The following is a 140728-nucleotide window of genomic DNA, read 5'->3' on the forward strand; positions in this document are numbered from 1 at the left end:
GGTTTAGGGCTGGACAGGAGATGGGGCTGGGGTGCTGAGGCTGCAGGGTGGGCGTGGGGAGGAAATGAGAACCACGTTTGCGTCCTGGAGTCTGAAAGCCCGCGTGAGCGGGTGGCGGCCCGGAGCAGAAAACCCCTGCCCTCTCCCCATGTCAATTTGAAGCTGAGCCCTGGAGTAGAAAAGACAAGCCAGGCCCTACGCGGGAGGTCTGAGCAGTGGGAAAGCGGCACCCACAGAAGGGCCGGGGCCTGGGGTGCCGGGCGCAGCGGTGGCGTGGGTGCTGCCGCCTGCGGTTGGAGAGAACGGAGTCCGGTTCTGGCAAGTTGTTGGCTCCTGTTGTGAACGGCAGGTCCGAGAGGCGGGCCGGCTGTGGCGCGCGGTGTGCGCTGCGCTGGGTCCTGTGCCCGCGCAGAAGGAGCCGCTTGGGGCAAGACCGCCCCCGACGGCCACCGGCGACTCGGGAGCTGGGCACACGCCCCCAAGGGGCGCCCGAGGCCCCCGGCCCGCGTGGGGAGGGCGGCAGGGGGGAGCGCGCGTGGGGCGGGGAGGTCGGGTCGCGGGCCGGTCGCGCCTGGGTGGGCGTGCCAGGAGCGCGCGGCGCCGCCCGAGACCGCGAGTGCGCAGGGGGCGGGAAGGCCCCGCCCCGGGCGGGGGGGGGCGCGGGATTAAAGGCCACCGGCGGGCGGGGGCCCGGACAGCAGTCCCGCGGCCGGGCGGGCCAGGCGCACAGGACATGGGCGTCCCGCCGCGGCGCTGAGCGGTGCGGGCCATGTCGCGGCGCGGGGCCCCGGGCCCGCGTGCGGGGCGGCTGCTGGCGCTGCTGGCGCTGCTGGCGCTGCCGCAGGCGCGCGGCTCTGAGCAGGGGCCCGGCGGCGCGCACGGCCCCGACCGCGGCTTCCAGGTGGTCACCTTCAAGTGGGACCACGTCCAGGACCCGTTCATCATCGCGCTCTGGATCCTCGTGGCCAGCCTGGCCAAGATCGGTAAGCGCCGGGCTCGGCGTCCGCGGCCCCCGCCCGCGCCCCGAGGACCGCGCCGGCCCCGCGGGCTTCCCTGGGGACGGAGGGCGCGCCCCGCGTCCGCCGCCGCGCGCCCGGCCCGAGGCCACCGTGGCCAGCCCGGAGTCGCGCCCGTGCGGGGCGGCCGAGGCTCGGGCCGCGAGCCTGGTCGGGCCCGGAGCGCCGTGCGGGTCGCCGAGCCCCCGCCCACGCCGCGCTCCCGGGCCCCCGCGCCCGGTGCTCTGTCTGTCCGGCTCGTGGGGCTTCCTAATGCCCTGCGACAGGGAATGTCCTTGCCGGCAAGCCCGGGAGGGACCTTTTGTTCCCAGTGCAGGAGAAAAAAACGGTGCCGCTCAAAATTAAACCCAGGAAAATCCTATTTTTAGGAGCGATTTTTCCATTGAGAGTTTCCCTGTTTAAAGTCCCAACCTGTCAGATTGCTCTTCTCTTAACTTGCTCCAGTGAGCCAGCAAAGTGGGGTTGGCTGGTAAGTCCGGCAAGGTGATGGAAGGTCAGCTTCCCTAAGAGCTTACAGGACCAAAGTTCTGCTGCTGGTCTTGGCGGGGGCGGTGGGGGTGAGAGTGCGTGTAACTCTCTCCCCGGAGCCTGGGCAAGGCTCCTGACAGCAAGGTCTGAGGACACACTGCTCCCCGTGGAATAGCAGGTGGCAAGGACGCGTCACCAAAGCAAGGAGGAGCGGGCCCCTCCGGGGGCCTTGGGGGGCAGTGGTCTCGGTTTGGGGGCGAGACCTTAGAGGACCCTGGACCTGGGTTGGGGGTGCCGGGCAGAGGCGGCTTGCGGCTTGTTTTCCCTTTCCTTCCTGCTTCTGCCCATGGTCTCCCTGGGGGGCCCCTCTCCATTCTGCTGTGTTTCTTCTCTGTGGATCCCTCTGCCTCCTCCCTCCTTGTTCCTGGCGTCTGTGCTGCTCCTTGGCCCTGCCTGCCTGGTCCAGCGCTCACTTGTTCCCCACCAGGCTTTCCGGTGGGGTTGTGGTGGTAAGAGCTGCGTGAGCACCAAGAGGGGTCTCGGGCTGTCCCTGCTGAAGCCTCTGCCGAGGGGTCACCAACACTGGCCACGTCCAACGTGCCACTTACTGGGCGGGTCCAGCCCAGCCTGGGACTCTGGGCGCCCTGTCATGGTGCTCAGGCTGCTCGCCTAGGAACTGCCCCGTTTCCGGGGCAGAGTGGGAGGTCCCTTCCTCTGCCCCCTTCTCTTCTATGAACCCGCTGTAAGGATGGTGACACGTGGGAGGTTCAGCATGCCTACTGTGAAAAGCAAATGTGCACTTCCTGTCCAGCCCCAGGCACAGGCGTGCAGCCCGGCATCTGAGAGTCCAGTGACAGCCACCAGCGCACCGGCTGGTCAGCCTTGAGTGGTGGGGGCTGGGGCCCTGGGACCGCGGAGCTGACACAGTTTGTTACTCACCCAGGCAGAGCCAAGGCCTTCAGGGGCTCCATGCATGCAGGCTGCCCTCAGAGGGCCTTCTCCTGGGTGGGCTGCTGCCCCGACAGCAGCTCTAGCTCCCAGGAGGGTGGGCCCAGAGCCCACTGAATAAGGGCCCCTTACCAGCACTATGTCCCATACGTTGTTCTGGTCCCACTCACGGGGTAAGGGGGCGGGAGCTGTCAGGATAGCAGGAGGATCCCAGAGAGAAGACCCACCAGGCTGACCAAGTCCCTGGGAAAGCCCTCCGGCCCTGGGCCAGGCCTCGCCCCAACCCTGTCCATACAATCCTTTCGTATTTGGAGGCTCCCACGATGATGGCATCGGGGTCTCACCTGTGAACAGACAGAACCGATGAGACATCTTGGAGATTAAGCCAGGACACTCCCATGGCCGGCCCTTGTCCCCTCCCTGTTCCTCCTGTTCCCCTGGGATCCTGTTCCCTGGAATTCCCTGTACTGACCCTGCCCAGGTGCCCAGGGCCCTCCTTGTGGCTCAGTGTGGGCCTCCTGTCACCCCGCCTCTCTGCCCCGCCCTCTGGAGTCCCCCCACCCCTTATTGTCTTGTTCTGTGCCCTTGCCCAGCCACCTTGGGGCCCTGCTCGGGGCCTGGGCCCGAGGCTTCCTCCAGGCCTCTCTCCTAGTACTGCCCCACAACCAGCACCTCCAGGTACTGGCCTGGTGCCGGCGTCCCCCTCCTCCAGCCCAGGGTTCTCTGAAATGGGGCTGACCACCAGACATCTGTGCTTGGACCCCACCCCAGCTCTCCACCCCCCAGGCTCAAAACCAGCGCTCAGCAAACAAGCCGGACCCACCCATTCACACTCAGCCCCACAAACTGGAGTGCCATGGAGTCCATCCCCGGTCCCAGTGGTCCAAATTCAATCCAGACCAGCCCCTGCTTGCCCTTCGAGACTCCCCCCACAATGCACTGTGCTCTGACCTGGTCTCTGCTGCATTAACCCAGGGGCTCCTCCCTGCCCGGCCCTCTGCGTGGGTTCCCACCTTCCCTGAGAGCTCTGCATTTACAGTCAGGCCCTGACCCAGGGACCAAGCTCCTCACATATGCCCCAGACCCGTCCATTTGCAGCTAACCCTGGTGCCCATCTTGTGAACGCCCAGGACCACCACGCCCGGGCCTTCCCGTAGCTGGGCTTGGAGGCCGTGTGGCATTGGGGCCGTCTGTGCACAGAGGAGGAACCCCATGTGCCCCCCCAACCCCACAGTCCAGGGTTCATACTTGTTAAGCGACTTGGCCTCTTTCATCATTTGAAATGGTCAGGGATCGTCCAGACGATTTCAGTCTCAAGTTACAGGAACACAAGAGCTGGGCTGCTATTGATTTCAAACATTTGTTGAGTGTCTCACAGATGGTTCTAAGTTCTGGGTCGCGTAGCCACCTAGTGCTGGAGAGGCCGGATTTCCTTAGCCATATGGAACCTCATTGGGAAAATAAGGTTCAGGGGACCCTGAAACACACGTTTCAAGGTGGCTTCTCACCTCGGACAGCTGGGCACAGAGAGGGCAGAGGACAGGGCCACAGCACTGTCGAGGTGGCCAGGGGCCTAGGTCCCTCCATGGGAAGCGGCTGCCACATCCTACCTTTGGAAGGTGAGAAGCAGGTGTGGCAGCTGTGCCACAGATGCCTGAGAGCCCGTGTCTGCCAAGGGCTTGCTGCAAGCTCCCCATCTGTGTGCCCCAGCGGCTCTGGGAGTCCCCTGCCTGTTACTATATCTTTAGGAAATTCAGGGGAGAAGGGAGCTGTCCACAGCTCAGGGCCACGTGGAGACTGACGTTGAGGACCTTATGCAGTGGGACAGTGTCTGCCCCTGGATGGGGCGACCTGGGACATGTGCTTCCAGGGGGGTTCCCATCTCACGGTCACTTTGGGCCTTGTACCAGGCCAGGTTTTCTCCCCCCAGTAGTGTTCTATCTCCTCAGGCCTCCCCTGGGGGCTGGAGGGCTGGCCCGATGCCACTCAGAGATGGTGAGATGGTGGGCATCACTAGGTTTGGCCCCACCTGGGGGGGGGGTCCAGGCAGCTTCTGGAGACAGAGCCCAGGAGGTGGCAGGGTGACCGGGGAAGGTGCTCCTGGAGGAAGAAGGAAGCTGGGGTGTTGGGAGGCCAGAGGGGAGGCCACAGCAGCCTGAACACAGACCCAGGAGAAGTCTAATGTCCACCCAGGGGGGAGGGTGGTGGCACTCGCTCAGAATGTCACCTGGGCCACCTGACAGAGAATGAACAGGAGAAGCGCCAGTGGGGAAGCTGGGCTGAGGGGAGTTCTAGGTCAGCTGGGTCCATTTGTTACCAAGCACTAGATTGGGAACACTTCAGAGGACAGACAGCTCAGGTGTCCAGCTGATGTCTCTGTGTGCCCTGGGGGGAGAGGTGGCACCCAGTCGGTTCAGTGAGGAGGCTGCCAAGGGGCTTGAGACTGTGCCACTGGGGAGCCCTGGGCCACATGCACAGCTTGGACCGGATGGGATGGAGTTGGCAGGGTGGCGGGCGGCTTCCACATGGGTGACCCCTTAATACGTCCTGTTTGGGAACACACTCTGGAAATAGGGCTCCCTGCACTGAGGGGTGGGGTGAGGGCACCCTGACTTTGGCCCAAGCCCCGGGAAGTGGTCGCTTCACTTTCTGAGCTGGAAGGGCTGAGAGTCTCTGTGCACCAAGTCTACCCTCCCTCCAGAAGGGGCAGAGTCCTCAGCAAAAACACTGGAGGAAGCCAGGGGCAGACAGGCCGCTGGGATTGGAAGCACGGAGGCTCAGGTGGGTGTCAGGGTGGTCTCTCCACCCCAGCAGCAGTGTGTCCTCCGAGACCCTCGTGCCCCCACCGCATGCCCAACGTCCCTAGGGTCTTTGGGGTGTTCCCTGCTGAGGCGCCACCTCCCTCTTAACCAGGAAGAGCCTGGTCCGGCTGGCCCTGGCCACTGTGAGGACAGTGGGGGTTCAGGGTCAGCTGTGCGATGTCCAAGAGCCCTTACCTGCTCTGCGCCCCAGGAAGCTGCAGACTGGTGGCACTGAAAGTGGCTTTTCCCAGACCTGCAGGCTGCACAGCCTTGGGGTCATGCTCTCCTCCGTCCGATGTGTTTGAAGGTGTCTGTCAATCCAGAGTCTCTGATCCATTGCCAGGCCCCACGTCCAGCACCCCAAGTCCTCACTTCCTAAGCCATCTCACGGGGACTCTTCACTCAGCCAGACGCCAGCCCTTGTGAGAGGAGGGAGAACACTGGGCCCCGGGGTACTCAGCCACCCCTGTATTATCTTGCCCAAGGCACTCAGGCCACTGGCTTCTGCCCGGACCCCTGCCTAATGGTGGGTCCCCCAAGGCGCAGCCGTTGGGCCCTGGGTGCCTGTCCTGAGCCGTGTTCCAGGCCGTGGGGGAAGCCAGAGTGTGGTTACCTCCTGGGCTAGTTGCACCGGGTCTGGTTTTGGTCGGGGAGCCCCTGCTCCTGCTCCTGACCCTGGCCCCCCACTTTCCTATGGGCTCCTGGGCACCCCCCACTGTGCTCTCCTCCCGCACTCGCTGAGTCACTCAGTCCCCTTGAGGGGATGCAAGAGGATGGCCCCGAAGGGCAGGGTGCTCAGCCCGAGCTCCCAGTGAACTGTCTTCCCAACTTCCAAAGAGTAGACCAGCCAGCGGGTCTTAGTCGCCCCCGTCCCGACAGGACAGAGGGAGTCAGTGGGCCTGCAGTGAGGACCCACCATTCAAGGCCTGGATCCAGGACTCTCCCAAGAGCGTGTGTGGCAGGGAGGGTTCCCTGCTGCAGGTGTAAAGTCTGAGTTCCCAGGAACTGCTCTTGGGAGAATCCGCCTGCAGCTGTAAAACAATTTGTAGGCATTTGGAACTGAAGCACTGGGTTGGAATATCCAGAGGCAGGGGGCGAAGGTCAGAAGTGACAGTGCCCGGTCCTGCCTCGGGTGCATAAGGGACTCCCCAGAAACCTTCCACCTGGCCAGCTTCCTGTAGGAGAGTCCAGGACGAACCTCCACCTGTTCCCGGCACCCCAGCCCCGAGTGGAGTCTGGACCCCGTCAGCCTGTGTGGGCAGCCTGCATGGCGCTGAACGCAGGAGTGCGCTGACCTGACTCCCAGCTCTAATCTACACTTCATCAGCCTCACAGCGTGTTTCTTCACAGACATGTCAGCCCTGCCCCACACCCAGCTCCCAGTGGGCAGGGGGGGCTTTCCTGGCCCCACGTGCTCCCCAGGTGTGCTTACAGGTGGGGTCTCCCGGTGCCAGGCCGAGTCCCTTTCAGGCGTGAGTTTACCTGGAGCTGTGCACCTGAAGCGGCAGTTGTGCTCAGAGTGCTGGCCAAGGCTGGCCAAGGTCAGGGCCGGCCCTCCCAGCTTCCTGTGCCCTCCCTGCCCTGCCAGGTGCTCGGAGCGTCTCTCAGAGAAGGGGCCCCTCCGGCTGTGCCCTGTGGGGCTGCACCGGGCTCGGAGTCTGGCACTTGGCGTCTCAGGCCCCAGGCCTTGGGGTGCCAGGTGTTGGGCGCTGGGTCTAAGCAGAGCCCACTTCCCCACCCTCTGCACTGCAGCCCAGAGTGGGTGGCTTCCTGCCTCAGCCGTGCTGGGCACAGCAGGGTCCCTGTCCCCTGCACTGGTCAAGCTGCCAGGCAGCCGGGTGCTCTCCTGGCCTGAGGGTCAGGGCAGTCCCAGGTCTGCTTACCTGGGGATGGTGTTTGTCCCCACCCACGCCTCCACCTTTGCTCACATCTTCCCTGCCCTCTGACCTCACGCACGTATCTGCAGCCTCTCTCTAGCTCTTCATACCTTTATTTTCTATCTCCTCCCGTCTGCGTGAGCCCAGATGCCTGCACTGCCCGTCACACTCGGGGTGGTGAGCTCAGGGGGCGTGTGGCCTCCCACCCACCCCACTGAGGCCCTGCTGTGCAGGCCTTCCCCTGGCTCAAGCTGAAGCCCAGACCACACACACACACACACACACACACACCACAGTGACCTCATCCCAGTCAGACGGGTCACCAGGGCGCTGAGCCCCACCTGCCTGGGATCCCTGCTGCCCCTCCTCTTCTGAGAAACCTGCAGACCCCGAACCCCAGTTCCTGAGGATGTCTCCTCGACTAGGTCAGGCTGCAGAGGCAGGGACCGTGTGTGTCCCTGCTGTGTCCCCAGAGCCCAAGCCCCCACGGCCCTGGCTGTGCTCACCTGGTGTGATAGGTGATGGTGACCGCCTGGGAGCTTCCTTCAAACCCTTGATACCTGCCTGGGAAAAGCTCCCAGGCTTCTCAGCTGCATTCTTTCCCCAAATTGCCACATAGCCTCCTGTGAGCTGAGGGCACGCCCGATGACAAGTGCTGCCAGCATCAGCTCAGTGGCTGTGGGCGTGTGGGGCTCTGGGTGGGGAGCAGCAGGGCCCCACAGAGCTGCCTGGGTGGGCCGGGTCCCGGGACGCACCACTTCGCCTGAGCTAGTCTAGAGCTGCGTCCACTGCCAGCCGAAGACTTCCTCCTGCCCTGTTCACCCCTGTTGGCCTTCCGGAACAAGTCTGCCAGGGCCCGACACGCAGGCCTCCATGCACACTTGTGGGACGCAGCCTGGAGCTGGTGTCCCAGGCAGGCCCTCACCCCCAGCACAGCGAGCACTCTTCCGAGCTTCAGTGGTTTCATTTACCAGTGCAGTTGAGAGACTCGATCTTTTAGCAACCACAGCTCTGGCACTCGTAGAGCTGTCGCCTGTGCGATACTCATTTAACAAATGTTGGTGCCACCACCTGTCTGGCACTGCTGGGGGCCACAGAGCAGCCCCAGACCACCCCAGAGGGTGGCGTTCCTGTGAGGGGACAGACAAGCATAATCCTGGCCACGGGACAATGGCATTAAGTGTGACAGTGAACAAATGATGGGAGGAGGGAGGCCTGTGCCTGAGGGGAAAAGCATTTTCCAGGGCGGAACAGCCAGTGCCAAGGCACAGAGATGGTGTGTGAGGACAGCTGGTGGAACCAGCCTGGGGAGACGAGGGAGGTGAGGTCACGAGGCTTCTGAGCTGACATGCACTGACCCCACTGGGAAGGACAAGACCCCAGGGCGGGCTGAGGACCACTCAGACCCGTCACCCCGTCAGCTGGGCCGCGGGCGTGATTTGGAATGTCGGCGAGAACCCCCTGAGTTTGTGAGACTCTTCCCATTAACGCATTCAGATAAATGTGTTGGAAAGCCCGTGTGTGCACGCCGCCCTCAGCCTCTGAAGGTCCCGCCAGGCATCCCAGGAGGGCATGGGGCTGGCAGGTGGGGTGGAGGCATGGCTCCCGGCTCTGTTGGACCTGCCTGCACACAGGGGTGACACCTACACATGGTGACTGCTGCCCCAGCCAGCGCTGCGGGTGCCCACAGCGAACCCTGGGCCGTGCCTGGGTGGGTGTGTGCCGCCGTGGCCAGACTGCAGGTCAAGCTCATTCTTTCTAGAAAGAGGTGAGAGCCCACGGTTTACTGGGTGAGGGGTCAGATGGTGGCAAGGCTCCCCTCTAAGGGCCGTCAAAATGGGCCTCAGAGAAAGGGAGGGGCCCAGGCTGAGCGAGAGGGGAAGCAGGTAGAATGTGCAGGCCCCACGCGTGGTTGGGCCCCTACCCGGAGACTGGAGGCGCGGTGGGGGAGGGGAAGCCCGGTTGGCTCCCTGGCACTTTCCTTCAGTCACAGACGTGGCCCTGCAGGCAGCCCAGTACCTGCTCCAGGAAGGTGTCCTGTGCGCTGCCCTAGCCTGACCTCCAGCCGCAAGGGCACAGGCAGACCAGCCCCCTTTGGGGCCCAGCAGGCGCTCAGGGAGGAGCAAGGCTGAGGGGAAGGGCCAGTGTCTCCCTCTTCCCTTCCAGGAGTTCACCGCCTGCCGAGCTGTCATGCCAAAGTCCGAGCTGAGTTCAGCTGAAAGGGTTCTTGCAAGGGCAGGATGGGAACGGTTTCTAACAGCTTTGGGGGCTGTGCAAGCGTGGACACCACACGCTCATGGCAGCTGTTTCTTTTTGGATTTAGCAAGCCCTAGATTTGGGGTCTAGTGATCACGGGCCGGGGCCTGCCCCTCACTTTCCCTTAGAAGCTGGCCCCATGTGCTGGCCGCCCAGCGCAGTGCAGCCCCCTGCCCTACTTGCTCACAGAATGTGGACCTGAATGGGGCAGCGCCACCGGGAGGCCCAGTGTGTGCATTGCCCTGTGCATGTCCACGTGCGGCTGTGTGTGTGCTCACACGTGTGTGTGTGTGTGAGCTGGTCCCGTGGGCTTGAGGGTTTCAGCCTATGGCACTAAGACCTACTCCCCATGTGGCCAAGGGTGCTGGGCCTGGGTTTTAGTCCTGCCTCTGTCACTCAACCCCTCCTCTACCTCTATGAGGGGTCAGTGAACAATGGGTACAGGCCAGGACAGACCATGGCAGGCGCCGGGTGATATCCACTTACCTATTGAGTTACTGTCACCCCCACACACATCTGACAGGGTGTCGGCATGGGGGTTGTTGAACCCTGAACACAGGCTCCCTGGCCTGACCCCAATGGGAAAAGCTGGGCTCCCAGGGGAGTGGGCTGGGAAGGGCGTGAGGTGAGGGAAGAGGCTCACGCCGCCTCTTGGCTGCCCCTTGGAGGCGTGGTTCACTGCGAGTGTGTCATGGGGTCACAGAGGCCTTTCCAGCTTGAGAAGCCACCAGACAGCCCCAGGGCAGGACCCCAGAGAAGGCCTGGCAGCAGGCGTGCCTGACACCATGGTGCCCCACGGGCCTCAGCCTCCTGCTCCTTCCCAAAGGCCAACACGACACCAGAGCCCCTGAAGGCAGCTGCTGTCATCTTTGTGCAGTGACAGCAGTAGCTTAGTAACTGAGGAGAAGATGCCGGAGGGTCACATTCAAGAAACAAAACCACGTGTGGCACAGCTGCCCTTTCCGTCCTGAGCAACAAAACCTTTATTCTGCTGCTTCAGCCGAGAACTGCTCACCGTCCCCAGCCTGCAACTTCATGGAGCGTGAGGACCCCCCAGGGCATCCCACACCCTGGACCCGGCCTGGTCTGTCACTACCTCTCAGAGGACTCGTGCTGGCCTTGTCCAAGGGCAGGCTGCTGTCCCCTCTGAGCCTCAGCCTTCACAGAGGGGACATGGCCAGCAGCCATATCTCTCTCAGGTGTGGCTGTGAGGGTGACCCAAACAGGTGAGTGAAGGCACAGAAAGTGAAAAGTACCTGGTGGAGTTTCTAGGAACATTGTAATTATCCTGCACAGTGTCCAGCACATAACAAGAGATCAACAAACAGTAATCGAATAAAACATGAAAATGCCACGACAGTCACACAATAGCTACCGACACCCACATCCGAGGTGGCCCTCATGGCACCCTGCAGGGGCCAGTGTCCTTCGCTGCTGGGTAACGAGGGGACACGGCAGTCCCGCCCCCCACACACCTCCACCTGCAGCCTCCTGCTCCTCACCCTTCCTTGGGGTGGGAATGATTTTGTGGCCTCACCCTGGTGGCTTCGAGCTTCCACACACTGAGTAGACAGCTGCAGGGGTACTTCACGGAGCTGGCCAGGCTTCTGAGGGATGGCCCTGGGGCGGGTCTGGCCTCACACCTCACTGCTGGCTTTCCTTTCCTTCTCCCTGGTACAGCAGTGCTGGGCTGGGCTGGTGATCTCCGGTGCAGTGTGGCGAGGATTTGGGAGTGGGGAGGGGCACCGTGACTGCCATTTAAAAATATCATTAGTGAACAGAGCAGGGTCAGGGGTCAGGTAGTGGGACGGGCATCTGGACACCGTCAGCGTGTGCAGGTGTTGGCCGGTCCAAGCACTGCCCCCTCCCTGTACACCCCCCCACACACATACAAGCACACAGCTTACTTTTCAGGAGATAAACTGGAAAAGGAAGGCAGTGTTAAGTTTCTGAGAAGGCCCCAGGGTTGTCAAAATCCTTTACTCATTAACTCAGTAATGCTGAGAACATTCTGATGGCTGAGGTGCCCTCAGTTCGGGTCAGCTGAGCCTTGCCCCACGCCCTGCATTTCGGGGCCTTGGGGCCTGAGAGGAGGAGTGTGTCTGGCCGAGCTCTGCCTCTGGCTTACCGGGTGCCCCCCACGGGAGGCACTGGCACGTGCAGGATGGGCACACGTGGCCGGCCGACCAGGGACAGGACGAGCTCTTTTCTCCAGACCAGAGAAGCCACTCCAAACTCCTGACCACTGACTTGGTGTAGGGAAGGCCCACCCCCCGCCCCCAGCCGGAGCTCTAAGCTCCTCTTCCCAACCCTTCGTGGTGCCCTCCAACTGGCGCAGGGGTAGGGCGATCAGGGGATTGCTCTCTGCACTCACCCTCCCCCGGGACCTCGCCGGACTGCCCCTGTGAGGGCACCCCCCGTGGGCTTTCCTTCTCTAATGCTGGTCTCATGATCTGAAGATCGGTTTTAGTGCTGATGAGCTGAATGTGAGTGAGAAAGTCTACTGCCAAAGAGCAGAATGCCTGCCCAAGCTGGTGCTGGCATGTTGATAAGTGTGTCCTGTGTCGTCTGGAATCCTGACCTGTGGTTGTGGCCTGTGGCCAGCGCAGAACCAAGCAGAATCTGTCAGATAGACCCGACATGGCAGGCGTGCCTGCTCCCAGGAGAGGAGCAGGAAGGAGGTCAGCTGGCTTGACCCACACCTGTGGTGGCCACCATCAGGGAGAGGCTGTCAGGACATGCAGCCCTGCAGTTGCGTTGCGTGGGGCCATTGCACCAGCCCAGACGCCTGCAGGAGCACGCAGGACTAGCCTAAATCCACGCTGCTGGGCCCCAATGCTTGACTCTGGGACATTAAATAAGACACTCCCCCCTGGAAGAAGGTTCTGTGTCATAATGTGCCCCTTGGGCCGGCACCCCAAGCCCACATCAAGGGAAGCAGGGGAGGGTCCAGGCTCCTTGGGCAGCCTGGCTCTGCACCCACCCTCCTGCCACTCGGGTAGCCCATGCCTGTGTGTGCCATGGTGGGGCGTGTACGTGCCGTGATGGGGCATGTACGTGCTGTGCTGGGGCATGTCTGTGCCGTAGAAGAAGTGTGCAAGCCATGGTGGGGCTTGTGCATGCACTGGTGGAAGTGTGCGTGTCGTGGCGAAGGAGTGTGGGTAAGAGATCCCTCCTTCCTGTTGCGTGGCCAAAAGCTAAAACTAAAGGAATTAAATGAGAGCTACCCGCTTCTGTGTTTTTCGGGCCTGAGGAAAAGGCACTCAATAGGCCTTCCTTGCAAGAACCTGGTTTCCGTCTTCAACTATCATCTTACGATGAGGAAACCAAGTCTCAGAGGGATAAAATACTACTGATTTATAAGTGGCAAGACCGGTCCCTCTTGCAGAAAGCCATGCGATGTGCAGAAACATGACTCTGATCTCCTGCAGGTGCTGCTCCGTGGGGGCCACTGCAGGGGAGGCTGGGGGGCAGTTCCCAGCTGGGCCACTCAGCAGGGCCTGCCCTAGCCCCTTAGCCTCCTGCATTTGGGGCAAACAGTGGTTCTTGGGGGCACAAGAGCTGCCCCCATGAGGGCACCGTAGTTCGGCGTTTGCCTGCAGAGGCGGTTGCATACGTGGTGGAGTTTTCTCAGAACCCGGTGCCATGCGGGCCCCGGGTTGGCAGCGCCTCGTGGTCCTCACGCATTGGGGAGCACTTTGTCCTCTGGCTGCGCTGCGTCAGTATCACAAACCAATCGTGCCATCACTTCCTGCTGCTCTGTGGCCTGTGACAAAGTCCTGGCCTCCGGGGACGGTGCTCGGAGCACCCTGATAGTGGTGACCACATGACACGGGGGTCACGTAAGCGGGCACAGGCTCACTTACAACACCTTGGGATGTCACCCACACATAGCATCTGCAGAAAAGATGTCCTCAGAGGAAGAGACTTTGCTGGACTTTCTCACATGAAGCTGTAAAGGTCAGTGAGATCTAAACTCGCTTCCCTTCAGATCATCTATTTGCAAAATCCTTGTCGACTTTTCGGGGGTCCCTTGTGTCTCCCAGCTCCACTCCAAAGTGAAGTGTCTGCATCTTTGCTTCATTGGATCTCACAATGAATTTCATCGGTGCAGTCCGTCGCCAAACCTCCAGCCATCACAGCTCCAGTCAAGGACATTTTTGTCCTCTGTGGTTTGTCCAGCCCCCAGGGGCCTCAGCTTCCTCACTGTGGGACAGCGTTGCCCGTCCTCGCCCTTCCCCGGGGTTTTCGCCACCTCATGTGGGGGAAGGGCGTTCACGTGCTGCTGTCTGGGATCTGCATGACTGATGTGACACCCTCACTTCCACCTGCCTTTTCTGCTTTTGCCAGTGTGCCTGTCACTCTGGGGCTCAATGAGTCATTCGGCGAATAAGGTCCCAGTGACCCGATCCCCAGCTGCCTACCGCAGTCATGCCCTGTGTAGCATTGAAACTGTGGCGTGGGCTCTGCTCTCCCTCTCCTGAGGTCCTAGATGGACCCCGGCCCCAATCCGGCTCACCCCAACTCCGTGTGCCATGTTTAGGCCCCTTTCCCACCCAAAGTTACCTGCCCTGGACCCTCCGCTTATCTCACACCTGTTCCAGCTTCACTTGGAGATAGATCAGCAGAAATCCAATCTGAAGAACTTCCCCAATCTGTACATTTACGTCACTCACTAAGCTGGGGCACTTGGCCGTTATTTCTTCAGACTTTTTTCTTCCTCGTCCTTTCCTCCTGGGACTCCGGTTACTCACAGATGGACTTTTGGATATTGTCCCTCAGGCCAGTGAGGTCCTTCAGTTTGTAACCTTCCTTCCCCTCATTCAGTTGAAATCGTTTTTATCTGCTGATCTTCAAGTTCACCACTCTCTGTTTGCTGTTAAGCCTGTCTCTTGGATTTTTCTTTCAGATATTGAATTCTTCATTTCTAGAACTTCCATTTGGTTCTTTGAAACATCTTCTATCTCAGGGGTCAGCTGCATACAACCCATGGGTTGGTCACCCATTTTTGTAAATAAAGTTTTATTGGAACACAGCACTGACCATGTGTTTATGTACGTTATGGCTGTTTTCATGCTAAATGGCAGAACTGAGTCATTGCAAAGCAGACTGTGTAGCCCACAGCCTGAATGATCTACTTCTTAGTGCTCTTTTTCTCTTTTTACCCATCCTCCACCCCCTCCTGTTTGCAACCATCAGCTTGTTCTCTATATTGATAGGTCTGCTTCTGTTTTATTTTGTTTATTCACTTTTTTTCTTTTTAGGATTCCACAATAACAGTGAGATCACATAGTGTTTGTCTTTCTCTGTCTGACTTATTCCGCTTGGCACAATACCCTCTAGGTCCATTCAGGTTGTTGCAAATGGGAAGATTTCATTCTTTTTTATGGCTGAGTACCATTCCCTTGTATAAATGCACCACCTCCTCTTTATCCATCGTCTATCGATGGGCACTTCGGCTGCCTCCACATCTCGGCTACTGTAAACACGCTGCAATGAACATAGGGCTGCATATGTCTCTTCAAATTAGCGTTTTGGTTTTCTTTAGATAAATATGCAGAAGTGGGATTGCTGGGTCATAAGGTAGTTCTATTTTTAATTTTTTTGAGGAACCTCCATACTGTTTTCCATAGTGGCTGCACCAGCCTGCAATCCTGAGGGTTCCCTTTTCTCCACATCCGCGCCAGCACTTGTTTGTTGATTTATAGACGATTGTCATTCTGACAGGAGTGAAATGGTATCTCAGTGGTTTTTTTGTTTGTTTGTTGCATTTCTTTTCATATATCTATTGGTCATCTGTATGTCCTCGTTGAAGTGTCTTTCATGTCCTGTGCCCATTTATGAAATGGATTGTTTGGTTTTTTAGTGTTGAGTTGTATTAGTTCTTTATAAATTTTGGGTATTAACCCCTTATCATTGGCGAATACCTTCTCCCATTCAGTAGAATGCCTTTTCGATTTGTTGTGCAGAAACTTTTTAGTTTGATGAAGTCCCATTTGCTTATTTTTTATTTTGTTTCCTTTGCCTGAGGAGACATATCCAAAAACATATTCTTAAAAGTGATGTCAAAGAGTTTACTACCTACATTTTCTTCTAGGAGTTTTATGGTTTCAGGTCTTAGATTTAAATCCTGCTTTAGTGATGAACTCCTTTAGCTTTTTCTTGTCTGGGAACACCTTCTGCAAACATATTTACAGGAGATGGTGTGACAGATAAAAGTAAGTGATAATGAGGGTACAGAAATAATTCAAAGTAGTAAATCCGTGCTTTAAATGTATTCTTCAAAGAATACAGTCCCGGGGGAGACCTCGGCACCCCCTTTCGGCACAGACCAGCGAACTGTGTGAACTTGCTGTGATCAAGGGAGGCAGGGTCACACCGTGCAGACCGAAGGCCGTGGCCGGCCGGCCGAGAGGCCCAGCCTTTCTCTGTCCTCACGTCTGTCACTCACGATGGCTCAGAATTGCAGAATTTGCTGCTTCTCTAGGAGCCCACTAACAATTTTCCTTTTTTAATTAAAAAATTTGCAAGGTTTGCTTGAGTTTTGTAAACATGCAGTGTTGAAAACATTCTGTGTTTTGTGAGCAGAGGGGCCAGCTCTCCAGACCCGCTCAGGACATGGGGCTCCCTGCACTGCCCTCCCCAGGATAGGACAGGCCTCCACTGCTCTGTGTGCCTGCAGCCTGGGAGCACTCATCTGAAACACCCTTGCAGGCCGGAGATGTGGGCTCAGTTAGGTAATATGTGCGGCACCGTAAATGTCATTGTCCCCTGCCTTGGGCTCCGCGTTGGCACATTTACTGTGATTCCTCGTGGGTGCCGAGGGAGCTCAGCTGGTGTGTGCTGGTCGGGGAGGGCAGGCTGCTAGGGAAAGCCACCCGGAGCCCGTCCCCGTCCTGGAAGAGTGCTGAGGGGACCCCAAGCCTTGTCTGTGGAGAATGTTGGGCAGTTCGTGCTGAGGACCATGTGCACATGTGTGTGCCTGTGTCTGCATACGTGTGGGTGCCTGCGTGTACCTGAGTGTGTGACGTTTCAGGTCTGACCCTGACCTGCTCATCGTACTGAGCAGCCTGGGTCCCAAGTGCTTCCTTCCAGTCACTTCTCTGGGGGGTCTCTCTGTGCGCTCTGGTTACCGTGTCCTCAGGGTTCGTTGACCGTGGCTCGCACACGTTAAAGTAAAACCAGAGGATTTACTGTACTACTGCATTTGCGTGGACTCAGCTGAATATTGTGAACAGATCCTTGGAGGCAGCAACCACGCAGGGCCTGACCCCAGGTCCTGGCCCAGCTGCATGCCAAGGGGCGTGAAACAGTCAGCGACGACCTTCCCAAGCCCCCGGTGCCCACTTTGGCGGGGCCCTGCTGCAGAAATGGCTGGCTGGCCGGCTGGTGCCTCTTGACCTCAAACATCGGTCAGAGGGTTTGTAATTAGAACTAAAAGTGTGTGTCCCTGTCGTTACCACGCTGTGGCCACGGCATTTGCGCTTAATTAGCTGTAACTCTCCGGCCTCAGCAATCAGTTACCTGTGGGCTTGGGAGTCACTTTGCTCACACCCCTGGCTGGAGGGCCCTGCCACCAGGGGAGCTGCGACTGGCTGGGGCGCCCCCAGCCGCCCGGTGGCCTCGTGTCCTTGGCCTGATTTTGTCCTGAACAGTCCTGTGCAGCCTGATAGTTACCACCACTTGAGGCTGTCGGGCCTGCAGGTGTGTCGGTGTCTGTCCAGTCGGAGTTTTTGCCGCCGAGGCAGCGTTTGAGGAGCGGGGAGCCTGTGTCGCCCCGCGAAGCTTCGTCTTAGCTCTGGTTTGGGCGCGGCTGCCAGTGTCGGCAGCAGCTCACGCACACGCGGGAGCCACTCTGCCCGTGACACACGAGGTGGCACACAAGTAGGGCGGCGCTGCCCCCCACCTGGAAGGGTGGCTTTTCCCCAGCACACACGGGAGTTTGGATGCACAAGGTTGCACCAAATGCTTACTTCCCAGTCGCAGGCGCCCTTGGGGTGCGCGGCCCTGGGACAGGCCCCGTGTGGACCCCAGGGCTGTGGGTCCTGAGGACGTGGCCGGTGGCAGCTCACACCTGCCTCCTGGGCCCTCGTCTCTTTGGAGACAAGGCTGGAAGGGAACTCAGGGTCTCCCCAGTGCCCTTGGCGTGCTGCTGGCCAAGCCCCCCGAGCACGTGGTCCCTGCAGTGTGGACGGAGGTGCTGGGCTCTCTGGTGACAGAGGCAGTGTTAGGGTCTGGTGGGCGTAGGCTCACAGCCTGAGCCCCCCCTCCACCGCTGTGGCTCTGTTTCCCACCCCCACCACCTGGCATCCTCCTTGCAGGCAGCCCCAGAAAACCCAGCTGCCAGTGGCAGTGGTGACCCAGCCCTTCCACTGGGGGCTGCTGCACAAGGACCGAGGGCTGTCCTCCCGCCCCCCTGCACGGGCCCGGCCATGTGAGCGGTTCTTACAGTCGCCACCACCCTTTTGTCTCAGTAAATTTCCACAATAACCCTGAGATGTGAGAACTGTCCCCCATCCTAGTGATGTGCGAGCCACGGCAGGAAGGGCGTGTGTGGCCGACAGTGACGTGGGCCCTGACCGAGAGCCGAGGCCCTGCCTGTGCCACAAACCAAGCCACAGTGGCCAGGCCAGCTCCGGCCAGAGAGCCTCGCTGCCAGAGCAGGAGCGGACACCGCAGGGCGCTGTGGGCTGGAACTTGGCTTACTGGCTTCTAAAATGCCCATTATATGCTTAATTGCTAAACCACTAGCAAACTGCCACTTTTAATGCATCGAGTCTTCAGTTGAATGAGCTCATTACAATGCAGCCTGCTGTCTGAAGGGAGCTCATGAGAGACGGGGAACCCGGCTGGTCCCAGGCTGGTGGGATGCTCTCGTGAAGAAATCCCACCAGCCAGAGGATCCCTCGTTCTGGGTAGAAATGGAGAACCTGGGCAATCCCAGGCTGCTGCTCCCCACTCGTCCCCAAGCCAGAAAGAGGCTGTAAGCAGAGGCCGACCGTGAAGTGGACAAACAAGAAGAAGCTGCAGGCTGACAGCACACCCCCAATCCTGGGGAAGAAAGGAGCTCAGCGCTGAGACGTGTCCTTGCTACAAGGATGTTCTGGAAATTCTCCTCACACCCGGACAGAAGAAACTAGCCAAGTGACCGGCACAGGTGGTGAGGCAGGTGAAAAGCTGCTAGTCTGCCCCTCCTCTTCCTCATGCCACTCAGAGCCCAGGCGTGACCGGCGGTGTCTGGGTGATTCCAGGACACGACCCTGCAACATAGGCGTCAGGCTGACGTCGGTCCGCAGATGTGAGAAGGTGAAACCCCGTGTGGGGACAGAGCCCCAGGGAGCAGTTTCCAGGCTCTCGGCCTCACGTGGAACGGTGCTGGCTCGGGTAGTGGATGGTCATCAGCTGTGACTAGTGAGCCATTGACCACTGATAACTGCTGTGGCTACTCTAGCAAGCACGGGTTGTAGCTAGCTAGTGCGTTGGCAGAGAACGGATGGTGGACTGAGGATCGTGTGGCTCCTACTTCCTGTGTCTCACCCGCCCGCCAGCGAGACTACAGTGGTGTGACTCCCGCAGCCATGACTCCGTGGGTGTTCCTTTTTGGCCTCACCATGTCCTGTGTTCCTGTGCGGGGAGCGGGAGCTGAGTCCCTGCATGACACCCAGTTACTCCAGGGAAGAGTGAAGGGTCCCCGTGAGGGTGTGGGAGGCGCATGCCTGGCCTGGGTATGGTGGGTCGGCCATGGACATTCGGGGTCGAGGGGAGGCTTTTCCTCTGGGGTTGGGCAGGTCCTTCAGTTTCACAAGTAGTTGAAAATATTTTCTTTGTTAAATTCAAGTAAAGTTAAATTGAATATTAAACATTTAGTAGGAAACAGAGGACTAGGAATGGCTTTTTAAAGCATAACACAAAACTCAGAAGATGTCAAACAAAGGACCAACACAGTTACCCAAAGAGGTATCTGCTCACAGCAAAACAACCTGAACCTGTGAACACACAGGTGGCCATGGTTTGACAGTGAAAACATGCCTGGGCCAGTATGTGGAGAGCAACGTCCTGACAAGAAAAGGCTTGAGGACCCATGAAGCTGTGAGCAGACGCCACAAAGAAACAGTTTGCAGAAGAGCAAAGACTGTTTCCCAAACATGAAGAGGAACTCACATAAATCCCCCAGGGACGCCATTTCTCACCTGCCTGGTCTGCAGTCGGCCTGTCTCTCATCCGCCCCTTTCCCAAATTAATAAGGTTTTATAGTAACCAGCTACCACGCAGGAATGCAGCAAACGCTAAGCCGAGGGTGCCAACAAGGACTTCCAGGTCCCCAAGTGCCAGCTTTGTGGTTATTTTCAAAGATGAGCCTCGGCAACCCGCACACTCCCCGCTGGCCCTGCAGTTGTCAGAGGGAAATTCACCCCGACTGATTTGTGGTGAATCTCCAGCTGGGGGGAGACGGTGGCTAAATGCTGCTGTGAGCTTGCAACCTGAGCCAGACCTGGGGATCCCCTCTGCCTGCTCAACCAGGGGCCTTCTAGAGTTCAGCGGTCACTCAATTTCCCCCAGGCCCGGCCCTGGGCCCAGTGACCTGCGGTGCTATGTCTTTCGGTCACTGGATTTCACCTTCTAAGAGGCCCACAGGTCAGTGGGCAGCAAGGATCGCCAGCCCTGGGGGCCCTGGGAGCATTGCTGGCCTGGCACCGTCGTGGGGCCCCTACAAGGCAAGAGGAGCAGGTGGGGGCAGAGGGTTGCCACAAGCACAGTGCCTTCTGGAGCCCAGCAGGAAGTGCAGAACAGCAGAAAACACGTGTAGAAAAACGTGGCTTCATGAGCCTCCAGCATGGCCCCCAACATGGCTGGCTTGGGGCTCCTGGGAATTCGTGGTGGCAGGAGAGGCACCTGCATGAGTGGCCCCGCCGAGGACAGAGATGTCTGCTGGGACTTAGTGAGCCAGCCACAGAGCCGGCCCTGGTGGGGCCACCGCCTTTCTAACCCAGCTGCTGGATGCCACGCCCGTCAGGGAACCAGAAAACCGTGGACTCGGCCCACTTCACATCAATAAGCCACCAGGGAGGCGCTGGGTGGACACCTGCCCAATCTTTTCCAGACTGCACGGCGGAGGGGCCTCCGAGCCACTAGAATACAGATTTCTGGGCTGGCCCAGGACCTGCTGAGTCTGGCGTCTGGGGTGGGGCCCCAGGACCCGCAGGGGGCTCTTGTGAGCTTGGCTGTCAGGGCCACAAGACGCAGGGAGGGAGGGCATGGCCTCCCAGGTCTCTTCCCAAAGCACTGGACAGCCTCCAGCGTCCCAGGGCCCAGGACAGTACAGTGTCCTGTCCCAGGAAAGGCCGTCCATCCCTCCGTGCCCTTGCCTGCTGCTAGCCCTGGGGCAGGTGCTGCCAAGGACAGGGCTGTCACATGCACACAGTCCAGGGCCCACGTCATGGCCCCTCCCAAGCCCAGAGAGGACACCGTCCAGCGCCATGGGCCTGGAAACCCCAGTGAGGCCAAACCCTCTGGCTGTTGTCCTGCTGAGCAGCCGGGCATGGTCAAGGACGTCCAAGGAAGTGGGCCTCCATGTTCAGAAACAGCCTCCCTCATTCCTGGTGCCACGCGTCACGCCCTGGTGTCTTTGGGAATCCTCAGCTACATGGCCCCCATCAGGGTACCCCAGCTCTGCGGGCTTCCTGGGAGGCTCCCCGGGTGGGATGTCACACGGAAGGGCTGACCTTGATCAGAATGCCAGATGCAAGGCGGGCTCTGGGGGCATGCAGGTGTGGGGGCAGGGACCCCCAGTGGGTCCTCAGTTCCCCACGGAAACCTGATCCTTCCAGAGATGACAGGGTCCTTGCCAGTCACACGTCACCAGGCACCTGGAAGGCCTGTGCTGGGCCTGTCACTGAGATTCTCAGCCGCTTCGGAGAAGGAGAGGGGGAAGGGGGAGGGGGGCACGGGCGTGACAGTGAGGACACAGGACAGGAGACCTCCTTTCTCCCTCATAGTGGCCCTATAATTACAAGTGAGGAAACAGGCCAGGGAGGAGCTGTGGCGCTGGCTGGGTGAAGCCACCTGCCAGTAAGGGTGAGGGCGGGGCAGAACCTGCAGACCCAGCCCTCCAGCCTTGCCCAAGAATTTCCCCAGAAGGAATCGGTCTGCGCAGGGCAGGACCCTGTGCCCTGCACGGCTGGGGTCCTGGCAGCTCAGGAGACGGCTCACCTCAGAGTTTCAAAGGCCTCTCAACAAACAACTTCGTGGATGAAAAGTCAGTTTTGCCAAATGTTGCCCAAGGGGTCCAGCGCTTCTGTCAACATTCCAACTAGTTTGAAATGAGGCTTAACACGGAATTCTTGTCACTTTTTTGGAGTCTTAACAATAGAACAAAGAGAAATGAGCCATGTAGGTCTGTGCAGGCGGGGTCCCCCCACTTCACTCCTGGCAGGGAGGCAAGCCCTCGGTGGGGAGAGCTCTGGGGCCCCGTGGTCCCTGGGAGCTTGAATGTGGGCCGTGCAGCTAGTTCCTGTTGGGGAACCCTGGACACCCGGCCCTGGAGCCTGTGTGCTGAGAGCTGTGACCCAGGGAAAGCCAGGCAGAGGCCTGACCTGCACGGGGCCCCTCAAAATGCAGCTGGGCTTCAAGCAGGGCAGGCTCGGCACCTCAGGACAATTAGGGTGAGGGTAGACCGTGGTCACCAGGACGGGACGCAGGGACGAAGGCCAGAAGGGGCCACATGGGGCCTGGGGACGTCCATGCCCTATGCTCTTCACACCCAGCTCAGCCTTCCATTTCAAGCCTTGGCCCAGCCTGGCTGTCGTCCTCCTGGGCTCCCCACAGAAGAGAAGGGGTCATTCTCTGGGTAGGAGGCGGGGAGACCCCCGAGGAGGACGTCCTCTGGCCAGGTCCTGAGGAGGCAGCCGACAGCCAACTGGCTGGGCCTCCAGGCCACGTGAGTGGGACAGAGGGAAGCGTTTACAGACTGGATGTGGGGCCTTAGTTCATGGGCCCGTGTCTGTCCTGTGGTGCCAGGATGGCCCCCTGATGCCCCCTTCCCCCACAGGCTTCCACCTGTCCCACAAGGTCACCAACGTGGTCCCTGAGAGTGCACTGCTCATCGTGCTGGGCCTGGTCCTGGGCGGCATTGTCTGGGCAGCCAACCACACCGCCTCCTTCACGCTCACGCCCACCGTCTTCTTCTTCTATCTGCTGCCGCCCATCGTGCTGGACGCCGGCTACTTCATGCCCAACCGGCTATTCTTTGGCAACCTGGGCACCATCCTGCTGTACGCCGTCATCGGCACCGTGTGGAACGCGGCCACAACAGGCCTGTCCCTCTATGGCGTCTTCCTCAGCGGCCTGATGGGTGAGCAAATGCTGTCATCTACCAGGAGGGCTCTGGGGCAGTGACATCGGGGTGGGCTCTGCGGGTGGGTGACAACGGGGTGAGCGCTGTGAGCAGGTGACAACGGGGTGGGCTCTGGGGCAGGTGACAACAGGGTGGGCTCTGCAGGTGCGATTAGTTACATTTATCAGCGATGCTTTAGGAAGTTGGGACATACCTAAGGTTACATGGCCATCTCTGACGGCTGGACCCAGGGGAAAGTCTCGGGGTTTGGAGCAGGGTGACTGGCACCCGGGACATAGCTGGTCTGGCTGGGCATTGGCCCAGAGCAGTGCCCAGGGGCCAACGAGTCTGTCCTGTTCCTGAATAAACAGAGCTAGGAGTGCAGGTGTCCACCTGTGCAGACCAGCGGCTCAAGTGTGGACACAGCCCTCCAAGGAAGGGTTAACTTGGGCCGGGCCACAGATAGACCTGACAGGGACATCCTGGGTGGCTGTGCAGGCGGGACAGCTCAGGGACAGGCCGTGCAGAAGCTCCGCAGCAAGACAGGCCCCTGCAGTGGGGAGGCTACAGATCCCCTTGCCCGAGGAAAGAGAGGGTCTGGAGCACGCAGCTCGCTGGCCTGAGCCTGCAGTCCAGCCCACAGAGCCATCGGTTAGGACCAGTGGGGGTTGGACTCTCCTGCCAGGAAGGAGGGCAGGTTGCTCGCAGCCCCAGGGCGCTTCCTGCTTGGAGTGCGAGCTCCTGGTTCTGCAGCAAGGGGCTGATGTTCAGGGAGGGTTTAAGGACTGACCAGCCTGGACGGCAAGAGTGTGTCTGGAAGCCCCTGGTGCTCGCACCCAGGAAGGACAATGCTGTCACATCTGCCCACTGACAGCATCTGGATGGAAAGGCAAAACCTATCCCCATTCCAAAGAGGCGTTTAAAACTCACTGGAAGCTGGTTCTTCTAACACCTGTCACTTCCTCAAAGCACTGTGGGGCTTTTGGAGCTCTCAGCAGACTGCCTTTGGAGGGTAAAATCCCTGCACAGACCACCTTCTCCCAGGGGACCCTGGGGGCCGGCCCCTGAGGGAGAGCTAGGCTCCTGTGGACACCCTGACCAGCCTCTTGGGGCAGCGTCCAGCCCACATGGACTCAACTCTCCTGCCCTCAAGGTCTGACTGGCTCTTGGGCCCCTGGGGTCCACTCAGGGTGGGGAGGGAAGCTGACACCAACACGGCAGTTGAAAGGCCCCAGCCAAGTCCCACTGACCAAACCCGCCTGGAAGCAGGCGTGACCCCCAGTGAAGCCACAAGGGCACCCACACGCGCCACCCCGAGGTGGGCCCGTGGCTGGGAACCAGCATGTAAATGCACGTGGCCTGTAGGCGATCTGGGACCTGAGATCCCTGGGAGGTTTACAGAGGCTGACCGTGCGCCTCAGCGTGGCGTCTCTACCCAGGAGCGAGCGGCCAGGGACTGTTCCTCCCGCCCCCGCCCTGCTCCTCCCCCCACTCCCCCCACAGCACCCCCAAGCATGTCTCCATCTCCCTCCCCTCCCTACCCCCCGTTGCTCCTGCAGTCGCGCCTGTTGGGGCCCCTCGGGGTTCCCCGGGCAGTCACAGCCCCCAGGACCCTTCAGGCCAGTCCTGGCTGAGACATCACTTCTCAGGGGAGCCTGACTCTGCATCTGTATTCACGTTGCCCTAGGCTGCCAACTCCCCAGGGCCGGGGTCTGATGGCACGTGTGATGGCCGGGCACCTGTGTGTAGCAGGCTCGCAGGTGGGCTGGCCAGGTGGGGTCAGCCAGGCCTGAGGGGAGATGAAGGAGAGAATCCGGGGCAGCCATCTCCTGTGGATGGCTGGGGCTCCCCTCTTTCTTAAAGGGCTGTGGGGGCCAGGGAGGAAGGCCGGCAGAGTGACCCAGGTCCCCACAGCAGCCCGCCTGAGCCCTGACACACACTGAGGCCCCACCCTGGTGGCCCCAGCACAGCAGTCACCAGGCCAGCAGCCTGAGGCAGCTCCCAGGAGGGACTAGGATACTCCCTGACCTCCGCCCCTCTGGGTCCTGGTGGTGGTCTGTGTGGGGACGGCGGGGGGAAGCGGAGACGGGGGCAGTGGGACCCGCGCGCCTGGCCCACGGTCTCGATGCCACTTTTGCTCCCAGGAGAGCTGGACATTGGGCTGCTGGACTTCCTGCTCTTCGGCAGCCTGATTGCCGCGGTGGATCCGGTGGCCGTCCTGGCGGTGTTTGAGGAAGTCCACGTCAACGAGGTCCTGTTCATCATCGTGTTTGGGGAGTCTCTGCTGAACGACGCGGTCACTGTGGTGAGTGGGGCGGCTGGGATGCCACTGGGAGTTGGAGCGTCGTCACTGAGCGGCACGGCCAGTGGCCCTGGGTGCCGTGAGCACGGGAGGGTCGGCCAGGTCTCCCAGAGCCCCCCGCCGGCCTCGTGGTTCACCCACGTCCCCCAGGTAGCAGCTTTCACAGGGCGGCCTCTGCCCCCATCTCCTCCTAACTCGGGATGGCTGCTTGTTTTAGTCTCATTTCTTCATTTTTCCACAATTCTTAGACTCCCCCCCCCCACACTGCATTCCTTCACAGGTCACAGTCCCACTGTTGAAATCCTACGGTCACAGTTCCCAGAGTCCACAGTTGGTGGCCCCTATTCCTGATTTTCTAAAGAGAATTAATAAATCAACAAAATCTCACCCAAATTCAGGAGGGGGTCAGCCAGCACTGGTGCTGTGCCGGGAAGGTGCTTTTTCCTCAAGGAGGAGGCCTGGCATCGGGCAGGGGTGGAGGGTCCTTCCTTAGAACAGGAGGTGAATAGAAGATTTCATGAACTGTGAGGAACTGTCTCAGCATCATGACCATCGTGCAGTTTTTGAAACCCATCCCTAAATTTGGCCACGACCTTGGGAAGTGAATGGTTAGTAGACGGTGCATCTCTCAGCCAGCTCCCGGCCAGTCCGCACGCCCGCCGTCCACTACTATGGCCCGCAGACGGCAGACACAGTGGAACCTGCAGTTCCCTCCTTGCTCTACAAGTATCTGCAGCTCCTCTAAGAAATTCTCGCTTCCCAGGTTTCTTCAGGTGTAGGAGAGTGAAAACCTGCAGCGTCTATCGCACCAGATTTCTTACAGAGCAGAGGACACATTCTCGGGGGAACTGGAGACTTAATCAGAAAGGCGACACGTGGCTCCCTTGGGCTGGGATACTCGGGACTGTGGCTCTCACGTCCCCATCACCAGGGGGTTCTCAGCGTGTTTCCTACACGAGGCCCCATCTTCCCTCCCACCTGGGTTTCCACAAAGAAGCTGGGCCACCAGTGGTCTGGCTCCCAGTGACCAGCATGTGTGCCGCCCCTGTGCACAGCACCTATGTGTCTCCTGTTGTGAACACAACCTTAGACAACCTGCATCCTGGAGGGTGCAGACTTGGGGGCACAGAGACAAGCTTCTTCCCTGGGTCTGTAGCCGCCCAGGGCAGCCTCTCAGCCTCTGAGGCGGAGCCTGGCGCACGGCTCAGGAGAGCTCAGGCTCAGGAAACACAACTATATCCATGACCGTGGCCTAGGATAAGGTTTCTGGGTGTTTCTCTTGTCTTGTGGGATGAGGTTTAAACGTCAACATGCAGAGATGCCAGGGGTGTGATTCCACATCAGGGGGCAACATAACAGCAAAGTCACTAAAAATGGAACTCTGGGTTTGTCTTGGAAAATGAAATTGAGAATTGAACGCAGTGGGTGAGGCTGTGGCCACCCTGCCCTTGCTTTACTGAGGGTAGGAAAGGGCCAGGTTTGCTCCTGCAGGTGCAGGTTCTTGCCAGAATGTTCTGTCTCCCAGAGCCCCTGCTGGCTCGCCTCTGGCCTTCCTCCTGGTGACCATTACTGTCCCGTGATGCTCTTTCAGCCAGTGCTTTTCAGGTTCCAAAGTAGATGGCTGCTTTGGGCTCAGGGCGCCTGGCGCCCAAGACAGGGAGGGGTCAGTGATGACCGAGGCCTGACCTCATGTCTGGTTTGCTTCTCTGTCCCCCAGGTCCTATACAATGTGTTTGAATCTTTCGTGACGCTGGGTGGTGACAAGGTGACTGGTGTGGACTGCGTGAAAGGCATAGGTGTGTGGCTGGCGGGGCTATGTGTCTGGGGGATTCTGGGGCCATGGCCCTGCTCTAGAATGTGGCCGCCTCAGGGCAGGTCTCTGTGGGCCGCAGAGCTGGGCCAGGTCGGGCTTTGGTACCAGGCGTGGGACCTTCGGCCTGTGCAGATCAAGGTGTTTCCACGCCAGTCTCAGTGGCGGGCCCTCCTGGCCCTGGAGTGCTTCACAAACACAATTCTGCCGGGTCCCAGCCACCTGGGAAGTGAGGGTCATTGCCCCGTTTGAGCCACAAGGGTACCGGCTTGTGCAACCTGGTGTCCTGAGGGGTCCTGGGCATTTCTCTGGGCATGGCTGTCCCTGGGCACCCAGGCCCCCGGTCCTTGCTGCCAGCCCATGTCAATGGTTGGTCATGGCGCTCTCTCCATGACGGGGCCGGGCTGGGCCTCCCGGGGGCCACAGGACGGTGCTCTCCCCAGCCTTCCACCTGGAGACCGGAGCCAGACCAGGCCTCTGTTCCAGAGAAGGGGCCTCTTGTTTGCTGAGCTCTTGGCGCCTCTGTGGGGGGGTTACCAGGCAACTGCCGCGAGGAATGGCCGGCCCACACCACAGGGCCGCAGGCCGGCTCGCTGTAGCCACAAAAGGCCATTCAGGCGGCCCAGCGTCGCTTCCTTGCCCTTGCAGTGTCCTTCTTCGTGGTGAGCCTGGGGGGCACGCTGGTGGGGGTCATGTTCGCCTTCCTGCTCTCCCTGGTGACGCGTTTCACCAAGCACGTGCGCATCATCGAGCCCGGCTTCGTGTTCGTCATCTCCTACCTGTCCTACCTCACCTCCGAGATGCTGTCCCTGTCGGCCATCCTGGCGTAAGTGCCCCCGGAGCGTGCTGCACCCCTGGAGGTCCGGGGCCTGCTGAGGGGCATGGGCGAGGGTTGGTGGGAGCAGCGCCCGTGCCACCCCCACCGTGTGGAGGCACCTCCTGTCACCGCCCCTTCTCCAGCGCCTGTCGGCCTGGCCCACTTCCCAGGCTGGGTGGAAAGTCACTGTGGGGGTGAAGAATTTGATCTATTTAGCTTTTGAAATAAGGAGTTGGCGTCCTCACACAATTGTCCGAGCTGCAGGCTGCTCTGAGCCAGGGGCTGGGGCTCTGGCGCCCTGGCCTGCAGGCACCACACCCCGGGTGTCTGCCCTGAGCCCCCGTAGAGCCTCCCACCTCTCTGGGTGCGGCAGAAACAGGCAGCCTGCTCTGCCCAGAGGGTCATGAGCAGACGGCAGTGATGTGGGCTCGGGCGCAGGTCAGGGCACCGACCCCCGAGGAGGAAACTTCACAGGGAAGGTGGACACTCCAGGGCAGAGCAGGGCCCCGCAGGTCAGGGTGTGTGGAGTGGCCCCGGCCTCACGCGTGTCGGTCGGTCCCCAGCATCACCTTCTGTGGCATCTGCTGTCAGAAGTATGTGAAGGCCAACATCTCGGAGCAGTCTGCCACCACCGTGCGTTACACCATGAAGATGCTGGCGAGCGGGGCCGAGACCATCATCTTCATGTTCCTGGGAATCTCGGCCGTGAACCCCTGCATCTGGAGGTGGAACACGGCCTTCGTGCTCCTCACACTGGTCTTCATCTCCGTGTACCGGGCCATCGGTGAGGGCGGGGCAAGGGGCACTGGGGTCCACAGTGGGAAATAGGGGTGTGGGAGTGGGGTGATGGGGGGAGGATGGGGGATGGCAGGGTGACAGCGGTCATTGGCTGTGGGGAGTTGAGGGAAGGGCAGGTTCAGGAGCCCCTGGGAACCTCAGATGGCCCTCAGTGGTCCTCAGTGAAGGTCTGGGCCTTCTCCCAGCCTCGTCGCAGTGAGACTGACATAGGACAGCTGGGGGTCAGGATGGAAGGTTCCAGAAGGACTCAGGGGAACCCATTTGATTTCCCACTGACTTGGATGTGTCAGAGTGACTTGGGGACAGTGTAGTCACTGAGGAAATGGACCATGCACATGTGAGGCAGGACCTCCAGCTGCCCCCACCCAGTACCCATTATCTACCCTGATGTGTGGTGCCTTGGGGGCCATGATAGGGTCTACCGGGGGTGACTCCCTGTCCGCCCCCAGTCTCTGGGGACTGAGGGCTCCAGGGAGCAGATGCCATGATAGGGAAGGGTCAGTTTCTTCCTGCAGCCCTCAGCGGGGGCCTTTGGTCGTGGTGCTGTCCGAGGCACCGAGGGCAGGGCCTAGGCGGGGACAGCGAAGCCTCGCTGAGACCTGAGAGGGTGATGGGGCCACGCCGCGTGCCCCGCGGCGCCGAGCTCACGCCTGGGCCGACAGGTGTCGTCCTGCAGACCTGGGTCCTGAACCGCTACCGCATGGTGCAGCTGGAGGCCATAGACCAAGTGGTCATGTCCTACGGGGGTCTGCGTGGGGCCGTGGCCTTCGCCCTCGTCGTCCTTCTGGACGAGAAAAAGGTCAAGGAGAAGAACCTCTTTGTCAGCACCACCATTATCGTCATCTACTTTACTGTCATCTTCCAGGTAGCGTCTAGCACCGGCCCTGCCACCCTGGCCAGCCTCCTGCCTGCCCTCCGTGCCCCACCGGCTGTCAGGGCCAGGCCCCATGTCAGCGAGCCTTTCCAGGCTCCAGGCCCTAATTGAATTTTACAATTTTAGTAACTAGGAGCCGTTTTGTAGGTTTTCATGTGGCCCCACAGGGGATGCAGTACCAGCTGGCCTAAAAACATCCTTGCTCAGCGTCACTGGTTAATGGAGCCCCAGTTAAGGTCTCTTCCTCCCCCTGGGCCTTGCTTTAGGCTTATTGGAGGAGCCTACCACAGGCCCTAGAGAATCGGCAGGGGCTTTGCTAAGGATAAGGGCATCTGCTTCACCCTGCTGGGTGTGGGGGCCCAGTGGGCTGCGGCGGGGCGCAGGGGCCTGTCCCCATGCTCAGGACAGGGCGTCCCCTCTCCCAGGGCCTGACCATCAAGCCCCTGGTGCAGTGGCTAAAGGTGAAGAGGAGTGAGCACCGAGATCCCAAACTCAACGAGAAGCTCCACGGCCGGGTAGGGGTGGGGGAGGGGGGAGAAAGGGAGGGGAAGGGAGGGGGTGGGGTACAGGGAGGGCCTTCAGTGACCCCACCCACCTGTCTGTCCTCAAGGCTTTCGACCATATCCTGTCAGCCATCGAGGACATATCAGGGCAAATCGGACACAATTATCTCAGAGATAAGTAAGTGGCTGGCATGGCCCCTGACTGGACAGAAATGGGGACCTGTGGAGGCACTTTCATCTGGGCTGTCAGCTCCCCTCTCTCTTCCTTTATCTGGTGACTGTAAGACTGGCAGGTGAAGCAATGGCTGACCTTCACGTAAATTAATCCCACAAAACCCTCATCACAGAACACTGCACTGAAAGGAGCCAAAATGTTGGGCCCCCTCCTCCCCCTGGAACCCTCTGCTGCCCTGGCCGCCCTGCCTCCTCCAGGTCCAGCTCACAGTGGAAGTCCCACTTTAAGTCTGTCCCAGCCACATCCTCTGGCCAGGGTAACTGGTCACTGCTGTAATTGTGTTGGACTCCAAGCCTCCTTCTGGATCTCCTGGTCCTAAGTGTGGGAGCTGGGGGACCCCTCCCCTGGCCTGTGTTTCATGCGGGTACAGTGTGCCCCCATCACTGTAGCCAGAGCTCAGGGCCCTGTCCTCAGCCCACCTTTCTGAAGGGTGGTCACTTTGAAAACTCTCTGTAATATGGAATTAAATGAGAAAACGGAACCCATAATTTTCTGTACATTCAGAAAGGAAAGCAGGAACAAAGAACAGAATCGTGAAGGTGGCACGATTGTGCTTTGTCACTTTAAATTTAAAACTTACCTTTGTAGTTGTTATAAATGGCACATAAAAACCAGGCAGAGAGAAGGGGTCCCACGCCCCCGCAGCCCTGGGAGACCATGCTCAGTACAAGCCTGGGTAGTGGGCAGGGACCTCGCAGACTGTCCTCGCGGAGCCTTGTCTACTGCTGCCTGGTGCTGACCCTCTCTGTTTTGACCCCCCAGATGGTCCAATTTTGATAGAAAATTCCTCAGCAAAATCCTTATGAGAAGGTCGGCCCAAAAATCACGCGACAGGATTCTTAATGTTTTCCACGAGCTCAACTTGAAGGACGCCATCAGCTACGTGGCCGAGGTACCAGGAAGCTCTGCATGTTGTCCTTGCGGGAGGTGGGGGCTGAAGCAGGACAGAAACGGGACGTGACGGCCACTGGAGTCTGCCACGGGGCAGGGTGGTGGGGCCTCTGCCAGGCCACAGCGTGCTGTTCTCGGTGGCCCACTTGCAAGCACACTTGGGCGCCCAACACCCAGATGGGTTATGTCACTCACGGGGACTGAGGCACAGACCCGCCCCCCAGACTCCGGAGTCGACACTGGCTCTGCTGGACCTGACAGGTGAGGCCAGGTGGGGCGTCGTGGGCCACAGCTCCCAGTGCGCAGTGCGCAAGCACACAGTGCGCGTGCACGCATGAGGGGAGCGGCAAGGATGTCTCCCTGAGTGCCGTGTCCTCGGACGGGCTGAGGGGCCCCAGCACCTCCTGGCGCCTCTAGCTGAGCAGCACTGCGCGGCAGCCCAGCATGCCTCCGGCAGCTCTCTGAGAAGGCTCACCACCAGCTGGGGCCAGGTCTCCAGGGTGTGGTGTCAGCAGGGCTCAGGGAGCGTGTGGCAGGATGAGGGAAGAGCCTGCTCTGCGGGCAGCACGGGGACACCAGCTGCCTGGCGCCAGCCCACAGCCACTGTCAGGATTCAGGCAGTGTTGGATGGGACACGAGCCATGGTGGGTCTCAGGTCAAGTCCCGCCCCCATGGGATGCATGGCCTGGCGGACTCTTCCTCAGTGGCCACACACCTGATGGCAGAGCTTCTTAGCTTCTCAATGCACACGTGTGACACCCCATGACCATAACCGTGGTCACCAGGCCGCCTCTGCCACATGCGTGTCCTTGTGTGCCCCTGGCACCCTGCAGTGGCCTAGGTCCAAGCTCTCTGCTCCCCTGTCCTCAGTGTGGCCTGTAACAGTGACTTCCAGGCTTTCCCCACATGGCCCTACTGGGCTGTCACCCGATGCCTACAGCACAGGCCCCCTCCAGACCGCTGCCCAGAACTCCTCTGAGGGGCTCTGCCAGGCGGCCACAGCTCTGCGAACCATGTAGATTTCCCACCGTCCCTTGGTTCTTTCCCACGCCGGCTGGGGTCTGCACAGCCTGGTCTGTGCTCCCGTGGGAGCAGCAGGGTGCTCAGCAAACCCTGTGGCCTCCATGCAGAGGGCAGTTAGGGAAGGGGAACAGCTCCGGCCTCCACCAGGCTCATGTACCCCACAGACGCTGGTGCTCCATTGGGGACCCCTGAGCCAGCACTGCCTCAACCCCACTGCACCGAGACCCCTAGCAGCTGCTGCCGGCCTGGCCCATGTGGGTGATGCCGGCTCCACGGGCCCCACCCTCATCTCTACCCAGCACAACCAGGGCCCCAACCCCACGTCAGGCCTGCTCAGGCATCACCTGGGGGCGGGTGAACAGCAGTGCTGTGAGGGAGAGGCCACCAGGTCTGCCCATAGCAGGCTGGCCCCACGCGGCCACCCCTCCTCTCAGGGGTCCCCCAGCACACAGATCCCCGTACCCACAGCAGCTGGGTTGTGACTCTACCCTGTGGGGTTTCAATCTGATTGAAGTCTGATGTGCGGCCTGAGGACTCCTTCCTTGGGGATGGAGGACAGCTGGCTTGGACCCCCAGTGGGGACAGGGGCTGCCTTCCGAATCTGGTGGGTCTGTGTGCTTCCCGACACTCCCCACGGTGCCGCTGAGGTGCCGTCCCTCACACACAGTGTGCCTTCACGTCCTCTCCCACCCAGTGGCTGACCTCTCAGGTCCAGGACAGCTTGGCTGTGGCCTGGAGTCTCGGCTCTGCAGGGGCTGAGGTGTTGTGGGGCCGCTGCTGTCCTGCCGGGGGTGCCCGGCCTGCGTCGTCCTCGCTGACGCAGCCTGTGTCCTCACAGGGAGAGCGTCGGGGGTCCCTGGCCTTCATCCGCTCCCCCAGCACGGACAATGTGGTCAACGTGGATTTCAGCACGCCACGCCCCTCCACCGTGGAGGCCTCCGTGTCCTACCTGCTGTACGTGTCCTGGCTCACAGGCTCCCCCGGGCACCTCACCTGGCACGCCACCATGACACTGGTGGCTGCTGTGGGAGGGGCCTCCCCATCCTGCTCACAGCACCGTGGGGCCCTTCAGACACCGGCCATTGGGCATCGAGGGGCTACTGAGAGGTGTCCGTGGGGAAGGGCAGGCTCCCGGCTTGGTCACCATGGGGGTGGCGCCAGGTGTCCCCTGTAGAGACAGCCTGTTACTGCAGGCACTGATGCAGGACCTGCGGAGAGAGGCGGGAGGCGAGGCGAGAGGGCATCCCGCCTCTGTCGGCCGGTTGCCTGCGGGGCCTCTGGCCAGCAGGACTGTCCTGGACTATCAGGCGGCACCCAGGCACTGGGCAGGGCAGTGGGCGCATGGCGCTTCCCGCTGGGGCTCCACGGGGCCATGCTCTGAACACAGGTGGGTCAGTGGGGCCCCGTGGGGTGGGCCTGAGCAGCCTTGCAGACCAGGGCGCGTGGGCATGGAGTGGGCTGGTCAGAGCTCGGACACCCACGTGGCCCTGCAGGAGGGAGAGTGCCAGCGCCGTGTGCCTGGACATGCAGTCCTTGGAGCAGAGGAGGAGAAGTATCCGCGACTCAGAGGACGTGGTCACCCACCACACACTGCAGCAGTACCTGTACAAGCCACGGCAGGAGGTGGGCACCCCGGCCCGCCAGGGCAGAGCCCCGGGTGGGCCCAGGCCCTTCTGTCCCCTCCCCGGGATGGAGAGCAGACACCACTCAGGCCTGGTGGCCCTGGGGCTCCCCTGTCCTGGGGCCACCTTGGGGCAGAGAGGCTGGGGTGTCCCCAGTGTGCCCAGCCTGCAGGTTACCAGCAGCTGTGCCCTCGTGCCCCCAGTACAAGCACCTGTACAGTCGACACGAGTTGACCCCGGAGGACGACGAGAAGCAGGACAAGGAGATTTTCCACAGGACCATGAGGAAGCGCCTGGAGTCCTTCAAGTCTGCCAAGCTGGGCTTCAACCAGAACAAGAAGGCGGCCAAGCTGTACAAGCGGGAGCGCGCCCAGAAGCGGGTGAGGGCGTGGGCGACGGGGTGAGGGGGGAACTAGGGGATGATGGGGGGACCGCAGGACGACAGGGGACCACAGGGTGAGGGGGCACGCAGGATGTGTGGGGTTGAGGTCACCACACGATGGAAACCCCAGGACAGCCCCTAGGGACAGGTCTGGGCAGGGTCTCCACAGCCCGCCTCACCGAAGACGCCCTGGAGGGGCTCTGGGCTGGGAGCAACGGGTCCCCAGGGAGCCGGTAGTCAGGGTCCCGGTGGCCGTGGCACCCTGACCTGTGAGCGGCTTCATTCTGATTCTCAGAGGAATAGCAGCATCCCCAACGGGAAACTGCCCATGGACAGTCCTGCGCACAACTTCACCATTCAGGAGAAAGGTACCTAGTGGGCCATGGACGTGCTTGTCACAGGGGCTGTCCTTGCGGGGAGACCCTGCCCTTCGGCACTGGGACCTCTGCAGGCCGCTGCCCTGCTTGTCAGGGTGGCAGTGATGACAAATCTCAGGGCACACTGGGAGCGGTCAAGGCCATCGGTCAAGGGCCCAGGACCTGGGTCATCTGCGTCCCCAGCCCATTTCCCTCCTTTGCCACCAGACTTGGAACTTTCTGACCCAGAGGAGGGCCCTGACCATGGTGCAGAGGAGATGAGTGGGGGCATCGAGTTCCTGGCGACTGTCACCAGGAATGAAACAACGGACTCCCCCTCAGGTGAGGGGCCGGTGGGCCTCTGGTTGGTGCACAGGCCAGCAGAATGAGGGTCTAGGGCTGTGCACCTGCAGGGGACAGGCTGGGGTCTCTGCTGTAAGAGAAGGGAGTTGTCACCTGTCCTGCCACAGTGTGGGGAGGGAGAGCCTGGGGTGGAGGGCCTGAGTCCCCAAAGGCACGTGACCCTGACCTTCCAGGTGACCTCCAGGTGATGGCTGCAGGACGTGCTGCTGCCGGACCCCGGGCAGCACCCTCCCTCTTATTGTGCTGGGTGGGCCTGGGAAGCTGATCAGCCGCTGCCCTTTCTCCTAGGAATTGACAACCCCGTGTTCTCCCCGGATGAGGACCCGAGCATCTTGTCCAGGGTGCCGCCCTGGCTGTCCCCCGGGGAGACAGTGGTGCCCTCCCAGAGGGCCCGTGTGCAGATCCCCCACTCTCCCGGCAACTTCCACCGCCTGGCTCCCTTCCGCCTCAGCAGCAAGTCGGTGGACTCCCTCCAGCTGGCCGAAGGCCCCAAGGAGCAGCCCCACAGCTCCCCGCCCGAGTCCACACACATGTAACCGGCTGCCCCCCCTGAGCCCTAACGCCTGCTCTCTCCGCAGCTCCTCTCCCAGGCGTCGGCCTTTCTCGGCCCTGGACCTGAGCTTCTGCACTTTCTCCAGCAGCTGCTTTCCTCCTGCTAAGCCTGTTCCCACAAGCCTCTTGTTCTGGCCTTTCCTAGGGGACCGTCTGAGTCTCCACTTCTCCAGCTGGGATGTTAGAGGATCTGACTGTTTTAGCTTTGATTAGAACTTACTGTCAGTTGATCACTAGCTACTCTAGGTGTCTAATGCTTATGGCCAGACAGTGAAACTGAGCCACGAGCTCAGAGGGGACTGGGGTGCTGTGTGGAAAAGGAACATGTTTTTCTCCCTTAGGGCCGCAGGGCCCTGGGAAAAGCCCACGTGACAGAAGTGAGTCCCGAGAAAAGCAGCAGGTCCCTTGCACCCTCGTGGAGAGGAGTTCAGGGGAAAGGTGCAGAGAGGGTCCCCAAGGGCTGGGAGGAGAAGGGGTGCCCAGCAGCCAGCCGCCCGGCCCCTTGCTGCAGGACGTGGCTTCAGGAGAGCGGGTGGCCGAGCCCGGTCCCCCGCAGGGGTGTCCCTGCTGGCTCCCAGGGGTGCTGCCCCCGCTGCGCCTCCCTCAGGAGGGGGTGCGGCCCCTTGGGCGGGGCTTGGGGCTCAGTCACGTGCCCCTTGAGTGAGTGCCGGGCACGTGGGAGGGAAGGGAAATCGGGCCTCCCCCGCACGGGCCAGGGGGCGCGCGGGGCTGTCACGCTCCCGAGGCAGGAACACCTGCTTCTCTCGCGGGAACGCGGAGGGGGCCGTGATGCAGCGGGGAGCAGGCGGGCCCGGCCTCGCGGGCAGGCGGTGTCGTGGGGGGCGCGCCGGGCTCGCTCCCGGCCGGTTCTGGGACAAGTGACGGGGCACAGGGGCGCTCGCGGGGGTCCCACGGCCGGTCCCACGCAGCTTGTGGCGGGATCCGCGTGCTCTGCCTGCTTCTGGCTTCCTCGCTCCTGCGGTCTCCTCCTCGGGGGCGGGAAAAGGAGCCGCCTCCCAAGGGTCTGGAGGGTCGGGGCCTCGGCTGGCCCATCACCGGGGTCATAGCCAGGGTGCGGCGTCCGAGCGTCCCAGAGCCTCGCAGGTGGCGGGGTGGGCCCCAGGCTGGGTCTGTGGGGACCCTCCTGTGCCCCCACGTGCCCCGCGCTCACGCTGGCTTCCCCCGCAGGTGACACGGGCTCCGACGCGCCGCTGACTGGACGTTCCTCCCCGCGCGAGGTCCCGCCGGCGGCCGAGAAGCAATTGCGCGTTCCGCCCCATGCCCCGCCCACCCCGGCTCCGGCCCCGCCCCCGCCCCCGCCTATCGCGCCCCCGGCCCCGCCCACCACCCAGAGCCCGGCGTCCGACCACGAGCCAGGGGCGGGGCCTGCGTCGGAGGCGGGGCCTGCGTCGGAGGCGGGGCTTGCACTGGAGGCGGGGCCGGAGCGCCGCCGGCTGCCTGGCGCGCACGCGCGGTCGGCGGCGGCGCGCCGCGTGCACAGCCGGCGCTCGTTCCAGCGGCCCCGCGCGCGCCGCCGCCCGGCGCTGCTCAAGCTGTCGTCGCTGCCGCCGTCGTGCCACGCGCCGCCGCACACGCTGGAGCAGGAGGAGACGCCGCTGTGACGACCGCGACCGCCGGGTGTCCCCCCCACGGCCTCGGCCCCGGGGGCCTTCCGCTGGCGCTCCCGCATGCAGACTGGGCGTGGGATCTGCGGCGAGCCGGACTCTGGTTGGGAATCGGCCCCGAGGGACCAAATGCTGCAAGACCTGCACCTCGGGGTTACTTGGCGCCACCCGCAGGAAATGGACAGCGGCCAAGCCGCCCCCGGACCTCCTGGGAGGTCTGTGCCGGTGCCCTGGCCAGGAGACTGCCTCGTGGGTCCTCCCGTCCACCTGTCCTGGTTCAGAACTGAGCTGGCACTTGCGTGTTACTATGCCCATTGTCACCCCTGGCTCAGGGACAGCAAGGGCCCTGGGACTGCAGAGGCCGTGCTCCATGTTTGGGGTGTGAGTTGCCACTTTGTGTCTATTCTCTCATCAGCACTGTGGCGAAATGGACACCCAAGCAAAATGAGGATTGCCCACTGTAATACCTACCCGATGCCAGGCCCAGGCTGGCCTCTCTCAGGCCCCCATGCTGCTCACCCCGAGGTCTGACGCCCTGACTCCAGGAGCAATTCACCGGCCCAGGGGTTGGGGACGTGCGTGCTGGAGGCCCCGTGTGATGACATCACATCCACTTACCAGGTCTCTGAACCTGTCACCTTACGGACTATGGACACTTGCAGAAACACCTTTGTTCATTCTTTTTGTGTCAAGGCTCCCAGAGCCCAGCACTTGTCCTGCAAGCGCCTGGGTCTCTGTGTGGCCTCTTCTGAGTACCAGCTGCTGCCCCATGCCCAGACACCTGGTCTGTGGCTTGAGCGTCCCACCTGACACTGGCAGATAGCCCAGGCTGGGTTAGAGGTCGTGCTGGCCGCCTGGGTGCGCCCACACAGTGGGGCCTTCACCCAGCAAGCAACTCTGGTTTAGAATTACAGCCAGTCCTGGAGTGGCCCCTTCTCACCACAGCAGGGGAGAAGCTGATGGAAGCCTGTGGGAGCTGCTGTTTCCTGGAGTGCCAAGGGGACTTGGAGGGGGCTCAGATCCTTGCAAGACCCCTGGTTCTGCCCTGACAATGTAGCACAGACCCCCTGCCACTCCCTCCAAGGTTTCAGGAATGTGGCCTTAGAGCCCTCCATGCCTCTGGAGGGAGACCTCCGTCCTGGGGTGGCAGTGAGCCAGGGAAGCATTGCTGAGTTGTTCCTCCCCTGCCTTTACCGGACTAGTGTTTTGTGTGAGGAAGAGGTGGGGATGAAAGGGACACTCCTAGGACACTCTTTAGGCTGTTCCTAAAGCAGCCAGGCTCAGCTCTGAGCAGGAAACGAGACTTCGTGCTGTTCCAGGTTGCACAGCCACACAGGCAAGGAGTACTAGCCGTTTGTAGGATTTAATGGTATGCACCTAGTCCCTAACGGAGAAGTCTACAATTGCTCGAGAAAAACAAGTGTCAGCAAAAAGGACAGTCGGTGCAGCATTTGCTCACCAACACAGAAGGCTCTTTACCTAGGGGTGGGGGGCTGCTCATTGGACCATCAGCCCAGCCATCACAAAACCACAGGTGAAGGAAGTTGGTTTTCAGTAGTTGTTCCCCACACCTTGCAACCATTTCAGTCACCTCCGAGAGCCACAAAACGCAGCTATGATCTGCACAGCACACCCTGCCTATTAGTGATCCCAGGCCCACTAGCACGTTTACAGGCAGGCGATGCTGTCTGCTCCGACTGAGGCGTGGTTCGTCCCCAGCAGGCCAGGTCCACAGCCCAGACGGTCCTGCCTTAACCTAACTGGACCGCTGGACCCGACTGCAGGGTGAGACGCTGCGTCAGGCAGGGTGGCTCAGGGGCAGTTCCTGGATGCCCCGTTTGCCACTCTGTACTGCCAGGTGGTGAATCCGTTTGACAATGTCTCCTGGACAAGCCCTTCAGCCCTGTTTCTGCGGTGGTCGGGCAGGTTTTGTTAGGTGACCAGCACAGAGGAAGTATGGCCATAATGGAACCAAAGTTCCGGGCAAGAACCCTCACTCCCAGAATCCCAAGCGCCACATTTCAGTGCTCGAGAGAACTCTGTCTGCTGACAGTGTTAGGAGTCCTAAAGCTGTGGATACGTTTCCTACATGAGAATTCTAGCTGTTCTTGTCACTGTGAAACAGTGTAAACAAAGTCTTATGAATGTATTTCCTTAGGAAAACTGTTGTAAAATTTTTTATTAGCAAAGAATGCCTATTTATTTACTACTGAACTTTGGCCTACATTGTGGTAGACTATAAAGCACACAAATTCAGGAGTTGATACTTCTCTTTCTGCATCTTCTTGAAAATAATTTCATCACAGTGCTCACATGCTGTGTACTAGGGATCTTGTAAAAGGAGATTTAAAGGAAGCATTTCATTGAAACTGGAATTGAAATGTATTTTGAGTTGAGAAAATTGTGAATTTAATCTTGTGAACGTGATCTTTGTATAACCCAAATCACACTCGATGTGCCTTAAAGTGCCCCCCATATGCAGCTGGCAGTGCCCGGGCAGGCGCCATCACAGACCCTGCCATGACTGCCGGATCAAGTCTATTAAAAACGTTTTAAGGCATTTTTGCGTACAAACTGTTTACCAATGAGAAATCTAATAAAGGAGGACAGAAAGAGCAGTCCCCTGGAAGCCGACATTGCTCTGGTGCTAGAATAACACCGAAGCGTGTGTACACGCACATGCATGTGAGGCAGATGGCCCTTCTGGCTGGTGCGTAGTCACTGGACACACAGCTGTGAGCACAGCCTGGGAACTGGTCCCTCCCTGACCGACGGGCGGACACCCTGTCATGCAGGGTGTCATGTGGGGGATCTGGTCCCACTCCCCACATAAGAACGCAGGATATGGTGAGGCCAAGAAGGAACACCCACGGAGCCATGGATAAGGGAGTCATATCACTATATTCCCGCTGGCAGCTGGGCCAGAGTGACAGGAAGCAGGAGCCACAAGATCTGCAACATGCCGGCAACTTCTCTGCCAACCAACCAACCCCACTTGCTAACTGCAATCCGCTCTTGCTAGCTCAGCCACCATCTTCTTGCTAGCCCCCATTTTCTGCTAGCGTAGCCAGAGCAGTTATATTAGTGGCCAATGGCTCACTGGTTACAGCTGACGGCCCACTAGCCACAGCTGATGGCCATCTGATCACAGTTGATGACCATTTACTACCTGAGCCAGCACCTTTCCACGTGAGGGCCAGAACCTGAAAACTGCACTCCTGGCTCTGTCCCCCACACACCCACCACTCACTCCCTGTGACTCGTCAGTGCACAGAGGACAGGCCCCGGGAAGAGGGGAGCAGCGCCCCAGCTTGAGTGGGAGGATGAAGCACCTGAGACATCCAAGGGGTGGTCCTGTGGCTGAAATGAGAGCTGGGTGGGAACAATGGGGTCCAGAGCCCGGGTAAACAGAGGGAATCTGTAAGGTCTAGAAGAGGCTGGTGGGGGAAACAGATGTGGGTGGACCCAAGAAACAGAGCCACGTGCCAGCCTCCCAGGTGGATCCTGCCCCAGTGGACCCTGTCCCCCAGATAAATCCCGCTCCCCCAGGTACAAGCACACAGCAAGCAGCCCAGCAATCATCCCCAGGTCATCCCTGAGGTCTCAGTGTCACATAAACACACCTTTCATTTGAATCAAGTTGGGAACGTTTAAGAAAGTGTGCATCTGAGTTGAGTCCACAGTGAATTTCTGAGAAGTCTGACCACCACGTCAGTTGCCAGAAAGGAGCTGCCTGAGGCTGTCGCAGGAAGCACCACAAACCGGTGGTTTAAAACAACAAAACATTAGGACCAGACATCAGAAACTGAGGTGGGGGCAGGGTGGCGCACCCTGTACCTGTAGGGTCCTCCCAGCTCTGCCATCTCTGCTGCTCCTAGGCTGGCAGAAGCATCGCCCCTCGCCCCCCATCTTCACCTGGTATTACCTTGTAAGGACACAATCACATCAAATTAGGGCCCCTACCTCCCCTCTCCTCATTGTGTCCCTGGTCTGTGCCCTGGTGGCACCTGCTGTTGGGTGCCATCCTGACCGAGGTGTGCCCTCACAGGAGTGCAAGGCAGGGCAGCCCTGGGGATCCCCCCAGCCACGACTGGTCTCCTCTGCACAGACACCCCCACGCTTTCAGGCCCCGTGTTCTGGGGTGTTCTCATGGCAGCAGCCTGGCCTGTGCGTTACACATACGAGGGCCAGCACTCCAGGTGTGGCTGACTGGCAACTGTACACACGTTCTCACCAGCTAAACAAACATGGTCAGGAGCCCCCAAGTCAGGGAAATTCCCTAACTTCAAAGCTGTTTTTTCAGCTGAACAGCAGGTGTTTTTACAGTGACCCCGAGACTTGGTGACTCGATGGTGCCTAAGGCAAGATGAGGTAGCTCCCGGTTCGAGCTGCAGGCTGCCTGTCCTTCAGCGTGGTGCTGTTGGCGTGGACACCCATTGCCCACCCACCAGGAACACAGTTCCCCCCACCATGCCAGCACATCCTAGCCTGACCCCATGATCACGTGTACCCACTATTGGGACTGTGCTGACACTGGCATTCAGCTTGGGCAGCCAATGCTTCGCCCACTATTACTGCAGACATCCCCGAAGAGGGCGTGACCAGTTACTGTCACACGATGAGAACAAAACATCGGCCAACACAACACGTACCACTTGGGTCTACTATCATCAACTGAATACTCACCCTGAACATTTACTCCAGAAGTAGCTTGGAGTGAAGATAATGTATTTTTATTATTAAAGGGGCAATGATTAATGACGATAAACAATTACTTAAAAATTCTTACTGTGCACTACCAGATGCCATTCCAGGCAGGTTGGAAGTAGGGACCCAGATTAATACGTTTCTCGAGACACAGACGTTAGCTTGACACCTTTAGGAAGGTTCCATCGCTCCTGAGCCAGGACTTGTAAAAACGGCATCTAATTTTCAGTTACTCAGTTCTACTTGAGTTTTGATTCTATTTGTGAATTTTTCATGAAATGAAAACGCCATCTCGGACATGTCTTAGAGGAAAAAGCCCGTGTCCACTGACCCTGCACCTGAGACATCCTGCAGGGGACGGAGAAGCTCGGGCGCCTCCTGCCTGAACTGGCCAGGACCTGGGGACCTGTGCTGCACACAGACACCAGAGCACCGCCCGACTGCAGAATCTGCTGACAGTGGTGAGGGGGTCACGGGCTCACCGTTTGTCCGGGTGTAGCTTCCCATGAGCCTGGTGTGGAGATTAACGCCGTGGAAACGGCTGAATGACAGCAAGGTCGCAGGGACCCGTCAGGCGTCAGCACGGCTCCCAGATCCCAATAGCACTAGATGAACGCTGCGTTCACGTTGCTGTCACCGGACCTGGCACTGCTGGTACTGCTCACCTACCAGCAAGGGTTCGCCCGGCCACTCCTGCTGGGCACCAGGGCTACTGCCGAGTTGTGGGGACACCAGCGGGGCCCATAAGGTCGCCCGTAAGAAACCTCACGGCAGCGCTGACGCCTGCAGCTCTGACCTTTATTAAGCAGCAGAAGTTCAGAAGGCGGGCACCCAGAGGGCCCCACTCATGACCCTCGCCCACAACAGGACGAGGCACCAGAAACTGCCACCACAGCACCTGTCCTCTAGGGAGCCATGTGCTCGGAACCGGGTGCTGGCTGTCACGTTCCCAAGGCTGGGTAGAGAATGTGGGGTCAGACTTGGGCCGAAAGGTGGTGGGCTACTTGAGGAGCTTGGCCACGTTCAGACTGGGGACCATAATCTCCCTGAAGATGGGCACGTAGTTGGGACTCGCCTGCGTGGGGCCCTGCTCCAGGCTCTCGATGATGGTCTGCTTCATGTCCCTGCTGGCGTCCCCTCGCACGGCCAGCAGCGCACCGATATGGTCATCCCTGGGAGAGGGACGACAGAGGTGTGGGGTGCACTGCACTCGCTCGGCTCTGCACTGACGTGAGCCTCCCAGCCCTAGAACTGGGTGGAGGGCACAGATGACAGGTACACCCCCACCCGGTCCCCGTGTCCCATCAGAGGGAGAGAAACCTAGGTTTTCCCATGACTGTGGTCTTTTTCTTACTCGAAAACTGCAGTTGTGTGCAGGCTGCTTTCCTAAATATTTTTAAACAGACTGACCAGAGCAGGGGAACGCTGAACGGCACAGCAGCACTGGCTCTGGCCCCTAAGCCAGCCCAGAGCAACGGCTGTGCTGGAGGGTGTCCTGCCAGGCGTGGCACATCAGCTCCCTTCTTTCAGTCCATCACAAGCATAGCACAAGCTTCCTAAAACCACGGTGCTCGGCCACCTTCCCACGCACCGCGAGCTCCTGCCGGGCCCACCCACACTGCAACCCTTATGGGATGCAGGGACCGGGGAGGGCTGGCAGGAGGGCACAGGAGACGTGACACATCCGCCACTGCATCCAGAAGCCCACCTTGCTCACAGCTGGCATCTGCCCAGCTCATCCCTGAAGAAGCCCGGAGCTGGCATACTGTCACGCCTGGGGTCACACCTAATGCGCAGGACCCCAAGGAAAACCCTGCCGCTCTGCTCCCCACATTCCAGCTGAGACAGAAGCGTTACCTGATGTCTGGGTACTTGCTCACCAGAGTCGACACCTCCAGGTAGAGCAAGGATGGGTCTGTCAGCTTGATCACCTCGGCAACAGCAGTGATGGTGTCACAGTACCCGGCCGCGTCTTCGCCAAACCCCTGGAGAGAGCATGGAGGCGGTGAGCACAACAACCTGTGGCTCTCACTCCCTCATGACCACGCCGGCCCCCTCCCACAGACACCTCAGACTCATCCCCACAGGGCGGGTCCCGTGAGAGCACTCAGCAGAGACGGGGTTGGGGTCACCAACACCTCCCATGAGGGAGGGGATGCTTGAGCACTGTGCCTGGAGCTGAGGTCCGGCTACTGCTGCCCTGCCAGCAGAACAGTCTACAAGCTGCCGCCCTGAGCGTGTGTGCCCCAACCCCCAGGTCAGATGTGCATGCAGACCTTCCTAGTCACACAGGAACAGTCACATGGTAGCTTGGTTCCTGATGAGACTGATGTGACCACTGGCCTGGAAAGCCCGGGTGGACCCTGACGAAGCTGCTGAATGGCACCTGTTAGTGACAGCTCAGGACAGGGCACACGCTGGCGGCGGCACTCACAGAAGCCAGCTTCCGGAAGAGGAAGCGGAGCTGCTCGGCCTCCCGCACCATCCGGTCGGCGCCCTCCTTGCGCTCCTCGGGGCTCCGGAACGAGATACGCTTCTGCATGACGGCCCGCAGGTACTCCACCACCACACGCCGCTGTGCCTCGGCCGTCATCCGCTGGGGACAGGGACAGTCAGCGCCGTGCAGCTGAGGCCCTGACCCCACCGGGACATCGCGAACACAGCCGAGTACAGCAGGGTGCCCCTCCTGGTCCCCAGTGAACACAGGAACCAGACTCTGGAGAAATGTGCCAGAGCCCTCAATGGTGACCAGAGCTGTGGACACGGCCACAGTGGGCAGGAGCCATGCAGTGGGCACCACGGGACTGGCCCTGCACCTCAGAGCAAACAGGATCGAGTTCCCCGAAGCCATGCCTGCCTGCAGGCCCTGGTGACATGTCCCTCTGGCAGCTGACGTCACTGCAGGATGGCTTCCTGCCCACGCGTCAGCACACCCCTTTGGTGGCCCGGTCAGCCGCTCTTCACGCGCCCAGCTGTGCGTGTCTCCCGGGCACTGCACCAGGTATGGAGTGCGGGCTCCTGGGGGGACGGGGTACCAGGCCAGTTCCCAGCCCCCCAGGCCGATGTGCCTCAGCGGAGCAGACACTGCGCCTTGTCCAGAAGGCTGTTTAACTAGTGGTCTGTACAAAAGGTGACAGAACTTCGGAGAGAAGAGGAACCGTCTGCACATTTGGGGAGTTTCAGAGAGGCCATTGCTCTCTTCACAACACCTGCGCACACAGTGGGAGGCACCAGGCAGGCACCACAAACGTGTCAATAAAGCTGCGAAGACAGGCCTTGCGGCATCAGTCCCAGGCCAAACAAGCTGTGTCTACTCCACTCCCTGCGCCAAAGGGAGGGGCCCCACGGCGCACAGAAGACAAACAAGGTGGCACCCAGCAGCCGCATGGGGCCACCAGACCCAGCTTCCGGCAGAACAAACGTTCTCTCTTCAGGCATGAGCTCCACTCGTACCAGGAGACGAGTCCCCAGGACAGGACGTTGGCCAAGACAAGCCCCCAGCCCAAGGGCTCCACAAATGGGATCAAACACCAACTATGAATCAATGCACAAAATGTATGAAGGAAAAAAAGTAGAACCTCAAACTGTGCAAACAACAGGAGATCCAACCATGACTGGAGCTGGCCCCACCAACCTCCGCACCAGAGGCTCCCGGAGTTTGAAGGGACCCGTCAGCCAGGCGGATTTAAGACACCTGGGTCTCCATGCTGGTGCCATGTGTCATGGCAGAAGAATTTCAAGTTAAGAATTAGACAAGGACGCTCCACGTCCAGAGCAGGAAGACTAGGAGAGACCATAAAAGCTATAAGGACCAGAAATAAACAGTCATGGTCAAAGATGAACCACCTGCCTGCAGAGACCAGAGGACCTGCACACAAGCCCAGGATCCATCAGAAAGTTTAGTGTCTGCATGCGAGGTCAACATATGAAAACCACTCACGTTGCCTCAGCTGCGGGGAGCGCAAGGCTCCTAACACCAGCCTGGGCGACGGAGCTGAGTCCTACACAACCAGATTGAGAAACAACGGCCTGAACTGGAGGGATGGGGGGGGGGGGGCAGAAGAAAGGGGGAAAAAGAAAACAAAACCACTCACGTTCCTAAACAGGTGGAAAGCCCGATTTTACAAAGTAACAGTTTTAACAGCTACACAGCAAAACCCAGGCAGGGCCCTGAGTACACCTGAGAAGAGCACCCGAGCCCTGGATGAGGACCCCAGCTGGGGACACAGCAGTGGCTTCCGATAAGACTCGGAGACTCCAACAGCAGGTGACACATGGGCTCCCTGTTGTCACGGGGCCTCTGCTGGAGAAGAAAGGCTGGCAGCCCGCAGGGTGCCCTGGCGGGAATCTGGAGAGGGGACCACGCCTCTTGGGTCACTGCCCCCCACCTGCAGGGCTCGGCACCTGTGCCCACGCACCAGTGTGGGGTTAGTGGGGTGTCAGAAGGCATGAAGGTAGACGCATGGTCTCCTTCTTCACTCAGAAGTCCTATCACCTCCACCGCCATCTTCTCTTTAGACACTATCTATCTTGGGTCAATAAAACCTCCTGTGAACTTCTGCTCACAGAACTAACCTGACACTGCATTCTACAGGACAACACGTGGGCTCCAGCACACAGGCGAGCTCACAGCACGTGACTGCCGCACACTTACCTTTTTATATGGCTTTTTGATTTTGGCAAAATCGTTGAAATAGTCTTCCACGGTGACACAGATGGTGTCTACAGCGTTTGATCCCAAGAGCCACTTCCTTGTCATCAGCTCACTGAGGTGTTGCTGAAAAGCACAGACCCGTCAACGTCACCTCCATTGTCCCCAGATCACGTGCGTCAGGAGGGAGGCGCTGCCTGCCTGTTCTGACGTGAGTGTGCATGCCTCTTGGGTGAGCACACTCCTTTGTGAGGTGTGCAAACATGGGTGCACACATTTCCTTCAATGACTACGTGTACTTGTGACACGGACATTTTGTCATCTTTTTAACCAACTCTGACGGACATTTACAATTTCTCTCAGTTTGCGATTACAGAGAATGCTGCAGTGAACTTGTACATTTCTGCAAGTGAAATTCCTACAAATGGAACTGCTCCAAAAGTATGCAGACTAAACCCCCGATTCATGTTTCCAAGCCGCCCCACCCGCATGGGTCAATTCTACACAGAACACACAGCAGCTTTTCTCATGCCCTTGACAACCCCAAGTGCTAGCTACGGTCCCTCCTGCCAAGCTACGAACGACAAGTGCACCGTGCATGTCTCTGAAGAGCAGTAACACTGGGTGTTGTGTTTCATGCGTAGGACACCTGCGGTCCTTTTTCGGTGAAGTGGTTATTCACATCCTTTAGCTACTTTCCCATTGTCTTTTGTGTATTCTGAAATGATTTCACAAAGGCATACATTTCATTTGTTTTCCAAACCATTTTCGAGAAAGTTGCAGACACCATGAAACAATCCTACAAGCTCCATCATCCAGGAGCTTCTTCCCAGGGGACCTGAGGTAACCCGGGCTTTATTCTTTAAACATATTCTGCTTTCTGCCAACACGTCTATAAAATGCTGAACCAACTCCACAGCTCTAAAATAAGCCTTCTTTGTTCAGTGTATCATGCCTCTGGTACCAGGCTAGCTGCGTTTTGTTAATAACTTTGGTTTCTACCTTTACTCAGAACTGAGCCTGGTCTAGGTGACGTGAGCTCCAGGCCCACATCTGGCCTGGCCTGCCACCAGGCTGTGCTAGGAGTGCAGCGTCTTCCCTTGACGTGAGACTCCACTGTAACCACTGCATTCACTGAGGGCTCCTAGTCAGCTGTGCCGCAGAAGCACAGCGGGCCTGCACCACACAGAGCACCTCCCCAGAAGACCAGGGCCCTGAGCGTGGGGGATGCTGGCGCCCCACCTCCAGGTCCAGGAAGACCTCCTCCAGCAGGCTGCGGCAGCCCTCATCCGCGATGGCGTCCAGCACGCCGTCCATGCTGGGCTGGCTCAGGGACACGTCCTCCTCCCCGCTGCTCTTCAAGTACTTCCTTTTCAAGCTGACGACTGACTCCCTGTGGGAACAGGGCGGCTCAGGAGGCGGAGGGCACCCGCCGCTGCCCCCCTGCCCGAAGCCCGCCCCCCAATCCCATCGCTGCCTGCTGCCCCCTCACTGGCACCCCCGCCCCTTACCTGAAGGTCTGGCAGTTGTTGATGATGGCGACCATGTACTGCACATAGCAGGGTGGGTTCTGCCGGTCCCGTAGGTGATCGTCCTTGTACAGCTGGGTTTCGTCTCTGTACCTGGGGACATGGTCACCGAATGCTCAGCGGGCAGGGGCTGCGAACAGCATGACACCATGGCACCCCACAGGTGCGTTCCACACCAGACACCCGACCAGGTGACTCTTTAAATAGAAGAATTTCCGATGCCCTACACTAATGGAAAACCGGAGACGCCGCCTGTTTTAAATGGATCAGTAAAAGCTGTATCTGTAGCACCTCTGTATTGTGTGTCTGGGAGCAGCTGGGGAAACACGATCTCCTTTTATCTGACACAACTCGCCCAGAAATGCATACAACAGTCCTGGGAACACTGTCAAACGCTGGCTGAAATGTCCCCTCCTGAACCTCTCCCTAAATGGACCAAATGAGAAATCAATCAGTCTTCAGATGTCACGAACACCAATGGCTGACATGGCCACATGCCGCTGGGCAGGCTCCCACACACCCCACCGGACACCAGGGCACAGCAGGCCTTCCGAGGGGGCTGCACTGGCACCACATGCAGAGAATCGCTCGGCACTGCCCTGCTGCCCGGGAAGCTGCGCAGTCACAGGCCGAGATGAGGGGACACCCTCTCCTTACAGCACAGGGCCACCTCGTCCTCTAACGGAATGACCGCCTCGGGCCACCAGCCCGAAGGAGGCTGATGGGGACTCTAAGTGAGCCTGGCTGTCAGCTCTGGGCCGGCAAGGCAGAGGGACACACACGGTGACTGTGCCGCCACATCAGGATTCCTGCAAAGCAGCAGTGATCAGGGGGAAGGGGGGCACACCAGCCTTCAGAGTCATCTGTGCGTTGCGGGCCGACGGTACCTGGAGCAGGCAGGGGGAGGCTGGTCACCCTACGAAACGACCAGTGAGTCCCCACCAGCGAAAGGCGTGATGAGGGGGAGGGGCTTCTGTCCTACTCCAGAGACCTGAGAACCCAAAGGACCCACGCCACAAAGGGATGTGTCGGCAACCTGCTGTGCGGGGTCCCGTGGCGTGACTATGCGCTCTGTGTGGGATGACAGCACTCTAGTCAAGGTGGACAGCGCTGGGGACACGGTGCCATGTCCCAATGTCTGGGATTTCTCTTAGTTATGTCAGTGGGGGAGGGGAGGGCCAGGTGAAGCACAGGGTGACTTTGAAGGCACAGCTTTTGAACCTATGTTTATGTCGTTCTGTCTACTTCTGCACAGGTCTGGAAATCTTTACGAGCAATTCAAAGGGAAGGAGATGTCCTGGAGACAAAGTTCCTGAACCCCTGGTCCAGGGCTGGCTCTGCTGGAGGGGCCCTCCCCGTGTGGGAACATGAAGTGACCTCTGGGCCTGGAGCTGTCCCCCGCCCAAACACACCCCACCGCCTGGAAATTTAGGCAACAGGAAGGGTAAGTGTGTAAGGAGACCCTAACTCCTGGTGACACGGCTGGCTCAGGGGACTGCTGTAATCCACTCAAAAGGCTCCGTAAGTCAGAATAAGAAAGGCTCCGTTTCTAAATAACAGAAGATGGTGAGTATGATCAACCCGGCCTTAAGTTCTTTTCTAACAGCAGGCATACTAGGAGCAACACATTTTTGCTTTTAATTTTTAAAAACATGCACTTTCAGAATGAGCACACTGGCAAAAATACGTACCTACTTAAGAAAGAGCTCATTTGCTGAAGACACAGAACTAGTACCTTTGTTTTCAGATCTTCACTTATCTGAGCAGCAACTTGGAGATTCTGCTCGAACATCTGAAAGTTGAAGAATTTATGAGTTACACTCAGAAGAGCACAGGTTTCCCATGATATTACCCCTTCGTCTGCTCACTAGACAGTTCAAATTCAGAGAAAAAAATGAAACCACTTGAAAAACCACAAAATTACTTAAACAAACAACTTTCTCATTGGGTAGAAAACCAAGTGAATCATTTCCTAATTACCCCCAACAGGCAGGTCTCCATGTGGGGGAAGCTAACAGAGATGGGGCCTAAGGAGGTGATACGGGCGCCAGGGGCTGTGCTGTGAGCTGTGCTGTGGATTTCTTAACAATTCGGAGGACACACTGCTGCTGAGGGAAGGGCCGGCAGGCAGTGCTCACTCCAGGTCCTTGTCGCAGAGGAGCTGTCATGACGCCACCGTTTCCAGGGTAAAGGAAGGGTGAGCTAATGGTGTCACCCAGAGAAAAACACCACCAGCACTGAGCTCTGTCGGCTGGAGTCCCAGCCCTGTCAGCAAAGTGCCACATGAATATTCCAACAAGACTCAGCCCTCCTACTGCCAGCACCACACTCAGAGGGAGAAAACTCCATGGTCCAGAGAACAAGAGGAGGGCACTGGTGGCCACCGGCAGGCGGTCTGGCATTAAAATGTAAATTAACCGTAAGAAAGCATGACTCTTGCTCAAGTCTAAAGGCCTCTTTCCCAAACCCATCAGGGTAGACTCAATTTTGTGGCATTTATGAAGACACATCTTGCTTGGCTGTTGACATCAGAAAACTCCAAACAAGCAAACTCAGAAATCTGAGCATCACAGTAACACAGAATTAGGTTCCATATCAAGTCCAAAAGGATTAGGAAAAGTACGGTGACCCTGGGAAAAGTACGTGGCAGGTACGACCCTCAGCTCCTCCAGCTGCAGACATAGCAGGGTCTTGGCACTGAGCAGGCTTCGCTACGAAACAAGGCACCTTGTTCACCTGTAAAACCTGCAGACCCACTAACCCCCCGGAATGAGCCCCAGAAACGCACAGATGGTACCTGGAAGACGATAGCCGGCAGTGTCGTCTGGTAGTACCCGTCTTGGTCGGCTTCCGGCTCGGTCTCTTTTACCCAGTCTTTTTTGTCTGTTTCTAGAGCTTTCCGCAACCAGGCAATGATGTTTGACTATGGAAGTGCAGCATGATAGGAAGGAAGAGAAGAACAGGCCCCTGAACCAAGGGCACAGCAGGGCAGCTGCAGATCCAAACAGCACCCTGGGAATCCCTGCTCCCCAACAAGGGGACGCCAGACAAGTCGTCCCCAGGGCCAGATCGCAGTGCGTGGTGCCCCCGCCAGCTTCCGCTGACCAACCCTGAGAGGGCAGGCAGGGTTTGTCAGCAGCACACGGAGGAGAGAGTTGGACGGCCTCTGGCAGGCCGGACCGTCGAAGACCAGACACAAGCTGTCACCTCAGAATGCAGAGCCCCTCTTGCTTCTGGGCGTGGGCCTCTGTCTGCATGTGCAGGGGCCCAGGAAGCAGGGCCTGACCTCATCTTGCTCTGAGATCGCCTGGGGTCAGTGGGTAGCACTCGGTGCCCTAACTGCCACCTCCCACTTCCAGGCTCAGCCCTAACAGGCTGGCCGGCACCACTGCCCATCAGCGGGGCATCAGGGTCTCGCCAGCCTACTGGGGACAGGACACTCCTCCAGCCAGAGATGGGGACCGCACCTGTGGAATGCACACCCCACACAATTTCCAGATCCAGGACTGGACATGGGGCCACTCTCCTCATGTGACCGGCGAACCCAAACTGCCAGAAACAGCCAACGTCAAGGTAGGGTTCCGCCTGCTTCTGCCACTGCCTCCAGTGCCAGTCTGACTCCGAGAGCCGGCGCAGCAGCCGGCACTGCGCACAGCCTGTGTCAGGGCTGCACACTGTTCTTTCTACTCACAGTGAGAGTTGACATGTACGTGTCCAGCAGCTCAGAGATCACGTTTGGAGAAAGCAGAGGCTCCAGGGCAATGACATCCACTTCAGGGGCCAGGTCCACGTTCCCCATCATCTCTGTGCTATGGGAGAAGCAGGGATGAGAAAGGCTAACGACACAGAAAGACAATTTTCCGGGAAACGCTGCTGTGCCTTTCCACACAGACACGGGTATCCTCATGGCTGCAGTCAGTGCGAGGAGCCCCGTGAGGGTGAGACTTGTTTGTTCTACGCTTGGCGCCTCCCAGGGGGAACCGGGGGCAAACAGGAGTGCAAAACAGATATGCTCTATGAAGTTGGAGAGCAACGTCCAGAGCAGAGAACACGACATCCACGTGAAGCCCAAGTCAGTGAGAGTGTCACTGTGCCAACGCCACGCTTAGCGACAATGACATGTCACTTCAGGAAAAAGCACCTTCAGGAAAAAATGTTCCTAGAAACACTTACTACCTGTGCACATGGTTGGCTTCTAAAAGCCCAAGGTTCGGCTGCTTAGAAAATTCCTCTGCCTTACACTGCATTCCCTAAGCACGGACTGAAATGACACTAGTCCACTTCACATAAGGAATCCAAGGTCTGGCCGACTGAAAAAGCACTTCATAAAATTCTGCAAACGATACAAGACTATCAACTTAACCTAGATTATTTTCACCCAAGAATCGGAACTCAGCGTGAAAATGTCTGTAGCATGAAGCAGCCCAACTTTTCCCAGAGCGTGCGCTCGGCTGGAACGGGTGACCAACAGGAAAGCTGTCCAGAGTCCCAAGGACCGGGCCGTGCTCCCAGTGTGGTAAGAACAAAACCACCCACGAAACTGGGCGTCACACAGATGCACGCACCAGGTCAGGTGGCTGGAGCATGGGCGAGGGCCCAGGGCCCGGATTTGAATCCTATTCCCACTCGCAGGCCGTGTGAACTGGGCACATGGCTCCCTGTGCCTCAGTTTCTCCACATACAAAATGAAGATGATTGTAATGGTGCTTCCACACGGGTGACAGGTATAGGTCACAGCTGCAGGGAGGGGACTACTGGCTGGGACTCCCGAGCTATGCGAAGGCAGCACAGGGGGCTCCGAAAGCCCCAGCCATGATGAGAGTTGTTAAGAAAATATTGGCTCTGTTTTTCTGTGTTAAAACGTACACATTCTCTACTATAAGCAGTTACCAAACAACAAACAAATCCTGAAACCTCTCTGCTACTATAAGAGGTTTAATTCATTTCTGCACACTAGTGACAAGACAGGCTGAAAGAATTCCAGCGCAGTACTCATACCATTTTCTATTCCCAAAACGTGCTTTCCTCTCCACTAGTTAATCTTAAAGAATTTCGGGATACCCGCCCCCCCGCCCCACAGTGCCTCATTTTTCAAACCCTACCCCAAACTGATGTGCAAATAAAGTGGTTCATGTCCCTTTTGTGAAATGACTAAGCCCCAAGGTTGAAATGTGAAAAGGGTAAGTGATTTTTCTAGCAAACCGGTGAGAAGAAACCAAACCTGGGGGAGGAGTGCGCAGGTGTCCCACCAGCCAGGGGACTCTAGGATCTCTGGGCCCCATGTCTTCACCTGCTCACAGCGTCCCCAGGGGGAGGAAGTGGCTAGAGCCCAGCAAACACTCAGGACCCAGTGCACCCTGCCCTAGACTGCTGGACATGGGCCGGATACCAGTGGCTGGGTGACATGGACAGAGACACCCCCGACAGGAGCACTCACCCAGCCAGAGGCTGGGTCCTGACCTCCAGGTTGGGCCCCCCACACGCGGCCCAGAAAACGAAGCCACTGCCCCGAGCAGAACCACAGCACCTGCCTACGTCAGTGTCCACGAAAGAGAAAACACAAGGCCAAGTGCAGCTACCTGGTGTAGGTGTTTAAGACCCACGTCAGCAGGCTCACGATCTCGTTTGCTTCCAGATCTTCGGACGCGAGCTCCTGCATCCGCATGCTCAGGGCCTGGTGGTACATGCCCAGGAGTCTCCTGAAGATGTCGTACTGGGGCGGGAAGCACTGAACCATTAGGGTTTTGGCGACGACGAGGTCGTCCAGGACATACTTCCTGATGATTTCTAGGTGGCGGACAAGCCACATCTTGTCGGACTCCCTGGTGTCTGCCTGCGTGCCCTCGATCCTGGTGGTCACGGTCCTGTCCAGGATGGCAAACATCTTCTCCTTCCAATTCTTGGGCCTCCCGGGAGGGACAAAGCCAGTTTGCTTTTTGCGGTCCAGTATGCGCCTGTCAATCTTTTCTTCCCTCTCAATGATTCTGACTACTGACACCAGCAAGGTAGGGTCACGGCGCACAGTGACCAGCGACCTCTGCAGCACCATCCACAGCTGCTTGGCCAGCTCATCGGACAGCCCCTGCGTGCTCCCGAAGTAGCCGTGGATGAGGGTCATGTCGCGCGTGTTCCCGCTGTCAGTGCGGTACTGCTCGTACATCAGCCCATCCCGGGAGCACTCCAGGTCCATCAGCTTCCGGTGGGCTTCCAGGAGTGCCCCCTGCTCTATGAGGTCCTGGGTCTCCCGCACAATCTCGGGCACTAAGGAAAGGCACAAGGCAGCATTGTGAACACTATCCAGGGAGCTGCAGGATGGCGGGAGATGGCAGGGCAGGGGGCAGCGGGGTCTGCCTGCCCTCAACCCCCCCCCCCAACAACTCCAGAGTCTACCGAAGGCACCGTCCCCCAGCCCCTGTCCCGTGTTCCTGGAGCAGCTCGCACACAGCTTGGGTGGGTACCAGGGGAGCAAAAAGGACCCTGCCCTCCAAATCCTGGGGATCTGTACTCCAACTGCTGTTGCTGCTTCTGATCCCAGAAGTGCAGACACAGAAGCGGCCCCTTATTGCCGCATACCCCCATCGCTGAAAGCCCCTCACCCTCCAGAGGACTTCCAGGACCAGTGTCTTTTTACCCCCTTCTATTTTCTTTTTCTCTTTTGGAAGGCAGATGTTTAAAGACTAGGACATTCCAAAGCAACTTCACATACAGGGGAATTGAGAAAGTGGCTGCACGACCTCAGGCGAAGGCACAGGCTCAGACAAGACCTGAGAAGACCTTAGGTTTAAATCCCAGGCTGATTCTCAGCACACACAGCCTACAGCACTCAACCAATGAACAAAAATCAGCATACTTGGGGGAAGAAAGGAATCTGATTTCAGGTTATCTCACTATTAGATTCAAATGTCCATTGTTCAATAAAAAGAATCACAAGGCAGACAACAGCATAGGACAGTAAGGAGGCTCGAAGGAAAAGCTAAACCAAGAGAAGCTGTCCTCTACAAACACTAGATGGCAGATCTACTAAACAAAGACTTTAAGCCTGCATATGCTCACAGAACTAAAGGAAGGTGTGCAGAAAGTCAAGAAAACGACACATAAACAAAATGGAAATACAACTATAAATGAAGAGAGAAGAACTCTAAAAAGAAACCACCACCCCCAAAATTCAGGAGCTAAAAAGTACAATAACTGAAATAAAAAGTCACTTAAGGGATTCAAGGCCTATCTGAGCCAACAGAAAAGAGAATCAGCAAACTAGAAGAGAGCACAACGAAAAATGACTGAAGAAGCATGAAAGGAGCCTACAGGACCTGCAGGACACCAGCAAGCCGACCAACATGCACACTGTGGGAATCCCAGGAGAGAGAAAGGGGAGAGAGATTATCTGAATAATGGTGGAAGTTTAACAAATTTGGTGAAAGACATGAATATAAACGTCCAAAAGCTCAACAAACTCCAAGTAGGAAAAGCTCAGAGACCCACAGTGAGACACATACTCAAACTGCTGAAAGCCAAAGACAGCAAGAGAATCTTGAAAGCAGCAAAAGAGAAGCAACTCATCACACACAAGGGATCCTCAGTAAGATTCTCAGCAGACTTCTCATCAGAAACTTTGGAGAACAGAGGACAGTGGGCTGGTGTATTCTAAATGCTAAAAGGAAAAGACTGTGTCACCCTAGAATCCTATACCTGGCACAAACTTCCTTCAGAAGTGAAGGAGAAATTAAGACAGCCCCAGATAAACAAGAACTGAGGGAGTTGTGACCACTAGACCTGCCCTGAAAGGGAGTCCTGGAAGTGAAATGAAAGGATGTTAGACACTAACTCAAAGCTGTATGGAGAAACAAACATCTTGGCAAAAACACGCACATGGGTAACTGTAAAAGCTAGTACAGTGGTACCTCGGTTTTCAAACGCCTCCGTTGACGAACATTTCGGTTTACGAACACCGTAAATTTTATGGATCTATGGTATCATTAGATAGTAAAATTCATGCTAAATTTGCAGTTTTAGGGGTTGATTTTAAAGGTCTGTAACAGATTAATCCATTTTGCATTACTTTCTACGGGAAAAACGTGCCTCGGTTTTCTATCGTTTCAGAACATGAACGGTCCTCCAGAACGGGTTATGTTAGAGAACCGAGGTACCACTGTATTATTGTAACTTTGCTTTGTGATTCTACTTTTTATTGTATGCAGTTTAAGAGACATTTAATACATTTAGAGAAAAAAATGATTAGTCCAAATATAGTATTGTTATAATTTTGGTTTATAATCCCACGTTCTGTTTCCTATGTAATTTGAGACTAAAGTATTAAAAAAACCTTGTCTATGTTTTTGGAAATTATGTTTTTGGTATTAAAAAAACTTGTCTATGTTTATACACAATGTATAAAGATGTAATTGTGTGACATCAACAACTGAAAGGAGGTGGGGACAGCTGGGATAAATTCAAATTAGTGTCATAACTTTAGGATGCTAAATGTAATCCCCACGATGTAAACCACAATGAAAATAGCTATAGAATATATACGAAAGGAATTAAAATGTTTCAGTACAAAAAAAAAAAATCGACACACAAAATAATGCAGAAAACGTACAAAAAAAGCTGTAAGACATAGAGAAAGCAAATGGGAATTTGTCCCTCCTTATCAGCAAGTACTTTATATGTTAGTGGATTAAACTCTCCCATCAAACGACAGATTGGTAGAATTGATTAAAAAAATCATACACTCCAACTGTATGCTATCTACAAGAGACTCCCTTGAGATCCAAAACACAGATTGAAAGTGAAAGGATGGAAAGATAGTCCATGGAAATCAGTAATCAAAATAGAGCAGGGGTGGCCAAAATAGAGCTGAAATTAAAAAAATTACAAGAGACAAAGAAGTATATACAGAGGATGCCAAAAATATGTATACACATTTTAAGAAAGGAAAAAAACTATTATAAGTGTAATACTCAATACACACCGATATTGAAAAATGACTACAAGTCATATGTATACATTTTTTTGGCACCCTGGTATTAATAAAAGGTTCAATCCAGCAAGACTATACAACAATTGTAAACATTTACACACCTAAAGACAGACCATCAAAATATACGAAGCAAAAACTGACAGAATTGAAGGGAGAAACAGGCAGTTGTACAATAACAGTTGGAGTTTTCAACACTTCATTCACAACAGTAGCTAGAACCAGGAAGCAGGTAAGGAAATAGAGGATTTAAACAACACAAGAAAGCCACTAGATCTGACAAACATATACAGAACACTCTACCCAACAGCTGCACACATGTTCTTCTCAAGTATACGTGGGACATTTTCCAGACACACCATAGGTTAGGCCACAAATTAAATCTCAATAGATTTAAAAGATAGATATCAAACCAAGTGTTTTCTCTGACCACAATGGATCAAGTCAGAAATCTGTAACAGATAAGAAATTCACAGATTTGTGGAAATTAAACAATATACTTCTAATCAATTGGGTCACAGAAAAAAAATCACAAGCGAAATTAGAAAATACTGAGAGACAAATGAAAATGAAAACACAAAACCCCAGAATTTAGGCGATGCAAGGGAAGCAGTGCTCAAGGAGCAGATGGCTGTCAACATATGACAGAGGAGAAAGAGCTCAAATCAACGAGGAACTCGGAAAGAACAGGCTAAACCCAAAGCTGTGGGAGGAAGGAAACAGTCACAATTAGAACAGAGAGAAACAGAGCACAGAAAAATGATAGAGAAAATCAACAAAACGAAAAGGTACTTCTTTGAAAGAGCCACAGCTGACAAACCTTTAATTGGATGGGTGAAGAAAAACAAGAACACAGATTCAAATACTCTAATCAGCAATGAAAGTGGGGCTATTACTACCAATTCTAAGACATGGAAAGGGTAAGAAAGTACCACGACCAGTTCTGTGCTAACATACTGGGTAACCCGGATGAAGTGGTAACTTCCTGGACACGCACAACCTAGAGACTAAATCACCAAGAACAGAAAACCTAAGTAGACCGCTAACCAGTACAGGGCTGGCGGGAGAGGCAATGGGGGGCTCTCATTTAATGGGCGCAGAGTTCCAGGGCCTTCTCTCCCAGTTCTGAGAGGTTCAGTTGTGTGAGATGCAGAGTTCTGGAGAGGGAGGTGGTGATGGCTGCACACCAACGTGAAAGGACTTCATAGCACAGAGCCGTTCACTTGGTCAAGGCGCTGAATTTTGTATCATGTGTACGAAATTTACATTGAGAAGTGTGTGTATGGTGGGGGTTGGGGGGTTGTGTGCATGGCACCACTGAACACAGGCAACGTGTAAAGTCTACAGGAGCCAACAAGCACAGCACCCTAATAAGACACGTACACACGGAGGCATTTGTTCATCAAGGGAAGAGGATTATTTCCAACTCTGTGGATGAACCGCTTCTGGTAAAGGAACCTTGGGGTCACCTGGCATTAGCGTTACAAGGTGGAAGGAAACAGGAAGTGTAAGCAGAGGGAAACTGGGAAAGCCCTGGCTGAGTGTCATGAAGAAGGGGCTGGTGTGGGGACTTTGTTCTAGTTCCAGGTAGTCACCAGTCACCAAGAGTGGCATTGCTGTGCCGTTCCTGGGGGGACACGAGAAGCAACTCGGTCACGGCCCCAGGAAGATAAGCACGCAGGAAGCAGTTGGGCTAGATACTCAACAATGCTGCCACTAGACCCTCCCCAGGCATGAGGAGTCCAGGACACAGGTCCCCAAGGTATGACGTGGCAGGAGCGAGGCCATCACAGCAGTGGGCAGACGGGAAGAACCACAGCAGGCTACACTCAGGGCTCGAGCAGTTTGGGGAAAGGCAAAAAGAACTCACTGAAGGCAGACATGGGATGAAGGAAGGGAAAGGGCCAGACCATCCAAGGCAGGCCTCTTGCTGGGATGTTGGTGGCTGTGACAGAGGCAAGGGGACGAGGGGAGACGGGCCTTGGAGGGCAGATGAGGAGCTCCAATCACAGCACCCATGAGGCGGCTGTGCTGAACCGGGAGCCCCACCCAGGTGATGGCAGGCCATGGAGCATTCTTCCCACACTATGGGGGGTGTTGGGAGATACTGTAAGAAAGGATCACGCCCACACCACCCCCAGGAGCCCCAAGGCCTCACCGAGTCCGGCCCCTCCCCTGTCCCCACTTTCCTGGGCCGTGGCCTATGCCCACTCTTCCTCCACGGGGAAACTGCTGCTCTCCTTAATCACCTCTCCCTCGGGGGATGCTCGCTCCATCTGGGCACAGGGCAGCTCCTCCCAGACCACAGGCTCCTTTCAAGGGGATGGTGCCTCTTTATTCTCTGCACCTGGTGGTCCGGTGTGCCCGCTGCTCTCCCGACAGCCACTGAGGGGCGCTGCTGACGCGGCGCTTGCCTTGTTACCCATTTCCGCGCCAAGCAGAGAACTACTCACCGTTACTTGCTCAACTGACCATTCCATCCGCATTCAAAAGCAGCAGCTAACTGCAGGTGGGAACCACACTGTCCCCCCAGCACAGACGCGGGGCCCGGTTACCTGAGAAGATGTTCTTGAGGTTCTCCACAGCGGCGGCGAGCTGGCTGTGCCGCACCACGGCATCCTTCACATCCTTGAGGCTCTCGATGGTGTTGATGCTCTGCCTCCAGTCCTTGCTGACATCGGCCAGCGACCGCTGGATGTCCTTCACGTCGTTCAGTGCGTTGTGCAGCTGGCTCAGGCCCGTGCGCACCCCGTCCAACTGCGACTGGATCGCGGCCTGGGGGACAGCGGGCGGTGAGCCGGCAAGGGACACACCCATAGGCCCAGCGGGCTCCAGCACACACGACATTTCAACGGCAGGGAGCAGTCGGTACCCAGAAAAGACAGAAACTCCCCTGGGCCTGATGCCCAAGCAGCGCCCCTTCTTTTCTGTGGGACAGAAGAACGCCTCCCAAAACTTCCCGAGACGACCTCACAGCCTCCCAAGTACAGGCCGTCGAGCTGAGACCATGGACGACAAGTGCGCGCGGGCCCCCTGCCGCCCCTCCCGCGGTAGGTTCAGAAGGCCCCAGCACGATGTCCCGGGGGCTCCGGTGCCTGCGCAGCCCTCCTGGGAGCAGAGACTGTCAGGACCGGCCGCTGAGCTCCGGGCCGGCAGCCCCAGTGCGGACCCGCCCCGCGGGCCCCTCAGAGTGCCGCCAGTCAGCAGGGGCACAGCGGCGGGCGGGTCGGGGAGGGGACCGGGTGGCACGGGGCAGGGACGCCTTTCGCTCACGAGTCCCAGCTGCACTCAGAAGTCACTAACAGAGCAGGCAAGGTCTCGGAGTCACTGCTGGTGACCGCCGGCTCACCCACAGGCGTCAGAACAGACTGAAGTCCTGGGTGAAACCGCAGCAGCCATGCTCTTCAAGTCTAAGGTGCAGCGCCGCCCCAAACGCACGCATCGGGTCTGGGCGCCTCCCGGCCCCGCCGTCCCGGCCCCGCCGTCCCGGCCCCGCCTCCCCGGCCCCGCCGTCCCGGCCCCGCCGTCCCGGCCCCGCCGTCCCGGCCCCGCCTCCCCGGCCCCGCCTCCCGGCCCCGCCTCCCCGGCCCCGCCTCCCCGGCCCCGCCTCCCGGCCCCGCCTCCCCGGCCCCGCCGTCCCGGCCCCGCCGCCCCGGCCCCGCCTCCCCGGCCCCGCCTCCCCGGCCCCGCCTCCCCGGCCCCGCCTCCCCGGCCCCGCCTCCCGGCCCCGCCTCCCCGGCCCCGCCGTCCCGGCCCCGCCGCCCCGGCCCCGCCTCCCCGGCCCCGCCTCCCCGGCCCCGCCTCCCGGCCCCGCCGCCCCGGCCCCGCCGCCCCGGCCCCGCCTCCCCGGCCCCGCCGCCCCGGCCCCGCCGCCCCGGCCCCGCCTCCCCGGCCCCGCCTCCCCGGCCCCGCCTCCCCGGCCCCGCCGTCCCGGCCCCGCCTCCCCGGCCCCGCCGCCCCGGCCCCGCCGTCCCGGCCCCGCCGCCCCGGCCCCGCCGTCCCGGCCCCGCCCGGCGCTAACCGCGCCTCCGGGTGGGCGGCGGGCCGCACGCCGTCACGGCCTGAAAGGTAACTTTCCCCGGAGTCAGGAGCCGCGGCCGGAACGCGCCGCCCCGGCCTACCTTCAGCCGCGCCTCCACCGACGCCTTCTTGCGGGCCTCTCTCCGGCGGTACTGCTCCACCTTGTCCAGCTGGTCCGGCCGCTGCAGCATGCCCGCCACGCGCTGCACCGCCGTGGCCATCGCCTCCCGGTCGCTGTCCTTCATGGCGAGCGGGCCGCGGGCGGCGTCATGGCGGGGCCTGTGCGCGGGAGGCGCGGGCGCGCCAGGGGCGGACGGTCGGGCGCAGCCCTGAGGGGCCGCGAGGCCGGGGGCAGGGACAGCGCCGGGGACAGACCACCGCCCGGGGCCCGCGCCCGCCCCGCCCGCGCCCGCAGCGCCTCACCGCCCGCGCCACCGCCGCCGCCCGGAAGGGAGCTGCCCGCGCCCCTTCCGCTTCCGGCGCGCGGCGGGAGGCGGGGCCTGGGCCGTCGGTGCCCGCGAGCCGCGCCCGGTGCCGCGCGTCCTCGGGGCGGCCCCTCCGCGGGTGGGCCCGCCTGTGCACGCGCCCGCCACGCCGCCGCGGGGGCTCTGTCCGCGCCAGCGCTGGGCACGCGCGGGCGGGCGGCGGCCGCACACGCTCCGCTCACTCGGAACGACGGGCGTCTCGGCCCGTCCGGGAGCGCGAACAGCTCGGAGGCCCGCGTGGGGGCAGCGCGCGTGGGCCGGCGGCACAGGTGCGCGGCCGCGGGGCAGCGCGGGCCCGGCCGGGAAAACGCGCCCGGGAGCCGGGGCGTGTGCGTCGTGGAGAAGCGCTGTTCGCGCGCGTGGGGCTGGAGGGGAGCTGCTCGCAGGGACGGCCCCCTGTCGCCTGCACCCGGATCCGAGACGAGTCTGCGCAGCGACGGATGTGAACAGTCGGTGCTTGTGACGGCGCAGCGCTGACGGCGTCTCGAAAACGAGCGAAGGGGGATTTGCCGACGTGGTCGAGGCTTCCGCGCCGCGCAGCATCAAACGGGACGCGGGCCCCACGCCACCCGTGTGCCCGATGTCCTCGGCTCACCGGGAAGCGCGGAAGATGCGATGCTTGGTGGGGCCTCGGCGCCGTCCCAGAAGCGACTCCCGTTGTTAGCAAAGGCGGGAGCGCTGCTAAAGGACCTTATTGTTTCCCTCAAAACTAAACCGCTGAACCTTGATTAAAGGTCTTCTTTTGGCTTCTGCTTGTGGCAAACCAAGTAACTGAAAATCTCCTGTAAAGGACGACAAAAGCAGCATCACCTTTTTACATGCACAGCAGCCTTCAGCAGCCAGCGCAGGAGTTGCCGGGCAGAAGCACAAGGAGCAGCGAGCAGGGGGCTGCAAAACCATTGCTGGGGCGGCGGCGTGGGGGACACCGGGCTGCGGGCTGCACACCCACGGCACGCGGGCGCGTGGGCCACAGCTCCAGCCTGCAGGGCTCCGAGACTCCTCCGCGAAGCCAGGCTGCTCGAGGGGCACCCTCAGTGAGAGTGCACCAGGGGGAGAACAAAACCCCAAAAGCAGATTTGTTCCAGGTACTAGGAGCCCCAGGTCGGAAAGGCCCCCAAGAACTCAGCGAGGGGCCTGCAGTTCACTTGGGTTCGTGCCCCGCTCAGCCTGGAAGCTCTCACTGAGACCCCCCCTTGCAGAAGCAAACTAGAGAGGCCCCTCCGCCCTGGCAGGAGCAGGAGGGCAGTGAGGCGGCTTGTTCTGCAGTGTCCGGAGACCCTTGTCTGTACGGGGGGAGCAGAGACCTGATTAGGTCCAATTTAAACTCTGTTAAATCCGCGTTAACAATAACCACTGAAGAAACAGCTGTGACTTCCAAACAAATGGTGGGGAGGAGCACAGGAAACAAGCAATCCCATATGGATAGGAAGAAAGGCAGAAATGCCCAATGGTCTCTAACTACGAACACAAAACAAGTAGAGATATGTCCAAATTTATCAATTATCAGAACACAAGTGGATGGATTTTAAAACAGCAAAAGTTACAAATGAGAAAACCTCATGAATAAGGGATCCTTAGGCATGGAGGAAGTTTGCACACGGTCATTTGGGGCCTAGAAAACTGGTGTCAGACAAAATGGGCTTTCTGTCAAAAACAGTTATTTTTTTTAAGATGCTGAATGCATAGACTACAAAGAGATAGTTTGCCATGCTAAAATCTTAGACTCTTGCATGATTTTTAAAAAAACCTTAAGTGGAAAAAAAAAGCCGCAGACTGAGTGAACCTGTAACTGCAAAACAACCACAAATCTCTGGGGGGGTGGAAGGTGAGAGGGTTTTGAGCTATTATAACAAGGGCCTGTGGATGTTGCCAGGTCAGGCCGGCAGCACTGGACACCTTCCAACCACAGCCCAGGGGCATTCCCACTGAGGCCCTGCCTCCCTTCACACCTGTGACCTGCCAGCCCTACAGGACCTTGTCCCACCCTCTCCGCCCCTCTCCCTCGCCTGCAGGTCATGTCAGGTCTTGGCTCAAATGGCCTGCCAGCAGGCCTTCTTACAAAACTGCCAGCAGGCACGCCCCCCCAGCACACACACATTGTGCTTGTGTGGCACCTGTCCCCTCGCTGCATCACAGAAGTTGGTGGTTCTGTGGTTATGTCTCTCCCCTCCCCCATGCACACGCGTACACACACGGTGTCAGATCCAGCATGGCACTGATGTCTGTCCCTGCCATGTCCCCATTACAGTGCTTGGCATTCAGCAGGGACCAAACCCCTACTGTTGAATGATGGGAGGAAATACACAAAAAACCTGCCATCTCACGCCCTCTGAAGGAGAAAACCAAAGCATGTGACAACACCCAGTGTTGAGGGGACGTGAGCCCCCGGGGTGCTGGTGGGGTGTTGCTATCGTCTGAATGTTTGTGTCCCCCAAGCTTCATACGCTGAAACCTGATCCCAAAGGTGATGGTGAGAGAAGGTGGGCCGTGGGAGGTGTTCAGGTCTCAAGAGACCCCCAGCACCCCTACCAGTGGGACACAGCACCCTGGTCTCAGGCTCCAACCTCCAGAATGTGACAAATAAGTGTCTGTCGTTGATGAACCCGTCTGTGGTGTACGTACAGCAACCTGAGGAACGCAGCAGTAGGGCCACGGACAGCAGGGGTGCCCTCAGCCCCCCCCCCCCCGAGAAGCACACGAGGGGTCTGGGATCGACCCCCATGCCTGGCTGTCCTCACAGGAGCGGGGTAGTCACGTGACCTAGTGAGAGTGGGTGGCCCCCATCTCATTCTCAGCAGAGTGAGTCTGAAGAGCACGAGCCAGACTGGGAGGGGAATGGGGGGCAGAGGGTGGGCAGGTGACCACTACAGAGGGAGCAGCTGGGTGTGGCCCAGCTGGCTGGTGGGGGCCTGGCTGGTCCTCTCTCCCCTGGGAAGGACACGGGAGCCTTAGGACGGCAAAGGCTGGGCCTGCCAGCAGGGGCAGATGCGTGCTCTGTTCAGAGCACCTGAAGCTTGTTCAGTTTTGGGAGTATTCTGTGACCAAATGAAGGAAACCAAAGCACCAGTCCCTGGGCCTTGGGAGGGTCTCTGCCTGAGCTCTGATGACCATCGCCCACACTTGCCACCAGGCCCTGGGCCCGGCAGGACTGACCCCACGGGGTGACCACGGGGTGGTGTGTGTCTGCTCCCTACAGAACAGGTCAAGTCTGGGGTGTCCTGAAAGCACCCTCAGTGCTGGGCAGGAGAGCGGCTGGCGGACAAAGGGAGGTAGTGCTGAGAAGCACGCTGGGCCACAGCAAGGGCTGCCCAGGTGGCCCCTCCCTGCGACTTGGCTCTGTGTTCACGTTCATTTTCATTACCACCTTCCATCTGGTGGGAGAAAAACTGAATGGAAAGTAAGCAACACATACTTTAAAGGAAATAAAGCGACTTCATTTGAAAAATCAAGTGGGTGCTTCCATTAATGGTAAACACATATTAACGTGATTTATTTTACACCAACATTGCAAATGTAATGGAACTACAGTATCAGAAATATATTTGAAAGCTCTTTTAAAAGGCACAGAGAAAACCACAAAAGGTTACATTATAGTGCATCCATCTGTAAAGCTCAATAAATCAGTCTAGATACCTTTTTCTTCCCTAGAAACTGCAAAAGCATAAAATAGAATTCGTGTTTCTCTCCTCCCTTCCATCCGTTTCCACCTTCTGCTTGATTTTAGCGTATTTCAGCTACACAGGCCACAGCTACAGAAGGCAGAACCCATGCCTGTAATTGGTCCCTTCTGGACACTTCAGAGCAGAAGTGACCACATCTGCCCCTTCTACATCCCTGTCTTCCCCAGTTTTCAGGATGTAAAATAACGGAGATGCTGACTCAGGAAGTTCTGTGGCTGCTGACCCAGCACAGGAAGGGCCTAGGCCGAAGCAGCATAATGGGGGTCTCGAGAACACAAAACCTGCGGACTACAGGAGCAGGTGCCGCGTTCTGCATGGACGGAGCGTCACCTGTCTGCCCACCTGCGACCAACTTGGTGCACGTGGTCCAAGGAGAATGAGGACTCACGGCCTCTTGAATGTTGAGAGGAGGTGGAGCTGCAGGATACCACGGCCCTGGGGGGCAGGACGGCTGAGTGTGCTCGGAAGGGCTTCTCCTCACGTGAGGCTCAGGCCTGCAGCTCTTTGGTTACATGGGATCGGGCAACAGTACAAACACGCAATGACGGCTCTGAACCCCGTCAGTCCCATTTACATGTCTCCCCAGTTACATGTCACACGCCTGCAGAACCGCCTGTCTGCTGCGCCCTAGAAGGGAGGGCAGCCCGTGTCCCCTCAGTTGAGTGAAGTGAGAGGAGGTGCTGAGGAGAGCCCTCCCCAGCAGGAATGAGAGGGGACAGCTACTTCTGAGGACGCGCACGGCTCCCATGACAAGTTGCTGGCTGGCACTCGCTCTGCCCGGGAAGGAAGCAGGAAGACTGCACTGAATCCATGGGTGCCCGGGGAGCAGAGGTGTGCAGTGCACAGCGAGACCTGGGGGGACAGGGGACGCTGGGCCAGCGTGGGCCGAGAGAAGCAGGTGGTCCTCAGGGGGGCATCCACCACAGCCCAGGACCTGGACACTAAGACCCCGAAGCACCGATGACAGAGGACGAGCCTGGGCTGAAGAGCAGAACGTTCCAGATGGTGGAGCAGCAAGTCCTCACCAAGGGGCTCCTGAGACGCCCAGGCAGAGGGGACTTTACGGACAGCTGTCCTTGTCCCTACTGCCGCCTCCTGCCTGGTGCTGGTTCCCACACCCCGAGGTGATGCCCTGGGGACCCCTGGAACTTCGCCAGCAGCCACGAACCATCTCTGGGTGGGGGGTGGGAGTCACCTTCATGTTCTGATTTATGCTTTGTATCCAAATTTCCTACAATCAGAACACATTACCTTTATGACTTTTTTAAAAACATTATAAATCTAATAATTCCTCCTGGGATGGTGGTTGGAGTACTCATTAGAGAAACTGTAGACAGTTGGCAAGACAGCCAGACACCACAACCTCCCACTTCTTCCTGTTTTCACCTTCTCTGCCTCTAAACCCAGACTCTCTGGACTCTGGGTCATATGATGCACGGGACTTCTGAGCCTATTCAAGACCCTGGAGAGGCTTCCAGGAGGGACAGGGCACGACTCCGTGACTCTCCACTGCTGGTTGCGGAGTACACGCTGCAGGGCCGGCACTCACAGCCCCACCTGCCTGGAACTTTCTAGATTCCTTCCATGAATGGGTGCTCAGTCTCCTGCAGCTCAGTTACAGCCCTAACTTACTGTCTCAGCCTACCTGGGTGTGGACACCTCTGCAGTCTCGGAGAGCTGGGGGCGAGGTGGGGCTTTGGGACATCACCTCACACTTTCTCACACCTGGACGTGACTGGCCACAGGTGGAGCTGCAGCCTGGAGTCCACCCAGCAGGCCCACGAGCTGACTGTGGCCGCTTGCTGAAAAATGCTAGTCCCTCAGAGAGAAACACTGTCACTTGAACAAACTCAAGGCCACTTTGCACATGAGGACTCTGGTGACACTAGAAGAATACAGACCTGCTGTTGCATCTGCTGCCCACAGGTGAGGCGCAAACTTGTGCGAGACAGCAGAGTGACAGGGAGGAAGGGCTCCCACCCACACCCGCCGCGGACAGGAAAGTCGGAATACGGGGGATGCCACGTTTAACGAGCGCCCGGCTCTATGGCAGGAAAGTGCATTCGGAGGCTGTGGGTGGCACCAGTGTCGCCAAGGCACCTTTAGGGGGCATCCCAGGTACCCCCCCTTGGCTGTGAGAGGCCCACGGTGGGGAGTCCAACGGCTCACGCTTGATCATGGGTGGGGTCCCGGGAGCTCTGCAGTCACAGCCCAGAGCCGGGGGCTGGTGGCCCCGCAGAGAGAGGCAGCGGGGACACTCCAGGCACACACAGGGTGCGCAGGGTGTGGGGTGGACTGGGGCCAGCTCCCTGCCGGGCCTGGGGGCGGCCCTTGGCATGCCGTGCCCCAGGTGTGGGCCGTACAGGTGGTGCCTCGAGTCTGGCTCTGTTTTCAGGTGCATCCTGGTCGGGAAAGTGACGAGCTGTCTCTTGGCCATGTCACTGGCTCCCAGCCACACATGGCTTGGGGACACGGAGTAGCCATCTGCTGCATCCTCAGACCCAGAGTCACCCTCCATCTTGATGGGCACATCTAGGGACAACATGGGATTGCACGGGGCCCCTGGGGGCATGGGCACACCTCGCAACTTGATGTCCTCGGTGGAATAGGCCCCTGCTGTGAGACACTGCATGCCAGGCTGAGGGAGCCGGTTCTCCAGGCTCCCCTGGGGGAAGGGGCAGCTGGCGGGAGGGTGCACCTGGCCCTGACCGCCATCCCGCAGGGCTCTGCTGGCCCGGCTTGCGTAGGCACTGGGGGGCTGGTGACAGCTGGGGGAGTTCCTGAAGGGACTGACACCGCTGGCAGGGATGGTGCCTGAGGTGCCGGGGTAGGGCATGCAGGAGCCCCGGGGCACAGCGGGCATGGAGAACGCGTCACTCCTGCTGGGCTCCAGCTTCAGCTTGGCGCCATCCTGACCATGCTTCCCTGCCACCCAGTTCAGGTGCTTCATGGGTCTCGGTGTCTGGAAGCGGCAGTCGTATGCGTGTGTTTCCCTCCGCACCCTCAGCCCCGAGGAGGCGCTTGGCACCCTCCTGTGCTCCTGTCGTGCCCTGTCCCTGTGGAGAGGAGAGGGCGTATCAGACAGAGCAGGCGCGGTGATGCGGGCTGAAGCTGCCGTGTATGTGCCCACACTGCGTGCCCTCAGCCTGCACACAGCCCTGCAAGGCCAGCACCAGCATCCTCCCTTCCTGTGTGTGACCCTCCCACAGCCTCCTGGGCACCTGGTGGGGTCCATGAGGCGCATGCATGTGGGAAGGGTCAGCCACACCAGTGACTTCTAACGGGGGAGATGGGGGTCTGGGTGGGTTCTGTGCACCAAGCCCTGTTGCTGGCCACGCTGCTGCTATGCTCATGACATGGTGTGACATCACTGTGACAGGGGAGATGGTGACAGGAGGGCGAGGTGGAGCCTGGCAACTGCATAGCCTGGCCCGTCCTCCAAGAGGAGACACACTGGTCAGGGAAGAGAGCCCAGAGCCTGGGTGGGGTGGGGCAAGCACAGAGGGTTTCTGAGCAAAGGTGAGGGTGGAGGACAGGGCGGTCCCCCAGGGCCCAGGCTACAGGCAGAGGGGGAGTCCAAAGGCCCCAGCAGTCCTGGCTGATGCTCCCACTGTCCCCGGCCAGTCCCCAGACATATAATGACAACTGCTAGGACAAGAAGCATGTCTGGGTGTGCTCCCTGTGTATCTGCACGTTCCACTAACAGCGAGATTTAGTTGTCATGGTCAAGGCCACCAGACCTGCCACCAATCACTCTTCTTTCTTAACCCCGGCTGTGACTTAGCAAGGCTCCGGGCTGGGCAGAGGCACCACTTACCCTGCAGCCCCCTCAGGGTCAAGGACGAGGTCAGGGCCACCCCTGAGGCACAGGCACATGGCCCTGGCTGGGACCCGGGCCCAGCGACAGGCGTCCATTTGTGCCCTGAACACCGAAATGCTGTTTTCTCCATTGTTCCTTCCTGTCGAGAGTCAGAGAAGGGAAAGCCGTCACTGTGTGAGCTGCAAGGTGCCTGGACTGGTGAGCGGCTCTGTTCTCAGTGGTCGTGACTCATGCAGTTCCTCAGAAACGCACAGACCAGTGCCCGTAAGAGCTGGCCATCGGCCCAACCTCGCTCCTTCCAAATGGCGTTTCCATGGAATACGCCATGGTGTCCAGAGAAAGGGACAGCCTCCAAGGGACACAGACGACACATTTACCCATTTTAGAAAGATGAGATAGTGAAGTTTTAAAAGTACCTGCTAAGTAATTGGGTTTTCCGCTCAATTCTGACTCACACAGACTCCTGGTAGATTTTGCTCTGTGGAGAACAGATAACAGCAAAACAACAAGCAGATTAAACGGGTTGACGAGAGATGTCAATGATAGGACAGGCGTTGGGGTGACGCCCAGGCAGGGAAGACACAATAACTCACACTTTTCAACTTTGTACAGATTGTAAAGCCTTTTCTCAGCTATAGATTTGCTGAAAATTCCAATTTACATCATGTTTGAGGCCAATAGAGGGCTAATGAATCTGCTTCAGAAAGTAGACGGGCACACAGAATGGGTTTTCAGTGCTCTGGCTTCATTGTGGATGGCCAGAGCGAATACAGCCGACTTGTGATCTGCAGCACTCACGTTCTGCAGGTCCCCACGATCACTAAGTAGGTGAGGACTGAGCCCTCGCCCGAGTGTGCACACATGCACACACATGCACACACACATGCATACACACACACGTGCACACACGCACACACACATAGCTTACACGCAATCCTAAATCCCAAAGAAACTCCTGCTAGATTTTTTTTTAATTACTTTTCAAGAGGAAAACCGAGGCTCAGACGCGTTAGGGACTTGCCTGGGGCCACCCCTCTAGCGGCGGCAGGAGTGGGCACCACACCCCTCCCTGTGGCCCAGAGGCTGCGAGGCCCCCCGCGGTGTGTCCCCTGGTGGAGAGCGGGGAGCGGTGGGGGTGGCTCCCCCAGCTGCGAAAGCCCTGGGCGTAGAACCCGAAGCACAGGTAAGTGCGAGGGGCAGGGAGTCACACACGCGGCACCGGGGACGGCCGCGTGACGGCCGTGTGGCCTCAAGGTTGGCTGAGGCACCGTTCAGCGCAGCTGGGAGTCCCTCCGCCCAGAAAGCCGTTTGCTTCTTTCCTGCAGGGCTGCGTGCAGTCAGCCTTGTCCTAGGCCCCTGCCGAGTTTTCATAATATTCAGCACAACGTGGTATCGGGCATTGACGCGGCTGTCACCGAGTGTCCCACGTCACGTCCCTTACTGCCTCCCCGGAAGGCGTGCGACCACGCGGCCGGCGCGCAGAGATCGCGCAGAGACCGGCCCGCGCGCCCCGCTCAGCCCCGCGGCCGCCTGCGCAGCCAGCCTGCGCTTCCCCGGCCTGACGCCAGGGGGCGGCCGGGACCCGCCTTGCACCCCACCTCTGAGAGGCGATGGGGAGGTAGGATTTTCCTCTGGTTCTGTAGGGCTGGGAAGACACGCAAAAGAGAAAACTCCTTGTGTGAGTTTCCATTGTGATTACCAAGCCGCAACAACGTAAAAAGCAGGAGGCTCCGAGACAGTAAGTGAAGAGGGGTGCACTTCAGAGTCGCAGTGCTACTGTGTGCGGGGAGAAGGCGGGCGTGAAGGTCACCGCAGGGCACACATGACCTTGGCCCTGTGCTCCGCACAGGTGGGCTGGTCCCTGAGCAGTAAGCTCTGTGCTTTGGCACACTTTCATGACTTAGCTCGCATCATTCTGTATTCTGTTTCTCCTCCCTTGTATTTTACAACATTTTGTATCTTTAAACATAAGAGAGCATATCTAATTTAAAGCTGCTCCACAAAACTGCTGTCTTAGCATGCAGGCACATGTCAGAGACCCGGAGGACGGTCCCAGGCTCACGGGAGCTTTGTCCCTGGTAGCCACGCTCAGTACAGACGTGCGACGACAGCAGCAGCAGCAGAAGGCAGGGGCTCCAACTGCAAGCCCGAGGCTGACCACATCACTGTCACCAGGGGCAGAAACAAGCAGGTTAGCGTGACAGCCACTGCGGCTGCGGTCGGGTTTTCTAATCGTCTAAATGGTCGTGGGAGGCGTCACTGGTGAACCGTGGACGCTGAAGAGGACGGGACACTCAGACTCACCAAAGGGGAGCATCCTGAAGGTGACTTCTGGGGCTTGAGAGAGAAGCCAGCGTGACTGGATTGCCACTGGAGGACTTGGGCACGAGTGGCATAGGCAGCGTTTGCTGCCACAGTTCACAAACGTTCTCTTTTCTAACAGTGGCTTCCATAATGTGCTAGCTAGAAAGCACCACACTTGTCATTTTATTGCTCGCTGGAAATGAAGGAGGAGTAGACAGGAAATGCTACGTGCCGGGCACCTCACAATAAGCACCAGCCACCATGAGTGTGGCTGCTGAGGGGCTCTTACTCACTTTGTGTCCGTCGTGGCCGCGATGTCTGCCCTGTGCTTTGCCCTCAAAAGCGCGCCCTTCATTTTCATTTCTGCCACAGAGGGTAGGAGGACGGGCGCCACTACGCAGAACAGTGACAGCCGAGGGGATAGGGCTGTCCCCGACAGCGCCTTCCTCTTCTGTCCAAACAGGAATTTTAGTTTTCCTTGAAACTGCATCGTCTGGTGTTTTAAAGACAGAAACGTGTTCACAGGGCAAATTAGCAACATGGTCAGAGGACGCGGAACTGACATTCTCAGAGCAGAAAAGAGGAAAAGAATCTTCTCCTGAGTCACTGAGGAGACATGAACCATCCCCTCCATGCTTGGCTATGTTGGGACACGGACTATCCCAGGCCCTCAGAGTGACTCACGGTTTCTCCAGAGTCTCCATAATATCCTTTAAGTGACAAGCGTGTTTTCGGGTGTGCACTCTTGAGCCACCCTCACACGGGGACCGTGAATGTGCTCAACTTAGGCTGTCATTGACCCAGGTTACAGCCACCAGCCAGTCCCCCAGTAGCATTTGCTGGAGTAGATAATGTCTTCTGAGGACTTTTCCAGCTTTAACCGCTATTTCCAAATTATCTTTCCTTCACTCATGATGCTAAAACTTAAGGACAGCTCAATTCTGTTTATCTATAGCATATAGTGTGAATTTAAAAGCCAGCAAGTAACTTAGGACTTTGTGATAAAATTTTTAAAATCTCAAAATAAATAAGTAAAATTTAAAAAAATAAAAAGATCTCTCTACAGTAGAAAAGTTGATCTGTAATTGAGTTAGTCACCAAGTACCTTCCAGGTACCCCTGGCCATTGATGGAAGAATGACCCCACATGGCCCCACTCTCTCCCTACCCAGCCATCCATTTATCCATCCCTCCATCCATCTGTCCTTTCATATCTGGTTCCCCCATACATCCATCCGTCCATCAGTATTTTCTTCTCTCCTTCCCCCATCCAGCCATCCGTCAACCATCCATTGATCCATCCATCCATCATCCATGCATCGTTTCATCTGTTCATCCCTCCATCCTCCTATCCATCTATGTATCCATCCATCCATCCATCACCCACCCATCCATCCATCATCCATCCATCCATCCATCATCCATCCATCCATCCATTCATCCATCCATCCATCACCCACCCATCCATCCATCATCCATCCATCCATCCATCATCCATCCATCCATCCATCCATCCATCCATGTATCCATCCATCCAGCCATCACCCATCCAGCCATCACCCACCCATCCAGCCATCACCCACCCATCCATCCATCATCCATCCATCCATCCATCACCCACCCATCCATCCATCATCCATCCATCCATCATCCATCCATCATCCAGCCAGCCAGCCATCACCCACCCACCCATCCATCATCCATCTATCCATCGTCCATCATCCATCCATCCATCCATCATCCATCCATCCATCCATCCATCCATCATCCATCCATCCATCATCCATCATCCATCCATCCATCATCCATCATCCATCCATCCACCCATCCATCCATCCATCATCCATCATCCATCCATCATCCATCCATCCGTCATCCATCCATCCATCCATCCATCCATCACCATCCATCCATCTATGTATCCATCCATCCAGCCATCACCCACCCACCCATCCATCATCCATCCATCATCCATCATCCATCATCCATCCATCATCCATCCATCCATCATCCATCATCCATCATCCATCCATCCATCCATCCATCATCCATCCATCCATCCATCCATCCATCCATCATCCATCTATTTGTCTATGGATTACTGAATGAACAAAAACCTGCAAAGCACCTAACCTACTATATGCCAGTCACAGGCTTGGTGTGAAGGATTCAAGGCAGTGCTATGCTGGGGTGTGTTTCACATCAGGCTCTCCAGAGAAAAAAAAGATTCAATTTATACTGTTTGCCAAATATTTGGGTGTAAGTATTTCCACCATCACTGATTACAAGCTACCAACCTAACGTCACCTGGATCTGAATTCCTGAAATGATAACTGGCTCCCATGCACAGCACCAGTCAGCTCCATGTAACAGCGCCTCGCCCAAACTGTGACAGGGTGGTTTCCACACTCACAGGTAGAATTGGAAAGGGCCTGGAGGCCATGCAAACGCTGTGCTGCCCACGGGCCTATCCTCAGCTCATGTATTATAAGCACCCGAGCACTCTCCAGCATGTGCAGTAACGAAGTTAAGGGTAAGATATGATCCGACTTGTTTCAAACGAATTTGTTTTGCTTGTTTCCTCTACTTGGTGTATTTACAGTTTCATTTTTAACCTATGTTTCAATCTCTGCTTGATTGTATAGGAAAATCTAGCTATATCTAGCTATATTAAAACTATCTTAGTTTCCTGCAAAATGTAGAAAATGTCAAAATAAAAGCCTTTATGGACAACCAACTGCCTAAACAAAAGATGAGCAATTGTGTGTATATCAGGATCGTGGGGCAAATGAGCAAGTGCTTCTATTATGAAGGGTCCTGCGGTGGGGTAGGGGGCCTGCAGCAACAAGAGATCTACCAGATGCTTCTGCTGTGGGGCTGGGCCTGGGGCTCAGAGCTGGTTCAAGAGACATTCCCACCGCCAACTACCAATGACCTCCTTCACTGTCCCACTGGATAAAAAGAAGAAAATCCCAGGGCCAGAAGCTATCACTTTGTTATCTGATGGTTGAAGCCAAAATATTGCCATAAGCAATATGGTAGCCCGGAGGAAGCCAGGAGTGACTCGCTAAGCTGCTGTCACTCTGGGCAAAGTCAAAGCAACTTGGCAGGTTGGCTGGCCTGAGGTGCGTGAAGTGGGACCAGAGCACAGCATCTCTCGTGGGACACCCAGTTTGGAGAGGTGTCAGCAAGGTGAGGCTCAGGGAGAAACATGTAGGGCCCAGGAGCTCCAGGACACACAGCCTGGGAGGGAGGGCAGGTCCTGAGTCCTGCGAAGGGTTTCCGAGACCCAGCAGCTCAGCTCCCTCACTGGTCAGGCAGAGCCAAGAGGGAGGGACATAGGGAGGCAAGTGGAACAAGAAGGGGGGGGACTGTCAGGAAGCCGGGGTGGTGACGTCTGGAGAAGGGGCCTGGGTGGAGGCAAAGGAGGGATATTTTTGTTTTTCATTCTCTACTGTTCTGAAGTGACTGAGTTTGTATCATGTACAGCAATATTTTCATTAAGAAAACAACAACCGTTACTGCAGAAACAAAACAACCAACAGGAAAAGGTGAATAGAAACTGCACCACCGGTGCTGGTCACGGGTCTGTCTGCACTGAGCCTCGGGAGGCCTGGCTAAGGCTCCTCAGGCCAGACCCACGGGCAGCTCGGATGTGGGATGGTCTGGGGGTGCATTTCCTGAAAGCGGCTGGCAGTGGCTCAAAGCGCAGTGAAGCTGCTGTGTACAGCGGCAGTTGTGTACTGTGTGGCGGGCTCCAGGCTGGAAAAGGCCAGTGCGAAACAAGACCAGACCAGCGCCGATGGGACACGCCACCAGCGGCACTCGAGGGCTGGTGTGCAGGGGCTGCTCTCTCCCCCAGAGCCACGTAGAGGACAACCCACAGACAGGCCACTGTCAGCCACCCACCTTGCCTCCCCAGATGCACACTGAGCACCTGCTACCATGTTTCCCCAAAAATATGACCTAGCCGGACAATCAGCTCTAATGTGTCTTTTGGAGCAAAATCAATATAAGACTCAGTGTTGTCTTATATAAGACCCGGTTACTATTCTATTCTATTCTATTCTATTCTATTCTATTCTATTCTATTCTATTCTATTCTATTCTATTCTATTCTATAAGACCTGGTCTTACAGTAAAATAAGACCCGGTCTTATATTGTTTTGCTCCAAAAGATGCATTAGAGCTGATTGTCCGGCTACAACTTATTTTGGGGGAAACAGGTAGGAATCTCCAGCCCAGCCCTGGCCCAACAATTGGAGCCTGTGCCAAACACCCAACACCAAACACCAGGGGTACGTCCCTCCCAGGCCCACAGCTCAGGTGGGGAGATGGACCCCCGAGGGACCCACAGGGAGGGTATGCAGTGGTTGGGGGTCTGGGGGCAGCAGGGCACACACCCGATGGGGCCGGAAACTGAGCCTGAGAGGCCTGCCCTGTGGCACTGCTGGCGAAAGGCCCTGGGGACCTGGGGTCAGAAGGTTGCTGTGTTGAAGTGCTGCCCAAGGATGTGGCAGTGGGGTTCTTGAGAGGCTATGACCACAGGAGAATGTGGGCACTGGGCTGGGGTGGTGGTGGAGGCTGTGGAGAGCGACCCAGGCATCTGGGGTCCAAGAAGCGGGCAGGGTCTGGCACAGGCTGGGGCCCGCTCTGCTGCGCCCCCGGGAGGGCATGTCCTCCTTGCCCGTCGTTCCCTGCGGTGAGGAAACGGTCAGATAGGGGAAGTGGAAAGCCCAAGAATTGATCTGCAAGAGCCGTTCAGCCCTAGAGCCTGGGCAGGAATGGAGGCCTGGGACCTGTGCCGAGAGGTAGGATGCTTTGGCGCCTGTCGATCCTGGGCAGCTGGGATGTGGGGGGCTGGGCAATGCTCTGAACATGAATCTCAGATAAAGGTGCCATGAACGCAAACCCATGGCAGCGACCAGGCTGCTGCAGGCTGTACGCTGTGTCTGTCATAGATCAGCAGCCCGTGTCACCAGCCAGCTGAGAACCTGGCTCCACCTGCAGTCTGATCCTGGCCCGGACGTGCTCACTCACCAGGAAGCCCGACGTGCTGTCCAGCAGGCAGCGCACACGGCAGACGAAGCAGCGCGTCAGGAAGGCCGAGAACTCCGAGGGGCCTGCACGCCCATCCTGGGCCCTGAGCAACCGCCCCAGGACGGCATCCTCTCCTGCCCACGTGGACCAGCGGTGACCGAGAGAGACCATGAGAACACTCTGGTCAGCAAGGTGGCACATGTGACAGCATGGGGTCACCACGCCGCACACATGCCTGCCCCATCACGCACAGCCACACAGCTCGCACTCCCTGTGCCCCCGCCTGTCCCCAACCCCGTCCCCAGAGATAGCCGCTGTGACAGGTGTGCTCAGCAGGGTCACACGCATGCAGGACACCGCAGTTGTTTGCATTGCGCTTCATAAAACGGTGCCGTGTGTGGTCACCTGCGTTACTGTCACTCAGCTTCACAAGAACTGTGCTGCTGCGGCTGCTGTGTGCAGCTGTGTGGGGTACTGTCCTCCAATCAGTCCTAACTCCTGGAGACGGTGAGAGAACCGGAATCTGGCCCTAGGGCCCCGGGGACCCCGCCCTGTGTCCCAGCATCCTCTTGAGGGCCACCCCCTGCCAAGTGCGTGGCCAGCAGGCAGGGGTCTTGCCCACAAGGAACGGCATCTCTGAACAGACAACAATCCTTTGGGGCTTTTTCCAGGTAAATCTAATGTGGGCCAAAGGGATTTCCCAGGTGGCATGCGACCCGGGGACACAGGTGCCGCAGCTTCTTGGCAAGGGGCCGGAGCGGACAGAGAGGTGACCAGAGATGCCATCACCCAGGGCCCGAGGGCCATGGGCCACCAAGGAGGCGAGACAGGAGGGAGGAGGCCCCTGAAGGACGAAGCACTGGGACGCCACGCTCAGGGTGAAGGGAAGGAGAAGGGCAGCAGGTGGGCAGCTCTCAGGTGCATGCGCTTATGTGAGGGACTGCAGCCTGGGGAGACGCACCTGGCTCTGAGCACAGGGGCTGCCCACACGCCCCCTGGGGGGGGTCCATGGCCCAGTGCAGCTGCCGGCAGAAGTCCTCGCGGTCGTCCACGTGGATGTAGTCATAAATGTTTTGGTGCAGCACGTCCGTCTGAAACATCACAATACGTGTGTCAGACTTTCCCTAAGTGAGCTCTCACCCATTTCCGGTGACTGCCACCCACACAAACGGCTCAGCCATCTGTCAAGAGGACGTCACATCTGTGAAAGGAAAGTCCACGGAAAAGACAGGAGCGTGGCCTCGAGGCCATTCCCTCCCTTGGGGGACGCACCTCGTGGCCTGGAACACAGAGCCACCAGTGCCTCTTCCACCCACCAGGCTGTGCCCTCGAGGGTTGAGCAGGAGGGTCAGAGACCCAACGTCTTCTGGGGCCAAGACACCCACTTTTCTAATTTGACGCGACCCTCCATGACTCGGAGGGTTCTCCAGCTGTACGATTTGGGCACTCTCAGCCTCTGTGCTCTACTCAAATTGCCAAAGTTTACCAGGAAAGTGTCCCTGTGAGGTGAGGGGTGAGCCGCCAGGTGAGACAAGAGCTGGGCCAGTGCCTCCTGGTGACGTCTTTTTTCCCAGCACCTCCAGACCTGACCCTTGCCCCTTCCAGGATGCCACAGGACCCAGCAGCCTGCAGCCTTCTCTCTGGGCCTGTCTCCCTACTTGTCTCCCCACTGAAAACAGGGGCTGACCCTCACGGGCATCAGGTCCATACTGGGAAGCCGCCATCTGGGCCACACAGGCCACAACCATAGGCTGTGATGACAGGCTCTGCCGTTGTAACAACGTTCTCAGAGTGTGTTGGTGAACAACACACGCCCGTGCACCGCGTTCTCTCCCCTAACTGTCGCTCTGATGCTCCCAGGAAGGTGGTCGTAACTCGAGGGTGGACTCTAACACCTGTGCACCCCACAGTCCAGAGAGACTATGTTTTCACACAAAGCAGTGGGCACAGAGGTCACAAGTGGTGTCCTTGTCAGTGTCCAGGATCATGGGCTCAGGGCAGGAACGTGGGACTCACAGAGACGAACTCCTGGTGGAAGTGGACACCTCAGGCTTTCTCTCCAGCTCTGAAACTGCCGACACCCACCTCACCTGGTGGCTCTAGTTTCACCTGGTGGCACCCACCTCACCTGGCGGCTCCCGCCTCGAGTCTCACCTGGCGGCTTCCAGCTCACCTGACGGCTCCATGATCACAAGTACACTTCCCACAGGGATGTTTTCCTAATCAACTTTTCTGATTCAAGCATAACATGTAGGCTGAAAAGTGCTCAAATCATAAACACACAGCCTGATGGGTTCCCCGTAGAACCACCATGCAATCAGGAGACAGGACAGCAGCAGCACCCCTGAGACCCTTCCCTGCACCCTCCTGCAGGCAGGGTCACGGTCACGGCCAGCTGCACTGAGAGGTCTGTAAATGGAGCCCTGGTTGCCCTGGTGCGGCCTTGCTCACTCAGCATCCCAGCTGGGACATTCACCCAGTGTTTGCCACCATTGCTGTGTGAGTTTCACTGCATGAATTCCTCTGGCTAATCCCCGCTACGGCTGATGGGCGTTCGGCTGCTTCCTGTTGTGACTGGTGGCCGGTGGCACGTGACGCAGCCACATTTCTGAGTGCACACCCAGGAGTGGAATCACTGGCTCACGGCGGCAGAGTTTCAGTGTCAGGTGATAATGCCAAACGTTTCCCAGAGAAACTATACAAGATGCTCTCCCACTGGGGCAAGTACGAAAGTCCAGTGGCTTTGCTGGCTGACATTCGGTGCTTTTAGCCTTTGTCATGCGAGTCACCGTGGTGGTGTGTCACGGTTTCTTGGAATGGTTTTAACTGGCACATCACGGACACTAATGAAACTGCAACTTCTCACATCTGTTGGTCTTTAGATGCAAGTGTGTGTGCGTGCACACATACGTGTTGCCCGTTGGGGTCTTCTCTCCATTTTCCAACGAGCTGTCGTGCGGTTTTGTCTGTTTTTTCCTGTTCTGGAGATGAGGTCTTGGTTGCAAACATCTTCTCCACTCCCTCTCTGCCTCCCTGCCCTCCGAGTGGATGTAAGACAGCCTGTACATCAGTCTTTCCTGAGAGGGTTTTATCCCAAGAAATCTTTTCTCCTAGCTCTCCTAACTCTGCCCTGTTATCTTCTAGAAACTTCTATCATCCACCTGATATTTACTGTGTATGCTGTGAGGCAAAAGTCAAGACGCCTTTTTCTGCCACGTAGATCTGGTTCACCCAGTTCTGTTGATTGGCAAGACTGCCATTTCCTCACTGCTGACAGGGCCACCTTTATGCAAACCCCACATCCGTGCACACGTCTGCTCTGACTCCAGTTCTCTGCTGGGTCCACTTATCTGTCCTTGCTTGGGTCCCACACTGTCTTACCTGCTGAGATTGTAGAAGGCTTGCATCGACGATCATAAGTGTCCCGTAATTGTCACTGCTGCTCCCCTGCCCCCTCACAGATCTCCTGGGCCCCTGCACTTACAGTTAGCTTGTCCATTTCCACCCGGAAGAGCTGCTCAGTTTTTGCGGTGATGTCATTATTTCTATACCTTGACCTGACATCTTTATAACAATGTTGAGTCCTCCAAGTTCTAAATGGGGCAGACACTCCATTTAGCTGACCACTTTGGTTTCTGTAACGAATGTTTTGCCTTCTGTGTGGAGGCATGGCACATCATTTGACTCATTTGGGAATCTGGTGTTCTTCCATCCTGCTGCAGATGGCTGGCATGTGCCCTTTACGGTTTCGGGAAAGGGTGAGATGATGCTGCCCTCTGACCTCTGAGCACTGGCTGTCACCATTCTCACCAGGCTGCAAGTTCTTCTCTCGTGACTTTGAGTCAGTGACCCCAAGCTCGGCAGAACCCTGTTTGTCATGTCCACACTTTAGTTACCTACCGAAGGGGCCATGTGGAATTAACATGCTGGGCAAGTCTGCGGCTTAACCAAGCCGCAGGCAAAACATGAACTTGGAAGAGAAACTGGAGATGACACTTCTGACCAAGACCAATCTGAAGACATTCCATGTGAATATTCTTTAGCTTGAGGAAATAAGTCTGTGTTGTAATAATTAGTGTGGCATGTCTGACCACTCTTAGTCTTTCTTAATCTCCTAGAGTCTGGTTACTACGACGTGAGGTCAAGAGAAATAAATGGTGAGGAAAATGTGAGGAGAAGATAGAATGATCTAACAACTATTCAAATGGACAAAAACAAACATGGTTTTGATCAAGTATAAGCAGTCGCTATTCTAGCTCCAAACCATCATTTACGGAGTTAAGAATGAAAGCATTATTTTAACAAACTGCTCTTTCCAATATCTTCACTTTTTTGTGCAAAGTGTGTGTGTATCTGTTACCCACGGCTGTAGGACCCTAACTGCTCTCATCAGCAAGCTGTAATGTCACCCTGGTTCACATGGGGACAAGGGCCCCCAGCTGCTGGCCTTGGAGAGAACACACCACTTCAATCAATAAACATTGACAGCAACTAACAGACACATCTAAACCCACGTGTTCATCCCTAAAAGTGCTGGACTTGAAGACAGACAATGGGCTCAGATTGTTACAGGAAGTAAGTGGTTCCTGCCTTTTTGTAAAGCATTTTGCACACGAATCTCACAATAGCACAAAGCTGTTCCAATATTTTCATGAAATATTTTGCATATATTAGAGGCAGTGCCTGATTTAATGGCCTTTGGAAATAATTTCCTTACAATAAAAGGCAAAAGGTTTTTTACTTCTAACTCTTGAAGGAAAATGATCAACCTCCAAGAAAAAAAGAGATCCGATGACCATTCAGACCCGGAGTCAAGGTCGCTGTGCAGGACACTGCCTCCATCACGACGCCAAAGTCTGCTAGGACCTGCGAAGAACGGCCGGAGAATTCACGGGCAGCTCAGGAGATGGCCCCCAGACCACGCACACTGAGGGAGGTCGTGTCCTGTGATCTCAGCGCTGTGCCTGCAGTCCTCCAGCGAGGGAGCCAGTCACCCTGGCCACATCCACCAAGCTAGTGGTGACTTAGGGTCTTTGGGCGCTGGTAGCCGCGTGACTCCAGACTCAGGAGCCTGTGCTCTGTGGGGTGGAAGTCTGCATTTGGGTTCAGAGTTCTCAGAGACTTCCTTCCTGTCCCAGAGGCTGCGCTAAGGCTCCTTTTGGTCCCTGGGCCGTAGCCTGACCCCTTGATGCACCTTTTCTTAGAGGAGCCACCGCCATCTGGGTTCAGGTGTGAGGGGCCTCGGCCCCAGCTCGAAGCCCCACCTGGACCCATCCCACTGGCTGGCCTGAGAGACTCCCTGGACACAGGCATACCTCTTGCCGTGACCGAGCACAAGACAAAGCTGGGGTGTGGAAACCCTTATCTGATACAAGCTCCCGGTAAGGAAAGCTTGATTCTGGAGACGTTTACATCTTGAAGATAACGAGCATTTGCAAGGGAACAGAACCCACCATGAGGCAGACTGAAGGCTGTACTTACCTGATGAAAGCCCAGGTAGTCGGCGATCGTGGCCGATGCATAAAATATCACCCCTTCCGCACTCACAACCAGAGCAAAGCCATCGAGGGACTGCAAGAAACAAAACTCGATCGAGTTGGCTCCAAGATACATCCATGTAATCAAAGTGGAAAAAGGTGGAAAAGTGCAAGCAGTTTTGGCTTCAGCTTTCAGCCACTTCTCCCGTTTTGTGGTCTGTATTGATAACCCTAGAAATGCCCACTTTCCATTTATTTATGACCATTTGCAGCAGGTCCCAGGTTAGGAGATGACGTGGGACCATATAAGCCTCAAGACTAGGGTTCCTGTTTTTCTGATGTTGACAAAATTGATGTTTTATAAAATGTAAACATCCTCAGGACAGGATGAGACACATTAGTACCTGAGACAATGCAGGGCAGGAGCCTTTCATGTCTCATGTGCTTCCCCACTCACTCACCTTCTTCCATCTATGATTTGGTTTTTCTGAGAGGTTTTACCATGAACACGTGTGAAATTCCATCAAGTGCTATTTCCATATCTACTGAAATAATGACACACATTTTTGTTCATCTATTAATGTGGTGAATAGATTTTATGATGAAGAATCATTTTCTCCTGCACATGTGGGATAAACTTATCTGCTCCGTGAACTGATTTGCTTCCCCTGGGAGTTACTCATAAATATATTCCATATTTAAGGAAAAACAAGATTGTCCACTTCTCTTTTTCTTTAGGTGTCAAGAGTACATGATCACCAAGCATGAACTGGACCCCTTCCCCCTTCTTTCGTTTTCTGGACCCTCTAATTTAAGACAAGGATCATGTGTTCCTTGAGCGTCTGGTTTACCTCCGCTCTAAGAAGATCCAGTCTGGGCACTTTCAGGGGAGACGGTAAGTGAAAATGGGTAGATTTATTTAATGGTTGTTAACGTATCGAAGTTTGAAATGATTTTCTTATATCAATTATGGCCTTTTAATGTATTTTCTAGCAATGCATCCATTTCATCTTGATTTTAAATTTATTAGTGTATGTGTTCACAATGTTTTTATGATTATCAAATCTCAGTTTTATCTGTTAGTATGTAGATTTTTTTATGTTTGGAGAAAAGCAGGGCATACTGGACTTAATGTCTCCCTTCCTTTGAAAAGCAAGCCCTCCAGCCCGTCTTGCAGTGGCTTCTCAGAATCGTCACTAGTGAAGATGCACAAGGGACCGTCGCCACCAAACTGCATGACCAATGAGCATTCCGTCTGCTTATCATCAGTCACCTATCTACCCTCTATGGATCCACGCAGCTAGCAACACCTGTCTGTCAGCTGTCGGTCGATCATCTGTTGATCTATTACCTACCTATCATCTACCTGTCTATCATCTACCTATCGTCTGTCTATCTATGTATCTATCTATCATCTATCATCTTCCCCTTCATCGTCACCATCACCACAATGAAGAGCACACCCTGTGTAGGTCCTCACGAGTGCCGGGCACCCTACTTGGAATATCTCATTCGATTTCATGTCACCTCCATGCAACAGGCACAGTTAGGACGCCTCTCCACCAGCACAGAAGCTGCAGAGAGATACCCAGACAGTGGAATTCAGAAATGTTTCAATTTGTATCTTTAAAACACAGACATTTAGAGATTTTAAATTAACTTTCATGAAGTTCGTGGCCATCAGCAGCACATCATCTTACTTCTCTTAATTCTTGACCATCTCGGTACTCTCTTTTTTCTTTTTGTAAACCTTTGCCAATTTGATAAATTAGTTTACATTATTATAATTTTCATTTCTTTCATTATTAATGAAATTGAAAACACTTCATACATTCATTGGTGACTTGGATTTCTTCTTTGGTAAACTATGCACATTGTGTGCTAATTTTTCTATTAGAGTTTATAAATATCAACTTCTAAGAGCTTTCAAATTACTGATATTGAAGCTTTCTGGGCAGCCACCTAATCCAAATCCCCACACTTCTAAAACCTAATGGAAAGCCACGAGAACAAGCAAAGCTACACCGACCCATGCATTCCAATGAAGACACTGGAGCCGATAAACTTCAAATTACTCATAAGCAGAAAAGGGAATACCAAGTCTCAGGGAGTCTAAATGACTCTTTCAAAAGGGAAAAATGTAGAGTCCCCCTCAACAAACTAGGAAAAGAAGCCAATGAAATACACTCTAAGTAGAAGGGAGGAAAAACAAAATAAGAGTGAAAAAAATCAGTGAAAATTGTCTAAAGCAGTCACATGATAAAAATCTTCAACAAAATCAAAATCTGGTTCTTTGAAAAGATTATTAAAATTGATAACCCCCTAGTAAGATTGCTCAAGAATAATACAAATTACTGACACTGGGAATTATAAAGACTACATCATTACAGATCCTGCAGAGATTAAAAGGATAGTAAGCAAATATTAACACTGATAATCAATAAATTAAACAATTAAAATGAAATGGACAAATTCCTTGAAAACACTAAGAAAAAGATATAAGAAGAACTAGAAAATCTAAATAGCCTGACATCTATTAAACAAATTGAAGTTGTGATCAAAATCATCCCACAAAGAAAATTCCAGGCCAGACTTAAAAACATAAAATACCCAGGAATAAATCGAATGAAACATACTGAAAAGTACGGCACAGTACAGAGAGGGACCTAAGTAAACTGAGACACGTGTGAACTCCTAGATTAGAAGATTCTATAGACACAGAGCAGTGCCAATCATATCAAGGTGGGCTTTTCCCTTTTTGTAGAAATTGACAAGCCGATTCTAAAATTCACGTGGAAACGCAAAGGGCCCAGACTTGCCAAAGCAATCTCGTGAAAGAACCAAAGTGTAGGATTTGTACCAACTGCCTTCACGACTCACTCTGCAGCTGCAGTAATTAAGGCCACGCTGCATGAGGACAGACTAAGGATCCCTGGTCAAGGTGGCAGGGCCGTCCAGTGGGGAAGGCACAAAAGCGTCTGGGACAGCTGGTTCTCTGGATGGAAAAAACGAATTGGCTCCTATCTCATTCCAACACGTTCAACTATTAAGGTATAATTCAAACAGGAGAAGCCACAGTGCTGCTGAAAATATGAAATGAACACATATCGAAGAGCTTAGTCGAGAGGGAAGCAGTGAGGCGTCCAAACCAGTCTAGAAAGCGCTGGGAAGCGGTGTCTCCAGGCTGAGGCTGCCTTAGATGCAGAGCCAAACCCCCACGGACCCTGAGTGGCCCTGTTCCCACCTGGCTTGGAAAGGATGCGCCACCCAACTTCGTGCCTCATTTCAGGTTTGGGTAACTTCCAGGCACAGAGGTGTGAACACCAGTGTGATTCAGACTCCATGCTGATGTTTCTGAACAAGGAAGCCCAGGCAGCCCGCTGCAGCGGTCACTGTCCGTGTAGGGCCCCAGATGATGACCACAAATCTTTGCAAAGCCCTTCACCAGTCACTGGCCCTGGATCTCAAGGGCCTTCTAAAGAACGGGAAACTGACCCATCCAACCCGGGAGCCCACCGGACTGTGTCTGGGAACTAAGCAGATTGTGCTGTGTGTCACTCCAGGGAGGAGCGCCTGGCCCCACTGTCCTAATGTCTGAGCAGGGAGGGACGGGCAGTGGCTGCTGAGACCTTATCCCAGTGGCTATTCCAGAGTGTGCAAATGTGCCAGTGTCCCCAGGGCCTGTGCTCTCGGACACACTGTATTTCTTGGGGGAAAACCTACGAAACATTGGAGATTTGCCTGTTTATATCACTTAACAGAAGACCCGGTCTGCCTGGCATGATGAGCACAGAAGGACACAGCTGTCCCGCTGTCTGTGTCAGTCGCTAGGACATGAAGCACATAAGCAGAGGGTGTGAAGAGCAGTGTCACATGAGTGTTTTCCTGAACTGGCTGAGTGAGCCTTGAACTCGAAGGCCTGTGTCCCCACTTGGGGATCAGCGAGCGTGCACGCCCACGCCCACCGCGCCCTATGCCCCTTCAGAGACATGGCATCCAACGCATGAGGCCATCTGCAGGTTGGCCTTCAGGTTGCAGGTTTCTACAGCACCTGGGCCATCAGCACCTGGGACCAGGCTGGGCCCCCTGCGGCCACATTTCTGTGTCCCTCAGATCACTGATCTAGCAAGACAGTGCTTTTTTTTATAAGTTTTTTTTAACTAAAAAAAATTTTTTAATTGTGGTAAAATATAAACATAAAATTTACCATTTTACCCATTTTAAGTGTAAGTTCAGCAGCATTAAGTACGTTTGCACTGTTGCATAACCACCCACACCACCATCTTCAGACATTTCCATCTTCCCAAACTGAACCTCTGTTCCTACCAGACCCTCACTGCCCGTCCCCTGCCCCAGCCCCTGGCACCACTGTCCACTTCCCGTCTCTGAGTCTGACCACTGCAGGGACCTTGCATGGGTGGAATCACACAGGATTTGTCCTGTAGTGACTGGCTCTCTCACTGAACGTGAGTCCTCCAGGTTTGCCCACACTGTAGCACGTGTCAGAATCTCCTTCTTCCTTAGGGCCGAGTCAGATCCCCGTGAATCATGGAGCACATTTGTTCATCCGTCATCATCGATGGACACGGGGTACTGCCACCTTTGGCCACTGTGACTAACACTGTTATGACCAAGGGCACTGTGAGACCATGAGCAGGGATGAGATTCACTTCAAGAACTCTCGACTGTCCCTGCCATCCCTGCCTGTATGAAAGCGGCCCGCAGTGAGGGCCAAACATGCCGGAGATAGCACCCTGGCCTCTGGCCTCCCACACCTGTCATGCACTGGCTTCCATGAGCTTTGCTTCGACAACCCAGGAGCTCCTGTCTGCCTGAGTTTGATGGGAACATGGGTTTGCACCCTCCCTGCCCGAGCTCAGCAGGATCGGGCACACTGATGAGGACGAGGGCTTCAGGGCCACACAGGGAGACTGGGGTCGGTACCACCTCTTCCCAGGCAGTGACAGGGGCACGTTCGAGCAAAGCAGGAAAGCCGAGCGCCGGGCTCCCATGGGGCTCAGTGGACAGGGTGCTGTCACCACAGCAGCTCATGCATTATTAGGAGCCAGCACCAGCATCCCAGGATGGGGGCTCCCACAGACAACTGGTCCAATGCCCACCCCTTCAGTCTCCTGCAGCCCCACCCCTGGGATTTGGGCAGAGGTGGGGTGATGCTAGGTTCTACCAACAGTTGTCAGAGGACAAGGTATCAATTCTCATAGACCATCAGCAACCGTCTGCTGTCACAGCAAAGCACTAACACACAAGACCTGATGGAACCAGCGGGCCGCATGGCCAGGTTAACATATGCTAAAGGGCAGTGGCCAGAGTCCAATCGCGTGCTGGGCACTGGTGGCATGGAGGGACCTCGAGTTCATCACCTGGAGGTGAGGGGGTGCGGCCACCGGCAGTCACGGAGCCGCCCGGGCGGAGGAGGGAGGCGTCCCCTGGTCTCCCAGTGCAGCGGTTGCTGTGCACGGGGGATGTGGCACTATAATACTTTCAAGACCAAAGAGAAGCTCGAGGCTTCAGTGTTCAAAACGCCTTCTTAAAAAAGACTTTATGAGATTAGTCACAACCAAAATAACCTTAATTTTAACTCACAAGGCAGAAATTTAACAAAAGAAAAGAGCATAAAGTGCGGTTTGCCAGTCATATGGATTCAATATCAGACTGACTTGCCGGCCCAGTCACTGCGCCAAATGCTCTCACATGTGGGACCATCTTTGAAATGCGCGTCGCAAGCATTTGTTTGTTTTCTCTCCCACTCTCTTTTTAATCCTACAAGAGTTTTGTGTTTTTTTAAACATGGTACATGGAAAATGAGATCACTTTTCCAAGTGGAAAAAAGGATTTGGCCCCAAGCACAAGGCTGCACTTTTTTAAGGGGAAAAACATTGCATCTATGTTCAATTACTGAAAGTCACGGAATGTGCACCTGCCACTTCAGGGCGAGGGTCCAGGTGCCAGCGCCACCCGCCCGGCTCAGCCAGACACTGTCTCTGCCCACAGCCCCTCTGTGGGGACAAAGGGGATGTCTGAGAAAGCCGGGGCTTCCTTTGGCCAACCCTTTGAATATCCTGATCTCTTTTTCTGTGGCAGAAAAAACAGCCAGCAAGTACTTCAAAGATGGTGTTGTCAAGGTCACAGCAGAGGAAAAAAAAAAAGGGAAAAAGAACAATTCCCAGCCCCTCATTGCTCCTCCCGGAATAAAGGGAAGCTGGGGGGGGGTTGGGGGGCGTGGTCCCCTGAGAGCCGTCGCCTCGGTCACGGTCAGGGAACAACAGCACCAGGCCAAACCCACTAGTCACGCAAGCGAGTGAGGGGCACCGACCGGGTGTCAGGCAGCTGCTGGGCCTCCTGGAGCCAGATCACTCACTGGGCCTCTGGCGGCCGGCCGGGTGCGTGCGAGCGAGCGAGCGGCCTGCCTGCTCAGGGGGTCGGGGGACTGGCTGTGTACAGATCCCACAAACAGTAAATTCAGCCTCGAATCTCTGCCACCAAGCAGGCACAGCACTTGAGGGCCATCCTTGAAAGATGCGGTGAGGGGTGGGCTGGCTGGTAGGGCCGTGAAGACGGGCAGGTGGGCCCGGCCTCCTCCCGCTAGCCTAACTGTGTCCCAGCAACCACTGCCCTGGGCTCTCTGCCTGTCAGGTCTGGGGAGCGACTTCCCTGCGGCACGGACACCGGGGAGCAGGGACGGGACCTCGAGGGTTGGGTCCTGGCCCCCCAGCCCTCCCTGGCTCCCCGCGCGCCGTGCCAGCAGGAGTGGAGCCCAGACCTGGGCACAGCCATCTGGTTCCTTCCTGGGTAGAAGGTTGCTATTTCAGAAACACTTCAACCAAGTGCTGCCTTTTCAACTGTGTGACCTTGGGCAAGTTAATTAACCTTTCTTGGCTTCGGTTTCCTCATCTGAAAAAGTGGGAATGTCAGCGCTGACTACCTGTGAGGGTTCAGCGCACGCCACCCAGCCCAGCAGCAATGCTGGCTTCTATTATTGTTATTATTATTATCATTATTAATTATCGTCATCGTCAGAATGCAAATCTTTGTGCTGGATGTGTGATTTGACATCAAAGGTGTTACAATTACTCCTTTTTAAAGAGAAGAAAGCCTGGTTTGAAAACTGGGATTTGCTTTCTGAATGCACGCATCTCTTAGTGTGAAGTTTAGTGCATGAAAAGCACAGCTATGGACAATCAGCAGACAAAGGTGTTGGCGACCCTGATGGTGAAGAGAGCAGAGCGCTCATCTGCGAGAGGCGGGGTCATCCTGCCAGGGTCCTGGAGGGTGGGGGCTACACCCACTGATCCCTGAAATTCTGACCTCACTCTATGAGTGTGCCCTGTACCACCGGCCTCCACTTGCCCCAGACCTTCTGGGTCGAATCTGCCTTTGGACAAGTTCCAGAGCTTTCCACATGGCGCTAGAGCTGGGGCGGCCTGGGGACAAAGCGCCCCCGTGCAAGTGTCAGTGAGAACCAGGCCCCACAAACACTGGCAGGGTGCAGTCACCTCTTTCTACGAAGACCCGTAGCCCCTGGGGTGGTGCAGCTCATCCTGGGCACCACCTGCACCAGCGTCCCCAGTGGCCCCCACATGGTACGGGGCTCCAGGACAGAGCAGGCCAGGTCCGCCCAAGGCACCAGCACACCCAGGTAACAGGCAAGTTCTCAGGCTCCCCTGTGAGCCCAGGATGACCGACCCTGAGCCAGCCAGAAGGTCCTCACAAACGTCAGTTCTTCTCGTAATTAAAATGCCTCATGCCAACACAGGGCCGCAATTTCTCAGTGTTCAGCAGATTAAAAAATTACAATGGCAAAACAAACAGATTTACGCTTACAACCAGTGCTATCTAACCATGACCCAGCACTGCTGTGCTCCTTCCTTGGGGTCCTCCCTTCAAGTGGCTGGCCCTGGTTGCTCACCCCACTCTGAAGTCCCCTCCCAGGGATACCTGCTCATCATGGAGAGTGTCCAAGTCTGGAGAGCCCGGGGGAGAGCAGGGCCTGAGGAGTCACAGTGAGCAGTGACCAGTGAGCTGGGCTCAGTGACCGTGGACGGTTGGGGTCTCATGGTGGATGGTGAGGGGATTCACATGGAAAGTCTTGGGGGTCCAAAAGGCACGGAGAGGCCAGGCCTGGCCCGGCCCCAGACACTGGGACCATCTTCTGGGGTGGAGCCGGGAGCCCTGTGCTTCTAACCAGTGGTTACAAAAGGCAGTAAAATGCGATTTCTCTGAGCAGGAAAACTAAGGAGGCCCTGGACGTGAGCCAGAGCTGTGGGCACAGGCGTGGGGTCGGGGAATGGGATCTCTCAGGAGGCCCACGGGATGCAATACGTGTATCTAGAGAAAGCTGGAGGGGGGCAACTTTATTCTGATGTAGTTTCCTGGGACAAAAGTGTTCAAGTCAAACACAAGATTTAAGAGGCACAGGGCACTCCAAAGCCTGTCACAAAATTAGTATCAGCCCCTGACGCCTGCCACACCCTCTGCCGCTCAGAGCAGCGATGCCCTATTCCTGCCCTGGGGCCGAACCAGTGCCCTGGGCTGACTAAGCTGCTCGCTTCCTTAGCACCTGCTGGGTTCCCAGGTCAGATGGCACCGTGAACAGCTGCCACGTGTACCTGCCCCCTGCCCCGCACACGCCCCACGGTGTCGTCGTTGTGCCGAGGTCTACGTGCCGTGTTTCTGTTACTACAGATGCTCCTCAGCTGAGCCCGGTGGCTGCACTTTGAACACACCAGTGTTCCTCAGCCACGTGTGGGCCTGCAGGTAACAAGTGTCTGTTTGCTGACTTGTGTACTCTGCCCCCAACTGCCCCCCAACCTCCCGAGTGGAGTAGCCTGATCTCTGGGGGAGTCCTGTGCACCAGCTCCTCCTGGAAGCCTCCCTCCTCACCCTCTTGTGGGGCCTCGGGCTCCATTTGGTGACGCTGGTTCTCCTGAGAAGCTACACAGAGAAAGTGGAACTTTTGAGACCAGCACGTCTGAAGCTCCCTCCAACTCTCCTGCAGCCATGGAGCAGGTGTCTGCAGGTCCCAGGTGGGGACACCTTCCTTCTGCCATCTGCAGGCGTGTCCTGGTGGCCTTCCAGCCTCCAGGTTCCTGTTCCCTCTCTGGGAATAGGTAGGTTTACTCCTGATCCTGGGTGTGGAATTTCACAAAGGCAAACACCCTCGTGCTTTTGTCCATCATGTGGTCACTCAGTGGGAACTTCCAGCCAGAAACTCAGTCCTCATTCTGGGAAACCTCCCAGAGGTGACATCACATGGCAGAAGGAGCAAGGGAACTCTCTGTGGCCTCTTTTACAAGGGCACTAATCCCATTAATAAGGGCACCACCCTGATGACCTCATCTCCTCCCAAGGGCCCCACGTCCAAACACCATGACATTGGGGATTAGATCTCCACATATGAATTGGGGGGAGGCGGTACAAATATCCAGTCCATGGCAATGATCAATGAAACCAATAGCTGTGTCTTTGAAAAAAAAATCAATAAAGTTGGCAAACCTTTAGTCCAACTAAGAGAAGACAAATCACCAATGGAATGAAAGAGGAAACATCATGACAGGTGTGACAAAGACAATACAGGAAAACCATGAACAACTCTGTACCCACCAATTCAATAAAATAGGTGAGATGGACCCATTCCCTGGAAGACCCAAAAAACTAAAATTCACACTAGACTAAAGAACATGAATAATCCTATATCCAAAGAAATTGAATTCATAGTTTAAAATCTGATAACAAAGAAAACTCCCAGATCAGCTGTTTTCACTGATGAATTCTACCAAACATTTCAGGAGGGAATAATACCAATTGTACACAATCTCGTCCATAAAATAGAAGAGAAGGGAACACTCTCAAATAATTTTATGAAGCCTGCATTATCATTATATCAGAACTAGACAGAGACATTACAAGAAAGAAAAATACAACAATATTTCCCATGAACATACATACAAGTATCCCCACAAAACACTAGCAGTGCATTTCATCCAGCAACACACAACTAAGATCTATCTTAAGCATGCACGGTGGGCTTAACATTTGAAATTCACAACATTCGGTCAATGTAATTCACAATATGAACAGAATATTAACAGAAGGAAAACCACGATCATCTCAATAGATGCAGAAAAAGCATTTGACAAAATTTAATATCCATTCACAGTAAGAACTCTCAGAAAACAAGAAACAGAGGGAGATTTCTTAGTCTGATATAAAGCATCTACCAAAAACAAACCTAAGCTAATGTCATACTTCAGCCTGAAAGACTGAAGATTTCTCCCTAAGCCCAGGTGCAGGGTAAAGGTGTCCCCTCACCTCTCCTACGCTGCATGGTACTGGAGTCCTAAAGTGCAGTAAGGCAGGAAAATAAACCATGTTGATGTAGAAAAGAGACATAAAACCATCTCTATTCTCAGGCAACACGGTAATCTATGTAAAAATTCCCATGGGGTCCACAAAAAAAGCTCCAAGAACTACTAATGAAGTCAGCAAGGTAACAGATGCAGTCTACCTAGAAAAATAAATTGCATTTCCACATATTAGTAGTGAAAACTGAAGGTAAATAACAGTTCCACTGGTAATAGCGGCCAAAATATAAACTACTTAGGCATAAATCTAACATGTACACAGGACCCGTCCACTGAGCACCACAAACACTGAGTACAGTAATAGGAGCCAGGGCAAGCAGAGAGACACACTGTGGTCAGTACTCTTAGGGCACCAATTCTCCCCAAAGTGACCTAGAGATTTAACACAGTCCCCACAGGAATTCTGATAGATATCCACAAGCTGATTCTAACATTTATATGGAAAGACAGAGGAACTAGAAAAACCAAAAGAATTCTGAGAAAGAACAACGAAAAAGCAAAATTCACACATGTTATTGCAGGACTTATTATGAAGCAACAGTCATTAAGATGGTACGGTGCTTACGTGTGAAAGGTCAGACATCCCACCAATGGAATGGAATAGAGAGTCCAGAAACAGACTCACAGAAATACACCAACTGCCTTTACCAAGGTGTGAAGGTAAGTCAACCAAGGGCACACAGTCTGCCAAGTAAATGATTCTGAGTGGCCAGACATTCCGGTCCCAAAACAAGATCCTGATTGCTATCTCACACCACGTACCAAAGTTAACTAAAAAATGGAACATAGACCTGAATGTAAGACGTAAAACTATGTAAGTTTGGAAGAAAACATTTTTAAAAAATCTTTGTAACCTTAGGTTAGGTAAAGAGTTTTTAGATGTGACACTAAAATCATCCTTATTAAAAAATAAATTGATAAATTGGACGTCATCAAAATTAAATATTTTCACTCTGTGCAAGACTCTGTCAAGAGAATGAGAGTACAAGCCACAGGCTGGGAGAAAATACTAACAAATCATGCATAAGAGAAAGGACATGTGTCCAGAATACGTAAAGAACTCTCTGAACTCAATAGGAAGAAAGCGAACAACTTGATTTTTTAAACAGGCAGTTTACAAAGAGGGCTGGGGTGTACGGAAGGCAAATAAGCACGAGAAAATGCCCAGCATCGTCAGTCCTAAAGGAAACTCGAATACAACGGTAATGAATTCCAGCACACACCTGTTTCAATGGCTTTGAGAAAAGACAACACTGAGCAGGCCCTGAGGTGGAGCAGCTGGAACACCCTTCACAGCCGCTTTGGGAAACAGTGGGGCAGTTTCTATGAATTAAAAAACGCACTTAACTCGAGGGCCCAGCACTCACACATAGGCATCACCCAAAGAAAACGGAAACCTGCGTTCAGAGAAACACCTGTGTGAATGTTTATCGCAGCTTCATTCATAAACACCAGAGCCGGGCAATGACCCCAGTGTCCCTGCGCGGTGAGAGGGTCAGCACGCGGAGACCTGTCCATGCACCCACTGAGGCAGCGAAAGGCATCACAGCTACGTCTGGCTGTGCCAGGCAGCCCGACGCCCAAGGCCGTGTGCTGCGAGTGGCTTGCGGGGCACCTGCGGCGGGTGAAAGTGCAGCAGTGGTGCCCGGGTGCCCGCGGGCGGTCAGGGTGGCTTGGGGGTGGAGGTAGCTGGGGGTGATGGAATTGTTCTGTATCTTCATTATCCCAGTGCTCCCACCTCACTGCCAAAAAGGATGGATTTTAGTTCATAAATTTTAAAATGTTAGGAAATGTGCCGTGTAGCCACCACGCCCCTGAACTCGCCAGGGTCAAGTGGTCACACCATCACTCTGACCCCGTTCCCCCCTTCCACCTCCCTCCTGCCCAAGTTCATACCCTGTGAGCACTAAACACACAGGCCTTGCAGTCCACCTTCAAAGTAGCCAATACGAACCCAGGAGCCCCCACCCGCTGGGGCTCACAGCCGCACACCTGAGGTGCACGTGCTGCTGGGGCCCTGACGGCCCCACGCCCTCCTGGCTTCTCCTCCAGGCCAAAGCTCTCTTCTCCTCACCAACGGCCCAAACCTCTGCTGACACCAATGCCCGGTGCCTGTGCTAGCATGCTCCGTGGGCGGCAGCTCTGTCTGTCTGTCTGTCCCGGCTTCCCCAGGGAGCCGAGGGCTTGGAGCCACTGGGCCCAAGAGCCACTAAAGCAGACAAAGAAACTCCATCCTGCCCCAGCTCCAACCCTAGCGCCAAGGGGACCCTGGATGAGCCCGACAGCTGCATATCTTGGTTTCATCATCTTAAAATAACGGACATCAGACCATAAGCACTCTGAAGTCTGCGCCAGCTCTAAACTTTTTATGAATTAGTGATGCGTTGCTATAAACCTCTCCTTTTTCTCAGTTCATCTTCAAGAGATTGAAGATAGGAAAGAAAAGCTGGATTGTCTTGTGATTCTTGTGTGGTGTGCCTGTTTTTCTTTTTTGGAATACTTTTACACTTCAAACGAGTCTCTGACCTGACGCTTGAGAGCGCAGGGGCTAAAGAAGGGTGCTCACCACATAACCTCCCTGATTCCAATCAAAAAAAACTTCTAGAAACTTCCTGTGGCCACAGGGACCAATAAACAGGAGGTGGCAGAAGTCGGCTTTGGGAACTGCAGGGGGACGCTATCTGACCTGGCCACAGGACAGCTGGCAGTGCCCCGAGCAGCCAGGCAGGGTCCCTGGTCCCTCAGTCTCGGGGCCTCCTCCTCACCAAGTCCCAGCCCGGAGGGGAGCTGCAAAAACATCCACACACAACGGGCGGCGGGTGTCCCTCCCTCCAGGCCCTGAGGGCGCTTGTGGGGACCAGAGAGTCTCCACCAGCCTGCCCTCAGCCAGCCTGTCCAGAGCAAGCAGAGCCGCAGGGAGGACATCCCAGGAGTGCGGGCAGCCTGGGGGCTGCTCTCTGCACACCCCAAGGCTGTGAGGATGCTTGAATACAAGCAGAACATCCTCCCAGCTCTGGGCAGTGCACACAGGCTTCTGCAGTTACAGCTTAGGACAAATGTTTTAAAAAGAGCTTATGATTAAGGTTTTATTAACTTTGAACGTGAATAATAAAAAGGCAACGCCAGTTATCTCTGCCAAGAAAAAAATGCAAACTGTTACATTTCCTGCTCCAATTTTACTAGCAGTGACAAAAAAAATTAAAGGAAAAATGATATTTAAGAGTTGGCTTCCTAAACCCTGACAAATAATGAAGAATGGAAGTATTTCCGCTGCTGAAAGCATGCTATTTCCAAAAGCTCTCTGCTGTTAGACTCTGCTCTGCTTCGGACAACTGAAACGATACCTGCCCTGGGCTAGGAGTCCCCCAGAGGGTTTTTATGGACATTACACATGAAACCAGCAAACTACAAGAATGTACTTCCTCACATATTTTTTATAAAAGGAAAAGATTTATAAGCTCATTCCTCTTCCTGAGAGCACATCCAAAGCCTTCAGAGGGTGAAGAACTTGGGAGGCTGTGGGGGTCCTGGGGAGTCATGGGTCCCTGCGGGGATCGTGGAGCCCTGGGGTGCTCTGGGGGCTGGGTGGGGTTGTGGGCAGTTGTGGGGAGTTGTGGGGGGCCATGTTGCTCCTGTGGGGACCATGGGGGTCATAGGGGTCACAGAGAGCACAGGAGCGGGGCATGGTCATGGGGGTTCACGGGGGGCAGGTGGGAACACAGAGACACCAAGCTCCATCTGGCACCAGGACCCCCAGACCCTGTGCTGCAAACCTCTCCGGTTCTCCTGCTCCCTTCATCACTCTAGACATCTGTCTGTCAATCTGTGTAGCTGTCACCCTCCCTGGATCCCAGTTCGGCCATTCACCCAGGTACCTGGAGAGGGAAGAGCTCCTGGCCGGGCCGATGGGAGGCCAGTGCAAGGCCAACAGGACATCCAGGGACCAAGAGGTGTCAGGGTGAGGGAAGGGGGGAGGGCGGGTCTGAGAGGATAAAGCAGAGCGGGGACCTCGGGGGAGGGGACGAGGAGCAACAAGCCGGCCAAGCTGGCCATCACTGAGGCCTGGCCTCAGGTCCCTGGCCATCCATTGTTCCAGCCTCTCTTCTGTGCAAGCATCTGAGAGTTCTAATAAAAAGCTGAAAGTGCAGAAGGGGAGTGGGTGCCAGTGTCTGAGGGGCCTGGCTGAGTCAGACAGAAAAGCCCCGGGCAGGCGCCCTTCCTCCCCGAGGGGGCCGCGCAGATGGTGACGGGTGATGATGTCACGACCTGAGATGATCAGAGGTCACACCACAGTGCCCCTCCCCCAGCCCACATGGGGAAACGACTGAATTGGAGGCTGATCAGGGAAGCTGCCCAGAGGACCCAGAAGAGCATGGAGGGAGGAGTTGAGAAGAGGCTGAAGGGGCTGGGTGGCCTGGGGCAGAATCACACCTGGTGCCTCCCCCTCAGACACCAGCCTCCCCAGGTCTGCAGGTGGCCTGGTGCTGCTCTGCTCAGCGAGGCCACAGTGAGAGGTCGGGTCCTAAGGCCAAAGTCTCTGGGCGCCGGCACCTCCTGGGTTTCCTTTCAGGGTCTGCCTGTGGTTCTGGCAGCTGGGGGAGCAGCTCGGTGTGGAAGGAGCTGCTCGGTGTGGAAGGAGCAGCTCGGTGTGGAAGGAGATGCTCGGTGTGGAAGGAGCTGCTCGGTGTGGAAGGAGCTCTGAGCGGAAGGAGCAGCTCGGTGTGGAAGGAGCTGCTCGGTGTGGAAGGAGCTCTGAGCGGAAGGAGCAGCTCGGTGTGGAAGGAGCTGCTCGGTGTGGAAGGAGCTGCTCGGTGTGGAAGGAGCAGCTCGGTGTGGAAGGAGCTGCTCGGTGTGGAAGGAGCTGCTCGGTGTGGAAGGAGCTGCTCGGTGTGGAAGGAGCTCTGAGCGGAAGGAGCAGCTCGGTGTGGAAGGAGCAGCTCGGTGTGGAAGGAGCAGCTCGGTGTGGAAGGAGCTGCTCGGTGTGGAAGGAGCTGCTCGGTGTGGAAGGAGCTCTGAGCGGAAGGAGCTGCTCAGTGTGGAAGGAGCTGCTCGGTGTGGAAGGAGCTGCTCGGTGTGGAAGGAGCTGCTCGGTGTGGAAGGAGCTGCTCGGTGTGGAAGGAGCTCTGAGCTGCGGCAGGCTCAGAGAGCGGGACTAGACCCAGCTGATAGGGCATCGATATGTCACCGTTTCTGCCCTCAAGTCATCAGCCTAACAGACAACCGAACTGGGGGTGGACAGGTAGAGGAGGTTTCTCCTGGGGGGACAAACAGGGCGGGGGGGGGGGTGGCGAGAACCAGTTCTGCTCCGGACACAGGCTCTGAGAAGGATGCAGGGGAACATGGGGTCCCCTCTCCCGGGCACCTCAGCTGCTGGTTACTGGGCATCTGCCACAGGCTCCACCCATGGGCCCACACCCTCTCGTGGAGGGACAGCTGCACCCTCCCAGCCCCTCCTGAGAAGGGACAAGCCAGGGTGCTCGGTGTCTGTAACTGGTGAGGCAGCGACACCCTCATTCTGAGAAACACCGACTTGATCCAATCCGGAAACTCCCTCACCATCTCCTCTCCTTAAGAAAGGGACAGGGCCAGGGAAAGCACCCCAGAATCATTTCAGGTGGAAAGGCCCACCCGGCCCACCTGCCCAGTGTGTAACACCAACAGACGGACCAACCAAGCACACTTGCCAGACTCCAGGAAGCTTAATGTGCCATCTTCCACCCTTCATCTGAAAGGAAAAAACCCGCTTCATTTTTTATATGCTCTCCCATGGACAAGTAAAACCAGAGCACGCAGAATGCAAACGGTCCACAGATCTGAAGTGTGGCCATGACGTCACTGGCCGGCTGTCTCTGTCCGGGCAGCTCACACAGAGCAACGGCGCCCCAACCTCCTAGGCAGCCCTGGGGCCGCCCACCCACACCTCTCGGAGCCCCTAACTTCTTGTTCAGTATAACCAGTCAGTAGCTGAGGGCCTGGCTGGCACAGACCCTGCGTGTGACCAGAGGGTGGGGGGCTCACCTCTAGCAGCAGCCTCCCCTCCTGCACAGCTAACGCTCCTCGAGGACAGCTGTCTCCTGGGGAGGGAGCACTGGCGGCCGGCTGCCTTGGGCACCGCTCCTGCACGGCTGTCGGAGAGAAACAGAGCAGTTAGCGCCCTTCCCGGGATCCGGCCTAGTCATGAGCCTTTCTTACGTTTCGCTTCTCTGTGCTTCCTCAACTTTCACCCCTCCGTCATTCACTGCTACCCTCCATAGGCAAAGCCACCTTCCCAAGCTGACCTGTGGCTGCAGGGACGTGGGAAGAGGGCAGTTGGCAGGAACTGGGGCAGCAGATGGGAGGACATCATGGCTGGGTCTAACCCTGGGGACCCATCCGATCTGCTCCCTATGAAGTGCTCTGTCCCCTCCCACAAACCCCTCAGGGACCCCCCCAAGTGGAACAGCTCACCCCCCACAAGTGTCCCATAGCACACTGAGCCCTCCAGCCCCAGGAAGGCTCACAGGGCAGTGTGACACTGCCTGTGACACCAGTGAGCCCCTGGCACCTCCCATCCCCCCACCCCAACCCCCCAGGCTGGCCTCATCTCCACTGTGGGCTGAAGAGCCCAGCCAGTCATCTGTGAGGATCAGACAGATGTCACCCACACCCAGCTCCTGGGGCTGGTCGGGGACCTCCAACTCCCCCGGTGGCATCCTCACTGGCACTAGGAATGACGGGAGGACCCCTGAGGTAGAGAGAACAGGCAAGTGGAGGGGCCCTGGTGGGAGCTCACGGCCGTGCCGCCCCAGAGGGCAGGTGGGGAAGCCCTCACAGCCTCCCGTCATTTCTGAGACTTGCAAACTGAAGCTACAGGTGATATTTATGTAACCAAATGCCAAGGGCCCCTTGCACGTGGGGTAGTCGTGCTGGCGTGATGCTTGGCTTATCCATGGATTGTGAGGGGAACCACAAGGCTCCACCTCAGCCCCCACCGCGCCCCACAGACGCAGGGCCTGCCCCCACTGCCAGCACCCTCACCCGCTACTCGTGAGAGGGGTGCACCATCGTCTCCCGGGGTGCCCGGCCCCCAACCCACAGGGCACGACGTGTGCGCTCCAGCTGAAGAAGTCTTACCCTCCCCCCCAGACTGGACCTGCAGAGACCACGCTGGGCCCCTTCCTGGAGGCGCTCTGGTGCTCCTCTCAGGGGGCGGGGCGCAATCGGGAGGGCCCGGGCAGTGGCCTCATTGTAGCAGGCTGTGGTCTCTGGTCCCTGCTCGCCTCTCCGCCCCGCCTCCCTCAGATGCCTTTGCACCATCACCATCCTCTCCTCAGCTAATAGTACATAGGACCTGCGGTAGCGGCACTGAATGTGACAGGAAAGGAACCATTTCCTCCCGTCTTCGGTGGAGTGGCCCCTGGGGGTCCCAGGGGATCCTGGCAAAAGCACACAGGCTGCCTGTCAACCTCCCTAAATGGAACTCTCACAGCAACCAAGCGCCCCACTGACTGCTGGGTTTCAAGGCAGTGACACACTGAGCTCCGACCCCTTAGATTGTTTTTCATCTTTTGTGCCGTACTGTGTCCCCAGACTTCTTCAGACACTGAGCTCTGAGCACCCTGAACTACAGAGCCCTTCCCCTGAAGGAACCTGGTCTTCGAGTGCTCCGGAAGGCGGAGGTGAGCTCCCACAGAGGCGCTCACACGACCAGTGTGGTTCTCAGATCCTGAAAAAGACTTCGGAGAAGTCATGTCCCAGAGACAAGGAGGCCTCCCCCTTCCCGACCCCACCCCTTCCTCTCACACCTCTGGTCGCCCCCATGGCCAGGCCCAGCCCACCCAGAGGGTCCTGCCAGGCCACAACCCCTAGGAGGATTTGGGGCTCAATAAAGGTCCGGAGAGGTGCTGGGGGGCACGGGCAGGACCCCCACCTCAGTGCACCCGGGTTGCCTGCTGCAGACCCAGACCACCGAGCTCCCCTGCGGAGGTCACTCCACCCTCAGCCCAGCTCCAGTCAGATACCACCCCCAGCCCTTCGGAGCAGCACTGACTTGAGGGACAGGGGAGCTTTGGGGCTGGACTGTCCCTGGCTCGCTCGGCCATCTCCGCGCAGACGCCCAGGGTGGGAGAGACTCACTGGACTCCGACGCCGTGAGGCCGGGGGAGGGGTCCCCAGACGGTGCCATCGCTGAGGACAGGATGGTGACCCCCGACCCCGCCCTACGACGTGGCAGTTCATTCCCACCTGCACAAGGGCCGTGGCCCGCGCAGGGATCAGCAGGGAAACGGGAGGGGAGGGGGCCTCTCACCCCGAGCCCCCCCCACGCACATCTCCGCCCGGGACACGACCCCCTGCATCCATCGCGTGCCGCCCTCGCCGCGGGCACCCCCACTTCCCTCCCCCGCAGCCGCATTCCGGCCACGCCCGGCAGCCTCCTCGGCCCTGTCACGCGATGGGGCCTCAGCGCCGCAGTGACAGCCGCCTGGACCCCGGCCAGGGCCTCGCGTGCGAGCAGCGCCGCCGCCCCCACCCCCGGGCCTGCGGCAACACAGAAAGAAACTGCAAGCGATTGGGAGCCGGGGCTGAGCGGGGAGCTTTCCCGAAATCCATCCGAGCTGACGGGGGCTGCCCCTCCTTTCCCAGCTCCTGGGACTCAGGAGTGCTTGGGGTGTTGAAATGGGGCAAACTCGATTGGGGGGGTCACAGTTGGGGCCCACGGGCTCGGGATCAGTTCATTCCTGTTACCAGTGGGTGAAGCTGCCGACACTGCAGCCAGGTCACCTGGAGCAGCCCCTGCCCCCCCCTGCAGGCCCCCAGGCCTCTCCCAGCAGCGCCTGCCTCAGCTGCTGGTCGGTTTTTCTATCTCAGGGGATCTCCTGGGTCCCTCTTCTCCCTGGGACGCAGGGTCTCAACTGAGGTTCTGACCTGGGAGGTGGAACACAGAGGGGTGGGGCTGTGGGCAGGGGCCGCCAGCTCTGGCCAGAGGACTCTGCACAGTCCCCAGCCCCACTGCTGGACGCACTCTGGAAGGGCCCCCTCTCTGTGCCTGTGTCCTCCTGTGGGAGGAAGGAGAAGCCCACCACCAAGGTTCTGGCCCCTCACACCTGACTGTCCACGTAATGGGTCAGGGGAAAGGCTGGTCCTTCCAGGAGCTGCTAAGATTGTGGAGAGAGCGTGGCTGTGCCCCCCACAAGGTCCAGCTGGGTGAGGAGGCAGTGTTCCAGGCACGAGGGTGCCCCATGGCACAGGGTACAGGGAGCTCCGGTGGGACCGACCAGAGACCGAGTGGGCTGGGCACCTGCCCACCCAGTGGCCCTGCCCTCTCCACAGACCGGAGGCTGAGCCCTGCGAGATGGGCTCCTGCCAGGACCCACCCTGACGCCCTCCTCCCACCTATCCTAGACTCTGAGGGATAGTCAGAAATAGGAGGCCCCCAAGACCCCATTCCCACGGAAGCCCACCTCGCCCTGGGAGGAGCCTGGGGCTTTCCACACTGGTCAGACTGAGCTCAGGGCCATGTGGCGTGGGCCAGGGCTGCCCACTCAGGTCCACGCAGCCACCTGAGTCCTGACGGAAGTCTGAGCCCTGCTGTCCTTCCAGTCCCTCCCCCACTCTGAGTCTCCAAAAACTTGAGACTCTCACTGCCCCATCCTTGCTGTCCACCAGCTGGCTGCAGAACTAACTGGAACTAGCCTTTCTCTCATTTCATTGATTTCTTCCATCCCTAAAAAGGTTCATTTGAACAGAGAATTTGAAGATTATCGTAGAGACAGTAGACATCCCTGTGAAAACACTACACACACAGGCTGTGTACCCATGCAAGGTGGGGTGGGGGCCTCCCTCTGAGGCTCAGCCCTGGGCTGACTGCATCTTGCCAGCCCCCACCCGACATCCCCAACCCTGCTTGCTAAGATACCTCCATCTCCTTTGCACAGAGATGCAGGGCAAGGTGCTACCTGGACCAAACCACGTGCCACAGTGGCCCAGTCTCCCATCAGTGGCTGCTAGGGGTCGTGTGCCTGAGTCTGGTCGCTGAGAGGTGCCACGTGTTTCTGGTGGAGGAGAATCCAGAAGATTCCCCACCTCTGCCTCTGGATGGTGCTGTGAAGCCCAGAAGGTGGCAGCCACTTTGCTCTCAGCTCAAGGGAAGCCAACTCCTTGGTGGAGAGGACAGGTGGGTCCGGGACAGGTGAGCCCAGGGCGAGGGATGCACTGAATGGAAGGTGGGGTTCATGGGGCTGTCCATGGGTTGGGGTGCAGGACCCCTGTCACCAGGTGGTAGAGAGTGGCCCGTCTGGACTGAAAACCTGCTCTGACCAACTGCACTTCCTGGAAGGCACAGGGCCACATCCAGAGACCGGCCCCCCGCTTTAACAGAACGCATGCCTGGTAAAACCTGGCACTAGGTTGTGTTGAACTTGAGAGCCCCAAGGGCTCTGCCCTGTGTCCCCACCAAACCTCTGTGCTTGGGGCAGTGCCCACAGCAGGTGTCCTTTGGGAGCTTCCTCCTCCAGCCCTGGTCCAGGCCACCCCCACACCTGCAGCTCCGCTCTGCTCCTCCCTGGCTGTGCTCAGAGGTCAGATAGAGGGGACACAGGTGCACATGGACCACCCGGGTAGAGAGGGCGGGCGCTCCGTGGGAGCGGGGAGGGTCCCCCACCTCTGAACGTGTCCCACATCCCAGCTGTGCTTATAAAACCACCTGCAGCCTTGACATCAGACTAATAGCCCCACACCTCATGGTCCTCAGGCTCAGGTCTCCCTCCGTTAGCGTTTCCAGAACTAAAAGATAAACTTGTTTTGCCTCTGGGAGATGGACATGAAGTGTACCTGCTTCCAGATGGCTACACGCCGTCTGTGGAGGGAGCTCCAGGCCTCAGGTACCTCCTGCACAGGTGGCGTGTCTGCATGGTGTGCAGGCCACTGGTCCTTTGTATCACTGAGCAGCTGGCAGGGCCATGACCCCAATGTCCAGTCTGACTGCTCTGCATGGGGAGGGGTTCTCTGTGCAGGAGACTCGGACAAGCACAGCTCTCTGCTGAGCACCCCAAGGAGGTGGGGTCGCCCCAAATAAGTCAGGCGTGTCCAGGTGGGTGACAGGAACATGCAAAGGCAGACTTGACTCCAGCTGCATGAAAAGAGACCAAGGGGTATGTGGTGGTTCTGGAAGGGCCCCAGCAGCTCTGGACAGCATGCTGTGCACACACAGCGGTAAATATGTGAGGGACATGCTTTAATCTTGCAGAGCAGGCGAGTCCGGCAGGTGTGGGACAGCAGCGGGACGGTGGGGGTCCTGGAGAAAACAGGGCATCAGGAGAGAGGGGGCAGAGCTGTCCGTTCAGGCTGCCACCTGCGGGTGTGTGAAGCACACCTGTCCTGTGCCTGCCATACTGGGGACGGTGGGCCCCTGGGCCTTGGAAAAGACGCAGTGGCTCCCCCTCGAGCTCCCTCTGAGGATCTGTGGGGATCTCGCCTGCCGCAGGGCGTTAAACACAGTGCATGTTGCCACAGGTTCCACAACATGCCACAGATCTACAGGCACCCAGGGCGTTTCTGGAGGGAAACACGGGTCCCTCTGCTCCACACCCCATTTGCACTGCTGCAGCCTAGTCTGGAGGAGACACCAGGGGCAGTGCCGGGGGACAAGCCAGCAGCCTCCCTTCCCTGGCCGCATCTACACTGTCCCCCACTGCCCAGCAGCCGCCCTCTCCAGGCAGTGCCCCTCCTGTCAGTGGGTAGAGGCTAGCCCCCCACCAGCATTTACATCTCTTAATCCTGCATCTCGCCAGCCCACCAGGTGGGCCCAACAGGTAAAGAAACCAGCAGGGAGGGGTGGGGAGGAGGAATAACCAGCAGGACGTGTGTGACACTCTGTGTGTGACACTCTGTGTGTGTGACGCTGTATGTGTGTGACGCTGTGTGACACTGTGTGTGATGCTGTGTGTGACACTGTGTGACGTTCTGTGTGTGACGCTGTGTGTGACGCTGTGTGTGACGCTGTGTGTGTGACGCTGTGTGTGTGATGCTGTGTGTGACTGTGTGTGTGACACTGTGTGTGTGACGCTGTATGTGTGTGACACTGTGTGACGCTGTGTGTGATGCTGTGTGTGATTTTGTATGTGTGTAATGCTCTGTGTGTGTGACATTGTGTGTTTGTGACACTGTGTGACGTTATGTGTGACGCTATGTGTGACACTGTGTGACGTTCTGTGTGTGACGCTGTGTGTGTGACACTGTGTGTGAGGCTGTGTGACGCTGTGTGTGATGCTGTGTGTGACACTGTGTGACGTTCTGTGTGTGACGCTGTGTGTGACGCTGTGTGTGACGCTGTGTGTGTGACGCTGTGTGTGTGATGCTGTGTGTGACTGTGTGTGTGACACTGTGTGTGTGACGCTGTATGTGTGTGACACTGTGTGACGCTGTGTGTGATGCTGTGTGTGATTTTGTATGTGTGTAATGCTCTGTGTGTGTGACATTGTGTGTTTGTGACACTGTGTGACGTTATGTGTGACGCTATGTGTGACACTGTGTGACGTTCTGTGTGTGACGCTGTGTGTGTGACACTGTGTGTGACACTGAGTGACGCTGTGTGTGATGCTGTGTGTGACGCTGTGTGTGTGACGCTGTGTGTGACTGCGTGTGTGTGACGCTGTGTGTGTGACTGCGTGTGTGTGACGCTGTGTGTGACGCTGTGTGTGACTGTGTGTGTGTGACACTGTGTGTGACGCTGTGTGACGCTCTGTGCGATGCTGTGTGTGTGACACTGTGTGTGACGCTCTGTGCTGCATTACGACAATGGATGGGAGAAGATGACCCCTGGTGCAGGATACTTTGCACACAGGGGTGCTGGCATGATTTAACAGAGTGTGTCACACGTGGGGGTGGGGAGTGGGCTTAGCTACGTGTCCTTCCAAATGTGCATCGCCCTGCCCACCACCACAGCTTGTGGGAGAAGCGATCAAGCTGCCACTCAAAGCCCTTAGAAAGAAGACCCACGGGAACATAAACACGCTGCTTTCAAGGCATTTACAAAATGAGAGCCTGTGCCGAGGGATGGCTTCAAGTTGTTGATTTTCTACAGCAAGAACCTTCGTGTCTTCTAAGATGCACCAGCAGGCTTTAGACGGCTCCACCCCAATGCAGCTCAAAAGGAAACAGCCAAATGCTTTCCTCAGAGCTAAGCGAGGCGGGCAGGCAGCAGCTGTCTGTGTCTATCTGGGGAGAGGATGCTCTGTAACCACCTTCTGAGGTCACTCGCCCCGCGGCCCACAGGGACTCTGTGGGTACTCGGGTCACAGGTTCTGCAGCAGAAACTGCACCCTTCCTGCAGTCCCCTCATCACAGTGCAAAGATGCAACCAACAACACTGCTCGGGAAGAAAAAGAAAAAGGAGTCTTCTTTCTACTCCAGGTGTGAAGCACCTGGAACAAGCCAACTACGTATTTGGGCGTTTTGTTACGTTTCAGCACATTGGAAAGAAAGGACACCAGCATTGAGCCAAGGATTCAATAAACACGGTACAAAATGAAACCAAACCCAAAAAGGTCTGCTGTGCTTCCCAACAATCAAACCTTTACTCATGAATAACTGTGTGGTGTACTGGTGACAAGCACGCATGGGCCACATGCAGTCCCCAATACCTGGTACCAGCGACCCTCAGGGAACCGTGGTCTGAGCTCATGCACACAGAGCCTCATAGGGACACCCCACGCCATGTCCCCAGCCGCAGTTCTGATGACCACAGGCCCAGGGTCCGGGACTTTTGAGTGCCCAGCTCAGCTGTCAGACAGCGTCTGGTTCCTGTGTGAGTAGCGTATTTACAGGAAATTTATAGACACCTCCACACACTCAGATTTGCAAATAACCTGGCCTGCTTGTCAGTCATCATCACCTAATTTCCTGAAAAATTAATCGCACGTCACTACAGGTCAGGGGTACCTGTCAGTCACATATAATACCCATCACCATCGGCAGGTACAGACAGAACTAAGAGGCTGGGGGACTGGAGGCTGTGGCTGTAAGAAAAGTGCAGGTGTCCTGGGCTGTCAGGAGAGCACCCACCTGAGGTACCCTGTCCTGCCGGGGCCACACCCCTGTCCCCTCGGCCATCACCACCCACTCGCCTGCTCAGACCACATCTGTGAAACAGGTGGCCACGGTGGCCGTGAGGAAAATGCTGGCTATCCTTATATTTCTTTTTACAAAAAGACTGGGTGCCCGAAAGTGCCCTGTGCTCTTGCGAGTTCCGCAGGTGACTTGCCCCAGGAACACTTACGCGTGCAGCACGCCCCCCACACCCACCGTGGGCGTCTTCCTGCCCGCCCTCCCTGCTGCCCCGGGGACTGCTCTGCCCACAGGCCCTGGGAGCCCCCCACACCTCAGAGCAAACTTTCAGTTGCAGTTTTGTTTGTTTTGAGACAATGTCAGACGTACAGAAGTTATAAGAACTGGACAGAGCTCCCTGAATACCCTTTGCCCCGACTCTGTACTAGTTTCACCGACGGTCCCACTAACGTCCTTTCAGCCCAGTGTCTGGCCACCATCCCACCCTCTGCTCCTGTCCCTCCAGAGTGCTCCTTGGTCCTTCCGTGACTTCCACGACCTTGATTCTGAAGACCATAACACGGTATTTTGCAGGCTGCCTCTCAGTCTGGGTTCGTCTGGTGTTTCCTCGTGAGTAAACCAAGGTGATTCATCTTCGGCCGGAATACCACGGAAGGGACGGTGTCCTCTTCCCAGGCACCCTGTTGGGCGGCACAGGATGGCACTTTATTCCATTCTTGGTGGGGTCCAATTTGATCACTTACGACAGTGTGTGCTAAGTTTCTCCACTTTAAGTTTGTTCCCTTTGTAATAAATATGTATTTTGTTGAGAGAAAGTTTAAGACTACAAAAATCGCACTTTCACCCCACTCTGACACACTGATTTTAGCATCATTGATGTTTCTTGCATAAATTGTTACTACACTGGCACCAACTGGTGAGTTCCTAATTCACCTCTCTCTCTGCCCCCTCTACTGGAAGGAGCTTTCTCTCCTCGTTCCCTCCCTCCCTCACTCACTCCTTCAGTGGACTTACGGAACCCCATTCCACTCACTGGGTCATAACCCATCACCACCCTTACTCATGGATATGTCCACACTGGCCCACGTGTGGCTAGTGCAGCCCCTTTGGATGGCTCTGTCCCATGATGTCCCCTGAATGTCTGAGCACAGCCTTGCTTTCTGGCCTCTCTTGTATTTTCCCTGCTCTGACTCTGGAAGGAGGCCAAAAGCCCTCATCCTTTTTCATGGTGAACAGTCTAGGCCCCATGATCTGCATGTCAGCTGTGCTCTTTGGTGCTGTGGCTTCATTGCTCCCAGACCCATCAGTGGACAGAGCAAGAATACACACACATTCACACAGATATTTATGTCTAAATCTATAGATATTAAAAACCATGAGATCACACCAATATCTCCAGTTCCAACTCAACAGGAATCAGCACACAGCAAAATTATTTCCCTTTACTATTTGGTAGAAACTACTCTAAAACTATCTGGGCCTAGATTTTCTCTGTGGGAAGATTTATAACTACTGATCCAGCTTCTTCAATGGTCACATGACTATTCAGGTTTTCTATTTCTCCTGGAGTCAGTTTTAATGAGCTCTATTTCTAGGAATTTACTCATTTATGTTTTCAAATGTATTAACATAAATTTGTTCATAGTGGCCTCAAATTATGTTTGAAATATCTGCAGCTTCTGTCACTGTGTCCCTTTGACATTGCTGGTTCTTTCTCTTTTCTCCTTGACCACACTCACCAGATCTTTGTGAACTTTTTCATTTTAAAGAACTCTATTGTGCGTGTCTTTTCTATCTCACCAACATCTTCCCCTCTATTATTTGCCTTCTTTGACTCTTTTTGTTCATGTTGCTTTGACTTTTTTGTTCATGTTGCTTTTCTTTATCCAGACTACAAAACTCACTGTTAGGTCATTAATTTTCAGCCTGTCTTTCATATACAGACACTGAAGGTTATTTATTTCTAAGCATTGTGTTAGCTGCATCCCACTCATTTTGATTTGATTTGTAAATGTTTTCTAAATTCCATCATGTTTTCTTCTTTGATCTATGCATTATTTAGAAGCGTGTTTATTTCCAATTGTAAGGGTTTTCCAAGTCACCTTTTCATTACTGATTTCCAGCTTAATTGCAATGAGGTCTCACCATGCATTCTTCATGATTTTGTCATCTGAAATTTATCGAGACTTGCTTTATTGACCAATATGTTTTAAATATGTTTACAAGTTTCATGTGGACTTGAAAAGATGTAAATTCTGTAGTTTCAGACTAGAGTGTTTTATGTATGTCCATTAGATTAACCCCTTTTTTGCATTGTTCAAATAGTCTATAATCTTCACTGGTTATTTGATCTGTTAAATACTGAGAGAATTATTTAAAATCTTCCTCTCTGTTGATGAATTCATGTGTTTTTCCTTATAGTTCTGCTGATGTTTGTTTTATGATTTTGAGGTTATATTAATAGAAGCACACAAATTTAAAATTATTTTACCTGCTGGATGAAATGAATTTTTTAACCATTATGTAGGGCCACTCCTTTATGACCTCCCGTAAGGTTTTTTTACCCAAAAATCGAGTTTTTGACATTAATACAGTTTCATCAGATTTTTCCTGGTTGGTACTTCACCCTGTCTGCGCCTTTGGGGCAGATGCAGTAAAGCACTCTGACGGCCCCACTGCTCGAGCTGCCACATTTAATCCGTTGACATTTTCTATATTTAGCAACATAGTTGGACTTTTGTGCTTTCTATTTGTTCCTCCGTTTTCACGTTTCTTTTTTCTCCTTTCTTGTCTTTTCTGTTTTGATTGATAACATCTTCTTACTCCATCTCTTTCTCTCCACTGGTTTGAAAGTTAAACCCCATTTCTCTTGTCTTGATGTTTATCCTAGAAATTTTATTATAAATTAGTGCTCCACCTCCAAAGGTAATTAACACAGGAACCGTTGAGCTAATCTCTGGCTCCGAGCTGACACATGTTATGGCTCCTTCCCGCTCCCACAACCTCTCGCTGCAGCTCCACACATCGGGGTTGCTTGGTTTCCCGACACCTCACCACCTCCTTGCATCTCAGGTCCTGGAAATGAAGACATGGCATGTGGAGCAGTCCTTACCCGCTAGACTCCAAATGCCAGGAGGGCACTGTCATAGGCTGTTAGCATGGGACTCTTCGATTCTGAACTTTGGCCAGGTCCCAAGACAAAAGGTGCCAACTATATCCAGGTCACAACAGTGACCCAGGCAGGGCTGCCGGGGGGGTATCAGAGAAGAGTCACACTTGGGGCTGGAGGAGGGCTTCCTCGGAGGGGCTGTGCTGTGATTCCCATGCCCCCACCTGCACCAGGAGAAGCCGGGGCGCTTCCTCTCCTCACCTTCTGCCCAGGGAGAGGGGCTTCATGAGGACTCCTGTGAGGGCCGGCCCCATGCCTCCTGGGGCTGGCAGGGGGGACGGAAGGCTTGTGTCTCTCTATACTCAGGAAACCCAAGGGGCACAGGTTGCACCTGGAGCTCCTGGCAGGCATCTGGGGGTGGGGGATGGTCAAAGGTGCCACACATCCAGTCCTCCAGGAGGGGGCCTCCAGGCATGAGAAGAGGATGGAAGCACCATCCCACACCGGGCTAAGGAAGGGAGTGCAAGGGACCTACTGGAGAGGATGGGTCACCCTGCTGGCCAACCACAGCACATGGACCCCAGGTCTGTGGTCTCTCAGGACACCAGGAGGCACCCAGGAGCCCTGGATCCTGCCAAACCGTGTGTACCAGCTGCTCCCTGCCCTTGGCCTGCTGCTGCTCAGCCTGAGTGGAGCTGTGACCAGAAGACTCTCGGCCACCTGGAAGGGGCCAGGGACATGCGGGCAGCCAGCCCACAGTGGTCTTTGCTGGGGCAGCAAGAGAGAGACAATGCCAGTTTCTGCTGACCTGCATCCTGCCTCCTCCTCATGTCCTGGGGGGGTGGACAGATGGACAAAGAGTCCATCGAGGGCCTGCCCTCCTCCTGGCCAGATTTATCTTTCAGAAGTTAGGAAGAGATGGTATGAAAAGTATAACCAGCATGTAATATAATCAAGATTGATCTTTCCACAGGGCAGTGCAGGGACAGCCTGGGGCCTTGGGTACACAGTTGACACATGGCTACTCTCTGCCCTGAATAGTTCAAAACTAGTGTGTCTTTGCTGGAAACACCCTTGGGGGCGGCTGTCTTTGGAATTGGTCTGGCAGCAATGACCCACATCCATCCGTGTTCCACACAAAGAAGAGAAAAGACAGGTCCCAAACGTCCCACCACACCTCAGGACCACCTCGGGCCACTCACCATGCCACGCATGGGTGGCTCAAACAATTCTGGAGCCCAGACATCAGAGACCAGGGTGCCGGCAGACTTGGTTTTAGGCACGGCTCTTTCCCCGGCCTGCAGATGCTGCCTTGTCACCGTGTCCTCAGGTGGCCTTTTCTCAGCCCCATGGGCATGGGAGGGGTTGGGGGGAGGGAGCACAGGACACAGACCTATCTATCAGATCAGTGCCCCACCCTGTGACCTCCTTAGCAGCCCGGCTCCAAATACAGCCAGCTGGGGGTCAGGGCCAACATGTCCATCTGTGGGGACACGGATATGCAGTCCATACAGGGCTTACGAGGGAGGGACTGTAGTGAAGGCTGAGAACTGAGACAAGTTAGTCTAGTGATGGTGTCCTCGTCAGGCCCGGCCACAGGATCATTAAGGGTCCAAGGGGACTTCGCTCCTGACACACTAACCAACACGACGCCTGTGGGGAGGTTGCGGGACTCACACTTGTGATGCAAGGTCTTCTGGGTCGTCCTGCCTGGGGGACCAGGCAGCCGGGAAGGGCTCCCGGACGAGCGTGTGCAAGTGGGGACCAGAGGCAGAGTACAAACAGAGGGGACGGAGGCCCAGCCGCAACCACAGGGTGCGGGAAAAATGGGGCCACTCCTCCCAGCATGAAGCGTCGCCAGGGCCTTCCATCCTTCCCTTCTCAGTTTGGTTCATGAGGCTGTGCTCCCCATGGGTGCTCCGCCTGCGTGACTCACTGGGGGACACCGTCCATGTGCCCGGCCTGCGTGGACATCAGGCCACCCATCACCTCTGTGCTGCTTCCCACTAGTCCCTCAGAGTCTCTCGGATGAGCCGGTGCCGCTGTTTCTTAGGGTGGGTGACCCAACTGACCGCTGGGCCCAAGTGTGGGGTGCGGGGCTTCTCAGACCCACACGTGCTGGGGTCTTGGTCCTGGAAGGAGCCCAGGTGCAGCCGGCCCCACCTCGCGCACCCTTCTTCTCATCAGCCCCCAACGTCCCCTTGTGAATCGTGAGATTTACGAGTGGAAAACCCCGCTCTTAAGTACAAGCAGAACGTTTGTAACTCAGAAGTACTGGCCCTGTGCTGTAAGCAAAAATCAAATAAAATAAACCCACTGCCTTGTAAAATTCATGGAAGCCAACACAAAGTACACATTACAAGGAACATCTCAGCCATTATCACCCTGAGGCTGGAGCTTTCCAGTTCGTGTCCTTCCCGAAGGAGACTGCTAATGACGCTTGAATGAAAATTACTGCACCCGTTCCTGAGTCAGGAACCACAGAGTAGGAGCCAGTTTTTAGAGCTGCGTGGTGGAGATGAGTTCAGGAAGCCTTTAGAATCTCCCCTACAATGTACAATTTTGGAATCCTTGATAGAAAAGGTGTGACGGAGAAATCAGGCTTGTTGTCACTCAGCGTAACAGTCACAACACCAGCATGGCGTAGCTGTGAGCTGCGCAGCTGGGGTGGCCGTGGAGTCAACCTCAGAGGCTCAGGCAGATGGGAGGGCGCCCCTGCATCAGTGGGGCCATGGGACTGGCCGTGACACGGGAATGTCACTGTGCTTTTGGTTAAGAGCAAGGCACTCGTGGGTACGCTTGGACAGACGTCTGAACTCTGGGGAACAGCAGCATCCGCGCCTCTCAAGACCACCAGCCCCAGCCTGGCTGGGCACAGGTAGACCAGGCCAGAGAGCTGGTGACCAGTCCCCTCCCAATCTCCTGGCCGGAGGTCCATCTGCGTGGAGTGTCAGTGTGAGGAGGGTGAGGTGACAGCCCCACAGGGGCCCTGAACTCGGCCCGAGCTGTCCTAACAGCCCAGTTGGTCCATTGGTAAAAGACATGAGGCTAATGTGGGAACCGCACCCCCATGTGCTGGTGCCATGCTATGGCACGCTGCCACTTTTCAGATGACTACCTCAACTTCTCGGCCATGTCCTGGCCCTCTTGGAAAAGCACAGCTGTCCTGCACAAGTGGTAACACTCCAGGTCACCACAGGAAACTGACCTCAACACCCCTGAGCCGGGGCGAGGGACATGGGTGTGGCAGCCCCAAGGCGTTGGTGGACGGCCAAGTGCCCACGGCCCATGGCACGTGCCCTGCGTCTGAAGGCCCGCTCGGCCGTCCCCTCGAGCAGCCATCAGCTTCATGGACGCAGCCCCCGCCCAGCGTCTCCACAGCAGGTTTTCTGCGCCCCGCGGCCACCCTGCTCATGCTAAAGGGTATAAATTATGGTGACACTCACACACAAAGAACTAAGCAACGGTTTCAGCAGTAGTTTGACTAATTTGAGCTCTCCAGCCAGCCGCAGCACCGGCATGACGGGTCTGCAGGACAGGGACCAGCGCCCACACCAGGACCGCAGCAGCGCCGAGATCTGCTTAGCTGCTTACACATTTGAGTTTTTCTTCCTATTTATAAAGTTAATATACTTCAGCAAGAAACTGAAAAACATGGAAAGTAAAACAAAACCCCTGGAACGTCTCCACTCAGAGAGACCTGCTATTAATAGGTTCGTGTGTCCAGGCCCAGGGGGCTGGGGTGGCCGGGCCTGTGCCCACTGCGGGGTCACAGACGACGCTGAGTGCTGACACGGTGTAGGTGCCCTCCTCAGTGCCCTCACAGGCAACGCCCTTTACAAGGGCATCTGAGATGCATGGAGGCCAGCAGGGCTGCTGGCATGAGCTGTCACACGTGCCCATGACAGACCTCCTCCCTGAAGGATGCAGGAGGGCCAGAGAGAAGCCTATCCACACACCAAGTGACAAAGCTGACCACACACCCTCGGCCCCTTGGATGCCCTGCTGGCCGGATGACTGTTGATTTTTAATTCAAACCCACTTGAGGGGACGCCACTGTCAGCTCAGCTTCTGCTTGGAACACAGAAGCCCAAAGCCCGAAGCTCCACCCCACCTCCCAACAGCATTGAGAGATCTGCAAGTATGCAAGTTCTCGTGGGCCCATCAGAGACCCAAGGTCCCAGGGCAACCAATAACCTGAAATCTAGGAAACACAGGGGCTTCCGGGGACAGACAGGACACAAGCCCGACATTGTGGACCATGGGAAGGAGACTCAGTGAAACTCAGAACAATTCTGAGTGTGGCCAATGAGAGAACCCAGAACCCCGGCAGCTACAGAGGTTCGGGACGGTGGTCGGTGTCCTCCAGGAATCTCGCAGCTGCTCGCAGAGAAGAGGGGCCGGCCAGGGTCCTGCCGGGGGTGGGGCGAGCAGAAGAGGCCCCGCCTGAGATGCAGCTTGCAGATGGCACCTGGCCCCCACCTCCTCCAGGAAGCCCTCCAGTCCACACAGCCTTCCTGGTGACTACCACTGAATCGCCCTATGGTAGCCCCCGTTCTCTGCCGAGCTCCAAACCTACTTTTGTGGAAGTGTTTCAGGAGTTTGCACCTCCAGCCACGGGGGTCTGGGTGACAGACACCTGGATGGCAGGCAGCCTTTTAACCCCAAGGAAAAGTGTATGGTTTTCCAGAGAGGACTGATGTGGGCTGGAGGCTGGGTGAGCTCGAGGCCCGGGCTGCCAAATCACAGCTCACCGCCGCTGCTGTAAGGGGCCCACAGGCAGGTGGCCTGGGGAGGTACATGTGTTCAGGGAGAGCAGGGTCACCCAGAGCAGCCTTGGACACAGCCGACACCTCAGCCACCAGCCCACAGGACCAAGCGGGCTCAGCACACCCCACGGTCTCATGGCCTCACGGCCTTCTGTGATCGGCTCACAGGAAGTCAGAGATGAAGGTGGCTGAGTCGTCTGGAAAACTGCCTCCCTCTCCTGGGGGGCCAGCGAAAGCCAGCAGGGGAGTGGCTGAGTCCCACCTCAGGCACGTCAGAGTGCAAACTGCTCCCACTGGTGTGGGCAGTGGGACAGACCTGGTCCACACCGTCCTGCCTCGGCCCTTGCCCGCTGCCCATCCTCACTGTGGTCCAAGGCGTTTTGTTCAGCAGCAGGAGAAGGTGCCATGTAACAGCCCAGGTGTCAGACACAGTGGCCCCCCTCCTCCTGGTGCCCACACCTGCCCATTGCAGACACTACCACCTGCTCCCGAAGACATAGTGTAAGTTCATGATTTTGCAACAAGTTCAGACTTAATTCAGGGGTAATGGCGGCAAACACAGGTTTTAACAGGGTGGTAACAAGCAGACTTCTTTCTCAGGCACCGAGCCAGGCCACACAGAGACTAAGGATCGCCTGGAGTGGCGATGTGGATGATTGCCAAGGCTACTGCAAGGGTCTGACACACAGGCATCCCAGGTGCCAAGAGGGGCAGGGGCTCTCAGCAGCCCCAAGACAGGTGAAGCAGCAACACGACATTGGCCACCAGTGCTTAACCCGTTAACAGCAGGACAGGGCCTGCTGAGCTCAGCTGGGTCCTGCCCCCTCACAGAGCGGACCCACTGGTTGCCCAGGGCCCTGGCAGTGCGTGAGGCCACAGGGGACGACCGGCCCCTGCCCCTTCCACCAGAGCTGCTCTGGCTCGTCGGCGTTCAGGGAACCCTCCTCTAAATGGTTACCCAGGAGAAGAGGCGCAGCCCGGCCCACGCCAGCAAGGTGGGCGGGAACCTGCTGGGCACGATGAGCATGGGTGAGAGTCCTACCTTGGAAGAAGCTCTTTACCCGGAGGTAGCTGACGCTGAGACGCAGGACTGAAAGCTTGTCCAGCTTGGAGACGACGTCCGGTGGCAACGGCAACAGGCTGGCCAGGTGATCCAGCTCGGCGTTGAGGCGGTCCCGGTGCCGCTTGGAGGGGTTCGACCTCTCGGCGCCCACGGCGGGCTTCCTGTGGGGAACCACACAGTCAGACAGGTTTGTCCACCCAAGGCCATTGGCCACACTGGTGGGAATCTGCTCCAGGGAGCGACCTTATTAGGAGCAATCAGCTTCAAAATGGAAGTGCCACCAGGACAAAGGTGCTGAAAGAGGATGAAAAGTCACCCATCCCTGAAGACACACGTGCTGACAAAGTGTAACTGCACGTCAGTGACTGTATACCATTACTGGGAGCAAAGGGACCGGGATGAAGGACAGGGAGCCCGAGAACACGGCTGTGTGCCCCCAGCACGGTACCTGACCTCTGTGCCGACTTTCCCTGAAGTGGAAGGACAGCCATGCCACGTGTCTGTCCAGCCTAAGGTCACAGCCCTCTCAGGGCCTGTGACCCCTCGCCCTGCAATTCAGGTGTGAGTGGCCACTCTGGGCCTCAGTTTCCCCTTCCACAGCGGGGCTGAAGGGCTGAGGTGAGGGTAATTGCAGACTCAGGAGAAACGAACACACACATCCACACGAAGACCTGCACACAAACACTCATAGCAGCTTCATTCGCCATGGCCCCAAACTGGGACCAGCCCAGTGTCCGTCTGCAGACGAACAAGTGGGGGTACAACTGCTCCTGCTGGGGCGCGACTCGGCCTTGGAGCTCACAGTGATGTGCCAGCCGGGGGAGGGGGGCTCTCAGAATCGCTATGGCCGGTGAGAGAGCCCGGCATAACAGCGTATGACTCCATTAATAGAAAATTCCAGGAAATGCAAAGCAGTCTACAGGGCAGAGCATGTCAGAGATTGCCAGAAACGAGGTACAGGAAGCAATGACAAGGCACCTCTGGGCGTGACGGGTAACTCTATGACCTTAGTTTCAGTCAAATCCAATCAGACTGCACTTTGAACGTGTGCAGTCGGGGTACTTGAGTTACAGCCCAACAAGATGGAAAATGTGGGCAACAGAAGGGAAGGCCCAGAGCTCACTCGCCTCATGAGCTCAAAGTGTCATCCAGGGAGGGAAAGCACCCGAAGCCCCAGAGGACCAATGACACCAAGGTCCACTCTCTGTGTCCAGCCCTGAAGGACAGGAGCAGGTTCTGCCCAGGAGCCAGGCACCTGTGTGTGAGCCCAACTAAATCCCACGTCCACTGCTGACCCTTGCTCCACAGCTTTCATCAGGAGAAGGGTGGGCACGCACAGACGTCCCCACCCCACCCCAGAGGACAGAGCTACATCCTGACGGTGAGGACGCCGGGACCACAGCTGGGACATGGGGACATAGCTCACACCAGCACAGGCTCAAACATCAAAAGCAGGTTTTGTCTGGCCCCCAGTTTTCCCGTGGAGGCTCTCGGCACACGCACACGCACACACACACACACACACGCACACACACACACACACACACACACACACACGTGGGTCCCCATGGGCGTCTCAACTGCATGTCTAAGATGCTCGCTGCCACTGCAGTCAGTGAGGAGAAACTAATGATTTAATAAAAGTGTAGGAATAGCCGGTGGCCATAGGGAAAGAATAAGATGGATTCTGACCCCACTCATCACACCAGGAAAGGTTCCAAGGGCTCAAAAGTTTAAATATATATCTATGTTTTCCAAAGAATCCAGAAAACCTTAGAAGAAACATTGGGAAAATTATCTTATAAACGTGAAGCAGAGTAAGTCTTTCTAATCGTGATGTAAAATTAATTAGCCACAAAGGGAAAGATTAAATTCAGCTCCATAAAAATTAAAATTTTCTGCACGGCAAAGGACACCATAAACAAATTAAAACTGGGGGAAATTATTTGAAACACATTCAAGGGCTAGTCTCCCTAATAGATAAGAAGCTTCTAAGAGTCAAGAAGCACAGTAAAAAATGAGCAGAAGTTATCACCACAGACAAGGAAACACGATGGCTGCTAAACCGCACTCGTCACAACAGCATACAAATACCGAAGTCTGAAACACACCACGTGCCCAGGCAGGGGAGGGGGCGCACCCCAGTGCTGCCAGTCGCAGTCGCCCACACCGTGACTGAGAGAACCCGCTTCCAGGTAGCACGTGCACAGTAGGTGTGGGCCGTGATTCACCGAGTAGCCAGTCTGTGGATGCCGCCAGGAGGTGCAAGCGTCCCAGGTGAGGGACAAAGGACCCATTGGCCTCTGTGCAACAGGTGCCTGACTTATCCACGTCTCCAGGTCCCGTGAGGGTGACAAAGAAGGTGCCTGTGCGGGGGTTGGTGCTGCAGTCGCTGAACTGGGGTACCCAACACTTTCACAGTGAACAGCAAACATGCTTGCTCTGCCCCCGGGAGACCCCTCAAAGTCACTCACTCCAAACACCACCCTGAGAAGCGGCCCAGGTACTGGCGGGCCAGGACACAGGCCATGCAGCGCTGCCTCTCCCAACAATGGGATGTGTGCCAACCAATGCCCAAGTGTCCCCCACGCAACGTGAACAGAGTCCCCGGGCCATGGAGGGTGGTGCGTGTCCCAGATGCCCCGCAGCACATGCAGAGGGTGAATGCACAGCCGCACTGGCCCATTGTCGCATAAACCATCTCTGGGCCATTCACAAGAAGCTTAAAATTTGTGCCAGGAACCAGGTGGAAGGACACTTTTTCTGTTCTGAATTAGATGAACATACTATCCCTTCATAACGTCAATAAATAAGTTATTTTACAGTGAGTGCCTCAAACTCATCATCTCAGACCCTGTCACTGGAACAGAAACATAATAAAAGCAGGAGAGTTGGTTCCTCTGCCCCTGGACTGCCCACCACATGGAACACGCAGGCACCACCAGCTCTTTTCCTTTCCTGTTCAATGTGACAACAGCGTTTGCCCAAGGAAATCTGTCCAGCACACTGGTGGGGACCACGTCCTACCACAGCCCTTGGGGGCCCAGCTGTGGAACTGCCTCCGCCCAGGCTGGGGGCCCACAGCTCCCCCCCACCCTGGATGGGGGGTCTCACAGCTCCACCCCCGCAGGCCCACACCTCGCCTCTCCCCAACGACACGCCTTGCTGTGCTCCACAGCTGTGGTAGCCACACGGCGGGCTCAGATGACAAATCCACCAAGTCCTGGGAGTCCACACTGTTCCCAAATAAAGTCCTGTCCCCCTTCTCCAATAAAAGAAAAAAGAAAACCTTTAAGAAGAAATCCACCAGCCAGAGTCCAGCCTCGCAGCCTTTGCTGCCGATCCTTGCGCCAGTGGTGCCATGTTCCTGAGAACCTCCCCGAGAATCCTGTGCCCACAGGAGGCCAGAGGGCCGCCCAGGTCACAGAAACACAGACCCACGTACACTGCTGCCGTGTGCACGCACACACACACTCCGAGCTGTGTCAGCACACGGCTGCATTACACACATGCACCACGCAGCCCCAGTGGACACTGGGCAGCCTGCAGGACCCCTGTTGGAGGAGCCAGGCAGCCGTGGGCTCTGGGCCACTCTCTGCTGACCTCCCACCAGGGCAGCCCCCAAACCCCGCTACCACAGACCTCACACCGTGGTGGCCCATAGCTCCACTGGACCAGCCATGGCAGAGAGAGGGATGGCGGGGAGGGGACGGCTGGAGGCGAGGGGGAGGGGAGGATGAGCTCCCCACAGGCCCCCCCATCTGTGCTGAGGCCAGGCAGAGAACGGCTGGATTCTCACCAAGGGCCATGGTGATATCGCAGCCCTCCATATGGCCTTCTGGGCAATAAGCGTCACGGGCCCTCACCGGACCTTCCATCACAGTCAGGAGAGCAGGACACCGTCCTGCCACCAGGCTCCCCACAGGCACCAGCCGCCAGGCCTCAGCAAGTCCCTCCCGCCCTCCACCCGAGCCTCTCCCTCGCTCACTCAGCCCGAAATTCACGTCTCCCAGTGGAAACACAACACCTCCCTCATGAGTGGGCCAGCAAGCACAGGCGCTGACACTTACTGCTTCTGCACGGGCTTCCTTCTTTTCCGCCCCGCATACATGCACTCCCCTGGCGGGATCATCGTCCTCGGGCCTAAAAAGAAAAGGAGTGTCACGCTGGTGGCTGTGAAGGAGCCCCGTGCCCACACAACTGCCTGACCCCCAGGGCAGGTCCCGGCCGTCACACTGGGGTCCCGTGCCTCCATTGCACCCACGCAAGACGACCAGGCTCCTCTGGCACAAGCCTGCACTACTCATGCCTCACCTCATGCGTGCGCACGAGGAGGGAACGACGGCCCACACCTTGCCTTGGATGGCGGCGTCACAGTCCCCCAGCCTGGCCCGAGGACCCCGTCACCACACCCCTACCGAGAAGAATCCTGTGCGCCTGTGCTGGGTGGACAAATGTCACCACAACACAGAAACACAGACCCTGGGGCACACAGCTGTGTGAGCGACACACACGGCCAAGGCCCGCGAGCTATGTCAGGGCTCCGCGCAGGCTCAGGCAGCCGTCCTCTCCAAAGCATCTGCCGCGGCCTAATTCCTCTTCCCTCTCCTCCTGTTGGTGGCCCTGAACTTCTGGGCCAACAGGCTTCCTCTTTTCTGGGTAAAACCCCTCATTCGACTCCACTAGCTCTCAGCTGCCCACGCCGGCCAGCCTCCACCAGCAGCCTGGGCACAGGTGCCTTGTCCTCTGCGCCCCGAGGCTGGTCAGCTCACCCTCACTTCAGGTTTCCGTGCAGTGAGGTTGCTGAGCTCACTCACGTCCTACAGACCCGCGTGCAGTGACCACTCATCGCCAGGCTCCTGCGCCCACAGACTTGGAGACGAGGATTGTGCCCTCACCTGGCCTCAAGCTTATACAACCTGGAAGAGGAGGCAGACACAGACACACAAGTTCCACCCTGCTCTGAAAGTGCCGTGACACTCTCGGAACTGTGTCATCGATCCGCTTTAAAGGTAAGAAACACACTTTGAATATAAAGACATAAACAGGTAAAGTAAATGGATGGGAAAAGATACACCACACAAACACTAATCAGAAGAAGCTGGAGTCGCTATGACTATCGGACAAAGTAGACTTCAAACAAGGAGTATTACCAGGACAAAGAGGGACATTATATAATGATAGGCAGGGTTCTCCAAGAAGACATAGCAATCCTAACTGCGCACACACCTAACGACAGAGCTTCAAAACACATGAAGCAAAACCAATGACACTGAAAAGATAATTCATTGGAGACTTCAACTCTGCTCTCACAGTAATCAAGAGAATACGCAAACCGAAAATCAAAAAGCATACAGAACATCCCAGCAGCCACAGAATTGGACTAGTTGAAACTTACAGACTGCACCATCAAACAATGCAGGGTACACAGAACATTCACCAAGAGAGACTGTATTCCAGGACTTAAAACAAGTTTAAAAGAATAGAAATACAAAGTATGTTCTGTGACAACTATGGAATTAAACTAGAAAGATTATGTCGAAAATTCCCTAATATTTGGAAAGCAACCCATTTCTGCTATTCTCCCCCTTTCTTCCGCTCCCCCTACTCCAGTTTAAGCCATTGTTCCTCAGCCTAGTTGTGTAGGACACAGCTCCCTGGTATTAGGAGCCTTGTGCTCCCCTGGCTGAGGCAGTCAGTCGGCTGTTCAGAACAGCTCTTGCCGGCTGCCGGCTGCTCACGATGGCTGTTGGCCACTCACACTGGCCAGGGGGCACTCCTGGCAGCACACGGTAGCCCACGGAGTAGCCGGTGGCAGCTCATGGCAGCCAAGCTCCAGGGAGAGCTGCTGTTCACAATCTTAGCTGTAGAGGGCACAGGCCACTGGCCCATGTGGGAACTGAACTGGTGACCTTGGCATTGGGAGCAGGCGCTCCAATCACCTGAGCCACCTGGCCTTTCCACAACCCATTTCTAAATAACCATGAGTCAAAAAGAAAGTCTCGAAGAAATTTAATACTATTTTGAACTGAATGAAAATGAAACTACAACATATCACACTTTGTAGGATACAGCTGAGCAGTACTTTGATGGAAACTGAGAGCATTAAATGTTTATATTAGAAAAAAAGGTCTTGCATAAGTAATCTAAGTTTCCACTTTAACTAGAAGAGAAGCTAAATCCAAATCAAGTAGAAAGATGGAAATAATAAAGGGGGGGGGGAGTCAATGAAACATGAATAGAAAAAGGGAAAAATCAGTGAAACCAAAAGTTGGTTCTTTGAAAAGATCAACAAAATTGACGAACCTCTAGCCAGACTGATCAAGACACAAGTTACCACTGTCAGGATAAGGGAGGGGACATCACCACAGACCCCACAGACACCAGAAGGAAAATAAGAGAATATCGTATGAATTTAGTTGTGCCCCCCCCCAAAATCCACGTTGAAGTCCTAACCCGCACTTGACTATATTGGAAATACTACCTTTCAGGTGATTAAGGTTAAGTGAGGTCATAAAGGTGGAGCTCTGGTCTGAGAGAACCATTGCCCTTATAAGAGGAAGAGACCCAGAGGTCTCTCTCCAACCTTGTGAAGGTGCCCATCAGCAAGCCACGAGGAGGCTCTCCCTGGCACCTTCCTCTTGGACTCCCAGACTCCATCCAGAACTGTTTGAAATAAATTCCATTGCTTCAGCCGCCCAGTCTACAGTATTTTGTTATGGTCACCCAAGCAGACTAAAACAAATACTATCCCCACAAATTCAATAATGGAGATGAAATGGACCAATTCCCTGAAAGACACAAACTACCAAAACTCAAGAAAGAAAGAACTAGATAACCTGTTTAGTCCTATATCTAGTCCAACAATGACGATTTCACTAGCAAATTCTACCAATTTAAGAAATAAGTAATACCAGTTCTCTGCCACCTCAGGCAGAAAATTGAAAATAAAATTGAAAGTTGCCGACTCATTTATAAGCTCAGCATCACCCTCCTACCAACAGAAAAGTACAGATCAATGTCACTCATGAAACACAAATACAAAAATACCAAATCTTATCAAGACATTAGCAAATGGAGTCCAGCAACACAAAAGGAGGAAAATACATCGCAAGTGAGGTTTATCCAAGGAAGTCAGGGGGTTTCAACCTCCAGAAGTCCAGCAATGTAATTCACTACATCAATAAAGAAAAAATATGCACGATCATCTCAACACATGCAAAAAAAGCATGACAGAATCCACATCATTTAGAATAATTAAGAAACTCTCATCAAGCTATGAATAGACGGGAACTTATTTAACCTGAGAAAGCGCTGAGTACCTCCCCTGAGATCAGAATGAGGCCTGACGTCCAACAGCCCCTTCCATCAAACATGTCACTTGTGCCCCAATAAGGGCGGCAAGCTGAAAAAGAGAAATGCCATGAAGCCAGGAAAGGAAGAAAGATACTTTCTGTTTCAGACACACGGTGTGTATTCCAATCATTTTACTAAGACAAATCTCTTATAACCAATAATTGAGTTCAGCAAGGTCACAGCACAAGGACAGTACACAGAAGGCCACTGTGTTTCCACAGACCAGCAGCGACCCATCAGAATACAGCCTTTTACATTTACAACAGCACCAAAACAAAAATGAAATTCTTAGGCATTACAAGAGGTCTCATGTGTGGAACTGGGGCCCCACAGGATAGGCAACAGGAAAAAAATTGTAAGAAATGATAGCAGAAATGTGTTCAAATGTAATGAAAACTGTAATCCTACAGATTCCAGAAGATCAGTGATCCCCAAGCATCAGAAACATGAAGAAAATGACCCCAGGGAACATCATAATCAAGGGCTTGCAACAAGTGACAAACAGAATAACCTTTACGACACCAGAGAAACAAAAGTGAGAATGACAGCAGCGCCTCATCTGAGAAGACAGTGGGCAACGGCGTGACAGTGAGAAAGAAACAACACCGAGACCTAGAATTCCACACCCTGGGAAAATATCCTTCAGAAATGAAGATGAAATAAAGACTTTTTCAGACATGCAAAAGAGGAACGGATGCACTGCCAGGTGTCCACACTATAGGAAACGTGAAGGGTATAGGAAGGGTATCTTCAGGCCAAAGGAAAACGATATCAGATGATAACGTGGACCCACAACATGGAACAAAGATGTGTTCTCGCTATTAAATATCTTCTCAAGGTCATTGTTCAGAAACGATGATAGGGACGTAGTGGGTTTCATAACACATGTAGCGGTCAGGGTGTGGCAACACGGGACGGGGGTGGCGGGGTGGGCTCCCATGCTACTCATGCAGGGTTCAGACGGTCCTGCAGAGTGTGCCAGGCGTCCACTTAGTGCCCTGGGCTCCAAGCCCAGCCCTCCTGGCCTGTTCTGCATGGATGGCTGCACCCTCAAGCATTCCTGCTTTGAGGGCAGCACAATGTAACACTTGCCATTAGTAGTGCGGGCGGGTTGTGCAGGAGTAAGGGGCTTCTGGCTCTTTTACTGGTTCTGCCTCCTGCTGCCAGAGACGGGACTCCGTGAACCTCTGCCCTGTGTGCATAGGGGGCGGAGGCTGAACCCCAGCTTTGGGGAGGGGCCTCCACGCCCAAGAGTGCTGCTTGGCGTGCTGCCAGAGCCTGGTAGAACGCTCAGGGTGCCCGGTTCACCCCTGTAATTACTCCACTGCTGTAGCTAATACTCCTTCATATTAAGTCTCTCAAATCACACAAAAAATTAAGTTAAAAATACAAAAAGCTAAGTTTTTAAAGCCCACATAATTGAGAGATACACATGTGAAAGAAACGAGATGTCAGGGACTTGAGGCACCAACCTGGGGCAGAGTGGGGTGTGGACGAAACTGGATCAGTCAATGTCGACTGTTACCTTTCTATGCTGGTTGAGGAATAAACTGGGCTCATCATAAAATTCTGTCTACTTTTGTTAACAGATTTGAAAATTTCCATAATGAAATGTTTTAAAGCATTAAAAAGAGAAACTGTAAGAACAGACATACTATGGTCAATTGATTTTCAACAAGGTGCCAAGGCTATTCAATGGGGACAGAACACGCTCTTCACAGATGATGCTGACACCACCGATCACTAGAGGGTAAAGCTGTATCTCCATGACCTCAAACTTAGCAATGGGTTCTTAGATGTGTTACCAAAAGCACATTTAGGAAAAAAAAAAAACAGACAAATAGGACTTCATCAAAATTAAAAATCTGTGCTTCAAAGGACACTATCAAAAAAGTGAAAAGAGGGGCCGGCCCGGTGGCTCAGGTGGTTGGAGCTCCGGTGGTTGGAGCTCCGGTGGTTGGAGCTCCATGCTCCTAACTCCGAAGGCTGCCGGTTCGATTCCCACATGGCCCAGTGGGCTCTCGACCACAACAAGGTTGCCGGTTCAATTCCTCGAGTCCTACAAGGGATGGTGGGCTCCACCCCCTGCAACTAAGATTGAACACAGCACCTTGAGCTGAGCTGAGCTGCCGCTGAGCTCCCGGATGGCTCAGTTGGTTGGAGCGCGTCCTCTCAACCACAAGGTTGCCAGTTCGGCTTCTGCAAGGGATGGTGCAACTAGAAAACGGCAACTGGACCTGGAGCTGAGCTGCACCCTCCACAACTAAGACTGAAAGGACAACAACTTGACTTGGAAAAAAGTCCTGGAAGTACACACTGTTCCCCAATAAAGTCCTGTTCCCCTTCCCCAATAGAATCTTTTTTTTAAAAAGTGAAAAGTGGGCAGCTGGTTGGCTTAGTTCGATTCCCACATGGGCTAGTGAGCTGCACCCTCCACAACTAGAGTGAAAACGACTTGACTTGTAGCTGATGGGTCCTGGAAAAACACAGTTCCCCAATAAAGTAAGTGAAAAGAGAACCTGCAGAATGGGAGAAAATATTTGCTAATCAAGTATCCAGACTATATGAAGAACTCCTATAACTCAACAACAAAGACAACCCAATTTAAAAATGGGCAAACAACTTGAACAGATATTTTTCCCCAAAAAATATAGAAACGGTCAATAAATACATGAAAAGATACGAAACATCAGTGGTCAGTGGGGAAATGTAAATCAAACCCACAATGAGCTACCACCTTGCACCTGCCAAGATGGTGACAGTCAAGTGGATGGAAAGTCACAGGTCCTGGTGAGGGTGGGGGCGATCGGCACCCAGTGCCCAGCTGGTGGCATGTGCAGGGTGGCAGCCCCTCCAAACGTGAAGCAGTTACTGTATGAGCTGCAGCCCCGCCCCTAGGCCGTGCCTGGAGAACCGTAACACCATCAGACTCGGTCAGCCTGGCACAACGCTCACAGCGGCACAGTCACAGAACCCAAATGTGGAAGCAACCCCAGCGTCCCCCAAATGTGCCCGGTGAGTGAGATGCGGCCTGTCGCAGGGTGGCGCGTCACTCGTCTTTCAAGGAGTGGCGTCTGACGCGACAACATTGGTGACCTCGAGAAGGTGCTGAGAGAAGCAGCACGAAAGGGCACACAGGCCCAGTCTCCATCCCAAACCCCTCCCCACAGTGGGACTAAGACAGAATCCAGGCTCTTCCATGTTACCCTTCCTTCCCTACCCTACCCAGCCTTTCATTCCCACACCCCCCCAACACAAAGCCACGTTCTTCCTTGGTGTCTCCAGCTCGCAGATTATGGCAAAAAGCACCAAGAGCAGAGACCTGTCTCTGGGTACCTCTCCACTGGGGGTGTGGCAGGAATCAAAGGAGCCTGTGTTGCCTCCCCGCCATGGTACATGGTACGAGCTGAGGAGCTGCACTTTGTGGAGTTCCTGGCAATCGCACACCAGGCCGGCAGTCTCGTTGGAGGCTGTTCCGTTTTACTAAATATTTGTGCTCTCCTCAAAAAGATGAAGCCTCCTCCGACTAAACCAACCTCTCCTGTGAGGTGGGTGTGGGTCCCAGCCCAGGACCTGCTTCCTTCTCTGTCTAAGGGGGCCTGGGGACTCTCCCCACTGGGCTCCTTGTGGCCTGCGACTGCCTGGGGGGCAGGGCCCCCCTGCAGCCAGGGTCCCCCTAGCCATGGACAGCACTAGGGTGGGGGTGCGCAGAACTTCGGGGGGGCCTGGGCGCTGCACAGGTGAACACCCCACCATGCTCTGAGCTGACGATCAGAGAAATCAGACTTTTGGATGAAGCTTCCTCTTATGGGAAGAGTAGTAACTGTCCATGTTAGAGAATACTAGAGATGAGCGAAAAACAACATAAAAAACCTCTGCATGCAGCAGCGCCCCTCCTTTCCACAGGGCACACAGCACTCTGGGCAGGAGCCTGGACCAGAACCACACAGTCTGGGTTCAAAGCCCACAGTTAGAGCCTTGAAGTCCTCCATAAAACGGGTGACTTCCAGCCACGTCAGGAGGGCCCCCTCATCCATGCCACTCACTGGCCGCTCACCGGCCCCCAAGTGGGGACAGTCTGCACATCACCGATGGTCTTCCCTCCACCCAGGAGCCTGCAGAAGTCAGGCCTGAGGCCCTCATATGGACTGGGGTGGGGGTGCAGAGTACCCAGAGCCTGGGGACAGATGCCCAGGGCACACTCACCCACCGAGATTCTGCACGGAGCCCCTCCAGGACCAGAGCCCGTGGCTGGTCCCACAGGCCCCCTCCTCCCTTGATGACACTCAGGCGGCCGCAGCTGGAGGCCTGCTGGCTACTTCCTGGGGGCAAATACTTGCAGCCCCAGCCCCTGGAGCCCACAGGGAAACAGGAGGGACCCCAGGGCTGAGTGGCTCAAGGCGTCTGACCTCTGCCCCTGCCAGCATGGGCCCCTCCCAACGGGGGTCCCCGAGGGTCTGTGCCACTCACAGAGGATCCACGGTCTGGGATTTTCGTCCACTCAAAATAAGACTTTAGGGAAAACGAGTTGCGTGGTGCCACTGACTGACCCGAGTGAATTCCTGGAACACGGGCCTTCCGCCTGCGCTGCCCGGCGTGGGACGCAAGCCCGACGCTTCCCGCCCGGGACCCGGGGGCTGAACTGAGCCCCTCGGGCTCTGGGACCCCCAGCCGCCCTGGGGAGGGCTCGGGGCGTGGGCTCAAAGCCCCCACCGGCCACTGCCCAAAGCCTTTCTGCAGGACGCCAGGCTAAGCGCAAAGGGCAACTGGCCCAAGCGCCCCAGCAGGTCACCGGCACGGAGGGGACGCGGGCCGCCGCCCCCGGGGCAACAGCGGGGGGACCGCGCGCCGTGGACGCGCCGCGCTTCCCCAAAGGTCCCTTCTCACGGTCACGGAGGAGCTGCCCGTGGCCCCAGGCCCGGCGACGACGTGGGCACAGTGGGAAGGGGGCCCCGGGGACGCGCGGAGGGAGGCGGCGGGGGAGGGTCCCGCGGGCGCCTCCGGGGCCCCCCCGCGGCACTTACCCGGCCGGCGGCACAGCGGCGGCGCGCGCACCAGGGACCCGGCCGACGACCGCCCGCCGCCCGCACGGAGCCCGCCCCGCCCTGGAGCCCGCGGGCGGCAGGGGGCGCGCGTCGCTCCGCCTCGGGCCTCGGGCCTCGGTCCCCGGGCTGCGCGCCCCGGGGGGGGGGGTCGCCCCGGGGGGGGGGTCGCCCCGGGGGGGGGGGTCGCCCCGGGGGGGGGTCGCCGCGCGTCGCTCGTCCCCAGGCCCCCCCCGGAGCCCCCGCGCGCCCGCCCCGCGTCTCGCCGCGCGCACCTGCCCCGGGTCCCAGACGCCGCGGCCTGAGCCGCTACCTCGAGGATAACGTCCCCGCCGCCGGCGCCCGCGCTGCTGGAAGAACCACGTCTGACCAACGGGAACTCCGTGATTCGCACGTGGGCCCGCAGCGCTGCCCCCGCCACGTCCCGCCCGCGCGCGCTGGGACCCGCCCGGCAGGGGCCAGGCCCCCCGCGCTGTCCTCCCCGGCCGCCGGCCCCCTCCGTCCTGGCTGACACCCCCGACCTTGACACCCCCACCCGCACGAGGCTCGGACCCGTGTCTACCCGGCGGCTCCACACACCCAGCAGCCCGGGCCTCACAGCCCCAGGTCTCTGCCCAATGTCTGAGGGGCCCCAGAAACTGGGTTCCCTTCTGGCGCCACCACGGTCACCCAGGGCAGTCACGGGGTCGCCCTGTCTCTGCTCTCCCCCAAGCCCTCCCTCGCTGGTTCCTGGGGCCAGACCCCTCCGCATGCGTGAGGACTTCATCCAACCCCCCCAACCCCCAGGCATCCTGCAGCCAGCCCTGTGGGGGCTTCTGTGCCCACTCCCACCCTCCACTCACAACCAAAGGTGTCACTCCAGGCCCCCACCAGGCTCTGAGCAAAATGCGGTCTCCCCAGAAGCCCCCAACCTCCTCTGCGGCCTCGCCGATGAGCTCTGAATGAGCCACGTGCCTCTGGACGCTTGCACTTGCTGTCCCCTCAGGACAATGCTCCTCTCCAGGTGTTCCCAGGGCCAGCCACCCCTGTGTCCTCAGAGACGACAAACACTCCAAGTGGAAGGCCACCCCTGTGCACCTTCTCTTGCTGCCGCCTCTCATGGGGCACACTGCAGACTACAGCAGGCGTCTACTCCTGGGTCTAAGAGCTGAGACCCCCGGGCTGCACGGCCCGCCTGCCCAGGGGAGAGCTTGCGCCCCACTGCAGCGCCGGGATTGACATGCTGGCTCACTAAAGGTTTCACAATATGTTTGATGGGGGACAACCTGCAGCCATATTGCTGCATCTGAAGTAATTAAAATCAGTAGTTGTGACTTGATCCAATTTCTGTAAAGCACATTATAGAAGTGCTGTGTGGGCCACCAGTTACAGGTGAGGTTTAACTTCTTTTTACTTGTCAAAATTTCTGTAATTCCTGAACATTTTTACAAGAAGCATGTGGTACTTTTATACCTTTTTGGTAGACTTTTGTTGTTGTTGAAGAAAATAAGCACATGTATGGTGTTGCAGGGACACTTCTTGGAGTGGCGGCATTGAGGTGGGAAGTCCAGGCCTGTGGGGGGAGCCCTGGACCAGGGATACAGGTGGAGACAACTGGGTGAGCATCTGAGGACTTGGAGCTTTGTAGTAAGAGCCACACTTCCCCTGCCTGGGAAGACAGCATCCCCGCAGCTCCAGGAAACCCCCTGCTGGCCTCGTAGTCCAGATACCAGTCACACCCACCCGTCCTGGAGCCAGACACCTCACGCTGCCACCTCCCAGCAGGACGAGGACAGGTGAGCCCATGCAGCCCAAGATGCAGAGGAAAACCAGTGTCTGCCTCCCACTTTTCTCAAACTGCCCTGATGGGCACAAGCCACCTGCCCCGCTGCCCTTTGTGCCTGCCTCCAAAACAGCCTTGGGCACTCAAGGGGTCTGAGCAAAAACTGGACGACTGTTCCCAGGGAGGCCGCTGTCCATGCAGCCCCAGGGACCCAGGGGAACGCCCTTTCTGGGAGCCTCTGGGCACCCCATCAGAAGGTGGCTCCCTCCCCCAGCCAGTGTTCCCAGGAGTTCGGCAGACATGGCTTCTTTCCCAGCAACTTCCCATTCACAGTCCCACGAGCACACAACAGGTTGAGGTGCACAGCAGGCCACCCCTGTGCCTTTGCATGGCGACCACCGTGCTCACCAGGCGGTTGGATGAGCTGGACACACCCCCAGCGCAGCACAGGGGCCCTCACCCAGCAGGCCTTCTCCTCAGACCCTCCCTGGAGACCCCCAACCGCAAACAGGCTCCATGTGGCTGAGTACCCCTGCTCCCACCAGCAGGGTGGTAGGGATGAGAGCTGGGGAAAGAGAAAACCCGAGGTGCCACTCTCGCCCATCTGCACGGGATGGGCCATCCCAAATGAGACCTCGGTCGCCATGTGACAGCTAACAGGACCGCCTGCTCAAGGCGCTTAGCGCCATGCCGCTCCCAGCGGCCACAGTGGCGTCCGGTCCGGAGCGTGGGTGCAAGGACAGAGCCGCTCTCCATGGTCTGCTCTCAGCTCGGCTCTCCTGCCTTCCCTGCTGGCTCAGCCTCCTCTGTGCCCAGTCTCTCCTTCAGGCACAAGCTGGCAGCAGCAGCCAGGGCCGTCCTCACAGGCACATGGGTGTGCTGTCCTCAGCATTGGGGGCGTCTCACCCACATTGACCACTTTGGCAGCCCTGGTTCACATCTGTGTTTTCTTTTCCAGGAGGCTGAGAAGAGTCTGGAGTAATTTGTCAAGAGCTGTTAGGCTCCCTGATGCTGCCACTGTGGGCTGGCCTTTGACACTGCAGTCCCTCCTGTCCTACCTCACCTGCAGTACAGCCAGGAAGGGCTTCCTGCTCCTGGGACACCAGCACCAGTGCCCAGGTGGGAGGGGCAGCCAGGGCTCGCCACGGTCAGGGGCCCAGGAGCCTCCTCAGGAAGGCACAGGCTGCCCAGCTGATGTCCACCCCAGGAGGCCAGGAAGTCCCTCACTCAGGGACCCTTGAGTCAATGATATATGATTCTGGGATTGGTCCTGAACACCAAAGACGGTGGCTGTGGCCAACTGGCAAACAGTACAGGCGAGCGGGAGGTGGTGCGATGCCCACCAGGACTGGACTGGTCTGGCTGCCACACACCTGGCCTCCCAGCACCTCCACCTCTGCCACGATGCCTCTCAAAGGTGTGTCCTGGCCCCACCAGGCAGCCATGCTCTGCAGGGAGCCAGGCCGGCTTCCCCACCTGAAGCAGATCGTCAGGGTCCCGCCCAACAGCAAGAGCCCCTCCAGGGGCAGCACCCTCCTCCCAGGGAAGTGGGGGAGGGGCAGGGAGCCCAGGCCTGAGAAGAACCTGCTGGGTTCGCAGGTGCCGTTCCCTCTGACTGAGTGCTCTCCCCACACACACTGGCCTGTCCTGCTTCCTTCAGCTTAAAGGTCCCCTTCTAGCAGAGGCCACCATGACACCCCTACCACCCGACATTTGGGTGTTTGGTGGGGAGCAGCGCAGCACCTGTCATCTACCTTGTACCCTTGCCCCATAGCCCAAAGAGGGAGGGGGAGGTTAGGAAAGGGAAGTGGGGGAGGGAGAGAGGCAGGGGAGAACGGAGGGAGGCCTGACTTTCTGTGGTTTACTTCCTGGCATACTCGCCCTGTCGTGCAGCGGAGCCCAAGAACATGACTCATTTGCCTGGTTTCTTTGAACTTGCTCTGTCCTCCCATCCTTGTGAATTGCCCTGAGTTCCGCAGGCTCTGAGTCAGAACCCCTCACCCCCTCCCACAGGGACAGCTCCCTCCAGGCTGCTTCCCCCCCGCCCCCCCCCCAAATTCCCTTGGCCTGTCCCGTGGGACCCAGGGTTCCTGAGTCCCAGGCCCTCCTCCTGCGTCACACGGCACTCGCTGTGGCTAGAGCACATCCTCCAAGAACTGAAGGAACCAGACTTTCTGGGAGACTCAGTCACCTCCACAGCTCATGGCCAGCTGGGCAAGAACAGTTGAAGGTGGAGACAGCTTTTGTCCCACGCCGGCCATTTTCCTTTCCGTCTGTATCTCTGGAGGGTGAGCGTCTCCCTGGACCCAGCAGGTGGGTCTCAGCGTGCCCTTCCAAACTAGCCTCACCTCCGTTAGTGCTGGAAAATGTCCACCTTTTTGTTTTGACATTTTCTCCTCTACAGTTCTGTTCTTTCATTTTTTTCCTTTCCAGGAATTCTATTTTTAATGTCTTTTTGTAGAATGGGCTATATTTTTAGTGGATGCAGGGTCTTTGGTCTCTGAGGTGCCGCTGTAGAGTGTCAGGTTCCAGATGCTTCTTTGGTCTTGAATTGCCTGGGCTTCCGTAGGAAGGTGGCACTGCCATGACCTCCTGCCTGGTGGTGGGGGCTTGCCCTGCAGGGAGACCTCGGGACTCCCCAACCCCATGCTGCCATCACCCTCCTGAGCCTCCCAGGACAGCACCTTCTCCCTTCTCCCCCAGAGGTCTGGGGGCATGCACCTCCTGAGGTCAAAATAGGCTGAAGCTTTGTTTCCCTCTGGTTCTTTGCATCATTGAGGCCAATGTCAGGGGAAACTGCCATCTTAAAGCCTTCCACTGGAGGCAGCTGGTGTGAACCTCCTCAAAACAAGCCGACACCCAGGCCTGTGGCCTGTGTGTCATCTGCCGGGCAGAGCTAACAGGGCAGATGTGCCCTCTGCACTCCCCAGGGTCCAAGGCCCCCTCGTCCAAACCCCAGCCTAACCGCCACTGATCATGTGACCTTGACCAAATTATGGGCTCTCTGGGTCTCCATTTTCCTGCCTATAAAACAGGTAAGTACAGAACAAGGGAACAGAACAAAGGGCCCAGAAATGAGCCCTCACGTATGTGGTCAATGACATTCGACAAGGGGCCCAGGTCCTTCACTGGGCGAGAAGACAGTTTCTCCAACAAATGGCACTGGAGCAGCAGGGTCTCCACAAGCAACAGTGAGGCTGGACTCTGACCTCACGCCATATGCAAGAATTTGGTCAAAATGCACCAAAGATCTAATCTTAAAAGATAAAACAGAAGAAAACGAGGAAATTTCATGACATTCGATTTGGCAATGATTTCCTACATAATAACACCACTGAAAACACAGGTAACAAAAGGAAAACAATCACCTCAAATTTTACAACTTTTGTGCATAAGGGACACTAACAGTAGAGTGAACAGCTGTCATAGAATGAGAGAGAATAATTGGCAATCGTATACCTGATAAGGGACTAACACCCAGAATACATAGAGCTCCTGCAAGTCAGCAATAAAAACACAAACAACCAATTTAAAAATGGGCAAAGGACTGGACACACAGATGGCCAGTAAGCACGTGAAAAGATGCTCAACGTCACTAATCAACAGAGAAATGAAAACTAAAACCACAGTGAGGTACCACCTCACACCCATCGGGATGGACATTATTAAAAAACAAAGTGACAGTGGGACTGTTAAGATGGTCCAGCTGCCGTGGAGAACAAAACGGAGGTTCCTCAAAAAAACTAAACACAGAACCACCAAATAACCCACCACTGCTGGGTATGTCACCAAAAACCTGGAAGCAGGGACTTGAAGAGGTATTTGTGCACCAAGTCATGGCCTCATGACTCACAAAAGCCAAACGGCGGAAACAGTCCAAGTGTCCATGGACGGTCAGCAAAATGTGACGGAATGTTATTCAGCTGTAAAAAGGACACTCCACGTGCAGCTATGTGATGGACCTGGGGGGCATCATGCCGAGTGAAATGAGCCATCACAGCGACACAAATGCTGTGGAATCCACTGTGACATCCCCAGGAGTCAGGTTCACAGAGACAGGAAGTAGGCGGGGGTGGGGAGGGGCGGGCAGTGAGTGTCTAATGGGGACAGTTTGCATTTGGGAAGATGGAAAGTTCTGGGGGTGACAGTGGGGGACATTCACAACAGTGTGAAGGTACTTAATGCTGCTGAATTTACACTGGAAATGGGTAAAATGGTAAATTTTATGTTCCGTATATTTTCACACACACACACCACTCTTAGAGGCAGGCATGGGCTGGCTCCCTGGATCTCGAGTCTATGGGGTCAAACATTGATCAAATAGTCGCATGTATACACTCACACTCACACACGTGCACTCGTAAGTCTACACTGCATTTCAATGCTACGGAGAAGCAGTGAACTCCGAGCTGGCTGCAGGCGGTCTGTAGGGTGGGGCGCCTTGGTCAGGACAGAACCCAGTGGCACTCCGTGGGGACTGAGCCCCAGCAGTGCGAGAGGAGCTGGCCTCTGCTTGCCTGCAGCCCAGCCCTCTGTGAAGGCTCCCGTGAGAAGTAACAGCCTCCATCCCCACCCCATCCCATGGTGACACTTATCTGTCCCCAGATCCCATCTACTCTCCTCCTTGGCCAGGCTCATCTGGACTGTGACAGGTGCCTCTCCCAGCTGGCAAGGCTGACTTCAGTGCTGATCTGGGGGATTTGCCAAGGTCCCGTGTACTGATTATTCTGGGACTACTTTCCTCTTGTGAAGAACTGGGGGAGGACTCTAGGGCCCTGGGCAGGCTCTTATTTCCCGGTAAGTCACATTAGGAGTTGGGTCATCGACAAAATGTTCAAATGGCAAGGGAGCCCCAAGACCAGGTGACAGCAGTGACCAGGGGAATAGCAATGGAGGCCTGGGGGGTGGGGCACAGGCGACGGGGGACAGAAGATGGAAGAGTTCTGGGGGACAGGGGACTAGGATGGGACGGGGCGGCCTTGGCAGCTGGCCAGGCTTGGCCTCCCTGTGACCTCGCTGAGGCCAGGCCAGCTGACCAGCAGTGTTCTCTGCTTGTCCTACACACCAGTGAACCCAGTGCAGCTCGAGCTGAGCGTGACAGATGAAAAGCCGTGAGTCAGTGTTTCCCCAACTTCCTAGCGCGCTATAGCAGTCCTCAAGATTTGAAACACCCCCTCCCCCACCCTGTCCCTGGTTTGTCAGTGGCTTCTGTGAATTCCACGCCAGCAGGTGGGGTGAGGCACCCCGGGACGGAACGAGGCGGAGGTCCCTAGGAGGCGTGACTGCACTGCCCCTGTGTGGCTGCTTTGGAGTCCTCACCTTCCTGACACTGGAGGGCAGCCTTGCTCTGCACCCTGCAGGTAGCCCGGCCCCAAAACCCCAAGGCCCCATTGCCTCTCTTGCCTTGGAGAGAGCCGGGCTGTGTCCCTCCTGCCCCCGCCCCAGCCCTGAACGGCCGCCAAGCCCCTACCACATTCACCATCCCCGTCCTCACGGTGCCCCCACTGGCCAAAGCCTGACTGAGGGGGTCCGTGCCATGCACATGGGTGTCTGCACCACACACCTATGTGTACCTGTGAATATCTGCACCACACAACTCAGCACACGTGTACTTTACCTGAGTACCTGCACACCTGAGCATATCTGTATTGTACCTGGTAGTATATGCACTTCACATCTGAACACCTCTATACTGTAGCTGATAGTATCTACACCAGACACCTAGCACATCTGTATGTCACCTGAGTGTCTGCACCACACACCTGAGTATCTGCACCACACCTGAGCACATGTGTAACTTACCTGAGAGTATCTGCACACCTGAACACATCTGTACCGTACCTGAGTATCTGCACCACATACCTGAGCACATCTGTACCTTACTTGGGTATCTGCACCACACACCTGTGATTTGCTGAGAAACCCACACCATATCCGCACAGGAACACCTCTCCTTTCTAGTGAAGGAAGATGAGACCTCTCTGGAGTCTCCATCTCACCTTCCCTACCACAGGAATGCAGAGCTAATCGCACATCACACCATCTCCCGAGGTGTTCAGTGAGAACAGGCATCCACTCTGGCACCAAGGGGTCCACAGAGATTAAACACCGACTGTACCTGGGTGAAGGTGCCTCACCCAGGCTGTGAGCCGCCTTGGCTTGAAGACCAGCTGGATGGGCTCCAGCTTCTGGGGCCGTGAATGCAGGGTGTGTGGGGTGAGGGGTGGGAGGGAAGGTAGCACGTGGATGGAATGTCGCCTGGCAACGCTGGATGGCAGCTGCGCCTGCTGTCCTCTCTGAGCTTGGGGACTTTGCAGGCCCGAGACCCAGGACGTACGTAGTGTTTCCACAGGCACCTGTAGTAGCCGGTGTATGGTGTGGGCATGCGGCTGGGGAAGCTGCGTGCTCACTGAGTGGGAGGTGGGCGCGTGGGTTATTGGCAAGAAGAGGTGAAGTCCAGAGTGTCTGTGAGAACCCAGGGTGTGTGGCACTCACCGAGTCGGGAAATTGGGTCCTAGGGTCTGACGGGGCCTCATCGGGTCTGGAGCTTGGAGCCTGGGGGTTGAAGGCTGCTTGCAGTTATGAATTTGGAGTTTGGGGTCAGCAACTCACCTCATTAAAGCAGTACCTGGGGTCATGTGCTTGTGCTGTGTCACAAGCGTGTTGACATCCAGAGATGCACCCAGCTGAAAAGGGGTGGAAATCCTCAGAGACCCCCATGGACCCTCCCACACAAGGCCAGTCTGAGCCCCCCAGATTGTGACCTGTGATGCTCAGATCCCTCTAACAGACACCACAGATAAGAAACCTACAGTTGCCAAGGCCCCCAAGCTCGGACCCTAAGTGCTTTTTTTGATGTCCCAGACCCATTTGTGAATCACTGACACCCACCAAATTCTGGTGTGGGGAAGCACACTTGAGGAGGAGGGGTAGAAACAGCCTAAAGCGATTCTGTGAGCGGCAGGGCCGAGGGCCACCCTAGTGATGCTGGTGACCAGATGGGCAGCTGACCACTCGCTCCACTTTCATGTTTGAAAACTAATTAACAGACCATTGCAGGGCACAGAGTGAACCATCAGTAAATGACAGACTCCCACACACCTCTAAACCACATCTGGATTTTAAGTCCAAAGAAGTTTTTTGAAATTGAAACAAACTCCCGTAACAGGATGGGTGGTATCTACACATTTCCACAATGTGTCTTGGGCCCTCGGGAGGCGCCTCACGAGTGTATCTGAGACGGACTGGAACAAGGGGCACAGTGCTTACATTGCATATTTGAGTCAATACAATCACCCCTTCTTCAACAGTAAGGCACGAAAAGCCTTCTGTGCACGTTCCGTACGCTTTTAAAACTCCTGCTGGTTAATAAAGTATTTCCACTACAGAACTGAAGCCATATAGGAAAGCACATGATGAATTCTTTCCGTGCAGAACACAGGAACATAAGCATATCTTACCTCATGGCACAATCAAACAGCCCCAAATCCAATGCTTGTATCTGAATGACGATATGACTATTGTTACGATTGCAAAACCGTTAATCAGCTTATCCACATATGTACAGTGGAGTCCCCAAATATTAATTATACAAAATCTAAAGGAAGAACAGCGTCTACTGCATCCATGTTCCATTTTGTTCAAGGGATTTGGCATTTTCGGTCTTTTCTCCGTACGTCACGTTGCTGTTTGCAAAATGAGTGTTATACGATGCTGAAGACCATGGAAAGGTACTGTTCGTATGACACCTGAATCCAGCCGTCCTGATCCGTGTCGTAGCGTCTGAATATGTCTGTCAGCCTCTGGAAAAAAGCACAGGCATTTAGATCCTGACATTTACTAAACGAAGGAACAAAATGTGCTTGGCAAAGAGAGATTCAGAACCCTGACATCAGAAGCGTTCAAGTCTCCACATGCCCTACCTCGGACAGAGATCAGTGCAGGGAAGCCTGTGTGTGGGGTGGTCTCTAACCACCCCCCAAGCCAGGCCTGATGCCGGGGGCTCCTCTCTAGAAACTGGCCCCAGCAGGTGACAGCATGGAAGGGATCTCCTGCCACCCGCCACGTCCTCCTGTCTGCCACACCCCTACCCTCCCCCAGGGCACCGCCTTAGTCTGGTTCACAAGCCTGGTTCACAAGTCTGACCATCCAGAGGAGGTCCACTATACCCAAAAGCAGGGACAGTTTGGTAAGTGCCGGCCCAGAGAACAGAGATGGGCAACCACAACAGGTCTGAAGACTCGCAGGACAAGAGGAGATGGGCAGTTCCATGACAAGAGAAGAAAACAGCACCCAGCTTCATCCTGACCTTGGTGGCCAGCCAGCTGCCCGGAACCTGGCCATGTGAGCCATGCCCCACTCCAGTGCTAGGGCAGGTGAAATGGCCATAGCAACGGGGCATGACACAGGTGACGGTCCCTTCAGCATCAGGCAGAGCATCCCAGCGTGTGTGAGAAACGAATGACAAAAACCACCAGTGCTTAACTCTGGCTTGAAGAACAATGGGCACCTTTTCTTACTTTATGTTTAAATTGTAATTTTCCAAATTTCTACAAGTTTTCATGTTATTTTTTCAAAAGTGACTTCAAAGGGTAGATGGGTGGCTCAGTTGGTTAGAGCACGAGCTCTGGGCAATGGGGCTACCGGTTCGATTCCCACATGGGCCAGTGAGCTGCGCCCTCTGCAACTAGAATGAAGTCAATGAGCTGCCACTCAGCTCCCGGGTGTCCAGATGGCTTAGTTGGTTGGAGCACGTGGTCTCAACCACAAGGTTGCCGGTTCGACTCAAGTCCCGCAAGGGATGGTGGGCTCCGCCCCCGGCAACTGAGATTGAACACGGCACCTTGAGCTGAGCTGCTGCTGAGCTCCCGGATGGCTCAGTTGGTTGGAGCGCGTCCACTCAACCACAAGGTTGCCAGTTCGAACTCCCGCAAGGGATGGTGGGCTGAGTCCCCTGCAACTAACAACGGCAGCTGGACCTGGAGCTGAGCTGCACCCTCCACAATTACAATTGAAAGGACAACTTGACTTGGAAAAGTCCTGAAAGTACACACTGTTCCCCAATAAAATCTTAAAAAAAGAAAAAAAAAAAAAAAGGACTTCAAAAAGCCTTTTCCTTTTCAGAAAAAGGCAGGGGGAAGAAAACATTTGGAGAACTTTTTGCTTGTGGCCCACAGCTTTTCGATTCCCACCTCTGTCCAGCATTAGGGTGGGCGGCACCAGGAACTGGCATCCAGGCCCGCAGCAAGCACCGAGGCTGGCCTGGAGGCAGTGGCTGAGCAGCCCTCAGTCCAGGGAGCCTCTCGCGGGACTCAGATGGCACTGCCACTGAGCCTACAGCTGAGCCCTTTGCTTAGGCAGAAACGTGTGGTTTCTTCTGGGACGGACCCACAGACGAAGTCCTAATCCTAGAGCCTTTCAGGTGCAGATCACAATGGGATTTTCACACTGGACCTCTTTTCTAACAGACTCAGACAACACTGAAGAAAACACAGCCTAGCCTTACCGGACCCTGAGGGACAGAGATGAGGTCAGGCTCTCGCCACTTCAGAGACCTGAGCTTAAAAGTGAACAGACCTGGGGCCGGCCCGGTGGCTCAGGCGGTTGGAGCTCTATGCTCCTAACTACAAAGGCTGCTGGTTCGATTCCCACATGGGCCAGTGGGCTCTCAACCACAAGGCTGCCGGTTCAACTCCCACAAGGGATGGTGGGCTGCACTCCCTGCAACTAACAATGGCAACTGGACCTGGAGCTGAGCTGCGCCCTCCACAATTACACTTGAAAGGACAACAACTTGATTTGGAAACAAGTCCTGGAAGTACACACTGTTCCCCAATAAAAAAGTCCTGTTCCCCTTCCCCAATAAAATTAAAAAAAAAAAAAAAAAAAGAGTGAACAGACCTGTTACTGACGAGACTGACCCATGCAGCCTCACCAGGAAAGAGATGATGACGTCAGAGAAACTGCACTTCTACTGACCTACCATTTTAACAGGAAAAAAAAATCGGAGAATATTTTCCAGAACTCCAAATTAAATGTAAAAGCCTCATGTGTTCAAACATCTCAGTGTATTTTGAAGCTGACAAGGCGTACGCTCCCCCTGGATTCACACCGCAAGGGCTCACATTCTAGAGGGCTCTATGGAAACCTTGCGGGACACACATGCACTTCACATGAGTACAGAACAGTGGGGGCATGGAGTCACCCCATTTGTGGCCATGAGTCTAACCGCTGAGCCTGAGTGACGGGCACATAGGCTCATTTTACTGTCGTCTCTGCTACCAACATTTTCTTTGAAAATTTGTCCTAATAAAAACGTTGAGAGACATGTAAGATCTGTAGAGTGGCAGCCCGTCCCAGGGGTGTCACTGGGCGGGCTCCCAGGCTCCGTGGCCCTCGCAGTCCACTGGCTGCATGCCAACAGGGACGGGGAGACACACCCCACACAGGAGGCAGAGCAGAGGGAAGAGCTCAAGGACAGCTCACTGTTGCCTGAGAATAGAACTACAACCAAAGCTCCCCACACACGTAAGGGACTCGCTGGAAACGTGAATCACGACCTCTCCCAGACTCACGGCTGCGAGGGCTCCCAGGGGAGAAAGGACACGACTGTTCACAGCTGCACTAACAGCAGTACTCCACAGGCAACACTAACTCGAGGAGCTCCAGAAACTACTGTCCGCACGCCTGGCTCCCGCCAGTCTGCACTTCCAGAATACACGGCCCCCGCCCCGCCTTCCATCAGTACCTGTAGGACGATGCAGCCCTGGATGAAGTCGTCAAAGGCAATCTGGCCCCGGCCTTGTCTGTCGAACTTCCGGATGAGGATGTCGTGAAACTGGTCGGACAGCCGGTAGCCTGCAAGACGACCAGAGTAAGGCAGCCACACAGGTCCGGCAGCACCACCTCCCGCGACACCTGCCCTGTCCCCACAGCCAATAGCCCAGGCTAGACTGGACACACACAGCAAACGCATTCACACGCACTCTGCACGCAGCCAGGCAGCGGTGACCACTACCTGGCTGGAGTGTCTTTCTGGAGGCTAAGGAGCCACCCGGGGCAGAGGCTCACACAGTAGCTTGTGTGTCACCATCCGCACTGCAGAGCTGCCACTGGCCACTCCTGCCCCACCGGGCAGATCTGCCGAGCTCCAGAACACAACCAGTTAGCACTGTAAAGAGCCCTTCACTGATGGGCTTTACGACATGTATTACCTACGTGCACACGCTGAGTAACTCGGCTGCCCTGGATTACTCAGTACCAGAGAACACTGTGACAGACAAAACAGCATCGAGGCCTCCAGTGACACAGAATGTAAACTGAAGGAAACAGGATATTAATTAACGGACACTCCCCCACACAAGTTAGCAAGTGGCATTAGGAAGCTGAACATTACCAGGAGTAAAGGCAGCCTCACCAAGTTCAAAACCACCGAGGGGTCACCAAATGTTATAGCAAAGAGTCACCAATTCCATTTTCAATTTACTGGACGCGTCTTAAAAAGGTCTCCAGCAGCAGATGGCTCTGAAGATGGGACGCAGAGCCCCGCGTGTGCAGGACACCCCAGGGGGCCACTGTGAATGAGAACACCTACTTCCTTCCCTCTCCGCCCCTACCTGTGTAACCATGGTGTCCTTACTTATTCAGGAGACAAGATCCAGG

General features: G+C 56.1%; 5 protein-coding genes across 9 annotated transcripts in view; 2 read left to right on the plus strand and 3 right to left on the minus strand.

Annotated features, from left to right (window-relative positions):
- Positions 1-769: 769 nt before the first annotated feature.
- SLC9A3 (solute carrier family 9 member A3) lies at positions 770-35462 on the plus strand (the record flags this gene model as incomplete). The annotated part of the gene is made up of 20 exons (XM_081053617.1): positions 770-1297; positions 16643-16778; positions 17091-17250; positions 17401-17592; positions 17688-17800; positions 22415-22717; positions 24844-25004; positions 26719-26797; positions 27460-27637; positions 28192-28412; positions 29089-29291; positions 29726-29815; positions 29911-29981; positions 30801-30930; positions 32791-32906; positions 33446-33575; positions 33778-33954; positions 34252-34324; positions 34541-34654; positions 34964-35462. 20 exons carry the CDS (start codon positions 770-772, stop codon positions 35209-35211), a joined length of 3423 nt encoding a protein of 1140 aa, XP_080909743.1. The 3' UTR covers positions 35212-35462.
- Positions 35463-36505: 1043 nt separating this feature from the next.
- LOC308499787 (uncharacterized protein) lies at positions 36506-39411 on the plus strand (the record flags this gene model as incomplete). Its single annotated transcript, XM_081053618.1, has 2 exons — positions 36506-37067; positions 37268-39411. 2 exons carry the CDS (start codon positions 36506-36508, stop codon positions 37381-37383), a joined length of 678 nt encoding a protein of 225 aa, XP_080909744.1. The 3' UTR covers positions 37384-39411.
- Positions 39412-41541: 2130 nt separating this feature from the next.
- On the minus strand, positions 41542-61208 carry EXOC3 (exocyst complex component 3). 3 transcript variants are annotated; one of them, XM_081053339.1, is made up of 13 exons: positions 61160-61208; positions 60838-61015; positions 59272-59491; positions 53319-54000; positions 51431-51548; positions 50537-50662; positions 49431-49531; positions 47722-47832; positions 47453-47603; positions 46214-46336; positions 43994-44155; positions 43417-43544; positions 41542-42731 (listed from the first exon to the last, which is right to left on the minus strand). In XM_081053339.1, exons 2-13 carry the CDS (start codon positions 60979-60981, stop codon positions 42560-42562), a joined length of 2238 nt encoding a protein of 745 aa, XP_080909465.1. In that variant the 5' UTR covers positions 60982-61015; positions 61160-61208; the 3' UTR covers positions 41542-42559. The 3 variants fall into 3 exon arrangements, with proteins under 3 accessions (XP_080909465.1, XP_080909464.1, XP_080909463.1); XM_081053338.1 differs by having other exon boundaries at positions 60838-61065; positions 61160-61184; XM_081053337.1 differs by having other exon boundaries at positions 60838-61065; positions 61115-61179.
- Positions 61209-66945: 5737 nt separating this feature from the next.
- Positions 66946-119039, minus strand: AHRR (aryl hydrocarbon receptor repressor; the record flags this gene model as incomplete). Its single annotated transcript, XM_081053726.1, has 10 exons — positions 66946-67957; positions 68719-68860; positions 69138-69199; positions 71319-71518; positions 76065-76198; positions 77026-77155; positions 81546-81635; positions 97942-98048; positions 114887-115068; positions 118978-119039. The coding sequence occupies 10 exons, from the start codon at positions 119037-119039 to the stop codon at positions 66946-66948; spliced, it is 2121 nt and encodes a 706-aa protein (XP_080909852.1).
- A 17132-nt stretch (positions 119040-136171) lies between these two features.
- The window catches only part of PDCD6 (programmed cell death 6), a 16989-nt gene continuing 12432 nt past the window's right edge, over positions 136172-140728 (minus strand). For 2 of the 3 annotated variants that reach the window (XM_081054227.1, XM_081054226.1), the window contains exons 5-6: positions 139815-139924; positions 136172-136869 (exon numbers count right to left, since the gene is read on the minus strand). In XM_081054227.1, the coding sequence (XP_080910353.1) occupies positions 136771-136869; positions 139815-139924 (209 nt within the window). In that variant the 3' untranslated portion in view covers positions 136172-136770. Of the gene's footprint in view, positions 136870-139814 lie in introns of all 3 variants that reach the window. The other variant, XR_013993681.1, reaches the window with a different exon arrangement.

The sequence above is a fragment of the Rhinolophus hipposideros genome (assembly GCF_964194185.1).
Source record: "Rhinolophus hipposideros genome assembly, chromosome: 7".
NCBI classification, from domain to species: Eukaryota; Metazoa; Chordata; class Mammalia; order Chiroptera; family Rhinolophidae; genus Rhinolophus; species Rhinolophus hipposideros.

Excerpts from the sequence above, each read along its gene's own strand:
- EXOC3 (XM_081053339.1), bottom strand. The coding sequence starts at position 60,981 with ATGAAGGACAGCGACCGGGAGGCGATGGCCACGGCGGTGCAGCGCGTG. Across the intron at positions 46,337-47,452 it reads AGGTCTTCCTGGACCTGGAG|CAACACCTCAGTGAGCTGAT; the intron begins GTGGGGCGCCAG and ends TGTGCTTTTCAG. Across the intron at positions 42,732-43,416 it reads AGCAAGTACCCAGACATCAG|GGATGACCATATCGGTGCGC; the intron begins GTAACGCTTCTG and ends TCCCTCTCCCAG.